Source organism: Asterias amurensis, chromosome 20 (genome assembly GCF_032118995.1).
Source record: "Asterias amurensis chromosome 20, ASM3211899v1".
NCBI classification, from domain to species: domain Eukaryota; kingdom Metazoa; phylum Echinodermata; class Asteroidea; order Forcipulatida; family Asteriidae; genus Asterias; species Asterias amurensis.
Window position 1 is genome coordinate 14,002,208 of NC_092667.1, and position 143,483 is coordinate 14,145,690.

At 38.7% G+C, this 143,483-nt stretch overlaps 13 protein-coding genes across 17 annotated transcripts in view; 6 read left to right on the forward strand and 7 right to left on the reverse strand.

Moving 5' to 3' along the window:
- LOC139952070 (uncharacterized) overlaps positions 1–1,356 on the reverse strand; it is a 4,121-nt gene extending 2,765 nt beyond the window's left edge. The window contains exons 1-2 of the mRNA XM_071951013.1: positions 605–1,356; positions 1–8 (exon numbers count right to left, since the gene is read on the reverse strand). The exon at positions 1–8 is cut by the window's left edge and continues 282 nt beyond it. Coding sequence (XP_071807114.1) covers positions 1–8; positions 605–953 — 357 coding nt within the window. The 5' untranslated portion in view covers positions 954–1,356. The remainder of the gene's footprint in view (positions 9–604) is intronic.
- Positions 1,357–6,005: 4,649 nt separating this feature from the next.
- On the forward strand, positions 6,006–14,938 carry LOC139952733 (sushi, von Willebrand factor type A, EGF and pentraxin domain-containing protein 1-like). Its single transcript, XM_071951933.1, has 13 exons — positions 6,006–6,465; positions 7,384–7,545; positions 7,994–8,176; positions 8,410–8,646; positions 9,443–9,634; positions 10,706–10,981; positions 11,475–11,612; positions 11,888–12,079; positions 12,648–12,824; positions 13,179–13,565; positions 13,841–13,897; positions 14,114–14,198; positions 14,461–14,938. Exons 1-13 carry the CDS (start codon positions 6,384–6,386, stop codon positions 14,846–14,848), a joined length of 2,556 nt encoding a protein of 851 aa, XP_071808034.1. The 5' UTR covers positions 6,006–6,383; the 3' UTR covers positions 14,849–14,938.
- A 958-nt stretch (positions 14,939–15,896) lies between these two features.
- Positions 15,897–24,511, forward strand: LOC139952527 (uncharacterized). The gene is made up of 8 exons (XM_071951686.1): positions 15,897–16,402; positions 18,125–18,346; positions 20,373–20,447; positions 20,961–21,275; positions 21,705–21,902; positions 22,227–22,280; positions 23,166–23,289; positions 24,274–24,511. Exons 1-8 carry the CDS (start codon positions 16,315–16,317, stop codon positions 24,509–24,511), a joined length of 1,314 nt encoding a protein of 437 aa, XP_071807787.1. The 5' UTR covers positions 15,897–16,314.
- A 569-nt stretch (positions 24,512–25,080) lies between these two features.
- LOC139952529 (uncharacterized) lies at positions 25,081–26,347 on the reverse strand. The gene is made up of 2 exons (XM_071951688.1): positions 26,075–26,347; positions 25,081–25,626 (listed from the first exon to the last, which is right to left on the reverse strand). Exon 2 carries the CDS (start codon positions 25,545–25,547, stop codon positions 25,089–25,091), a length of 459 nt encoding a protein of 152 aa, XP_071807789.1. The 5' UTR covers positions 25,548–25,626; positions 26,075–26,347; the 3' UTR covers positions 25,081–25,088.
- A 193-nt stretch (positions 26,348–26,540) lies between these two features.
- On the reverse strand, positions 26,541–31,388 carry LOC139952528 (ficolin-1-like). The gene is made up of 6 exons (XM_071951687.1): positions 30,897–31,388; positions 29,550–29,624; positions 29,094–29,168; positions 28,432–28,568; positions 28,048–28,309; positions 26,541–27,307 (listed from the first exon to the last, which is right to left on the reverse strand). The coding sequence occupies exons 1-6, from the start codon at positions 31,291–31,293 to the stop codon at positions 27,057–27,059; spliced, it is 1,197 nt and encodes a 398-aa protein (XP_071807788.1). The 5' UTR covers positions 31,294–31,388; the 3' UTR covers positions 26,541–27,056.
- Positions 31,389–54,827: 23,439 nt separating this feature from the next.
- On the reverse strand, positions 54,828–61,940 carry LOC139952509 (DNA-binding protein inhibitor ID-2-like). The gene is made up of 3 exons (XM_071951657.1): positions 61,239–61,940; positions 56,163–56,309; positions 54,828–55,212 (listed from the first exon to the last, which is right to left on the reverse strand). Exons 1-2 carry the CDS (start codon positions 61,674–61,676, stop codon positions 56,208–56,210), a joined length of 540 nt encoding a protein of 179 aa, XP_071807758.1. The 5' UTR covers positions 61,677–61,940; the 3' UTR covers positions 54,828–55,212; positions 56,163–56,207.
- Positions 61,941–87,308: 25,368 nt separating this feature from the next.
- Positions 87,309–91,695, reverse strand: LOC139952640 (uncharacterized). Its single transcript, XM_071951845.1, has 2 exons — positions 91,503–91,695; positions 87,309–90,704 (listed from the first exon to the last, which is right to left on the reverse strand). The coding sequence occupies exon 2, from the start codon at positions 90,612–90,614 to the stop codon at positions 88,947–88,949; it is 1,668 nt and encodes a 555-aa protein (XP_071807946.1). The 5' UTR covers positions 90,615–90,704; positions 91,503–91,695; the 3' UTR covers positions 87,309–88,946.
- Positions 91,696–93,269: 1,574 nt separating this feature from the next.
- On the forward strand, positions 93,270–97,007 carry LOC139952426 (uncharacterized). The gene is made up of 4 exons (XM_071951552.1): positions 93,270–93,430; positions 94,524–94,655; positions 95,108–95,264; positions 96,072–97,007. The coding sequence occupies exons 1-4, from the start codon at positions 93,328–93,330 to the stop codon at positions 96,142–96,144; spliced, it is 465 nt and encodes a 154-aa protein (XP_071807653.1). The 5' UTR covers positions 93,270–93,327; the 3' UTR covers positions 96,145–97,007.
- Positions 97,008–99,721: 2,714 nt separating this feature from the next.
- Positions 99,722–102,967, forward strand: LOC139952747 (uncharacterized). The gene is made up of 4 exons (XM_071951968.1): positions 99,722–99,836; positions 101,303–101,434; positions 101,670–101,826; positions 102,416–102,967. Exons 1-4 carry the CDS (start codon positions 99,722–99,724, stop codon positions 102,486–102,488), a joined length of 477 nt encoding a protein of 158 aa, XP_071808069.1. The 3' UTR covers positions 102,489–102,967.
- Positions 102,968–107,063: 4,096 nt separating this feature from the next.
- Positions 107,064–111,754, forward strand: LOC139952561 (uncharacterized). Its single transcript, XM_071951733.1, has 4 exons — positions 107,064–107,257; positions 107,680–107,811; positions 111,094–111,250; positions 111,616–111,754. Exons 1-4 carry the CDS (start codon positions 107,071–107,073, stop codon positions 111,701–111,703), a joined length of 564 nt encoding a protein of 187 aa, XP_071807834.1. The 5' UTR covers positions 107,064–107,070; the 3' UTR covers positions 111,704–111,754.
- LOC139952560 (ADP-ribosylation factor-related protein 1-like) lies at positions 111,573–118,310 on the reverse strand. Its single transcript, XM_071951732.1, has 8 exons — positions 118,218–118,310; positions 117,362–117,470; positions 116,855–116,942; positions 116,025–116,107; positions 115,257–115,338; positions 113,680–113,750; positions 113,225–113,325; positions 111,573–112,714 (listed from the first exon to the last, which is right to left on the reverse strand). The coding sequence occupies exons 2-8, from the start codon at positions 117,452–117,454 to the stop codon at positions 112,624–112,626; spliced, it is 609 nt and encodes a 202-aa protein (XP_071807833.1). The 5' UTR covers positions 117,455–117,470; positions 118,218–118,310; the 3' UTR covers positions 111,573–112,623.
- A 4,547-nt stretch (positions 118,311–122,857) lies between these two features.
- On the forward strand, positions 122,858–136,127 carry LOC139952068 (KH domain-containing, RNA-binding, signal transduction-associated protein 2-like). 3 transcript variants are annotated; one of them, XM_071951012.1, is made up of 9 exons: positions 122,859–123,079; positions 124,743–124,858; positions 125,454–125,570; positions 126,298–126,444; positions 127,032–127,412; positions 128,436–128,485; positions 129,374–129,429; positions 129,778–129,883; positions 133,235–133,371. In XM_071951012.1, the coding sequence occupies exons 1-9, from the start codon at positions 122,977–122,979 to the stop codon at positions 133,236–133,238; spliced, it is 1,080 nt and encodes a 359-aa protein (XP_071807113.1). In that variant the 5' UTR covers positions 122,859–122,976; the 3' UTR covers positions 133,239–133,371. The 3 variants fall into 3 exon arrangements, with proteins under 3 accessions (XP_071807111.1, XP_071807113.1, XP_071807112.1); XM_071951010.1 differs by lacking the exon at positions 129,778–129,883 and having other exon boundaries at positions 122,858–123,079; positions 129,374–129,390; positions 133,235–136,127; XM_071951011.1 differs by lacking the exon at positions 133,235–133,371 and having other exon boundaries at positions 129,778–130,180.
- A 284-nt stretch (positions 136,128–136,411) lies between these two features.
- Positions 136,412–143,483, reverse strand: part of LOC139952217 (ATPase family AAA domain-containing protein 2-like) — a 19,033-nt gene continuing 11,961 nt past the window's right edge. For all 3 annotated transcript variants that reach the window (XM_071951277.1, XM_071951275.1, XM_071951276.1), the window contains 4 exons: positions 142,241–143,191; positions 141,761–141,891; positions 140,675–140,803; positions 136,412–139,965 (listed from right to left, as the gene is read on the reverse strand). In XM_071951277.1, coding sequence (XP_071807378.1) covers positions 139,927–139,965; positions 140,675–140,803; positions 141,761–141,891; positions 142,241–143,191 — 1,250 coding nt within the window. In that variant the 3' untranslated portion in view covers positions 136,412–139,926. The remainder of the gene's footprint in view (positions 139,966–140,674; positions 140,804–141,760; positions 141,892–142,240; positions 143,192–143,483) is intronic.

Consider the following 143,483-nt stretch of genomic DNA (forward strand, 5'->3'; position numbering starts at 1 on the left):
TGACAAATCTGCAGAAGGAAAAAAAATATGATTAGGAATGTTTTCATTAAGATTTACGGTAACACCATGATGGCACAAAAAGTGGCTAATAGCAAAACAGTTTGGGAGCTTCATGAATATTTATGTTTTCTCCACCCCCTACCAGGACAAATTCACCCGACCGTAGCGAGCAGAATAGAATGCTTGTTGTCAAAGCAAGCCTTTTGTATCTGATCCACATGGTGTTTTTATGGTACTCTCTCTACATACGCTATCTACATCGTAGTCAACTGTGTATTGTCAGGTGGTCGGGTTAAATCTTTGGCGTCTACTTTAAAATAAAAATATTAATGATACTTAAAATCTTGTAGTTTTAAAACATGATACGAAGGAAGATTTTGTTGATCATACTCTGATAAAAAAGTCTATTAAAGTTTGTCAATTTATTGACATGTATCATAAAGTATGTATTGAATTATTGAATGGTGTAGCAGAATTTAAACTTTGCTTACATGAAGAATGTCATCACTTGTTCTCAATCAACCTGCCGAATCTTTAAGATGCAGTTTGGGAACTATTTGTTGGTTAATCAAGTGATCTCTTATTTCATAAACATATTTCTTACCTGGTGTTCGTGGTCTTTGCCCTGTGAGAACCCCTTCTTGTTCCGTCGGGTTTGACTCTTCCGAGATGATGTGACCGTAGTCCTCCTCAAGCCCGCTGTCACAAGTGTGTGCCGATGCCTTGCTGGTTGCAGACGACACCCCTCGTGTGATAACTCCATTTTGCAGGGAGTCTCTCGAAAGTGTTCTTTCCGGCTTCAGTTCCTTGACTTCAGTAGTCCCCGATTTTACACGGATTAATTTGGAGCTTGATTTGCTCTTGGTTGAGCCGGCAGACGTCGGTTTATTCCCGGCAGTCCAGGCTTGTCCTACTGATGGAACCACGGCGTTCTTAGAGCTACTACAACCCATTGTCGAACTGTTGAAACTGGTCGCTGGTGGAATAAATTCCAGTTATCGTGTTAAATGTCACTGTAGTAGATGGTATCGCAAGAATGAACAAAGTTCAAGAGGAGTGCAAGCATAAAATAAATATTCTATGCGTCCAGAAAACTCCGCGAAAAGAGTCGAACCGTTTGAGAATATACCAGTGGATCGAATCTTATAAGACACAACTAATAATCATAACAAGTTGAATCGTTTCAAAGTCGCAAACTGATGACAATTATAAGAAAATACGCCTTATAAATATGCTAGAACAATGCAGCCGTGAATCGAACAACCTTGCACTGTATTCCTATCTCACTATAATTGACTGTGTGCACGTACGACAGGTACGTGTAGTTTTATGAACAGGTACTCCATTTACACTGTTGCTAGGTCAATAATTACGCCGGGTTGTGACCGTCGTCATGGCACGTTGCCAATACTTGATGCGCCCTCAACGTTAGTAATGTTCACCTTTGCCATAGGCTCGATAACATGGAAATGGTGTTCGTACACGTACATGTACATAACATGTACATAACATGTACATTGTGCATGTACATGTCATACAGGTGTGTATTATACTATCTAGACTGATTGATACGTCGAGGAATTGGTACAGTGGCTTTAAAGATACATCCGACATAATATTTACGTAAATATGCACGTAAATATTCACGAACGAATCGCAAATTTCACATTATTTCAACGTTAATATTCTCGTTTCGGCCATGTTCTGCAATAGTACGTAAATATTATTTGCGATTTCAAGGGATCCTCCGTACTTACGTAGCATGTTGAATGTCCCCTTTATTTAGAATTAATTATTCAGCCAACGTTGTTAGCGTTGCTATTTTATTTCAATGTTGATCTTAAAGGCACTGGACACTTTTGGTAATTATTCAAAATAATTGTTAGCATAAAACCTTACTTGGTAACAAGTCATGGAAAGCTGTTGATAACTTGATAGAATGAAACATTGTGAGCATTTAAACCACAAGAATTGATTATAACATCTTAATATGTAAAATAAAATGTACGAAACTACTTTTTGCATTTTTATGAAATTTTATAGAGATTAAGTCTTTGGAACAAATTATAGGATAAATGATTATACAAAAGTGCATGCATTATTGTTTTAATTTATCAATAAAGAGGGATTTCTCTATACAAAAACAAAACTATACGAGATATACATTCCACGAAAATATTTGTTGAAAACATATATAAAAACAAATATTTTACTGAAAATTTATATTATTAGTAGTTTTGTAAGACAAGAGGAGAATTTGCATGAGTTCACCGTGAGGCCGCTGAGCAAGCGGTGAAGGGCAGATTCATCATCCAATATCGATCGTAGGAGAACAAAGCCATTCATTGTGCGCGCTCTTGAAGGCCTTGCACAATGCGTTTTGTGAAGACAATCGTATATACGTATTGGTGACTGGCATTTACTTATAATGATATTTTTTCTTTTGTTTTTTTCCTATAACCATTTAAACTTCCTGAAACTTATTTTTAACACTTAATTTGACCAACACATCTGGTTTTGACGATATTGGATTTAGGGGAATTTTGTTTTATATATACCATAGCCGTCAATGGGGTGTGGTCAGCTCGTAAAAATAAGCAAACGGGATTTTAATGTCGATCTCAAAGGCATGGACACTATTAGTAATTACTCAAAATAGTTGTGAGCATAAAACCTTACTTGGTAACGAGCAATGGAGACCTGCTGATAATATTACTAAACATTTTGAGGAACGGTTCCCTCTGAAGTAACATAGTTTTTGAGAAAGAGGTTATTTCTCACTCAAATAATAATGAAAGACGCAGGCCTGAAGCCTTATATTGAGCACCTGAAAGCTCACAGATTTGTGCAACAAGGGTGTGTATTCTTTCACTTACTCTCTTGCAAATTCGATGACCAATTCAGTCAAAATCGTGTGTCCCCTCTGTCATCGGTTTGACATTTTTTGTCAACAACGGCACTTCAACTTGCAACAGTTGTACCCTTGGGAATATATTATTCTAAACACCGGATTATGTGTATAAAATTAAAGGTATAAAATAGTGTGTTAAATATCAAAAATAGTTAATTTTGAAAGACTCGTAACTTCTCTCATAGCCCAATATTTGTGAAATGTTTAGTTTTGTTTTCTTAATTTAGATTTAGATTTATTTATTAATTAATTTATTTATTTGTTTGATATCTTTTTTTAAACTTCGTATAAAAATAAATAAATAAATCTTCTCAACTCAAGTATCAAGAAAACACTTTCATCACAGCATAGGTCTTTGTGGAAAACATTGTACGAACAAAGAAAAACGGTAGTTAGACTTGGAAGAGAGCCAAAAATAAAACCAAATGACAAATAAATAAAATAAGCAAATGACAAAGACACATTGTTTCATATTTAGTTGTTACTGTTGATTGTGTGACGTCACCGATGAATCGATTATTGAAGTCAATGTCACTCTGAATCGATCTGGTTTATATATTCTTGGAAACTATCCAATAAAATGATTCTACCAAGGTTTATACTTGACATTGTCTTCAAAAGGTTTTTGCGGAGTAATGATAGTTCTCTTCCTCGGCACTGACCTCTGATGAAGACCTTGACATTTAACACCGATAATCGATATATCTATCAAATATCGATTTGCAAGATAATTATACATGACCTTTTGACCGGTCTAAGGCTAGTATTAAAGGATTGTGAAACCTGTTGTAGATCATGACATGAATCCCCACTTAGTGTGAATGAAGATGTTTGTAATTTAATTTACCTGCAGAAATTTTAGCTTCATTATATTAATCTTCAGATTTTTGAGGGAAAGTCGTTAAAATCACAGAGCAATGTTTTCTCTTCCCCTATTGATCTCATCTTCTTTATCTTTTGATTGTACCGAAATAATTCCTGATGAATAATTGGTCATGGCTGTTTCATATTTTGAGCTCGATTCCCACATAATTATAAGCCGATGGGTCGTAATTCGGATTTGTTTTCCAAGTCCTAACATTGACCTCATTATTTTGGGATAATTGGTAAGGTTTCAACCCGACGTTTCGATTAGTATGCTCTGATCGTCTTCCTTTTATTTATTTTATTTTTTTTCTCTCTCTACAGTACGATCAGAGTATACTGATCGAAACTTTCAGTTGAAACCAACGGTTCTTTTCAGCTAGAACCACCCCAACACTATTAGAGATTATCGCAACATGGTGATACCGCAAACCTTCAACTATATCGTCTTTCCACGATGCAAAGTTTCAAATCTTCTTAATTGTATTCTTATTTTCAACACCATGCAAAGCTTCTATAAGATAACTTTCATTTTATTGTTTTACCTCATGTGGATTTGATCTCAGTGTGAACCTGTAATCGATCCTTATTTACAGGTCGATATTTTGTGTCTGACCTTAGACCTTGTAAGGAAAGGTTTCAAGTCGTCATGACGCGTCATAGCTCAGCCAAGGACGCGCAGTCATGCGAAAGAGCTGGCCGGGTTTTGACATTGTCTAATGGTGTAAACTTACATGAACACCGCCCTCTCGCGGCTCTAACGATTCGTATTATAACTAGGCAAACCAGTGTTACCATAGACTGTTCCCCTGTCTTCATCTCGTCTTTAGTCTGGCCTCCTTTTCTATAGACCATGTGAACTTTGTTAACAATAAGTGTGACCTTGTGCATCTTTGAGTATTCTGGCAGGCAAGATACCACACTGGTCATTATGTGAAAGTTGACATTTTGTGTCATAATTTTCACATAAATCCAAGAGTTATGAAAGTACAAACTGGACAAGTTTTGAGATGTGCCCCCTTTCATCATATCAACAGAAGAATTATACAGTGCAATCTCCATAAGATATAAGATTTTATGTTTTCTTCCATTATGCTGTGTACAAATCGTGCCTGCAGGAAGTCCATGCTCTGTGGCTCTTTTGAAAACATGTGATGTCACAGGTCACATCGTCTATACCAGAATTATGCTACACAAATGCAGCTGACAAACATCGCCTCGAACCAATCAAAACACGGGAAAGCTTACGCCACTGCACGTTTATCCAATAAATTAATTGTATCAAAAGAAATCATTGGGTCTGTGACAACGGTATCTGGGACCAGTCTAAAGACCTTTATCATGTTCCCTGTTTCCAATAACAGTAATGAATGCTAACATTCATTGCGCAAACATGGCACCAGACTTTTCGTCCAGCCTCAGTTTGGTTAATTAATTTAGTAAAATCAAGATGGCATCACCGCTATCACGCTATCACCATCGTGGTCATGTTCCTTGTTTTCAATAACAGTAATGAATGCTAACATTCATTGCACAAACATGGCACCAGACTATTACTTCGTCCAGCCTCAGTTTGGTTTATGTAGTAAAATCAAGATGGAAGGCTAAAGAAACACGGGACGCACATAGAATTAGGTGTGTGATGTTAAATATCACGTGTTCCCGATAATAGTTTATATCAGCGTGAATATTAAATCCGATAAACTCTTAACGTATCTATAGAGACAAGGGAATGCTATCACTGATTACAATAAAGAGATCATGCTGTTTGCATGTCAGCCTTGGAACAGCTCACAAATAAAGATAACTCTTGACTTAGTAAACTATCCACATAAGACCTGAGCCCAATTGCATAAAACATGTAAGCAGCCGTGTTGTGCTTACGGAGCGCGAGCGTCCCTTGGCAGAATTTCATAAAGCTGTTTACCGTAAGCAAGGATAAATGCTGGCTAACCCGCGGTAAGCACACGAGTGAAATAAACTATGCAAATCCATTGAACGTGCATGCGCGCCTAGAAATGTTCTGCTAACTTGAGAAATCATGGTTTATGCTTACGCACTTTTTGTGCTACAGTAAGCACCAAAAATATGCTTACCGGTAAACAGCTTATTGAAATTGGACCCTGATAAGAAAGCTCTGCGTCGAGTGAACACGCCCATCGAAGTGGTGTCATAAAAACAAAATCTCACTTTGGTTGGCATTGACATTTTTCTCGATGTGATCGTCTTTTTGTCAGAGGGAAAATTTCTGTGCTTCAGTGTCAACACCCGGCATTATAGTAACACAAGAAATTGGCCGCTTGCTTGCGAGTAAAGTGAGGAAGTCAAAATAGCCACTAACTTGCCTGGATTGTTGGTCGGAAGTGAGTGGGGACGTTGGTTGTAAAAAGAAAGCCACTTCTTTTCTTGTCCAGTGTTTGTCAGTTTGCAAGTTAAGTTGGAACATTGGATGTAGAGAAAACAACTTTTAATTTCCCGGATTGTTGATTGGAAGTGAGTGAGACATTGGTTGTACAAAGAAAGCAACTTCTTTTCATTGCTTGTCCAGTCTTCGCCAGTGAATGAGGAATTTGGTTGTTAGTTTACACCTAAAGACAAGATAATTAAAATGCCGGGAATATATTTCAACGTTTCGTTTGTGCTTTTTGGGGTGTCAACGTTTGTGTGTTTTATGGCCTCATATTCACAGGGTAAGAAAGTCTTATTATTTAAAAACAATATTGTTCATTTTGCATTCTTTCCACTTTGTGAAACAGCATTCAACGTATTCTTTTCTTTCTTTTTTTATTTTAATTATTTATTAGACCTATGTATTTTATTTGTTTGTTTGCTTGTTTGTTTGTTTATTTATTTATTTATTTATTTATTTATTTATTTATTTAGTATTTCTTTGAAAATCATATTTAGTTAGTTATTTAGTTTTTTGTTTGTTGTTCTTTTTTTTAAGCATGTTTATTAACTTGGCTTATAACCTGTTTCTACTGTTTACTCATCGGTATTTCTTTTGTTTGACGTTCAGCCAGTAAGTTCGATAAAAGTAAAGCTGGCAAAATAGTCGCAGACAGTGTTGTTTGAACTAACAAACGTGGAAAACGTGTGCTAAACAAGCAAATAGTGAACATCATGTACAGGATGAAAACACTTTGTTCTTCAGTTTGGTTGGTACAACTCAAATCCGCTGTGTTCTGTTTTTGTTGTTAATATTCTGGGGGTATTTTTTGAAATATTTTCAGATACATTTTCCCACACACGACCTAATATTTCAAAGAGAAACAATTACCACAAAAATGGTTTCAGACTCGGAACTTCATAATATTGGTATTATTATTATTTATTTGACCACAACAAACGAAACACAATTACAGGGGAGCAAATATAAAGGGATGAATATAGAAGTAAACCAGCAGACAAAGACAAAAAAAGTAAGCAATAAAAACAAGTAAGAAGGCCCCCCAGAAGAAGGACAACGTCAGTAATAAGTGTGGCAAAAATCCCAATCTGTAAACTTTCAGACTAAAATGTTTAACAGTTAAGTTTTGTTTATCCGCATTAAGTATGATACATTTAACGAGTATCAGCTAATGTCAGAATTATATTTTTTGTTACAGCTACACCATGTGACACTACCAGCTTGCCTAATGTAGACTGTTCTAATGCGACGGGTTACGTAAGCTGTATGTGTATGCCTGGATTCGAACCCACAGGTTCTACTTCTGTGGCTGTATGTTTGGAATCCGAGGATGAATGGATTGGAGATCTTAACTGCACAGGTAAATAAATGTGAAATAAATGTAAATGGTTAAGACCTACTTAAAGGCAGTGGACACTATTGGTAATTACTCAAAATAATTATTAGCATAAAACCTTACTTGGTAAGATCCCATATATTCCGCTAAGCAAATAATTTATAACAAAAACCTTCAATCAATACTATTGACAAACTGTGTTTGTAAAACTTGGTGAGCAATCTGGCCCAATTTCAGAGAGCTGCTTTGAGCAGAAAAAAACTGCTTCAAAATCTCTGCTCAGCAATAATTAACAGGATACATAGAGACACGGTGTCTTGGTTGGTAAACTTCTGGTTAGCATAATCTTGTTATGCTTAGCTTATTTTAATGCTTAAGCACCTCTATGAAATTGGACCCTGCTTTTAATTCTGTGGAGATGTTTTTCCTCGACTGATGTGATAACCTTATCTCACAACCTTTGTTTCGATAGCTAAACAGTGTCCAGAGCCCCCAGTTCCTGCAGGCTGTCACGTGAATGCCACCAAGGGGACGATGTTTGATATTGGCAGTGTAATCTTATACACTTGTGAGAGTGAATACGAGGCTGATGGTCAACCTTTGCGGACGTGTCAGGAGAATGGGACATGGTCAGAATCGGACTTTTATTGCAAAGGTTGGTTATGTTATTAACAACAAGCTTCGAAGTTTTTATTTTTTATTTTTCATTGCGACCCATCATACTAAGAAAGCGATGGGGGTGGGGTGCATTAGTGGCGTGCCTTTTTTAGAACAGAAAACAAGTGACGGCTCAACTAAAACGCAGAGGGCTTGAGGATCTGTTTAGTTAGAGTCCGGATGATTTTTGTTTAGATGATTGAAGTAAAATCTTGATTAATTATTTTGCAGCAAGCTGTCCGACTGTTGATAGTCTACGGTACCAAAATGACGTCTGTTTCGAGCTATCCACGGACTATCTAAAGTGGGATGAAGCGAAAACAGCATGTGCGGTCAACAATTCGACACTGGCAAAGATCGCCAGCAGTGACCAGCAGTCATTTTTACAAAACAAACTTCAATCTCTTGCATCTGGTGATGGATACTGGATCGGTGGAAAGGAGTCGAAGGCATGGATTTGGGGACACAGTAAGTTTGAAGCAGAAAAAAATACCAATAACAATTCAATGAAGTATAGGACACCCCCACCCCCTCTCATCCGTATCCGCACTCATCATTAAAGGTACTTAAGTCACATTATTTTGGTAATTGCTATAAACATTCTGAGAAATGACTCCTTGGTAACGATCAATATGGAGAGCTGTTGATAGTATACAAATATTGACTGTTTTTACTCGTGCTGTGGTTAAAACTACAACCCCGATGTGATCCCCGGAGCATTCTGTTTTCCCGAGGCGCAGCCGAGGGAAAATGGAACGCTCCGGTGATCACCGAGGGAGTCGGAGTTTTAACCATAGCACGAGTAAAAGCATTCAATATTTGTTTTATAACACCCCAACAGACTATTTTATCATCTTCGCACACGTAACGTTCGTACACGCGTTTCAGATACACAGATGCACAACTGATTGGGTTCGAGGTGAGTAAAAAGACATCTGGGTACTGCACGCCATGTGATAGTCGTTGGACTATCACACGGCAAACGATGCACTATCGCACGGCCGCGTTTCTAGTAAAACTAAGACAAATCATGTGACGCGCTCTAAACCAATGAAAAGGCAGAATATTTGTTAGGGGTGGTATAATGTAAAACATTGTGAGAAACAACTCCCTATGAAGTAATAGTTTTTGAGAAAGGGGTAATATCTCACAAAAATATTGGAATATGAGAGTCTTTCTTTAGTTGTATATTGCCATACATCATCATTCATTTAAAGATGTTATTCGATAATATTTTCATAATATTTTATTTATTAATTTTTAGGCAGAAATAACATCACATTTTTCCCATGGGCTCCTAACGAGCCTAGTAACGACCTTTCAAGTGAGGATTGCATTCAGCTGAGCAGTCTGTCAACCCCTGATGATTCCGAGAAACATAACTACAGATGGAATGATAATGGTTGCTCTAAAGACAACACAGATGGCTTGCAACACTCAGCTCTCTGCCAATTTGGTGGGTCATTAATCCTTCTTCTTATTATTTATTTCTCCAGAAGACGATCAGATTATACTGATCGAAACGTCGAGTTGAAACCAACGTTGCTTTATTCAGAGCCACCTCAACTCATTTAGAGGTTATCATTACACGGTGTTACCGCAAACCTTGGTGATAAATTAGTTCTCATGATTTTAAAAAGATTATACGATCCCAGCCATCGATTTCACCAAACTCTTCTTTTGTACGATTATTCTTATGACTTAGGACGAGTTGAAAGTTCCGTTTCCATAGACATTAGGATGCATTGAACCTTTCCTAAGTTAGGACGAGTTACTATTGACCCCTTGCACGCGTATCACACGCGGCGACCAATGCCACGCTCACCATGTTGGTGTGGGCAGTTAGGCTAAAATGCACACTTTCACCGCATAACGCGCAGTAAAAACGCACAGTGAAATTGCCCACCAGTATGGCGCATTCAAGATTTTTCTGCTGATGACGTCAGGTGAAATGGGTCATCAATAGTCCTAACTCGAGATTGGATTAATCCGGCTAAAGGGCTGTATATATTATAATATAATAAGTAGAGAAGATGGCCTTGGCTTTCGATCCAACCTTCTTGAGAGACACAAACAAGTACTAACAAATAAATGTCCTTATATATTTTTGGGAATTTTTTTTTTTCACTTGGGACACTGCATGATGAGGTATCAATATTTGTTTGCGGTGTGTATCTACTTGCCGGGTAGTTTATGTTCTTTTTGAGAACGTGTCTTGCTTTTTATTTTTTATACTGCGGAGTAGATTTTTGAAACAGCTTTTTTAGAACTGAGAAGTCTTCCGAACTCTAAATAAAGCAAGACAAGTTTTCAAAAGAACATAATCTACCCTGCAAGTAGGTGCACACATGGTGTTACCGCAAACCAAATTATTAATTTTTAATGAATGATTGCTTGTGTCGAGAAATATGCGCACAAATCCTTTAAAAAAACATTATATTATTAACATTAAAAAAACTATAAATGATTTGGATATTGTAATGTTTTGGATCATTTAATTTATTAAATACTTGTTTTTGTTTTCAAGAAATGCCATGTCCGATAAACAACTTAGATGCTGACCGACAAGTTAACTACACGAGTCACTGTCTTGCCTTCACAAGTGGAAACTATACCTGGTCTGATGCCAATACTTATTGCAACGACAGTGGAGGTTGGCTGGTGGAAGTAACAGATCAAGATATGCAAGACTTTTTAGTGAGTTATCTTTCAGACTCGGAACATTTCCAAAACGATCAAGAAAACTGGTGGATAGGAGCAAAAGTTTCTTCCGATTTCGGACGAGTTTGGCGATGGACTGACTGTAAGTAGACCTTGCAGTTACAACAATTTGATAATAATACAAAGTATTTATAAAGCGCTCTAACTAACAAGGGAAAGTACCACAGCGCTGTACACACAATTAACAAAAAACATAGAATAAACAAAATAAGCAAACAAATCAGTTGAACAAGTGGGTTTTGAGAGACAGGCACTGAAAACTATTGGTAATTACTCAAAATAAATGTTAGCAAAAAAACTTGCTTAGTAACGAGCAATGGAGAGCTGTTCATAGTATAGAACATTCTGAGAAACGGCTCCCGACGAACATTTCTCACTCAAATGTAAAAAGATTTCACGCATGAAGCCTTTTGTTAGGCGTGTCCAAACCACAAAAATTTGTGCAACACTGGTGTTTTTCTTTCATTATTCTAGTACAACTTCACGGACCCATCGATTCTAAATGCCCACAGATTTGTAACTGTATGGATTTTGTTGTTGTATACATAATTTTGTGAATTTTGTTCTGTGACTAGATGAGTTGATAACTACACCAAGCTGGACGACTGGTGAGCCAAACACTGCAGATGAGAAGTGTATCGAGATGTTGACACCAAACTACATGTGGAACGATGAATATTGCTATAAAAATCGCAAGTATATCTGCCAAACAGGTATGTCTTATAGATACAATGTCTAAGTAAGCACTGCTCTATAGCAAAATTAAAGTAACCATTGCTGTATGGCAATTCAAAGAAACTATCACTTCATGCGATTACAAGTATCGCTCTATGACAAAATCAAAGTAACAATCACTCTTATGCGTACCTAAATAACTATCACTTTGTTTCAAAACCAAAGTACCCATCACTCTATTGCGAATAAAAGTAACCTATGTTTTTTTTTAGAAAACATTAAAACACACCGTGTCTTGCCCCCAAAAACCTAGATTTATACTTCAACTCGTGTGGTTACCCGGAAACTCCTTTGCATGGCCAGCTATTGGAAACTGAAGATGTTGATTTCAACATAGATGGCGTAGTTGAGTTTGGGTGTGACAAAGGGTATGAACTTGAAGGATCATCTAATAGGACGTGTCTATTGAGTGGACAATGGAGCGGGGAAGAAACCATCTGCAAAAGTAAGACAATTAAACATGATTTTTTCACGATTCTAAAAAATACCGAAATTTTAATAGCGTTTTATCGTAACACCATATTGAGTAAAATTAATTCAATTTCAATGTGGAATAATCAATCTGTAAATTTTAGGGGAGTGGCTAAACTACTATTCCACATAATATTTTGTTTTATGCCAATTTGCCTCCTATTTAATTTCAATTTTTTGTTTATAAATGTAAAATTGTTGTAATTTAGCCTTTGTGCTACGAGGACAGTTTTTTAATAAACCGTTTTATCTATCTATCTATCTATCTATCTATCTATATATCTATCTATCAGTGTCGACACTAGCCAAACACATACGCAATATGAAGGTATCAGTGTCGACACTAGCCAAACACATACGCAATATGAAGGTAGCTTCCAAGAAGCTCAGTGATTAACGCAACATTTATTTTCTTGAGCAGTGGCTCATATTAATGATAACCGCAATTCTGAGGTAGCAAGTTATTCTCAATAAGTTATTCTCAATAAACTCAGTTAAATAACGCAATATTTGTTTCCATTTCTTGTTTGGGTTTGTTACAGTTGTTACATGTGACGAGGTTCCTCAACCACCTGAAAATGGTAACGTCACGGTATTGTCAAATGAGTACAGGGGCGTGGCTATCTTGTCCTGCGCGGATGGATATTTACTGCAAGGTGAAGCGGTCACGGTGTGTTACAGTAACTCCACGTGGAGTGCATTGAATTCTTCTTGTTTGTGTGAGTTCACTTTTAATGTTTACTTGCTGAAAATAGAAATAATGTTGCCAAATTTATAGAAGTGTAATCTGGAAACGAAAATAATTGTACAAATGCGGCAGCTAGTCAAATTGGTCACAGCATTTGAAATATGTTCATGTAGCTCCTTAAAAGTATCTCAAACACATGTTTAATGTTATTTCCTCTAATATAGAAACAAAAATCAACAACAATAAACGAAAATAATCACAAAGCATCTTCAAGATGTGCACCGTTTGATGAGAAGAAGATATTTCTATAATCAACTTAATCCCAGTAATTCAAGTTTTTATCTAATAAAACCTTGAGGAAATGTATTCTCAATTTTTGCCACAGCTGACGCACAGGCGGGATCAACAACACAGACGATGGAAGCAACCGGCACAACGACTGTTATGGGGAAAACAACGGTTACTTTAACGTCCGCAACAACTCAAGTAACGGTTACATCTTCAACGGCGAAACCAGCGAGTACGGTTAACCATGTAACGACGAAACCGGCGAGCACGGCTGCGTCCGCAACAACCCAACCGATTACGACGGTAACATCGTCAACGGCGAAACTAAAGACTACGGTTAACCACGTAACAACGAAACCAACGAACACGGCCAAGTCCGGCGCAACGAAGTTGCTTACACAAACGACAACGATTAAGAACGCGGTTCCGAGTAAAACAACACCACGTGACGAGGGAAGAACAACAGGCACCCTAACTACATCAGGTGAAACTTCAAAACTATAGCTCAATTTGTGGTCATTCAGTAGTCATGTTGACATGGTATATCAACCAAATTGGCTAAGAAACAAAAACATTGGATTTGTTTTTGAGTTGTAGCCTTTTGCATTGGATGTATTTCGGTTTCTAGTTCATAAAGGATGCTTCACCAAAAAAAACTTGTGTATGATACGAGTAATATCGAATGAAAATAAATGTAATGTGTCCTACTTTAAAACAAACAGTTTTTTATTATACACCGTGAGTTATTTTTCCTTTCAGATAAAAACAAGGATGACGGGTCTGTATCGGAAAGTGGATTCAATGGAACAATCATTGGTATGTGTTTCAAACTCGTGTATTCCTTAACTGCCACCATGGACACTCCAAGGGATGAAAGAAGGTTACCCCCCCCCCCCCAGAATGCACCATCTACCCAAATTTTTACGAAGCAATTATTATTGTTTACAGCCTTGCATCAGTATCTGATAATGATAGTCATTACTATTGTTAACTGTGACTAATAACATCGTGTTCTGCGTGGTTTGTTTATAGCGATTAGTTGCGTTGGTTTTTTGATTCTGCTAGTTCTACTCGTCGTCATCTGCTGCTGGTGTCGATCCTGCAGACACAACGAAAGGTACGCCCCAGCCCCACCCAAGCCCCACCACAACCCAACCAAGCCCAACCCCAGCCACACCCCCTCTCCCCTCTTTCCTTAATTAAAAAACTTGTCTTCGATACGAGAGATTGGATTATAATGACATTTCTGTTTCAAAAGTAGAATGGTTAAACTGAAAATAGATGCAGATTCATAGAAGATGATTTGTGGAGATAAAGTCCCTATAATAATAATAGTAATGAAGACTTAAAACCTCTTCTTTAATCTACCCTTTTTTCAGACACTTCGAACGTGTCCATTCTACCGGAAACAAACCATTACCAATGGTCCAAGGTGAAGTCCTTAATCAAGCATTTGAACCCTCTGCAGTCAGTAACGACTACCAAGACAACGGTTATAATGACCCTCTGGATATGGGAAGCCCGTCGTACCAGACAATATCTCCGTACAACAGACTGGCGTTTGGTCGCATGACGTCACAAGAGCGCCCTCTCGTGGATGAGATTGCGCTCGATAATAGCTATGACGTTTTGGATAGGGGTAATTTGCCTGGACAGGGGGAGCTCTTTGTGGTGCCCAGGGTCACAGAGTCCGATCAGTTCAATTACGCCCGGGTGGAGTTAAACCGAGGTGCAAGCGTTATGAGCACTTCCTCATACCAAACTTGATATTATTCTATCTTCACATTGTAATTAAGATGCAGCCTCCTTTTTTTATCCAAATTAATTATTCCAAATATGAGCATAAACACTTTCTTATTATTAATGGGCAACGGGGAGCTGCTGATAGTATACATTTTGAGAAACGACTCCCTCTGACGAACGTAGTTTTTCTAGAAATATGATATTTCTCACCGTGGTCATGGTGACCATTGTCATCGCCATCCAATGTCAAATAGGTCATTGTCATTTTCATCAACGTCACCATTGTTATCGTTATGAATGTCAAATTAACCATTGCCGTCGTCATTGTCAAATTAGCCACTGTCATTGTCATCAATGTCACCAATGTGTCGTCAAAATATCAAAGTTGCAATATAATCGTCATCAGTGTCGCCGATTATCGGCATTATGAATGCAACATTATCATCACCTAAGGAGTGTCATACCGTGTCACAATTGTCATCGTCATTAATGTCAAATTAGCCACTGTCGTTGTCATCAATGTCACTGATTCTCATCCATTAAAAAAATGTAAATATTTGTGTAGTCGTCATCACATACATAATTGGAATTCTCGTCATCATGAATGTGTATTAGCCATTATCATCAAATGCGATTGATTATTGTCATCGTCATGTCACGCACCTTTGTCACAAAGTTAAGTTTTATTTTTTGTTTTCTGTATAATATTAATATGCCACTCGGATTCACTCTGTAATTATTCGATTACAAAATAATAAATCATTGATAACAATTAAAGCATGTATTTGATTTTTTCACTTGTGTACTTTATTTTCATCCACTTTCTTATTTTATAATCATTTCTAAAGTATTGCATTGTATGGTAGCACAACATGAAAACATGTCATTTTTTATGAAATCACAAATTGACGTTTTAAATCACGCCCTCTCGTGTTGATGTTGAAATTATAACAAATCAATGGTTCAGCTGTTGAAACCCACGCGTTATATAGTAGTCGTCATCTCAAGGCTATAGGGTCCGTTATGAGTGGTTTCCTTTGCACATTATGTAGTCTCTGACGTGTTCACAAAGACCGCACTAGCAGCTAACACTCAGACTACACAGTACACTGCACTACAGGTAAACACTGAGCAAGAACATTGCGTCACAACGTCTTGATCTCAAGTCTATAAAGCTCTCGCAATTTATCTCAAACACTTTGACGTTAGAACTTCAACTCGGGAGTGTGAACTTATTGACTGTTGTGGAACCGTAACTTGTTAGTGAAGCACCCAACGCACATAGTTTATATTTATAGCAGTGTCTGCCTCACTCATAACCCAACCAATGATGTAAGCCGACGCCATGAAATCGACCTTTAAACGAAGAAAATTCTTCACCCACACTGGAACTGCGAAGTTAAAAAAAAAAACACTGTCAGAGCTGAGGCTTATACACTAATCGCAGCGGATTGAGATTGGTTTCTCGAGCGGTTCCAAGTCGCCGCAAGATGGACGGATTGTGGCTGGCATGTCTGCGACTGACTTTACTGGTGATACTCGGTCTATTCGGAACTGGGAGGACGCAACAAATAGGAGGTATGTATTATCATAGAGGAAGGACGAATAGTTTCTTTATTCATAAGTCAGAATGATAAAAAGTGGAACAGTCTTTCCCCAATTCATCCCTTCTAGTTGGTGTTTCTGCTTACCTTTTTTGCGATTAGGACCTATAGTTTAAATAGGGTGGTTGTTGTAAAATCGTTTATGTATTGATTTTACTTGCAATTTTTTGTTTTTAACTTTCACTGCAATTTTAGATTTCTGTGTAATGTATATGAATATTTACCCTTTTAATTGAGCCATGTCTGGGAGGGCACATTTTTATTGATATTTTTTCTTTTTCTTTACTTTTACCTTTCTCTGGACGGCCTCTGATTGTTATAATTATTCTATTATCCAAAGAATATTATTATTTTCTATTATTGTGTCAACACATATAGTTTTAGGAGAGACCGCGAGGATACATTTTTTCAGACCCTCTCTTTCGCAACACGTTTTTGGAGACTGCTGCAGAGACAGCCTAGTATTAAATGTGGACGGTTATTGCCTAATAGCGTTTTGACAGATAAGGCTCGTAGCATTCTTGGCTCGTTGCCTTAGACTTAATATATGGCAGTGACACATCTTCCCTTTTGGACCAAAGAGTTGTCGATGAAAAACCACAACTATCAAGACATAGACCAATTCGTTCTTTGGTATTCGCTTATAGAATACACAATTTCCACACTGATTGTCAAAGTGGTATCTGGGATTTGAGGCGTGCATCATCGCACTCTTCGTTCTTTTGCTAAGTCCCTTTTAACCATTCCTAGAACTTCCTCATCATATGGCGATCGTGCCTTTTCCGCTTGTGCTCCTAAACTTTGGAACGCTTTACCTAATAACATCAGGCGCTGTAGTTCTCTTCCATTGTTTAAAAACTTGCTTAAAACTCATTTATTTAAATCCTCTTACACTTAGCTCATTACATGTCTTGACAGTAGATTATTTATTGTATAATTTTGTATTATGCTCTACGTTTCTTTTTTGTTGTATGTATTGTTTTTTTGTTCTGCGCCTCGGAATAGGGTCTTGTACACTAGATAGATGGCGCATTATAAATGCATTATTATTATTATTATTATTATGGTGAGAGGGATAATTGGTTTGAGGTAACACCATGTGTGTGTCGACTTGCCAGGAGATTTTCTTCTTCAGAGAGTTGTCTTGCTTCATATTTGTGACTACCGCCGTAGATACTGAAAATCCTCTAAAATAGATAGGTCTGGAAATATCAAAATATTGGTTTGAGACTTAGTCATTTAACCGTCTTTCTATAAGAAAAGGTTAATTAAAATCATTTTGACAACTTTATTTGAAAGGGTGGCTTGAAACGTGGAGGCTGTATTTTACGTTTTCAAAACTTTAAGTAGGCCTGTCTCCTGTCAAATACTTCAAGAGTCCATAACAAATGGCGAGCCACCAAGCTTATTTCAAGAGACAACGTAACTAAACATGACACAGGTTAAAAGAATTACACAATATTGTGTTAGGTAAGACAAATTTACCCAATCTGGGTACGAATTTTACACACCCCGGGTAAACCCTGGGTTGGGTAAGGTTCACCCAACTAGCTGTTCAATGAACATGGTTGTTAAATTAACCTAAAAAGGGTAAGAATGTTACCCAATATATTTTAAAATGCCAAGAAACACAACTTTTCACAATAATGATGACAATCTCAGTTTGACATGAAGACATCCTTCCACCCTCCCACAGATCTCCGTCTAGTCAATGGACCTTTCCCCAATGCTGGCCGGGTAGAGATGTACCTCGGTTTCCGGGGCTGGTTCACGACTTGTGACCGCAGCTGGAGCATCGACGATGCCATCGTGGTGTGCCGGCAGCTGGGATTCCCGGGGGCTGCGCTAGCAAGAGCCCGGTCCCCATACGGGGGAGTAGTCGGGATGCCCCTGGCTAGAGAATGGAAGTGCAGAGGTGGTGAGTAGGTGTTTTTTTAAAGGTTCAAGTAAAAAAGGGAGGAGAAATTACCTTTAATTTCCACTGACAGATTAGAGTTCATAAAGGGTGTTCAAGTTTCGAGCATGAGTAAATGAAGGAAATCTATGGATAGTGTTAGTTTGATCATGGTTTGATCATCACACGATGACTGTCCCTCGATTACGTAACACGTCAGAGGGAGTGGCCATTTTGAAGTCAGGTGGACCATGGGGTGCAGCCCATTAAAGAGAAGAAAACAGAGCGTCGGACTCATTATTTAATAACTATTTAGTAGGCCCTCAAAATATTCTATGCTAGGCAGATTTGAGAGAGCAAGACAAGAAGTACAAAAGTACACAAAATTTGCCCAATTGTGACATGGGGGTTGTCGACTTTAAACTAGGGTGAAATATGCCGTGAAATAAATGGTCATTATAGGTTGCCGAGAGGTGTAGGGACATTTTTGTTGAAGATTGATGCTCGGACGTTTTGAAAATTCCACCGGTGGAGGGAAGTTTTTGTTTGGATTGAAAATATGGGCCCAGGGACTCCCCATAACAAATTGAGCAGAGGGTTAGAAGTTCAGGAGTCAATACATAAATGTATCTTCTACTGTACAAACAACTGTGAGACTTCTAGGTACCGTGCTGATGACTAATGCCCATTTTATTTCGCGGTAATTATTTGTTGCGTCGAATTGTTGTATCTTGAAAAAAACAAAAACAAAAGCGACGGCTGTTTCGCAATGAAACAATTTTAATTTTAAACAACAATTCATGATGCATCAGACTTATTTTTCCCCAACACCAAAATGTGTTAACAAACATGGAACAGCGGTGTAAGTCTAGTGCGTATATTCGTACATTGCTTTGAGTTGACATTTTGAAGGGACATTAATCACACACTTTAACGGGCCCCATGATTCAAATTCGCGCGAGACTCGAAACAGAAATTAGTCTGGCTCCGTATGCACTGGTTAATGCGTACCAAGGGGCCAGACAACGAAACAACATTATCATAATAGCGAGTCTTTGACACGACCTGTTTTACTAAAAGACCTAGATGCATTGTTTCCCCATAGAGAGTGTGCAACAGGAAACAGTGTAGATACATAACTCTCAAACAAGGCCATTTCTTACTCACTTCCTATATATGCAAGGCACTAATGTCTGATAGATATTCGGTTAAAGCCTTGTTCTTACACCCATGTGCTCAGTCCAATACTTATGACTATGACACCCTGGGTAAGTTGAAGTCCCTGTTGAGATCTGGGCTGGAGATTTGAAGATTGTGCGCAACCCTTTACACCAGACTCTTCATACTACCTTTTTTTTCAAAAGCGATACCAGACCTTAAAGGCAGTGCACACTATTGGTAATTACTCAAAATAATTATCATCATAAAACCTTAATTGGTGACGAGTAATGGAGAGAGGTTGATGGTATAAAACATTGTGAGAAACGGCTCCCTCTAAGTAACATAGTTTTCGAGAAAGAAGTAATTTTCCACGAATTTGATTTCGAGACCTCAGATTTAGAATTTGAGGTCTCAAAATCAAGCATCTGAAAGCACACAACTCCGTGTGACAAGGGTGTTTTTTCTTTCATTATTATCTCGCAACTTCAGGTTTGTTATTTTATGCATATGTTGAGATACACCAATTGTGTGAAGACTAGTCTTTGACAGTTACCAATAGTGTCCACTGTCTTTAAAACAATTCACCGTCCACAAACAACACGTAAACAACAACAACAACAACAACAAAACAGTGGCGGTGTCAGCAGCAACAACACAAACAAACAGTTAGTGGTGTATCCTTCTAACAAGATTTGTGTATTATTAATACATATTATTTGTAGTTTACCTTTGTTTTAGTTTATAATTTAATAATGTTTACAAAAATCTAACTTGTTGGAGATTTCACCCAAGAAGGAAACTAAAACTTCCAACCATAATCCTACAATTTCGATCATTTGAAGTTTCCCATGTTAAATTAATGAATACATTTGCATTATTCATGTTGCAGATGAAAAGCGCTTGGATGACTGCAGTTACACAGGGAAACCAAGGTGCACTGATGCAGTAGGGGTCATCTGTCAAGGTCAGTTTACCTTATGCATATTCACGATGAGATGCAAATTAGCATCAACTACTCTTCACTTTGAGAAATCATTCCGTCTTTAGGGTGCTCTCATTCTCGAGAAACGTTTGTCTGTTTCTGCTGTCAGTGTTGTCGTAGTCCTTGTCATTGTTGTTGTTGTCGTTGTCGTTGTCGTTGTGCATAAATATGTTGTTGTGACATTATCTGAATGGCGGCTTAAAGGTCAAGGGTCCCTTTGTAATTATATCATTGTTGTCTTCAGTTTACACAGTCATAGCCGCCGGATAATAGACAAGGAAGACAATCTATGCAAGCAAATGTGGAGGAAGTTTTGACCTTTTGACATAACATTTATTATACGTATTCTTTTGGGGTAATCTAGACTTACTTGTAACTGGGTAGCCCCAATCAATTTATTGTACTCCTTTTTGTCGCGATATTTGTAATGGTTTTTTAGTTGATGGATCTATAGTGTAGTGTTTTTGGCGCCAATTTCATTCCCTCAATATACAGGACCAGGCTACGTAGGATGCTACGCCGACTTCTCTGGGAATTTCAACTCCGTCCTTCGGGATAGCTACGTATCCACGGACATCATGACTGTATCGTCTTGCAGGAGCCATTGCGAGGGCATCAATTCCCTCCTGGCCGGCTTGAAGAACGGTCAAGAGTGCTACTGTAGCAAGGAGAGCGGAGTCCTCGCGCCTAGGACCAAGACGTCAGACGGGCAGTGCCAGATGCCTTGCGCCGGTAACATCGATGAGGTGTGCGGTGGTGGGGCGTCAATGGTCCGATCGTCTGGTCCCGATAGATTGACGGTATTTGACGGTGAGTGACGGTGTTTGACAGTGAGCAACTAGGGCGGGGCCGGTGGGGGGAAGGAGGGCTTGAGAGGAACTAAATTCATTATTTTTAATACCTTTATCTTAATCCCTTTCCCCTTCATTGTTCCCAGTTTTGATTGGGACATGAATATTGCTTTGATGCAAGGCTCCTCCCCTCAATGTACAATATAACTGTTTGGGATTTGAGGCATTGCGTAGGGAGGTATCATTAGATTTTATTTGGTTTGCGGTAACACCATGTGTATATCTTCTTTCTGGGTATGTTGTTTTGAGAACTTGTCTCGCTTTTATTCTACTACCGCGGAGTCGATTTTCGGAATTCAGGAGACTCATGTTTGGTTGTTGTGCGCACTGTTCGACAACGAAAGCTTTAATAACATTCAGTTCGTTGTGATATATTTTATGTTTGTAGTGACTCTCGGTAAATGTCAGCCGGGTGAACTGAAAAATGGGCGTGCCCTGGATAATGAATATTCATTCAATGACGTCATGCGCTTCGAGTGTAATGCAGGCTACCATATGATGAACGCATCCGCTCTCCGATGCGTCATGCTCCCAGACGGGACCGGAAGCCACGTGACCTGGAACGCCTCGTTCCCAAGTTGCCAAGGTGAGTAACTAAGTGTCTGCAAACAAATCTGGGGTTTATCATTTCCCGCCAATTTAAAGGGAGATACAATTATGGCTATCTATCAGGAAACGGTGAAATGTGTTTCCAACACTATATCAATCCATTGCTAAGGGCACTGGACACCAGTTGGTAATTGTCAAAGACACCCTTGGTGTTTCCTACCAACATATGCATAGAATAACGAATAATAATAATGTGAACAATTGCAAGAGAATAATAGTATAATGAAAGCCAAAACACTGAATAGCAAAGTTTTTAAAATGATTTTTAACCACTGTTTCATGTCTCATATTTTATCAACAGAAATAATAGACACCCAACCCAGGATGGCGCAGGGGGAATCGATTGCTGGATACGGTACACAAAACAGTAATAAGTTATTATCGGAAACAATGGAGCATTATTGTTTCACTGTGTTTATCTTATACTCTGTGCCATTCTAAGTGCCCTTCGAAATAACTCCTTCCTTTTTTTCTTTTCTTTTTTTCCTTTTATTTTATATATATATATTATTTATGCAAGTCACCTTAAGGTGTGGGCTACAATCCATTGTTTTTAGGGGCCGTTACAACCTACTCCCGAGGCTGAAACATGGGTAGAAAGCACTGTACCTCCCCAACTTTTACTAATAAGCAAAATGACTAAAACCAACACTCTGCTGATCAAACACCAGAGCTTGAATCAGGTCCTCTTAACCGCTAGGTCATGACACGCCAAAGAAGGGGGAAATAAATGGGTCTTCACTTCAGATATCTCCAACATAAGCACGGGGATTTGGGGGTGTCAAGTTTTGATTTGTCATGTTGGGATCAGTCTTGTGTGTATGTGATGGTATTTGTGTAACATTTTGGTTCATGTCCAGTCCGTTTGTTTGTCTCTTCATCTCTTTGTATCACTGTAGAGCATGGGGGTCAGGCTAACCCGTTCCTGTGTCATTCTGGTCAGTTTCTGTGTCATTTTGATCCATTTCTGTGTAAATTTTGTTTTGTTTTCTTCTTTTGTATTTTGACCCATTTCTTGGTCATTATGAACCAGAAATTGGTGCGGATCAATTGACCTGGACTCGTTTTTCTTTTCAGTGCATGCATATTCCTTTTAGCCTTGTTTGGGGCGAATATGCATTCAACAAATCTTATTTAAAAAAAGTTAATTATTTTGAGTAATTACCAGTCCAATGCAGCTCTACAGGCCCTTTATGGGTTTCCAGAATCGACTTTCAATTTTATTCCTATTTTTTTACAGATTCTAAAGATCATCAGTACATCATAGTAGCAGTCATGTTTGGAGTACTAGTTTTGTTGTTTTCAGCCATCATCTTTCTTTTCGCTAGAAAGAAGATGTCAGCAAGAAAAGATGAACGTCGAAGGTAAATACAAAACAGTAAAAAACAACATCAACAAACTCAACCTACAATACAAAAGGGCTTTTACCAATTGGAGCAACGGAATTTTACCCTTAATTTGTGGAGTAAACAATTACAAGTAGTACTCCAATTTTACCCTAAATTATTTTGTTACTTTTATTCTAACAAAAAAAACTAACTCTTTGAACTACATGCACATTTCCAACATTAATGCTATTAGAATAATATATGAATAAGTCTTAGAATAAGTTATATTTGGAAGTACATGGATCAGGTGGTTAGGTTGTTAGTTTTTAATTCAATGGGAAGTCATACCGGAACTCCAAAGCTTGTGACATCTTCTGATGGGTTCAACCTAACCGCATCTCTATATATAATTAAGTTCCAAGCTTAGGAAAGTTGCATCTTCAGTGGGAGACTTTGAGGCGCTATGAGGCAGCAGACTTACCAGGTAAATTTCCATTGTTTACGTAGTTCTGAGCGTGCGCACATTAGCGAGAACAATGGATTTTACCTGGTAGGTCTGCTGCCACCAAGCGTCCTGAAAGTCTCCCATTAAGTTATGTTGAACTTTGATTTGAAAGATATTTGCCTGCTGTACTAGAATCTACCACTGTAAAAACTCTGTATCAAGGGTCATAATACAAGCCATGGTGAGCATGACCCGCTTTCTGGGTCAGGGTCGGGTTCATGTTGAGACAAAATCAGGGTCAAGTCGTTCCAGTAATAGGAACAGATAGACACAACATCGGGATCAAGTTGACCTGGTTTCGGGAGCAGGTTGACTCATGTTGACCCAGTGTTAGGAGCAGGTTGACTCTTGTTGACCCAGTATTAGGAGCATGTTCACTCGTGTTGACCCAGTATTAGCAGGTTGACTCAGAATCAGGGTAAAGTTGACCCAGTAAAATGATGAGAATCAGGATCAAGTTGATCTGGTTTCGGGAGCAGGATGATAAAACTTGATTTTGCTTTTTGTCATTGCAGGATCACATCTATCAGGAGCGACCCCCCGCCAAACTATCAAGATTTGGTGCTAGACTACGAACCCATAGCTGACCCTAAAACCGGTTCATACCCGATCCAACCGGATCAAACTGATAACGGCCTGTACCAGACTCTTGCTCTGCCACCGGACCGACCGCCGAGCTATGCTTTACGAGTCAATGTACCGGGCCACCCAACCTACCCAGAAAAACTCTGGAGACATGCAGCAAAGAGGTGAACTAATGACCTCCAAGGATCACGGTTTGGTTTTCGATCTTGGGATGACGTCTCAGGATGATGTGACGGTTTATACATCAGTTGTGTACTAGTATTAGTTCGGACTCTGCTGAAATGTGAGAGCCCAGAAAGAAGTCTGTTTGATGAAAAGCATTGTGTAGAACCATTAGTGTTGATTGTTTCAGCGAAACAAGTTTGATACCAGCAAGTTGTGCATTTACCGCCGTTCTGTCGTCAATCGACTAAATTTTAATCCAGCTAATTTGTCTATCTTCGTATGAACTTAGTTAAAATCCCTTACTTCTAAGTGAATGAGCTAATTGAGCTTTGCAAACCTAACTTTAAGTTTGAGTGGGCCGTGCGAGGTCGTTTACCCGCTTAATGCTCTAATGGGCTAGTTTTATGACTACATGACTATATTATTTAATTATTAAAAAAAAAAAATCATCGTTTAATGGTTGTATGGTTATAGGTCACACCATTTAAACTATATATGCATTAGCTGTGTAAAGTTGTGCTCGTCTAAAGAAATAAACTTATGTTCAATGAAAGTTTACCTAGAACTCTTCTTGTAATGTTCACTTGCAAGACCACCAAGTTTTACCTCCTTCGCTATGTCCATAATTGTGAGAATAACTTGACAGGAACTTGGCGTCCTTACTGAATCCAGGCCTGGATGGAAGGCCGTTTAAATCCCCCAGTATCCCCGCTGAGTTTGTCTGTGAAGCCGCTGCGGACAGCGAGCAGGTTTCGTTGCCTGCAGGTGTGGTAGTGAATCGAGTTTTCAATTTAGGTGGGACGTTGCTACCTGAATCCCTGGAGGATTTGTACAGCGGATGCGCCATGTTGGATACGCCCTCAAGAGGTGAAGATTTACTCGTGGAACTCCAAACCTCCTCCTCGGTCTCATTCACTAACTTGTCACCACCGTCTGGTGTGGAGTCTAAGGAAGGAAGGAATATTTCGAGTCGTGTTTTCTCCAGAGTTGGGTTGGTTATTCTAACCCCGCTAGGGTTATAAGGAAGGTGATCTGACATCAGCCTCAAGAATTTGAATATTCATGAGTACTGAATATTAATTGTACGTAGTTCTCTTCTACTCTTGGCTCGTGATCAGCTGTTAAGAAATTGAATGAAACCATAGTTTTTACAAAATGGAAATTTGCAATAAATATATGTTTCCGCTTCCACACCATTGGTAACTACTCAAAATAATTATTAGCATAAAACCTTATTATAACCAGTAATAGGGAGAGGTTGATGGTATAAAACATTGTGAGAAACGGCTCCCTCTGAAGTAATGTAGTTTTCGAGAAAAAAAGTATTTTCCACGATTTTGATTTCACGACCTCAGAATAGGTCTCAAAATCAAGCATCTGAAAGAACACAATTTCGTGTGACAAGGGTGTTTTTTTCTTTCATAATTATCTCGCAACTTCGACGACAAATTGAGCTCAAATTTTCCACAGGTTTGTTATTTTATGCATATGTTGAGATACACCAAGTAAAGAAGACTGGTCTTTGACAGTTACTATTAGCGTCCAGTGTCTTTAAGCAGAACTTACCGATCATAAAGTTCGAATCATGGGACTCTTCTTGATGAGAAGGTGCTGTCCCCACACATCTCCGTTTCAACACCAGCCCGTAGGAATTCACAAAATACAATACGATTCTTATGCTACTAATGTTGCTCTCAAATCAAAGGAATTAACAGTTATCTGTGGGCTTCTTTATGCGAAAGACCTGCGGGTATCCCAGAACTGAGCCAGCTCCACTAAAGCCGAAGCGCTTTGCGAACCGTGGAGCGAACACAAACCCCCCACCTCATTGAACAGGTTGTGGGCCATCTGCGAAGATGCACCTCAACACAAAAATACGGATCAATAAACATTATTGGTCTCCCAGTGTGGGTAGAATATACTGAAAGGAAATTTTAGGCTATCGACACATTATACCATTGACAAAAGAGAAAACATTGATCGAAATACCAAGGTTCGGTTTGAGACTATTGTTATTAGTAGACAAACAACTTCCATCTCAGATCTGGTACCAAACTTCTTCAAGTTCCACGTACACGACCCTCATGTGGTACCCGATCCTTCTCACACTATAGTACGGTCACAATACGGACAATTTGTAAGGTGTTTATTGAAACGTTGACTCGTTTTTGTAAAAAATATTTGTATAACCAATATTTGTAGCGAATGCATACAATGTAGGCCTATACTTAAAAAAAAAAAAATAGATTAAAATTGAACATTAGCATCACAAATCTCAGAACATTCTTGTCTTTATTATTTATTACTTCTCATAATTGTTGTTTTGATGCATTTCTGGTAACAAAAACAAAGGAGCCTGAAGAAACTTGTTTGAACACCGATGTTAAACCCTAAGTGCTGTGAGTTCTTATTTATTTATTTATTTATTCCTTATTTACCCTGGGGAAACCTCTCAGTGAAAAACTTTTTTCAGAGGTGCCCTTTTTTCTTTTCTTTTTTTTTGTACACGGGATCTATGACTTGTTGATTCATCCTCTGATGATTGTGATTACTGCTTCATTCTGATTTTCATCTCGGCTGTTTTGAGCGAGTATAGAAAACCTTTCCAGCTCTTCCAGTTGACTCCCCGGGAAAACTCAGCCGTAAGACCGCCGAGGTACTCCCCGTTGAGGTTGGACGAGTGGCAGGCGTTGTACCACCAGGCACCGTGGAACATCTTGGCACAGTTACCGGAATATCCGTCAAGGTCTCTGTCTTTGGTTGAGAAGGGACGGTTGTTGTGAAGTCTCATCGAGTCACCTTATAGATCGAAAGCGAGAGAGAACAATTATTTCGGAAATTCTGAACAAGCCGGAGCAAGACCCAATTTTATAGAGCTGCTAAGCACAACAAATTGCTTAGCATGACATTTCTTTCTTGACAAAAACAGGATTTACCAACCAAATTTAAACGTGATTTTCAGGATAAGCAAACAACAGCTGAATAACAGTTTAACAAGCAATATGCAACATACGGAAATTTGGTCGGCAATCCTGTTTTTTACCAATGAAGAAATTTCATGCTAAGCACATTTTTGTGCTTAGGATCTCTATGAAATAGGGCCCTGATAGCATGATGCATTGTCAACAAACAAGTATTCGTAATTAGATTCCGACGGAAAAGATTGTGGGTTCGAATCCCAACCGAGTGATATGCCTGAGGATTATTTCCACGACTCAGGAAACATCGGTGTACTGGTAAACAAAAATGAGTAGGATTTGAGACTTTGCATGGTGAAAGTACAACTCAGAGAGGTTTGCGGTAACACCGTGTGAATAAGGAAAGGAACCGTTGGTTAACGGGAAAAAAACGGGGGAAAAACGAATTCACAACTTGTTCGAGCAATTTTTCTGCCAAGTTAAATTTAACAAAATTAAGTACTTTTCTGCACTTTGGTTTGTATTCTGTTTCTCTGAACAATATTTGTCGGAATATTTACCAGATTTAATTCATTACGGGAATTTGTTTTCCCTTAATCATGCTTAACCGTTGCCACTTACCAGCAGTTCCAGAATAACCCCGAACTTTCAACGTGTAGTTGTTTTCAACTCCAGCGATACTAAACGAGTCGTAGAGGGCGTACTTTCTGCTTCCCACGAAGTCCGTGAGATCTACGCGGAGTTCGTACTCGCCCTGAGCGGTCAGACGGTGCAAGTAGTCGTTTCCGAGCCAAAACTCTCCCAATAGATTCCCAAAGCCCCGGCTGTAGCTGGCGAAGTCCAAATAGAAATCTTCACTGCCGTCCTGGCGCCGCTGGAAAACCTATCAAAGAAACGTGGAGTGTTAATACCCTGGTCTTCTTCGTTTTGACCAAATTCTTACTTTATTCTCACATGATTCTTAGTGATGAGTACTCTTATTCATTTACTAGCGTGTTATCTTACCGTCCATCCACCACCGTCTGTTTCCATATCACAGTATACCCGGAAAGCCTCACCGGAGTCGAGAGGTTGAACCGTGTACACACCACTGGTAGATACACCACTCGCAAGAACTTCCGAGCAATCCTTGTCTAGGGTGTCTATTGAGAGGGAAAAGAGTGAAAAAGAAGTGATGAAATTATGTCCCAACCGCCTTCTGTGAGTGAGTCGCACAAACTTACTTTGACCGTGGAACAGTTTTTCGGTTAATCAAAACAATACAGGCTGCGTTCGTTTAGATTCCCGGGTCGACCCCGGTCTGCCCCGGTACGTTCGAATAGCTTTGACGGGGCTCACGCGGGTCAGCCCCCAGTGCCCTGCTTGTGGAGTGGGTCACTTGGGGTGACCTGAGGTGCATGCCGTCACCACGAGAGGGCGGGTGTGATCGTTCGATTAGCTCTTGTCAGGGGCTCACCCGAGTGAGCAATGCGGGGTCGACCCAGGGAAGCTAAACGAACGCACCCAATGAACACTACTTGGCTTATTACGTAATAAAGGACATGTAAACTATGTTTTGCTCAAAGCTCAAGCATGGTAAAGATGAGGGAGATTTTCATCTGTTTCACACATTTTCATGAGAAACCAAATTGAGGAGGGAATGTTAAAGATGGAAAACTTTATCTTACCGGCTTGTGGCGTTGTGACTAATTCATTTCTCTCAGTCGCATCACTTATACTAGAGATGTCCATGGGAAAGGTTTCTGCAAAGTAAATAAAATAAAATAAAAAGAGAATTGGTTGATTTCGTGTTTTGAAAGTGAAATAAGTTTGCTGATCTTATCGAAGATAAAATGTAGAGTTAAATTGTTGTTCGGAAGGGCATACCTCCTCGACCAAAGAAAAGCATACCTAATGGATATTTTCGAACGCTAGGTGGCAGCATACTTACCAGGTAAACTTCCAGTGACGTAGTTTTGAGCATGCGCACAATTCTTGAGAACAATGGCTGTTTCGGCAAGTCTGGCGCCGGCTAGCGTCCCAAAAGTCAAGCATTCATTTAACGTAATAAATAAAAAAATGTACAAAAACGTTACTAATCTAATGACCTAAGATAAAGAAAAAACAACAAGCATTTCTCTTACTGTTATTTAAAGCTGATGCTTTTTCAGTTCTCCAAGTTGCATTACTTGGGAAAAACTCTTCGACGGGCAGGGTATCTGTCAAGAAAGTGGAATAAGAAAAATGGAATTATAATTCTTAATTCAAAAGATGTGTAAGACATAGCGTCCTGCTTATTTTTTAAAGGTGAGGAGAGTATGTTTTTAAATTCGTCTGAGATTGTTAAAATATACCCATTCTTTTTACGAAAAAAGCTGCCTCTAAAAAGGGTCAAGTTGTACATGTCACAAGTTGTACATGTCACATGGTATTTAGGCTAGTAACCTAATTCTGATAGGCTTAATTTTTGTTGTGCTTTTTGAATTAATTAGGCCTTGGACTAACCCTCGTCCCTTCTGTCTTAAAACGATTTGAATCGAGTTCCGGGTCTTGTTGGGCGTGTTTCGTAATTACAACATATATACCGGATGGACCTCAAGGATCATCCTGGCATTGGAAAATACTTGCACTTCCGGAGTCGTGGTTGTTGAAAGTACGTATACCTGTATGTACAGGTAAATTTGTACTATTGTTAAAGGCATCTTTGATAAGTATTCTCATTTGATATATCCAAACCTAACAAATCTGTGAAAAATTTGATTCAATTGGTCATCGAAGTTGCAAGAGAATAATGAAAGAAAAAAACAACCTTTGTGCACATTTTGTGTGCTTTCAGATGCCTAAAAAAAGGCTTCAGGCCTGAAGTCTTTGAGTCATTGAGTGAGAAATTACTTCTTTCTCAAAAACTACGTTACTTTTGGGAGCCGTTTCTCTCACGATGTTTTATACTATCAACAGCTCTCCATTGCTCGTTATACCAACAAGGTTTTATGCTAACAATTATTTTGAGTCATTACCGATAGTGTCCAGTTCCTTTGAAGTGGTCCATGTATCTATACTAGCAATCGTGTCATTTTTTTATTTGAATATCAGAAAATCCATAGGCCTATGCGAGCAATCTTAACAACCTCGTTTAATATTCCTGGTAAAATTAACCTCCTACTAATAGCCCTTAAAAAGAAAAGAAAGTTGGAAAAAAGTAGAATAGAAAAATCATCAAATGATAGTAAAACACAATGTGAATAAGCGGCTCCCTCTGAAGTAACGTAGTTTTTGAGAAAGAAGTAATTTCTCACTAAAATATTTGAATTGAATACGAAACCTCGGCTGAGGGCTCGAATTCAAGCATCTGAAAGCACACAACTCGTGCGACAATGGTGTTTTTTTCTTTTATAATTCTCTCGCAACTTCGACGACCAATTGAGCTCAATTTTGTTCATATTATTATTAATTATTATTATTATTATATAATGAGCAACTTTATTGTTTACCTTTCAGAGCATCCAGAACAGCAGACACGGATGTTTTCAGCTCACCCAACTGTTGCCGAATGTCATGAAACTCGGAGGAAACCAAGTCTTGAGAACTCACAACCGACACCTCAAGTTGTTCAACCTGAAGTCTAGTTTCTTCTAGCTCAGTTGAAATCGATGTCTTATCAGTCGTTGCTTGCAGTTGTCGTCTCGTGTCTTCGAGCTCGGAGGAGAGTTGGCGGTAAACCGTGTCATTGCAGCCTGTGACTTGAACCGGGCAGGAACACGGTCCAGGCCCGTTGTCCTTACGGGGTCTGCTCACGCTTCGTCTAGTGCTAGACTGGTGAGAACTCACAGTCAGTGCAAAGACACACAGAATAACGCACAACATGATGGAGAAACGTGTCACACCCATTTTAACAACTACTCTCGCTTATAAATGCTCTTACACACTAGTGTATAAACTATGTCTTGGCAGCAATATATAGTGTTTAGCAGGCTGTACTTCTGCTTGAATGGCGAGGGAACAATGAAGTCACCTAACTGATATTATTGTATCAAAAAGCCATGTATTTCTTGTTGATTGGTCAATCTAATCATCAAGGTCCCGCCAATCGTACTTTCGGTATCATTGACACGACAGGAAACATCTTTTCCTTTTTGTTTAGTTCACATGACATTGTACAAGGTTTCTCCTTTATTTTCCCGTGTGACTTTTTTTTCATCTGACGAAACGGCCGGGTTTCTTTGGGTCTATGGGATGGTCTCAACCACGTCATAATTTGTATCGATTGACCCTCTTTCATTTGGTCGTCTTCCTCGCATCAATGACCCGTAGACCTTTTCGCAAACAACCATTGCGCAAGCGCTAACTGTAACCCGGTGACAGAATGAGGTGCATGGTGGTCTAGGTAGCAATCAAACTTGATCGCTAGCTAATATTATAATAACAATAATAACATGCATTTATATAGCGCTTAATACCAGGTTTCCAAGCGCTGCACCCCATTCCACGCATAACGTGTGTGTATCAAGTATTTGTAATAAAGTCTTTACCATCCATAGATAAAGAAACTCTACATGTCTATTAGGCCTATATTATCAATGTCATGGTTTGTCAACAAATTTTTCAACAATTTTTGTTTTGAAAAGTTACCATCCCACACATCACTCAGGTACTCTGAGTCCCTCAAAACAAACAGACCCAAACAATAGTTGCCTACACACGATAAGCTTCCTGTGATCGTGGTCAAGCATAACACTTGTTGACTATGAAAACACCAGTAGCATGCACGAGGCTAATCAGAATACAGAAACACAGTGATTTGTTCATCTAATTAAAACAAAAAACAGCCAGCAACAACGTCAATTTCATCATGACACAATAAACTACACGAGAGCGGTTATCAGTTTTTGGACTGATGTTAATGATCTTCATGCTTTCAAGAACCAGTCTTTGGAAGTTACATTAAATGTGCTCACGTCCTGAGAAAACTGCATTGGGTTGCATGTTTTGTGATCCTTTAATAGCACATAAAATTACAACATTGAAATCTATGATAGTCTTTACATTCAAAATCATTTTACGTGATCATAAAGTTCAAAAATTTGAACCGTGTTCAACAAAATAATCTTGTACCGTATTATTTAGCGCAAGCCTCGGTTGTGGGGTCGAAGCATAGAACCCTCATTTTCGGATAATACATTTACGCAATAAAATAAATGCAAGTTGAAGATCTCAAGACTTTATTATTCAAACCTAACTATGGGTTTACAAAAATAGGATAATAGCTTGAAGCATAAGTTATGTCCATCTTTAGTTTCGTGCTCCCCTGCAGTAGTCTTGCGCGGAGAAGCCCTCTCGCGAGAGTTGGAAGAGAGACGTTTCCCTATCACTGCAACAGACATTAACGACTTGTACACAAGTCTAGGCTGTGACTGATAAAAGATCATAGTGCCCTCTACTGGACGAGCCTTTCCACAGGAGAAATATTTATTGAAATTAATGTTCTATGCGGGGAAAACATTACACGCATAATTTGACTAAAAAAACGGGTCCAATATTATTTCTTTACACATCAATAACTGTTTTAGTCAAAAACAAATTTATCAACAGACAAATTGGATACAAAAAAAGTCAACTCGAAATAATTTGGGGGCGCTATCCAAATGGTTATTTCGAATACTTAAATAAGTTTCTCCTTAAATCGTACAAAAACAAACTTAACTTGTATTTTTAAAATGCGCTTCATGAAATAGTCACCGGTTGAATTGTGAGCCGTCATATAAATATTCACCGCGCGGTGCGCCCTCCGCATGCACAGCTGTGTGTGTAGTGATCTGCGTGTGCCCGCACTAATCTTCGCTAATTGCTCAATTTGTTTCTTCGTGAGAATAGAACGTATACATTTCCTCGGTGAACTATCCAGGTGGCTCGGCCGTGGGAACGTTCTCATCCTTAAAACGAAGTAGCGGGAATTAAAAACAAAGGTATGAAACATGAACATGTGGCTACGTAGCCATCCCTCACTATTATGAAGAAAGAAAATGTGTGCGGGGACCCATTTTATTATCTACTACACTCAATTTAAAGGAGTTCATCCCAGAGCCCTGTGCAAAAAACACGTGACAGCGACTTCTCAAGAAAAGCCTAGATCCGATTCAAGTCGCAGCTACGAAGAAGCTGTCCGAGCCAAGCAGACCTCGACACAAGGCTACACCTACAACAAGAAACAATGCATAAGACAATATGCACGACTGTAGAAATGCGTTGACATAAAGACAGTTCTGATCAGAAGAGTGTGGGTTCGGGGTGGATTTCACAAAGAGTTAGGACTAGTCTTATCTCGAGTTAGGACCAGTTACTCGTCCTAACTTAGGACTATCCATGCAATTTGTTTATCTCCTAGGACGGGGTGGATTTCACAAAGAGTTAGGACTAGTCTTATCTCGAGTTAGGACCAGTTACTCGTCCTAACTTAGGACTATCCGTGCAATTTGTTTATCTCCTAGGACTAGTCCTAAGTTAGGACTAGTCCTAACTCTTTGTGAAATCGACCCCAGGGACCGGTCTTGTGATCTGATCATGCAGAGTGTATAGGTTAGAGTCCCGATTCGTGCACTTTTGTCCTTGAGAAAGATGCTTTATCATAATTGCTTTGTCATTCGGATGCGTCATTAAGCCGTACTAGGTCCCGTGCATAGACCTTTTATCACCATCTTGGCCATGTTGCCTGTTTCCATAACAGATATGAATGCTAACATTCGTTGCGCAAACATGGCACCAGACTATTATTTCGTCAACAATTTGAGCTCAATCGGTCGTCGAAGTTGCGAGATAATAATGAAAGAAAAAAACACCTTTGTCACACGAAGTTGTGTGCTTTCAGATGCTTGCTTTCGATACCTCAAATTCTAAACTTGAGGTATCGAAATCAAATTCGCGGAACATTACTTCTTTCTCGAAAACTACGCCACTTCAGAGAGGGAGCTGTCTCCCACAATGTTTTATACTATCAACCTCTCCCCCATTATTCGTTACCAAGTAAGGTTTTATGATTATAATTATTTTGCGTCATTACCAATAGTGTCCACTGCCTTGAATTCAAAAAAATTATATTGGATCCAAACAAACTAAACATCACATTGAACGCATGTTGTGTAAGATAGTGTTTCACGGCATTAGCAGCAAAACGAAAGTGTTTCCATCTTCTACTCTCTAGTAAAATACTGTATTCTTCTAATAAAACCTCGCCTCAGACAAAACTGTCAATGTTATTCATTTTCCCCACAAACTGCCAAGCAACTAATGAAAACGAACGCGAGATTTTATTTTCATGGTTGATGTTATCATAGGGGCCGGAGCAGAAATCGGATCCTGGGGTGCCTGGCAACTGAATGATTTCATCCCGCGACGAGATAGGCCAACAAAAGGGATCGCTCCTTAAATTAATCGTACTGCTGATTGTGTAGGTTAAAGGCAAAATACACATTTACTTTTTTGGGCCGTTCGATTGTTTTAAACCTTAATGTGGATTATTTATACAATTTTAACTAACCCGTGAGCATTTTCTTTTTCAAAATGTGGTGGCGTTTTTGAGATATTGCCGAAAATCTGGTGATGTTTTCTCCAGTTGGGAAGAATTTTCTATATGGAATACACTCAAATTAGGAAACGCTTCATTTGTGAAGCATTTCTCAGATTGAAATGTAGTTGGACCACTCTTTCTGAAACCACATTTCTGTGAAGGGAAGTGTTTCTAAAAAAATATTTAACTGTATCGACAGCTGCAGTGCGTTTTACATAATGTTATGTTCATAAAAAAAAAATACAATTAAAAAGAAATTAAAAAACTATTTTGCATTGTTCGAAATAGATTTGATTTTACCGAGTAATAATATGCCTGTGACCCCCCCCCCCCACCCACAAGACTCAGATCAGAAAGTACCTAGTGTAAAAAGCTTACACACATCGGTGTAAGGGTTAAACTTAATAACATTAAACCAAACTCAACCTTTCCTCGAGATAAGAACTCGCGCATTACTTAGATTCAAACGAATCGCGTGCCGGAGCGATGACTAGATTTAAGCTTCTTCCTCGTCGAGATTGTTCCATTAAGAAAAGCTAATAAAAGCAGTGCCGCGGCCGTGCACTACGCTGCCTCGCAGCTCAGGAAGTGCCGACCTGCGCTGCATAGTACTTAGATAGATGGACTGATGACTTCTATTCATTATCTTGTCATATTTGCCCCGAGGCACAACACACCTGCATTCTCCAGAAAATTCAGCTAGCATAAAGGACTCGTAGAATCTTCATGTTTTTTTGTGGGATCAACCGCTCAATAATAGAAGGGAGAGAGAAGAAAAATCGCCGGGCGTTGATCAAAAACGGGAAACTGTTCGGAATTTGAGATGAGGCTCCTAATTACATTTCATGCCGTTGAGAAATATTAAAGGCAGTGGACACTATTGGTGATTACTCAAAATAATTATTAGCATAAAACCTTATTTGGTGATGAGTAATGGGGAGAGGTTGATAGTATAAAACATTGTGAGAAACGGATCCCTCTGTAGTGCCATAGTTTTCGAGAAAGAAGTAATTTTCCACGAATTTGATTTCAAGACCTCATGTTTAGAACTTGAGGTCTCGAAATCAACCATCTAAACGCACACAACTGCGTGTGACAAGGGTGTTTTTTCTTTCATTCTTATCTCGCAACTTTGATGACCGATTGAGCTCAAATTTTCACAGGTTTGTTATTTTAAGCATATGTTGAGATACACCAACTGTGAAGGATGGTCTTTGACAATTACCAATAGTGTCCACTGCCTTTAAATTGTCCTTCCCACTGCAACCTACATAGTCTCTGGTTTTGTGACCGTCTCACGGAGCTGACCACGGTATAGATAATGAGGCCAGCGGGGTAAACAGGGACGTATATGCGCAGAGCCAGTTACGGTAATTAGTCCCTGAAAGATTTTGTTTTCTTCTGTGCAATGCGGAGAGAAATGAGATTGGGAATATTAGGAGGGGGATGCTGACTGCATTAGGCCGGTTCCGGCCCGGGATGCACGTGTGCCTCTGACACCGCCTACTTAAAGGCAGTGGACACTATTGGTAATTTCTGAAAATAATTATTATCATAAAACCTTTCTTGATTACAAGTAATGGGGAGAGGTTGATAGTATAAAAAATTGTGAGAAACGGCTCCCTCTGAAGTGCCATAGTTTTCGAGAAAGAAGTAATTTTCCACGAATTTGATTTCGAGACCTCAAGTTTAGAACTTGAGGTCTCGAAATCAACCATCTAAACGCACACAACTTCGTGTGAGAAGGGTTATTTTTCTTTCATTATTATCTCGCAACTTCGATGACCGATTGAGCTCAAATTTTCACAGGTTTGTTATTTTATGCATATGTTGAGATACACCAACTGTGAAGGCTAGTCTTTGACAATTACTAATAGTGTCCACTGCCTTTAATACGTAGAGGCTAAACTTCATCGGGCACAAGTCCATAGCACTGCTTACAGGCACTGGACACTGTTGGTTACCATTAAAACTTACTTGGTAACGAGCAATGGAAAGCTGTTGATAGTATAAGACATTGTGACATAGTTTTTGAGAAAGAAGTGAGCAATATCGCTAAGCGCAAAATATTTGTTAGCATAAAAATTGACTTGTTAAAGATCAACAGAGAGCTGTTGGTAGTATAAAGCATTGTGAGAAACGGCTCCCTCTGAAATAACGTAGTTTTTTTAGAAAGAAGTAATTTCTCACTTAAATATTTTAATATGATTTCGTGACATTAGAATTAGAATTTGAGGTCTCGAAATCAAGCATCTGAAAGCACACAACTTGTGCGAGGGTGTTTTTTCTTCCATTTTTTCCAGTTTGTTATTTTAAGCGTTTTATGTTGAGATGCACCAAGAGAGAAGACTGGTCTTTGACAATTACCAAAGATGTCCAGTGTCTTTAAATGAAATACATTTTTCAATAATACTCTGAGAAACGTGGACGGATGTGCGTTTCGAGGCTTCCTAAAGCAATACCGAAAGGGGTGGGGGGGGGGGTTCGGTTATAAAATCGGAAATGCACCACAGGCGCACAATGTTTCTTCCTTTGCACCTGTGAGGGTGCGTGTCTGAAGTAGTATGGTGTTCGAATTCTCCCTGTGTCCATTTTGGTCTAAAATGCAGACAATTAATTGTTTTCGTTAGTTCGTTCACTTGGCCTTTTTCATTGTAGAAGACAAGCTCTGTGTTGTTCCACTTCGGTTGGAATACATTCTTTGTGTCGGTTTGACTAAAGTTGATTCTTCGCTTGCTGTTTTTTTTTTCTCCTTTTTTTGATCTTTAGACAATATAAAACGTGAATACAGGTTGGACAGGGGCTGTCAAGGTTACCCAACAATAATAATTCCGCGAGAAGAGCACGTGATGAACAAAAAAACCGGCTGCATTGTATCAAAATCACATAATTGGTCATGGTTAATAAGGTATTAATATTGTTTGTTGCAAATTGACTGTGTTATCGAACGGGGTCGAATGATTTAAATGAGTGGAGAAGTCTTAGTTTACCCGGGCCATCCTCGGCGCTTCCATCATAAATTGTTGTTCCTGCTTGTATTGTTCCCAGCGCCCTGAGTAAAGGGCTGCTGCGAATCGGTCAGAAAGAGCGTGGCGTGGATCTCAATGCGCCTTTTACCTCTCAAAAGATTTCCCGCCAAAATGAAGACCTTCAAGTTACTGAGACCACCGTCGTGACCAAACGCATCTGAAGGTCTCTCGATTATTAAGGTCCACATATCCGATCATTTCCCAAACGGGGTCCCCAGCTCTTTAAACAAAAGAGTACTAACCGATACTGAAATGGTGGAACGGAATTACAGCTCAAAGGGTTACTGTGTATAGAGACAGCTGATATTGATGTAGACTTTGGTCAATTCAGCAAAGTCACAATAGACACGGGGTTACGACGCGTGTGCGAACAACCAGTGTCAAAGCGATGGAATTTTCACACCCATTTCAACGCAGTCAGTCAGCACTGTCAGTGCATGGAGGTAGGAATAGGTCAGAGTAAAGTTTTGAGGGGTGTATTAGTGCACCCGCCCCCAAGTTATACATATAAATAATAATAATGTACATTTTGTCTGTCAGAAAGACACTCTGGCGCGTAGAGAAAAAAACTCTGCTATACCAACCATTTCTTTTTTCATTATGGGTGCATTTTCAAAAGAAATTCCCCCTCCCCCTTATTTGAAGTAAAGGTGCAACCGAACCGCTTTTTTCAATTGAAGTTGAACTGATGGGTAGGCCTAGCTACATGTAATTTAAACCTTCTCGGTAACTTAGACTTGGTGCAATCACGCACTAATTCTGGGTATGGACAAAAAACAGTGACCGCAAGAATTTTTCGAAAATATGATTGCGTCCACATCGAGTGTGATTGTTTTCCCCCTGCAAATTTGTGTCGTCTCGTATCGATTTAACATCCAACCATGGTAGAGAATAACTACCGGAAATCTGTAAGATTCACCAACGAGATAACTACTCGCTTGACGCTGCAGGCAAAACACGTGCAGATCTTCTGAATGACATTGCGCAGAATGGTCGATCCCATGGCAATAATACGCTAGGTCTCTCTGAGGCATTTAGGATAGGCCAAAGAAAATAAATACATGTTTAGCGTCCTCCCTTTTTGAAAAAAATAAAAAAGGGAGTTTTTTTTTTTTTTTTTTTTTGGGGGGGGGGGGTTCAAAAAATGGTGGCATTACACGGGCTGTTTTTTGTTTTGTTTTTTTGTTGTTTTTTTTGGGGGGGGGGTTCTTTTCTTCTTTTCAAAAAGAAAATGTTTTGCTGAGATCGTTCAAATTCATTTTTCTTTTCGTTTAAATGGTTGTTTTATTTAAAGGAGTGGCCTCTAAAAAAAGGAAGCGGGCGGGGGGTCTCTAAACATGTTTTTATTTTTATTGCGGTAATGTTATGTGTGTGAATCTGCACTGCACTTAAATGTTATTGTGTCTTGATGTATTTGCCTTTCTAGGGCAGTAAAGGGGATAATTTGAAGAAGTGTGTAGTGTAAGAGTCTTTTCTTGGACTCTGTCGTCATTAAGACGTAATGGGTTGAACCATTCGGGGTAAAATGTAATAAATAAAAAAATCTACTTTACAAGGAAATAAATCAGGTTCAAACCAAGGGTTGTTTTTTACTTTTAAATACGTCTAAAATACACATCTTTAAATTTCACAGTCTTGAACCGCTTCGGGGATTGGTAAAACTGAAATAGCGAACTCATACAGCAACGAAATAAAACATTATAAAATATACAAGTAAGTATTATTCACAGTGAAACACAAGTGTAGTGCCATGTCAATGTACATGATCCAAAGCATAAAAACACAATTTCTTCCTCCATGCTGACACCCATTCAGCTCTAATAAGCTAACCCATGGCCGTACAAAAAACATCTCCTGAACACCCATATCGTTGGTAAGGTCTCTGTTGGCATAGCAACACTTCAGTGCGCAGACTGAAGAAAGTAGAGGAGAGACAAGATTCATTGTCATCTTATACAAACAAGTCCCCGATTGAAGTCTTAAAGCTGATCTTAGCCCGGAGTTGCTGTCCCTTATTTTAAATTGGCACTCCAGAATCGGAGGGACCGGCTGCGGGTGTACACCAGGCATGTCGGCGCAAATACCCCGACCTGACAAACCGCACGCGTTTTATTTCACGGTACTCCGATTTTCGTAATGTCTTTCCTTCGGTGATGGCAGTAAACAGCCGTTTGGGGATTGCTTTTTTTCATTTCTTGTTTACATTCTTAGATTTTGTTAGAAAATTGTCTTAGAAATTGGTAGTTTCTATTTACTTTAATAATTTTGTGATTTATATCGTTGATGCACACTGGAAGGAATTTTTAATGTTTTTTTTTTTAAGTAAAAATTGAATTGAAATTCGAAGCTAATTCTGATTCATCCACATTTTGTAACGAAACGCAATGTGGAGCTTTCGACGTGATATCCCCACTTTTGTTCATTAGCAAGAAAATGGTAACCTTTTTAAAGTGAGCTCAAACAATTCTAATTTACTGTTCTATAATTTAGCCATTATAGATTCCTTAAGCTATACTGTACACAGCGTCAAATCCATTCCCTCCCGGCTTTCCATCGCCGGGAGTGCGTAACAAATATCAGCGTTTTCAAGCAATTTGATTGGTAAACAGTCGTCGTCGTGCGGTAATAATGTTCACGCTAATAAACAAAATTGAGAGCTGACTCCGCGGGACTGAGTGCATCGTGTGAGTCACTAGAATCAACTTGGTTTTTATTTTCTATCCTCTCCTATCTCCACTCTCTCCCCTCTCTTTCTCGGTCGGTTGCTTGATCGATCTGAGGAGGGGAAGTCACCACGCCTGGGGACGGTTGAAGTAATTGCTGGCGAGATGGATCGATGATGTTATGCGGCTCGTTGGCCTCCTATTTATCCCTATGGTGATGACTTTTTTTTTTGCTTTGCCATTTCCCCAAACGTAGTGGTTTTTTTTCTTTTTTTGTGATTGCATTTATTTATAACATTCATGCTTTACTTTCATGTTTTATGTTTTGCTTGCTTACCAATGGGAAGTGCAGTTTTAATGATGTTTCATTTGCTCTTTTGTCCATCTTTTTATTTGTTCGGTCATTTGTTTTCATGTAAAGTTATACAAGAAATGGTTTCTTATCGACAACGTATCTAAAGTTTTTCATATTTTATTTTAAGAGAGATCAAAAGGGTTCATTGGTAAAATTAAAAAATGTATTTTTTAGAATTATGATAAATGCAAGTGTACTGCTTTAAGTACAGTATTATGCAAACTGCGGGACTTAAATAAGAAGAAAATAGTATATGCCACACACGCGCATTTTGCGCATAACAATTTGTGCATAATAATTATTCTTCCTGCGTTGACAATATTCGCGCTGGAGTTTCGGTGATATCTCAAACACGCGATCACATTTTGAAATGAAATTTTCTCGGGTTAATTTTACTGTACATACAGCTACATTTATATATGATTAAAACAATCGAACTGTTCCAAAAACCAAAGGTATGCTTTGTCTTTAATACCGCTCTAACACTACATGCATTAGCCGAGAGCAAAATTCTGTTGGTCTGCCGCCATTTTGGCTTGATTAACCGGAACCACGTTCTCAACTAGCACTACTTTATCAACCGTCAAAAGACAAATCTTGGCGCGTCAATATTTGTTCTATCCAAACCAAGCATTCCATTAATTTTGCAGTAAAATTTAATGAGAGATGCGATCGTTGAGTGTAAACACAGAGAGCCGTGATGGAGAGAAGTCTTGTGGTGTATCAATCACTGTTCGTATCGATGCTATATATGTACAACGTATAAGGGTAGTGCGAGAATTATTCATAATCTCAGCATCGAACACGAGGATATGTAAACAGTTTTGGGAGCATATTGCTTTCTTCGGGTTGGGCGCATTGGGCTACAACAAGCGCATAGTTTGAAATGAATAGGATTGGAAAGATATGTAGGCCTAAGTAGATTGTAACTATTCACAGAAATATACCGCGAAATTGTGTGGGGTTTGTGTACAATTTCACGACAGAAAACGGTCTGCTATTTTGTAGAATCATTTTTTTAACTGTTACAAATGGCGAACCGAAAAAAAGTAAGAAAGTAAAAGGAGGCGGCCTCTAAAAAAAGGACGCGGGGGGCGCTGAACATGTTTGTTTTTAATTGGCGTTACAATTCCCCCCTCTTCCAGGGTTCATAAGCATCGTGCCCCTTTCACAATTCTTGTTCACATCTCTTGTGTCTTTTTACTCGTGCTTCAGTTCTCTTACTTACCAGCTTACGCAGCAGTTTCTTTGTTGAGACGTCCATCCTCTTCTTTTCAGAGTTCTCGTCCCATCTTCTTTTCATCTCAACCCAGCATGCTTGCAACCTATATTTCGTCTTTATAATACCTCACTCCCGCCCTTCCCCCTTTTCCCTTTACTTTCAGGCACAGATCAAATTTCCTGCCAACGAAAAGACTCACAATGCAAAGCTATTCGACGATGAGTTTTTCATTAAGTCACAACTTCATTGGATGACAAAGCACAATGCTTTCTCGTCCGCTAAAATGAGCACAATGCCGGCCTGGCAGAACAAAACAGCACACTCTAATATTGTTCGTTTGTATGAGAGATGTGTCATACTAATTTAGAAAGCAATATCTTTATAAACGGACATCCATACAAGCCGGGCGTCTCGATGTGATGACATGACCGGCATTATTGGTCTGCCAAGCTCTCAATTGGTTGTTAATGCCGTCCAGATTCATTCAGACAGGGCCCAATTTTTAGAGCTGCTTAAGCAGAAAATATTTCTTAACAATTGTCTTCTAAGCAGAAATGAGCAGGATACCAGTCGCAAATGTTACATGTGACATGGTAGTTTGGCTGGTAACCATATTTTGTTGTGCTTAGCTAGAAAGTATGAACTGTGCCCAACAGGTCGTATCTTCATAATTCCGAATCCAAATTGTCCCCGTACTACAGTTCCTAAACTCAGTTTCAATTGTTAGAAAAAGAAAAAGAAATGCAAGGAAAATGTTTGCTGCTAATTTTACAAACTCTCTTTAGTTCATATTAAAATTAAACACGGTGTAATCTTTCACAGCCTATTTTTCTTTTGTTCTTGTTGATCATCAACATTTATGCTAATTTGCCAATGTTTATATTAATTCCATGGCATGTTTAGGATAATTTTGTGGTAAATTTATCATTTGGTAGCCCCCCCCCCCTTAAAAAATAGGCCTTACCAAGCCATTGCAGATACTACACCGAGCCAATATTTACAACAGAAGAAACGATTAAAACCAACAACAAAATCACTGTTACGGAATACTTGAGTATTCAACATGCTGCTAATGAAAAGAGAGCGAGCCTCATCAACTGATGGGGTGTGTTATTTGTTTGATCGTGGGCCTTAATTGCAATATACGGGAAAGAGATTATTGTAACGTAACGGGACAACTTAAATAAACAAAGCGGGAGACAAAAGGTATTGCCCATTAAAACGTGCATGATTCGTTCCCCTAATTAAAACCGCATATAGGCCTCGGATGGCGTGGATATTAATGAGACTGGGTATTGGAATAAGCTTGGGTCAACTGAGCAATATTGCAAAGAGCTAGATATTGTTTTGCCATTTTACTACAATAGGCCTAAAATATGTTACATAATAAAATGAGCGTCTTCAATCAGTCAACGTATTTTTGTAAAGAACATTTTGCTGCTATTCTCCTAGAGCCATTGGACACTTTCGGTAAACAGTTTGTCAAAAGGCCCACACTTATATATATAAAATAACAAACCTGTGAAAATTTAGGCTCAATCGGTCATCGGAGTCCGGAGAAAATAACGGGAAAACCCACCCTTGTTTCGCCGTGTCATGACATGTGTTTAAAATAAATCCGTAATTATCGATATCGAGAATCACTAATTGTTTTAATGTTTTCTCAAAAAAGCATTTCATGGAATAATATTTCAAGAGAAGTTTGTTCACCATTACCTTCTGTAAACCCTGTAAGTTATTTGTAAATCTGTGAACTTTATAAAAAAAAATCTTATCTGAAAGTGTCCAATGGCTTTAAAGACTTCAGGGACCAAATTCAAATAGCTGCTTTAAGCAGAATAAAATACTCGGTTTAAATAATCCCAAACGAAATTAATAAGTCGCGCAAGTTATATCATGGCAATGTAACATCGTGACTTCAGTCCTGTCCAAACCGGATGATCAAATGAAAAAAATAGAGTGTGTAAATGTAATTTAGTGTGTCCCCCCCCCAAAAAAAAAAACACGAATTTCTTGTGATTTCTTTGTACGAAACTGGCAATGTAAAAAAATATAAGCTTTTTGGGGGAATAAGCTTGTTGACGTCATCATAATGTTATAGCGCCCTCTTGCTTACGGTTCAATTCATTTCCAAAAGTTGTCCGAAATGGCGGCTATCAGCTAGGGCTACGGCTATGGCTATTAGAGGTATATGGAGTCCTTTACAACACACTTAGCACACAGCCGTAGACATAGACGCCTTTTTGGGTACGGCCTCACATTGGGGCAATTTGATATACCATATATTTGGGGCTATTTGAAGTTGCGAGATAATAATGGAAGACTGAAAAACACCCTTGTCATATGAAGAGTGTGCTTTTAGATGCTTGATTTCGGGACCTCAAAATCAAATTCTGGGAGGTCTCGAAATCAAATTCAATTATTATTTTAGTGGAAAATTACTTCTTTCTCGAAAACTATACGTTACTTTACTTATATGTTGGCAGCCCCTCTTCCGTAGCTGGCACTCATGCCATGACGTCATTATTTCCCTCCATTATGATTATTATTGTGATTTTTTTCTTCTCCTTCTTTCCCACCGTCTCCAAATTATCAGCCTTCCGACAGGCTCCACTCTAGTGGTCTTAACAACAACCAAGGCAAGCAAAGAAGATTGGAGCGAAAAAATGAATGTAATTACCGAATGTCATTAACTCTCGAGCTCGAGCGCAATTTTACAGATTGCATATTCAGGGGCAACTTAATTTACCTGGGCCTCACGCTGTTTGGCAATCAGAGTACCGCATTGCACTGTTTCATTGAGAGCAAAATTAAGTGGGCTTGCAGTATATGCGCCCAAAATAGCAGCCTGCCTAAGCTATTGAAATACCAGTGGGTGAAATTAATAAACTAAAATCTATCAAGATAGCGGGAACATTTTATCAACCGATAACAGCATTAAAGGCAGACACTATTGGTAATTACTCGACATAATTGCTAGCATAAAAACTTACTAAGTAACGAGCAATATGGAGATCAGTTGATAGTATACAACAATGTGAGAAACGGCTCCCTCTGATTTGAAATAACGTACGTAGTTTTTGAGGAAGTTCTCACTCAAATATTAAAACCTTGGAATGTTTTCCAGCGGCATTGACAAAAATGGTGATTTTAAACCTTGTGTTTCGTCGATAACTGTGTGATGTGATTGCACGCCAATTGATATGCTTTCGTGTTATGTTCAGTTTTGTTTTCTTGGTAAACCATTGGCATCTCCCTTTCAAACGCAAACTCTTCAGTCTTTAGTGGGGGGGGGGGGCAAAAAAACACTGATATTGCTCAACCGCTTTGCTCAATTTTCTCCAATGCCGAATCAATTTCTGGTTTTACAGAAAACACATTTTTTGTGGGGATTGGTCCAATAAGTTCCGTTTGGTCTCGCCAAAAAAGAAATCGCGTGTGACACTCAGCTGAAATATTGTGATTTATTATTAGTTTCGTGTGTAGCCAATGTCACTTCTCGTTACATGACAGTCGCTATTCCAGTCTCCGCAAGACTTATTAAAATGTATTTCAATTTATCCTTCTGTTATAGCTTTGATGACTTCGAAAATAGTTACAATATTAAATTAGCCTAGGCCTAATTGGATAAAGGTTTATTTAGAACGTACATTTGGACGCTTCATTTTCTCTGAACTTAGTGCGTTTTAAAGTGCGTAATTTGGTTACAGGCTACTGGCTACGGCTGGATCGCGCACGTCTGCTTATTCTTCAACACTTACAGACGCGCTGATCTAGCCACAGCTAGCTGTAGCCAAAGTCGCTGTTTCTGACACAGCCAATGGCGTATTTTGTTGGGATTTGTGACGATTCTTCGGTGTGTCTTTGGCGCGCTTTCTAATACGTGGCCATTCTGATTCATTAAAGAGCCGTCGTGGAGGTCCGGCATCCTACGGCTGTTTCCTTTACGCTACATTATGATTGAAGCTTTTATGATTTTTTTTGTCTTCATAATCCCTGTAATTTGTGGATTATAAAATTACAATCTGAAACACGAAATAGCAGTTTGTTTATCTTATGATAGGGTTGAGAATAGCACATCTTTTGTCTTCTTTTTCTCAGATAGTTTGTGGTAAATGCTCGCAAATTCACCCATGTTTTCAACAAAAAATTGTACTTTTTTGGGGGGGGGGGGGTGCTTGATTAAATGTGTAAATGGGAATTTCGGCCCATATCCACGTGTCAATGGACTCGGGTTAATCCGTGTGTTCCATCTCCTATTGACGGTTCATAGCATGAACTGATGACGGATGAGATACGTTATCCACTGGATTTGTTTTTAAAGGGAGAGGCTAAAACGGATTTAGGAAAAGCTTACATAATTATGCTTCAAACCATCCTTGATCTTTGCGGAACTACGGTACTCGAATTTTCAGAGGCTGAGATTTCAACGAATGTAGAAAATTGAAACTATGATTTGATCAAAAGCCATGCATTATGCTTCTTTGTCGAAGTAACCACCTCTTTTGTTTTCGTTACTTATCGGAAAATAACAATCATAAATGTTTTTGGGGGTTATTATATCAAAAAAAATCATGTGAGAAAAAAACCTCTTCAACAGTAAACCCTGATTGTGTGCGTTAGGATGACATTTTCCTCGTTCAACATGACTCTTTCGAATCTATTTAACTGCTCATATGTGACTGAAATGTAATTAAAAATGCGAGAGGACTAAAACTTAATCTTGTATGCAAACTGATAACAATCTACGTTATTTTTTTAGGATAAATTAGGCAGACAGGAAACTATTGACACTGAAATGCAACGACTGTTTGAAACCACGTCGCTACTCTTTTATTCCGTTAATAAAGTTACCAAAGATATGTTTATTTGTATTATTTATTTTAGTATTTTTATACATGATACATCATTATAACAACTGTCCCAACAGTGCATGTATTGTGCTTGTAGACTTCGGAAAAGTTGTACCCTCAATTTTTAGAATCAGAACATATAGTCCTTCTCTTCTTTTTTCTACGTCACAAATATTACTCAACTGCTGTTCAGTTTGTCGCGGCCCTTTTTGAAGGAATACAGTTTTTTATTTTCATTTAGAAAACAGCCGTCTGTGATGATTTACAAGGGAGTCCCAAAAGACTTAACCTATGGAATCCAGGCCAATTATTTCAGTAGTATCATTAATGTAGATGTTGGGGAGCATCCTGTCAAGTCCATGTATATTTGATTGACTGAGGTGTGAGATATTTATTCCGAGGTGCCTGCCCTTGCACGTGATAGATGGCACGGCCTAATGCAGTGCGCTTCCATCTGTTTCAAGCAAGATACCCCACGACTGTTTCGTAAAAAAAAGGAAAAATAATAACAATAATAATAATATATAATAAAAAAATAAAAAAATAAAAGATACTCCACGGCTGTTTTGTGTAAACGAAAAAAATAGTCAGTTATTACTGAAGCCCTGCATTGACGGTCACTCTCAGCCCATGCTGATATGTTTTTAAATGTCCACTGTCTTCTCGTAACCACCTCGTGCAGACTGGTCATCTCATAATGCCATCATATCCTAAACTAGACTATTCCACAAGTCCCAGAGGGGTGCCAATCAACTTAGAGATAGTGATTTGGTTAGAATGGAGCAGGAGAAAACATGTACATGAAACCAAATAATTTATTATAAAACTTCCGTAATATAAAGCCAACAAATAAGCCTGGACATGTTAATAATACACTCGTTCGAGAAAAAAAAAAAACTTAAAAAATCCTCTAACCTGTGGGAAACAGGGGCGTTTCAAAGAGGCTTTCAAAGATACTCGCGATGGAACAAGAAAAAAAAACTTCAGAATGATGTGACCCATTTATGTAGCAAGAGGTTCCTGCGGCGAACAGCTCGGCAGCAGCCACGGCATGAAACACAGGGACACTGTCCATTAGACGTTGCGATAAGTGCACTTTGTTCTAATACGTGCATTAGTGACACAACTCACGGGACCTACAGTTTTAAGTCCCATCCGTAGAACGAAGCAATAATGGCAAAGTGCTTTGCTTAAGGACACATCAAGACCGTCACTTAGTGATTCCCAAGGCGCTTCAATATCCAGTGTTTTCCTCAAGATTGTTGAGCCACATTTATAAAGTATGAGACAAATTCCTTGTTCCAAAATACCATGTTAACTTAACGGTTAACAAGGTGCTGCTGTGGCACAATATGCTGCCGATCAAATCAGAAACGGCGAACCCCTTCTCTTTATAGGTGCACTAGGTTATTTAACGTGCATTTCACAACACGGGACCTCCGGCTTTACGTATTATTTGTTTATAAATTATTTGAAAACCACCTCACACAAAAATAGACTATGCATTATGGGTTGGGCGTAAAGCAGGTAACTTATCCATATATTACAACAGCACGAGAATAATGTTAGGCTTAGGGAGACGATGGGAATATAGAAGAAGCAAAGAGATGAAGAAGCATCGCGTGGGGAAGATGAGGTCTAAGTCTCCTGCACTGCTTGGGTTTTACGAGATTAATGGTTGGGTTTGAATCGAGCATGAGGCCATATGGATGCGTATTTCTCATTATAAGGGGATGGGCCCATATGGAGCATGGGGGAGATTGTCTTGATATGCAAAGAAAATAAACCATGCATCTCATGTCTAGAAGACAGGTACTCTCAGGAGAGAGGGGAACGAAGATGAAGATGGGAGACTGTGTGAGTGAGCTGACTGCAGTCAGGTTTTACCGTCGCTATGTGTAGTGAAGCTCGTAGGATGTCCAGATGGGAGAAGATGCTACGACTGTTTTATGACGGTATTTCTCGAAAGTCCAAACTGCTGCCTGTGATTCTGTTCTTGCTGGCAACACTGATCTGTGTGGTCGACGGACGATCAGTTTCTTTGTACACGATGACTTTGGGTATTTTTGTGGAATGTTATCACGTTTCTAGCTAAACGGTTCAAAGAAATATACCGCATTAATTTTGATCTTTTTTAAAACATATTAAATGTTGGTTTATTTAACTTTTTAACTTGTACTAGTAATGTAATTTTACAGGGAAAAATCCGTTACTCAAAAATTTTGCAATGAGCGGGTTGACCCTTGCTCGCAATTTGAAGAGCCCCTTCACCAGTCAGAACACAAAACAGTCGTCACTTTAATCAACCCAATAGAGAGAAGGGGAAAAAAACGAAAACTAGTGAACAGGTTTTCTGATAAGAGTCCCCCTCCTTGCTCCGGTTGTCGCCTCACTTCGCTCGCCCGTGTAAAACTCGCAATTAGTCCCGTCCGGAGAAGTACCAACAACGTGTTTTCCCAGAGTGGATAAGTCCTACCGTCTGTCGCCCAAATGCTGCCGTTATTTCGATGTGCAACACTTTCCAAGTGGATTTTTTTAAATTATGTATACATGTCACACTATCAGCGATGCGTTCATCTTTGCCAGTTCCTTTTTTAGCGAACACTATACCTGCATCTTTATTTTTACGGAATTTTGAGCGGGTACAAGCAGTGTGCTGACTTATCTGACCCTTGCATAATTAGTTGGTTGTTAGAAAAGCATTTCTCTTAATTCATCGGGTTAATTTCTCTCTTTATTTAACTCTTTCTTTTTTCATGTCTTTACATGAGATCGTTGTTTAAATTCGATGTGAAGTTATAGTTTGCTGTATTGGTCTCATTCTGTGAAAATCGTTATAAATGGATAGAGAAAATATTACAATTTAAACTAAATGAAATTAAATTGCAAAACAAAAGAGATACACCCTTCAATAAATTTGTTAAGATGTCCATTTTACAAGATACACTAAAATGACAGAAATGACATTATGAAATCAATAGTTTTGAGGGATGAATAAAGTGAGTCAAAGGAATTGTTTTTTAATGAATGCACTCGTTCGGCACACATCCACATGTTCTCGTTCTTTCTTCTATTTTCGCGAATCATCTACCTTTGGTGATAGAGTATATTCCAACTAGATAGTCAAAATAATTTGTATTTTGTTCAAAAATATTTATAATTTTTTGGCTTTAATTATTATTATTTTGTGTTTCTATTTAACTGACAGGCATCACTCTTTACACTGGTAGTATTACACCAAATATGTATGAATACACCAGGAACATTCACATTCGATTTGCTTTTGCCCAAAGGGAAATAGACTATTAAAACAAATCCAAAAAAGAAAAAAACTCATTAAATTTGAAACGGTTATCTTTCACGTCAAAGAAAAATCCTGACACGTTTTCATATTGATTGTGTGTATACCACCAATGTGCTTACGTTTTTAGCTGGGGGCCATTCATTCCTACTGCTGGGTGAATTATTATGCGGGTATACGTCTCTGTGTTTGTGGTTCTTTTCATGGCTTTGCAGATTCTATTAAAAAAAAATAGATGGTTTGGAATTTTCAATGAATCAGTCATTCAATTTTGGTTTGTATCTGCTCCAGCTGCAGGGCTATCTTCAGTTTTGTATTGTGCAAAAAACTGGTGGAAATTTCTCTCGAAGTACAGTTCTTTATACGTCAAAACAATATTGTTTCATTTGATGATCAAATCAATTATTTTTATTTAATTCGAACACGATGTTAATGAATGGTGATTTTATTGGGTAGCTTTTAGCATGAGCTCAGTCCTAGCTCTATGGTTTTTTTTAGCAATGATTGTCACGGGAAACAATTAAAATTGTCTTTAAACACAATCGGTGGGGGAAATTTTCTAAATATTTTAATGAATGTTATCATTTTACAAATAGAGTATCTGAAGATATTCGAGTCTGTTTTATTCCGAAACATTGAGTGCTTCATGATTGTAGGCCCTTTTTTATTTTTGGAAGACGTCTAAATTTGATCTCAATACAAATAGTAGTTAGTTCATTTTGTAGGTGGGAGAAAGTGACATCAGTTGTCGAGACTTAAACATCAAACGGTCCCAGACTCTCTGGGAAAACGACTTGCGGCAGATCATCAACACAAACACAATCACTTCTGTGTAAAATCTTGGCCATCTGTACAGCTTGACAGTAGAAACACATAACGGGGGGGGGGGAGAATAACATAACGATGGCGTCTCCTACATAACCCTATCACTGGTGATGCACGCTAGAAAGTCTACAGCAGGGGAACTTTGCCATCTTCTCTTCTAATAGGATTACTGTTGGACATTCTGGCGATACGCGAACCTCCATTAGAGTGAATTGAACGGAAGAACCCATGAGAAATCTTGTCCAATTTGAGCAAATGCACGACACAACCTGGCGCTAGTGGGGATGACATATTGCGCCTTGGTTTGTGCAGGCGCGAAGGGCTATGCTTTTTCTGCTCTCATCATCATAATGAGGCAGGAATAATCATTGTTGCTAAGGAATGAAATGCATCCAGCGTTTTCTCTTGTGGTTTGTAGGGAGCATATTGTAGATTCAGTCGATACGGGGTTCGGATACATTACAAGTCGGGCACTGTGTTGAAGTGGGATGTGGGGGAGGAATAATGCATCACTCTGGAAATGGTTAACCGTACACAAAAGAGACAGCCTACACATTTTCAGTAAGCGGCAACTTGCACTGCTTTCTGTCAAGATATTATCATGGTGGGCAAATTCATCTGATATTAAAAATTGACGTATTAACGTACGGCTCTTGCTTTATTAAGAAGGAAATTCCAGTATTTTTGTCCTTTCTGAATGGACAGCGAATTGAAACATTAATAATTAATTTATACAATTTGAAACAATTTTCAGCACAGTTTATTTTCTAAAACAGTGTGTAAGTCATTGCTCCAATTTCTTTCGGAGTTGATGACCAACTATAGGTCCTGTTTTCCCTATCCCTTTGAAGAGTGGAAATTATTTTTTACTGAACTCATACAAGTCACATGAGTAAATTGCTAAACGGCGCCCTCTACGACCAGACTCGTCCGGTTGCGGCATAGTAAATGGGACGGTTCGCTCTTTCTACAGTACGGGTACCTGGTACACACTAACAGATGGAAGAATTTTCTCTCTCTGAAATTGAGTTTATATTAGCGGAACGGCCCAGATGTTCACATTTTTGTTATTTTGCTGTGTTCTTTGGTGTCTCTGGTCCGATCATGGACGGTGCACAGATGCCGTGCGGTGGGATCAACTCCAAGAGAAGGGGAGCGAAGTATAGAGTGATTAAAAAACAGACGTCCTCTTTCGCGCCGCGCCCTAAAACCCAATTAGCGATTATTAGGTTTTTGTAGCCCAATTCCGCCACATACATCTATTCACAGCATCAGGCCTGGTACTTCACTGACAACAAATGCGATTGCCTCCATGCCCCCTGGTTTGCCTTTGTGCCCTAGAATTGCTTAAGTGGAAGTTAACAATTTCCTCTTAGGATGCCCTTTACCAAGGAGCAAATGCCTTGGTGCCCCTGCCCTTTCAAAAACGAAGTACTGTAAGCCCACAAGTTTCAAGATTGGCATTGAGGCAATATCTCAGTTCTGGATACAGATCTTAAAACTATGAAGTGGACGACTTCCTGGAGACAACAAAATGTTTGGGCACAATGTGATATGCGTGTACAGTCATGTACTTCATTGTTCTTTGAACGATTGCTTTACTTCTTTTCAAAAATATTTTGAGGGCCTAAATATATTTTGAGAAAGATCCGAGTTAAGTCATGAGAAATCACATAAATCTCAAACCCTTAAACACAGAATGTACACGTACATGTACCATTGTCATAAAAACGGGGGAAAATGTCAACCACAAAAAGACACGAATGCAATTGTTTGAATTTTGTTTTGTATTATTTTGTTTAATTTCTTTGTAACAACCATTTTACAAGTAGACATAACATAACAATTAAATTACGTCAACGACGAGACACCATATGACCACGTACTTTCACTTTATAAAAACCGACCCTCATCGTGATTCAACACGTCAAAAGAACAACAGCATCAACATACCCCACAAGAAAATGCAACACTTCTCGAACATAAAAATATTACATCCATAACAAATATCAGTCATTAAAACAATTAAACAGTGATCAAGGTAGTGGCAACAGAGAAAGGTTTCTTTCATAGGTTTAATATTTTAAGAGGTATGAAAAATATAGCATCTAGAAAACTGAATTGGTAGTAGCTATTAGTCGAGTACAGAGTAGATGTCAACCCTCGTGACGGGGGGGGGGGGGGGCAGGCCTTGTATCAGGCAAGGATCGTCTTCTTCGGTTGGCACCTTAAGAACACATACAAATATTGTTTAACCACAAGTTTCTTTTTATTGTTTAAGAGCAATTAAATTTTTCTTTAAATTTACATGTATCAGAATGATTGATTGATTGATTGATGATTTTGTTTTAAGTGGTCCTCCCGTTTACATTTAGTTTTGTAACACACCCACAGCGCAAGAATTCAACACTACCCAACACCCATTGTCTCTTAACCACACCCAGTTGTTACAATTGTACACACTATAGAAATTCAGTAGCAGAACTCTGACCAGAGTATCACATGGGTTTTAGGTCTCGCAAGGCCATCGTGTCATGTTGAACAGTTAAATTGAAACCATCTGATTGTCTTGGGCACAAGGACGTCCTAAGGGATCACAGCGACAATCATCTGCTTGGCTTGTCACCATCAAGGCCCTCTATTGAGTCCGTGCATTGCCCTCGTCATCACCAGAGTGACCTCCAAAGTGGTGACATAAACACAGACCATACCCTGGTTTCAGTCACACAAATGGAAGGGGAAAACTCTGGTTTTAAAATATTTCAACAATCTTTTACGAGACGATGAAGAAATCAAAACCGCATCTCTAATAATGGTTATGACCCAATTTCACATAGCTGCTTAAAAAAGCCTACATTACACAAACAGAATGGTTGCGGACGCGCAATATAAACCTTCAATTTTTAAGTAGTGCTAACAGCTTAATTAACATAATGCTAATATTGCATGTGATTTGTGTTCACAGAACTCGGGAAAGTACTGAGTATACAGTGCTATCACACACCGGTGTACATGTACATGACGTTTAAATGAATATACAGCACATGTAATGCTATTGGTTGTACTGTTTGTAAATTTAGTTCGCAAGTTACACTCTCGAGTGAGTTCAATAAGATAAGCCATTTTGGTAAGCATAACAAAAATATCGTAATAGGCCCGGCTGTAAACATGATGTTAGCGTGGCAACTCTCTCCCAATTTCAGCGAAGTCAATTACAAAAAGGGTTGGACAGAATCTAACAAAAGTGACGCCCAACTTATCAGTACAAAAGAGAGAGAGATCAACTTAAGACTAAATCTGTTTTTGTTTTTTTCCCCGAGTCGATAATGACACGCAATCATTCAGTTAAGGACGGACAATTGGTAAGCTATATTCTTTCAGTTGAAATTTAACATGTACCAAGCTCCTGACAAACACAGCATATAATAAAATTTAACATAATTTAATACTTTATGCAAGATGAGAGTGTTGGTCCAAAAACATTGGTCGTTTTTATTTTATTTTATATTTTTAAAATAAAGTGAACAACTATATGTACTGATCTTCAATGGCAATTGTGTTCAAATATATCGAACGTCTTCAAGATTTTGTTGATCAGGTCACTATAGTAATATACTATTAAAATAGAAAAAGAAATAGTACTTGTAGCGCCAAGTTTAGTAAAGTGTTAACAAGCTACGCTGAAAACACCGTAAACACATGTACTTTTATAATAATGTATGTCTAGTTCTTGAAACCGACTGATTTGATATTATAAATAATGCATGATTGCAGTAGTCGTCTTGCGCTGGTGGAGTAGCTCTACGGGTACCCAGATAGCAGCCAGAGGTGCGGGTACATAACACCTCCATCTTGCCCATGACATCAATGGAGCGTCACCAACAAGCAACCCACGGTCTGAGCGGAGGCAATGCGTCAGCTATCCTTCCATTTATGCAGAGCGACGATACTGGACCACGTATAAGATTTATGTATAAAGACAATTCAGATATTTACAGCTGCAGTGGGGAAAGAGAAAAGACAAGAAGAAAACAGATTAATCAAGAGATATAGGTTAAAGGGACAGGTGCTTTAAAATTCACCTTGATATTGGAAAACAAATAGTACGTCTGATCAAATATTACTCATTACTATTTTATTCTCATTTCTGTCTGAACTATTTGTTTGATTTTTTCTAACAGTAATATTAACTCTTTCATCGCAATTGAGCCGAGAGTTAGGACACTTTCTAGCAAGCAACGTAGTTTTAACGACATGGCTTGTCGAGATTTACCCAAGAAGTGGGCGGGGAATATAAAAACCAATGTTTATGTGTGAGTTCAGGCAATTTATTTATCTGCAATAGAGCGTGGCTCAATTTCACAGCCGACTGGATATGAAAACAGAAAATATATCAATGCATTCATAATTTATCGTCGACAGAGAATTCCAAGTATGCGCCCAAAGTGTCCCAACTTGAGGGTAATATAAATCATTCATCATGTTTTCTGAAGAAACAAAACTTAACAGCGTTTTCTTCATCCTAAAAACAATGGTGTCATGATGTACCTTAAGATACAGTTACAGTGACCTATTTTAAGGCCGAAAATGTAGACACTAAACTAGTCACACATTGCAAAGAAAACATCAGAAGACTATAGAGACATGCACATAATGATCTGGCTACCTTTTAGAACTGAATCTTTTTCAACTAGATACACAGATGTGTTTTCAATTTTTACTTGAACTTGAGGTAATACTCAACTGCGCAAATAAAAACATCTTTTACAAACCGTATCACTCGCAAGCAAAACGGGTAAATTCAGGTTCAATTTTGCTTTCATGGTAAATTGTCGAGAAGGTTTGCAGCTCTCTGTTACTTCGCTAGAATTCAACGACTTAATATGTGTAATTATTGTTGTAACACCTTTGAGGTATGTATGTATATGATATTTCGATATCAACTAACCTTTTTCCCTATATACAACAAATATGTACAATTGTAGAAATGGTGTTAGCAACTACTACACGCAGACATCGACTCGGGGGAGCTCTCTGGTGTTTCATACGGGTGAAGCTTTGTTCCTCTCGCAGCTGATGTTAAACTTAATAGTGTCTGCAAAGGGAATAAAAAATACGAATCGAAAACTTAAAAAGAGTGTCATTTAACTATGCCATCCGAAACTTGGTTTAGCAATAATTACAGCGATTGAGAGATCACCTGTTCCTGGTAGAATAAATAATGGCGCAGTTCCTAAAAAGGAATTATTTCTGAAGATCGAAACTTACAGTTCAGAAAGCTGCGAGCAGGAAGTCGTAAAAAATGCGTGGTTTGTAGGCTACTCTCTCTGCAGCTGCACGGTTATTATCCATAATGACAGCTGCCTCGACATTCAATTATAAAAAGGTTTATTTAATCTGAAGTGAAACCAAGTCACAAGGAAACAATACTAGAATATATTTCTCAAACGGGTGCACGAGGCTAAACAAAACGCGAAAACAGTGGACACATGTTTGGATCACCAGCACTATAGGCGTGTCGGTGTCTTTTTTATGGAGTAAATTTGTGATTGATTGACTACGCTTAGATTGAAGGAAGAATATGCTAGCATTTACATAAATGGTGAATAGCCCACAAATACACCACAAGTCGCATACTTATACAAAACCACACTTTGACAAAATCATTGTAACGTTCACTCTAAAAACAGCGTTTTGAATTTCAGTACATTTTTAAGCATAAAGTTTTGTAGTCCTACCCACTTGTTTCAAACAATAAACGGTATAACCTGAAACATGTTTAGATTCGTGTGTGTATTGAATGCTATAAACCATTTTGACTTGAGCAGGTGTCAAAATGATAACCATGTTTATCATTTAAACGTGTTTAAAAAGTGGGTATAACTTTTGTGTTGTACACTTGTTGCAGTGTAGACATGTACAGATGTTGTACTGTTAAGACAAGGAAGTAATAAGAATTGGTTTATGTTTTTGATTCCCGCCCGACACCAACGAAAACTTTCGTTTCCAATTTTACCCTAAGTAGCCAACTCTCTAAAACCGTGTACACTCCACTCTGACCGACACTTTAATGTACACGTGGTGTGTTTTCAGAACATGTTTTCAATAATATGACAAAACGAGTACATGACACACCCATTCGTCTCTAAACCACAAACTTAGCCTGGTTCCCACGTCTCCCTCTTCGCTCAAATCATCCACATATCAGTATAAATAAGAAAGTGGGAACAATTATTGTTGTCTGCATTGAAGCTAAGTTTTCATAACCTCTATGAAAGTGTTAGATTCAATATTATTCCGAAACACTGTGTTTGTTGATACTGCACACCAGGCTATGCATTCTCGAGATAGCCGAAACCACATGATATGACTTTCCCACGATAGTTCGACGCCAATTTAGCTATGCGATACTCCGTCTACAAAATATATTGCAATATAAAAATGCAGACCCAGTCAACGAAAATGCGCGAGCCAAGTTATGGATGCTTCTAACAAAGGTACAACCAAAATAATATTTTCAGTTTAAAATTTGACACAAAATTTTTTCACTTTTTCAAAAAGTGATTGCAGCTAGCTGGGTCAAGCTTTGGCAAGCAACTAGTGTACAGTTGCCGTGCAGTGCTGCGTATTATCAGGTGTACTGGCGTCTTTAGTTCCAATATATAATCGGTTCCTTGGACTGGAATGGGAGCTCGATTATCTCTCCAAGAAAGTTTCCAAATAATCGATAGAAATGGATTTGAAATGGGGTGAAGGACCACCAATAATGTAATTACCAGTCTGGCTTCTTCAAGCAAGCTGTTATCTTTGAAATAACTATTGGTTGTTGTGTCTTGTCGATCGATTGATAGCATTGAAGGGAATTGAAGACGATACCCCAAACACACCAATGCATCGTTTTCTTTCATTTGTCTTATCAACAATTTATTTATCTATGCGAGGGGAAATATTGACCAAGAAGGGTGTGGTAAGTGGGTATTCTCACACCTTCAAAACTCTCCCAAAATGGAAATAAAACCATGATTTCCTTATTACAACGTGTCAGAGCGATTGTAGTGTTTGCCCTGAACTATTTTAGTGACTGGCCAGCAAGACCCGATAGCATGGCATTACCTTTTTCACTGCTCCATATTTCAAATGAAAAAGAGATTCTTTTTAGACTGAACTAGGCCAGTCTGGTCACTTGAAGTGAATCGTTTAGTTGGTTCTCTTGACTGGCATTTGGTGTATTGTTTCGGTGAAGTATTTTCTTCTGAAAGTTGAGTCATTTTCCGAAAATAAAGTTATAGAGGCCTATTCGAGAAAACTGTTTCTGAAAACCGTAAAAACACAGCTGATTTGGGTTGTTACATGCTACAAATTGCGCATGTTTTGTTCCCCACCATTATTTCCCGACTCACTTAGATGGACCAAGTCTTTATTTTCCAAGTCTTGTACTTTCATGTAGGCCTATATATATATATATATGGTTGTTCACACCAAACATGAACACTGTCTGTATCTATTTTGTCAGCTCTATACCAGTCACAGCCGTCGTTTTCACAAAACTCTTCCCAACTTAAGAGTAATCTTAGGACTTAGGACGAGTCCCAATAACCCTGCACTGTTGCATGCATACCTTAAGATAAAACCTAAGTTAGGACGAGTCACTCGTCCAAACTCGAGAAAGGGCGAGTCCTAACTCTTTGTGAAATCGGTGGCTGTACAAAAACAATATCTTCAGAGCAAGTAAGGAACAAGGAAACGACCAAGCTCTCATCATACACCGCTGTAGAACAACTGTCATTGACAGTTAAAGGATGATAAAGCTGAAGAATCAGCTCAGCCATTACAGCCGTTGGGTAGCTACCCCATGGTGATGGATTCCGATACTCGAATTTTACAAATAACTCTCTGATATTCCTGCCACTATAGGTACAGTTCAACCAGATGTTTGGCCATGCTTTGCAAATCAGAAGCGAAGTACAACGATAATCAGGCAGATATGTCACGGCATGTCATTTCCACCACCAGTGCAATCGAATCTTTGCATAGTTTCGATAACAAACTTCGTGCATAATTAGCTACAAATCCCAAGAATGCTAAACCACTGATAAAACAAAGCGCGTACTCTTAAAACAATACACATTCCAATTATAGAATATGAGAAGAGATATTGCAAAACTCGTACATTCCTTGAAGGTTCAATTTTATTTTTTGATCAACACTTTCGATGTTGAAAACAAAACTAAGGTTATGTCCTTACATCAACCCTGATAGTAGTAGTTACTGGCGCCAGCACGGACAGCGGCCGAACATTTTCTACAAACAGCTCGTAATTTCTCGGTAAATAAATCAAACAAGTGGCACATGTGGACCACCATGGTACGTCCTCTTCAACGTCGCCAGGCCAGAGGCGTCGAAGGACCCGACAACCAATGGGAAGTTAGTGGTCGTTTGACCCGAGTAGGGCAGCTTGATAGTGATTGACAATCACTAGCCTGTTCCTGTCTACAAAATGCCCCCCCCCACAAAAAAAAAAAAAAAAAAAAAAAACTCAGACACTGTTGTGTTTATCATCCTCGACTACCATCCCCAAAAGCGTCTTGACAGATTCACAACTTTGGGAATAATTTATAGCGTCCCTCCGTCCATCTTAGTGCTGCTTGAGGAGGTTGATAGATTATTAGCATGACCAATTGGAGGGTCTTGAAAACATACGGCAGGTGCCATTTATAGTTTGTTCCAGCGATTCCTCGGAGACGGAGGGTTATTTTAGGGTCATATTCGGGGCAATGTACATTTCATAAAAAGGTTAGAGAGAAGTTCAAATTATTTATTTTGTTGGTCAACCATCACCCCCCCCCCCCCGGCTCGGTCATTGAACTATGAGGGGTTTCCTAAGGAAGGCAGTGACTGATGTGTTCCTCTAGATAAAGGCTGTCCCATTTCCTTCCTTGTACACATCATGGAGGAAGAGGAAAGGTTCATTCTGTCTGGTATAGATGGTTATCCTTTTACCGCAGAGCAATGGAACAAGACAAACAGAAACAGCAAAACATAGCACGCCATGCCAGACCCAATTGTGTTTTTGTCTCTCTACCAAGTTTAGATGGGCGACGCACTTGTTGACACACTTTATAAATTAAACAATTGGGACCGAGTGGAAACCCAAATTCAGGCTTTTTTCAATCCTGATTTCCATCATATAATTATGCATAAGTTGAGTAACTCTGGAGAGAGACGGTGTAAGGCAACGTAACGATCTTCAATAACATTTCATATAATTATAATAAATTACAAACATGCCAGTGTATTGTCATGGTAACGGATCAGGTTCTTCTCTGAATGGCTGGTATAATGTGTAGAATTTAACCATTTCGCCACCTCTCCCTCCCTCTCCTCCACGACCACCCGCGCAAGCAACGTGTGTAAGATCATCTATCTATCCTCAGATCTTCCTCCTTCCTCCTGAAGACTGTAATGTGTGCCGCGCATCTCGTCTCTAACCAACAACACACCCCTACCCCTAGCCAAGGAGGCTCAATCCTAATTCAATTTCACTTTTGGGTTTCCTGAAAAACAAGCGGCCATGACGACTTCTGTATCGTCATGGTAACGCAGTAGTTATCATAATGGTGTAATGACTATGGAAATTCGCCTGACCATGTCAGATGAGCTATCATCCATCACATCAACATAATATAATGCATACGCATCATCATGATGTACTGTATGTACGTATTGAACAGGATGGCAGCCATGGGTTTCCTCGGAAGTGAAAGGTAAAGGGAAGCACCGTATTTCGCAACAATTCTGGTTGAAATTATTACATGACAAAATAACATCGCCTTCTCATAATATCATGATGAATGAAGGAAGTAAATTATACTTATCAAACAGAAATTAAAATGTACTTCAAATACTAAAAAAATATCGGTTTCGCTCCTCTAGTCTAGCATAACAACATGAACAACTCATGGAGGTAGGATTCTACCTCAATGGACAATTTAACTGAGGTACTAAGGGAATTTAAATCACTCACTTTCTGCCAGTCGCAGTTTTCGAGGTCTGCCAAACCGCTCAACATATCGCCGAGGTTCTGCTGAGGTGTGAGAGTTGTAAACGGCGTCCTACTTGCTCCAGGTAAGACCTGCGTCGTCCTCATATTGATGTTGTGCGACTCCAATGCTGATTGCAAGTCCTGTATATAGTCAATCACATGCTGTAAAATCTCAACTCTTGTGATTTTCTTGTTCTTAGGTATGGTTGGGACAAGCTGTTTGAGTTTCTCGTAACAGTCATGCATGGTGTAGTTGAAGGCAGCGCTACCTTTTGATGTCCTCATCATCGTCGTTGAGGTGTGATTGGGACCGTGTCCCTTTATCCCACTATCCTCTGCTGGTCGTGTTCGATGCATTGCTAGGTGAGATTGGGAAGCAAGAGGCAAGCTGCTCTGATGACCACCAAGTGTCGTCTTCATACTTAACGTGGGTAATAATCCCTGCGCAAGTGTCAAAAATATACTGGCGAAGTAACTTCGATTTTGAAGTGAGAGATGGAAGTATTTAGGTTTTTAACACAGTGTGGTAATGGCCGTGGATTTTCTCGTCTCAACCATCCACGACTAGGCTATCCTACACATCTGATGCTTGCTACGAGTTATCTGTACACAAATTTCACATCAGCTGGCTGCATTGATCTAATGCCGAAACACGCTCTCGACCAATGAGCGTGCGCAAACTGATTAATTATGGCAAGCCGACTGTGGGAACTTTATGAGCGCACTGACAGCAGTGACACCGTATTGACCAATCAGGTTGGAGCTGTACGCCCCCTATGTCAATCAGCATTACCCTGCGGCATATGGGGCCAAAGCTGACTTTACCGATCTCCGAACATCTACACGCCCCTTTTAATGTCTACAACCACACATTTGCTTTCAAAATTCACTCGGTTTTCACTTGGAAAGAAAAAAAATAAGCCAAAAAACCTTGTTTCTCTGGGGGGTTTTCTGAGGTTGGGTTTTTTATCCTCACCCCAAAAGAGATTTAGCTGTTTAGGAGCCGGTGTTGAACATCTGGGCCCAGTGCGGTTGTGTATCTTTCGCATAAAGATCTGAATAAGAATTGACACGTGATTAATTGGTGAGTGTTAGCTACAATCAACAACAGAACGTTCAGCCAGACCGGCGCCGGCCGTGTGACGTCACCCATTCTCACTGCGTACAGGCTGGCGACAAGATGGCGGTCGCCCCAGCAACCGCCCTGTCAATCAAAGTGGAACACAAGGGTGCCGCGCTTCAGTCAATTACTTACACGCCATTGAGAGGTGATAAATAGGTTTTTAAATCGCCACCTCCGAACCGGTGTCAGTTCGCGCAGGCACACCTGCAATCTGCGTACTTCTTTTCTACGCTAATTATCAACCCTCGTCAATAAGTCAGCAAGGACATAGTTTCACACCCGGATTTTGCTGGGGAATTTTTTTTTTTTCGGAGTGTTTTCTGTCACCCAAAAAAGTGATATGTTGAATTGATTTGCTAGTAAACTATGTGAATAAATTAGGCGTGTTTAAAATGTCTATAGTCACCACTGACACCCCGCTGTTTTAACCTGTGGCAGCTTCTGTAATGCGTGTGGTGTTGGGCAGCCCTACCTTTATGGTTGTACCATGGTTGTACTGACATGGAGTGTGCTTCCTATCTGATGACATTTAAGGCAATATTATGTGTATCTGCGGTGCTTTGGAAATGAAAGTACAATTACGCGAACTTTGAGAAAAAACATCAGTCGGTATTTCTTTAAAAAGTTAACCATAACTAGACTCCAATTATTAAAGGTTTTTATTTATTTATTTAACCCAAACCAAAGTTCTGTAATTACAAATTGCTAATGTGTTTTCCCAAACTGGACTCCAACAAAACATCAATTAAAAATCGTTTAATTTGTCCAACCAAACCCTAAAACTTTGCAGTTGTGAATTACAATTACTAGTGTGTCTGTATCATTATTAATATTTAAGTAAAGACTCTTCTTGGATGTTTTTCTTAAAATCGTTAATACAAAATCTTCAAATAGAGAAGTTAGTCTTCACAGCTTAAGACGAAACCCACTTTTCACACGGTTTTGTAAAAGGCTCGTAATGGACGGAAGAATTGGTTTCCAAATACCATCGCCTCCGCTATGGTGCAATCAATACGGGCTCGGCGTCCAGGCTCTAGGTCTTGACAGCACAGCTGGCATTTGGCACGTTTGTTGTTGGGGTTTAGTGCGAACAAGAAAGTTTACGTAGCGCCACGACCCTCCAGACAAGCTGGCGCCTTGTGCTGTAAATTACACTAAGTTATCTGGGGGCTCAAGTAGCGGTGCCCACTTGAGGTATTCAAGGGTTCTGCAAATAGTGGTACCCAAAATCGTTAGCACCCCGCGTCTGTCAGCATTGTTACCCATCAACTGTAATCACATGTGGTCCATGCCGATACATTGCCAGCTGCAGAGACCGTTGGTTGTTCAGCGGGTGTTGCATTTGCAGGCCCAGACATTTTTAAGCTACCTTTTTATAGGACTAGGAGAAAACCTTTCAGCTGCAGTTTTGTTCCTTGATTGAGTTGAACCATAGAGCAAGGACCAACCATGTTGAACCATAGAGCAAGGACCAACCATGTTGAAGGGTTGAACTTTGATTAATCGCCCTTGTCGTTAAACAACTCTGTTATTTTGAATTTCGTTAAAGTCAACTCCTTCAAAGTTATTGCTCTGTCTTTTAAAAACACACGTTATCAACTTTTGGGTTCAAAAATTAATAACGATGGACGGTCATAGCGAATTAGTTTTAATTTTAAAATGCAATCTTCTAACGAAAAAGCATCACGTCGTCCGCTCAAAAACTTGCTGACCTGCTTTTAAAAGTTAATCAAAATGATTAAGGTATGGAGTAGTGCTACGACGTTCATTTGGTACCTCCAGTTCATAAGTTAAACACAGTGGATGATGTACAAAGCTGTCAAAATGTTTAGTTCCTCCAATAAGCTTCTTCGAGTCAACAATCTTGATCTGGAAAATGTCAACTGTCCTAATCTTACAATAAGGAAGAATACAAACTCTGGGGGTCTCGTAATACCTGGAAACACTATTGTTCACTTGCACACAAAAAAAGCGTTTTCTCGTTTATTGCACCTTAGGTCTTTTTGTGTATGCTTTTTCTTTGATTCGTAGTATTTGTATGTTTTTTATTGCTTATGGAATAAAATTAAATTATAATAATAAAAAATAGTATTAAAAAAAATCAAACAAATATCATGGTATTAAGCTGACCTAGATTCGAACAAACATTCCACCTGAGTAACGTGGAAGAGTAGGCTACAATGCCATGTCTATGGCGATGACATCATTTCTCTTTAATTGTGTGCACAAAATAATGACCAATTTTAATACAGCAGTTTGATGGAATTTGGGGTTTCTTTTTACACCGGGTAGCTGCATTCTAGTCGATGAATGATTTAAAGAAATCTTAAAGGTTTCATACATGCGACTCTTGTTCGTTATAACACTATACTTGGACTGGCCAAATTACCACTTCATAACAGAAACATCATTATAAGAAGACAGCAAAACAAAGAACATCCGAAATGAGATTCGGGACGTTCATTTCTTGATCAGAACTTCGGAATAAAGTTTGACTTTACATTTTGGTTATGGTGTTTTAGTCTTGCAACACGTGATTCTTATTTAAATAAGTCCATAATGTTTTCCAGTCAGGGGGAACCTTTAATAAGTTACAGAAAAACTATGATAAGATTTTTGACAAAAGTTGAAGAGAGCTTTTGGAGAGGTCCCAATGAGCCTGAGAGAGAGAAATGGCGCACCGTGGTCCGGGAGGCGGCCGGGGGAGTGAGCCGCAATGTATTGCACTCAGCGGAGCGGGTCGAACTATTTACCATGTTGACCTCGATAACCCTACAGGCGCCAGCCTGTCTGGTATCTTCCAGTGAACACCTGTGCCTAGTCAACAATGCCTCTAAGATTAGTCCTATCAGGCACCGATTAACAAAAAAAAGAGGGCCAAGGTGCTAGATGGGTGAACGCAACAAAATAATCAAAGCAAAGTGCCTCCCAGCGAATGGATGGAAAGATTGATGTGACGGCACCGGTTAATTTTTTTTCGTAAATTGAATTTTGTTTTCGCTGTACGTTTTAGTTTGTTGCGACCATGGCTTTTGCACGTGTTTTTTCTCTTGTCTGTGTTGTTTATTGTTATTTGATTGTTCATTCTGACGGCTTAGATTGTAACTGCAAAATGTTAGGGTGCTAAGAAAGAATGTCCAAAACTTTTGCATTTTATCTGTTTACGGATAATTTATAAAGGTGTTGTTTTGTTTTTGTGGTTATTTATCCAGCCCCCCCCCCCCCCCCCTTATTGTTCGTAGCCGCTTCTCACAATGTGTTATACTACCAACAGCTCTCCATTGCTCGTTACCAAGTAATTTTTTTTATTAATTATGGCAACAATTATTTTGAGTAATTACCAATAGTGTCCAGTGCCTCTAATGGTTCAACTTTGCCCTTGGTCCATCATATGGTGACAAACATGCACGGAAATGCACTTGTACATGTACATGTTCACTCACACCAACAAGCCCAAAACGGTTTGTGAACCAGAAGACATTCGTTGACAAGGTTAACAGTTATGTTAGGTTGAAAGTTTGCAGTTGGAATGCAAGGGTCGGGAAACGGTCGGACGCCGCTGGATGCGAGCCTGGGGAGGGAGGGGTGTGAGTGGAGTGGGACTAGCAGAGGGTGTGGGCTGCCACATGTTGGGAGTGTGTGGGTGCACGAGCCCACATATCTTCTCAATTTCTTGCTCTAGATGATAATAAGGCTCTCATGCCATTGCTCTATTAATATATGCTGAGACGGAATGTAATCTGTGCCATTAATTGCTGTTGGTACAAAATAAAATGGAAGCAAGGGTGGAATTATACAGGCCTGTAGGCTATATTCTTCGTTTTTGAAAAGGCGAGGGCACCAAGGCATTTTCTCCTTGAAGGGCACCCTGATGACATGAGAAAATTGTAAAATTCTCCTGGATACTTTAAGGGCACCAAGGCAAGCCCAGTGGGCACTGGAGGCAATCGCCTTCCTCCGTCTGAAGTATCAGAATCAGACCTGCTAATGCTATATCCATGTTGGAACACACCATTTGCTAAATGTTGATTCAATAATTAAAGTCAAACAAACTGGTATTTTAGTCAATCACGATTCTTTGCACTGTAGGTCACAGGACGATCTATCAATCAGTCATTTGAGATGTCCAGATTTATAATGTAGCGTTAGAGATCGTTCTTAAGAAGTAATTTTCAACTTTTCCTATGTGGTAGAAAAAGAAAAACTAAATACTGGCTCCCTCTGAAGTATAACGTAGTAGTTTCCCACTCAAATATTTTATAAATATAAGGCATCTGAAAACAAGACAATTTGTGTACAAATTTGTTTTTTCTGTCCTTTTTCTCTTGCAACTTCGATGATCAATTGAGTCAAACGTTTCACAGATTTGTTATCTTATGCATATGTTGTTGGGATACACCAAGTGAGAATACTGGTCTCTGACAGTTACCAAATGTATCCAGTGCCTTTAAGTGCTACTATGCCCTCCTTGTTTCAGGAAACTGAACATGATCAGTGAGCTGAATAGAACCATGGAGGAAGAAAATAGAACCAACATTATAGGTGAGAGGTCTTTACTATGAAACAGAAACAGGCAATACACCTAGAAAAAGGACCCAAATTACGAACTCTCTCAAAAACTGACTTTCATAAAGACGTCTCCTGTACAACTCAACTTCAGCTGAACTTCCACGTACAGCTCTTGATTGGACTGACCACACAGTAAGGATCAAAGCAAGTCAAGTATTTTCACCATAGATTTATTGGAGAGGCCAGTCAGACAGCTGCGAAACAGATTTCCAAAAGTACTTTTTACGTACTTTGAGTCAGATTTCCACTTTGAAACATAAATCGAAAAGACCACACCGGTTCTTCTCGGAAACAGAACTTTTTCCCAAAAAGAGTCGTGTATGCCTACATGGTCGATGTTAGTGGATGAAGGAACTGTATAGTTAGACCCTCCATGGTTGTGCCCGCAAGTTTCCAGCTATAGTTTTTTTTCATGAAGCCATTTTAGAAAGGCAGAACACTAAATAAATACAACTTTGTGTTCCCCTTCAATCACTTATTGTGGCACACCTGCTGCAAGAGGTTGGTGTATACTTAAGATATTTTCAATGAGAAAACAAAATTACCTGCTGCAAACTGCTACCAACCACAAGGACATTTTGATGGTATAATGCAAACAAAATAGTTTTAAAAAGGTCCTGACGTTTCGACCTAGCAGAGTCTTCCTCGAAGGCTAAAAAATTATATGTATGCATATTATGTTTTCATTGACTCGTTTTGTCAATTTAAATAGTGTCAGCCTTTTCGGTTGTTTTATGATTCAAATGAATAGACCACAACGAATAATAAAATATATAACAATTAAGAGAATGTCTTCGTGGTGGGGTACCGTGCATTCTCTTCAAACATGTCCCTCCAGGGTTCTTGTCTTTCACCATCTCACTTGTCACTGCCCTCCCTTCGCTGCGTTGTCCAATTCTACTGTTTTCTTTCACCTCTGATGGGTTTCTTTTCTCTCTGAAGGAGTCTTGTGGCGTCAACGTGCCCCCTGGTGACCAGAAACCCACAATTACACCCTTGTTGTATTATCAACTTTTGAGTCCAGCTGATTGAGAAGAGGGTGAATTCTGTGATAGAGAAATGTGGTCCTTTCTCTATGATTCTGTAAGGACCAGAGACCGTTGTTGGTTTTAAAGTCTGGTAAGTGCTCTGAACAGAAAGCCCATTATTATGGAGAGACAATACAGTTTGTTTCTTGTGTCAATGCAAACTTCCACATGTCAGATCGGAAACAACAACTGTGTAATATTCTAACAACCCTTCCTACAGTTTAATAATAAACTATACATAATAGTAAACTTGTAGGTATACAAGCATGTAATAATTCGTTTTTGTAGGAGTGTTGGCTCTGAAACGAGCCGGTTGGTCCCAACGGTTCAAACAGTACTCTGCTCGTCTTCAAGGGGGGGGGGACAATTTGATGCAACCCCCAATGTGCTGCAATCATCTGTCAGTTTGCTCAAAGTGGACTGTGCATGGACTATGGAGGTTACTTGCCGAACAAACTCACAAGTCAACTCGCAATGCCACTTCATGTTTCTCAAGACAGCCCACAAAAAGTAAGATGTAAGATACTTGTATAATTGATGTGCTTTACTAGCAGTGCCCCCAAACCCCATTTCATGTGGGAAAAAACATTGTACTGTAAAGGATCGACAATAAACGCACAGATATCACTCCGTCCGATACGAGCGAAAAACAACTCCTAGCGACACCATAGACGGCCAGGTCGAATAATTGCGGTGCCTGGTCCACTTTTGCATTTTTGTACACATTATTTTCAGAATCCACTTTCCCGGCCGGATCTGATCCACCACTTGCCGGATTCAACCCTCCTCAAAAAAATTACATTAAAATTGCAGAATCTTTAACCGGGTCTGATCCTGCCTTTTTGCATTAATACACTGTTAATCCACAGTGCACGAACTGATTCGGCTCTGTACCTCGTTTCTGGATATATAGGCGGAGGATTTGAAACTTTGCAAGACGGAAATACGATATAGCCGACAGCACCATGTAATGGTTATCTCTAATATTGAGCTGGTGGTTCTGAAAAGAACCGTAAGTTTCAACTCGACGTTTCGATCAGTACGCTCTGATCGTCTTCAATGGATATGTGATAAAACTTGCAGGCCGTTCGCTTGAGATGCAAGAACATATTATATAGGAATAAACGTTCTTCGGTCAACACATGGTCATTAGGCAAGTGATACACCTGTACACGTGGTTATTGACGACCATAATTAAAGGGGACTTTCTTATAACTTTATGGGGCATGGAGTTATAGTGACAATTTCCCACGCAACCAATGATACATGCCATTCCACACGAACTTAATCGTACTTTCACCTAAATAAAATAGTAATAACTGGCAATTACTAGGTTATGCGACTTGTACTATAAAGAGCCGAGGAATCTGTGCTTCCATGATTTCATACACAGCTCAAGTGAAGAAAGCATAACCGAAGACAACTTACCGTCTTGATCATAAAATGGTCATTGCATGCTGGGTGGTTAAATTTGTTTGATTGGGGTTTTTTTCTGGCCGTCGGATATGGTTTGGCCCCAAATATTTAGTTTAATGTCGAACAACTGTCTGTGAATAGTCCATAATACCGGAAACTTTCTTTCAAAATGAACAACCATCCGGAAAAACGCACTTCTCCATAATGAGCACTTTAGAATGTTAATTAACAAGCTTGCAAGACGAAATACTTTAAAGTTATTAGTCGATCAAATTATGAAAAGTAGCCCAGCTTTATGGTAAAATAAAGGAGAATTTTATAATGCTGTCGAAAGCCAACTTACCGTGTGTTTAAAGGTTACAACTCTTCATCGTTAAATTATCCATGAGACTTGAAGTTGAAGACCCGTGGTCATTGCACTCGAACCCCCTTCAATAACTTATGTGCCATAAGAAACGCGGCCGCAAAATCGGTGTCAATTATGCGATTTCCCTGGGCACACCACACGCAGACCATGATCACTGGTTCGGCACTGGCCTTTTTCCTGAGTTCAAAACAGGTGCAAATTTTGCCGATTTCCCCACGAATTGAGGCGAAACTCCGGAAACAAAAGATGTCCAGGTCTGCCATATTCAAAGAAAGAAAATGCCGGACTATTGCCGATGGTTAAATCCCTTGGGCCGGCCATGAGACTATCCTCCAACCCCATCGGCAATCTGCAAAAGTCCTCAGCCCAATATATCCACGGCATCTTTATCATCCTATGGAGAGGCCATCTCCCATCCACTTGTCCCGATTTTATTTTGATTTTTTGTTGTCCAAAATCCTTCAAGGAAATTGGTAATATGATATCCAGAGAAAGTGACTTCGTTGAGAAATCGGTGCAAATCCTTTAGTGCGAAGTGTTCATGTCGCGTGCCGCCACTTGAATGACAGGGTCTGGCGCGTGCCAGCTGTATTCAAATGAGTTTGGGGCGTGGCCTCATTGACAGGTGAACAATGCAGCACGGCCGGTACACAAAAGGTATCAGGCCGTGCGTAGTGCGCGCACAGGGTATAGCTAGGCTCCATAAGTGTAGCCAAGTGGTCGAACCCCTCACCAAGTGCCTGCGTGGTGTTATAATGTGTGGCTTTTTAGCCAAAGGGGTGTAGTACTCAATCGCCCCTGGATTGCAGCTTCTGACTAGGGTAACGTCTCCACCAGTTTGGACCCTTGACCGAACTAATTAGCTTTGGAAGAAAATTATCACACATAAAAGGCGCCAATGTGGCTACCAAAGTACGTGATCTTTCCACGACTGTGTGCCCCTGAAGCCAGAACGGGGCAAAGTCCTGCTAGTTGCACACCCATGAATCCCACTGGGGTGTGCCACAACACTGTTATATGATACGGTAACAGGTGCAGCATTCCTTGTAAACGAACTGCTAAGATTTTTAAGGTCACTTAGGGTCACCCAATAAATCAATTAATGATCGCATAACAAGCGTATGGGGTCGTTTTATGTGCTAGTTTGATCTGCTGTCGTAAGCATCAAGAAACTTTAGTCGGCAACATTCTTAAAACCATGAGGAACAAAACGAACATTGTTGGCATTTTGTTGTTTATTTATTGTTTTTCCATGGTATTCCAACAGGAAAAGTTCCCAACCACAATGGACATCAACTGCTAATTTCCATGATACGATTTTACATGAGTGGGCTGGGCTTTCTTTGTCAACGGTTGAACCCGTTTATACACTTTGCAAACTCCTCTGAGGTCTCGAAATCAAATTCGTGGAAAATCACTTCTTTCTCGAAAACTACGTTACTTCAGAGGGAACCGTTTCTCACAATGTTTTTTACTATCTAACAGCCCCCCATTACTCGTTACCAAGTAGGTTGGAAGCTAACAATTATTTTAAGTATTACCAATGTATCCAGCGCCTCCAAGACCCACTGTTCCTCCATGGTTGTCCATAGAATCAGAACTTTGTCGTGAGGCTTTAACTTCATTTTTGGGAATGTCAGTTTGACATGTTATCATCACACCCAAAAGTTGCGATGGGGAAAAAACAGAGATGTACACAGCTCAATGAAAACTTAAAATCTCACAGGGATATTCTTTGTGTGTATATTAAAGTCACCTGGAAGTGGTATTTTTTCAAAATAAAGCTTTTGTCACTAATATATGTGTTTTGATGAGTTGAATGTGAATAAACAGTTAACTAAGGTTTAAAAAAAATCAGTTCTTATGTTATTTAAAAATTTAAGAGTAGACCCCGACCCGAGAGGGCGCTGTTCGTGACGTCAATCGAGGCAGACTTTGCCTGTAATGCGTAGAGTAAACACAATTGCAAAGTACATGTACGGACCAAGTCGTGAGTTTGTACGTTTCAAAAAAAAAAAAAAAAAAAATGTTTTTTTCCGGCAATGCCGACCAGGTGTATTGCTGCTGAATGCAGAAAAACACTTTTTGAAATGTACCAACTCACGACTTGGACGTACATGTACTTTGCACGTGTGTTTACTATACGCATTGCAGGCAAAGTCTGCCTTGAATGACGTCACAAAAGGGGTAGGCGGAGTCAGCCCCCCAAACAACTTTATATATTTTTTAAACATATAAATCGTGACAAACAATTACTAAAAAAATTGTTTTATTGTTCGTAAGCATATACTCTTATGTTTGAAAGAAAAAAAATCTATTTCCAGGTGACTTTAAGCTTTTGAAAAGAAGGGTGTTTCAAGCTGTTATTAAAGGAACACGTTGCCTTGGATCGGACGAGTTGGTCAAAACAAAAGCGTTTGTAACCGTTTTTTATAAAATGCATATGGTGTGAAAGATGTTTTAAAAGTAGAATACAATGATCCACACAAGTTTGCCTCGAAATTGCGTGGTTTTCCTTCTACTGTGCGAACTAACATGGTCGGCCATTTATGGGGGTCAAAATTTTGACCCCCATAAATGGCCGACGTGTTAGTCGACGAGGTAAAAGGAAAACCACGCAATTTCGAGGCATGTTTGTGTGGATCATTATATTCTACTTTTACAACATCTTTCTACCCATATGCATTTTGTAAAAAACGGTTACAAACGCTTTTCAAAGACCAACTCGACCGATCCAAGGCAACGTGTTCCTTTAAAACAGTTATTATTATGTGTTGACATTATGACACGAAACCTCGTGACTATGACCACAAGAGAATCCTTCAATCATCTACCTGCCACCACAATCATAAACTACCCCCCCCCCCCCCCCCATTGAACACTCCTGGCTGAGGTGAGACCTCCACTCCATTTACCTCCCTAACGTTGCATCATGCATGAGAAAACCTCATCCGAACATCCACACATTGCCTCATGACCATAAAAGAACCCCACCCATCATACCGCACGTGGGCAACGACGGTGATTGCCTTCATGCCCCTGGTCTTTGCCCTGCCTTGGCGCCCTTGAAATGCTCCAGTAGAAATTTCTAATTTCCTCATATTATAGTGTGCCCTTAACCCCCCCCCCCCCCCTCAACCATCCACACTATTTCGAGAGAACTTATATCGAGGGAATATATGATAAAATTTCGAGGGCACAAACTACGGATCATAGAGCAAGGATGATAGGATAAACTGTGTTCCTGTACATGAACTGCAGTAGGCAGAAACAAACCATATCACAAAGCGATATATATTTACAAGGAGGCTACAAAACGGATTTTACAAACAAACGCCAGACAAATATTTCTGTTAAACTGGAATTCCCGATTCTTGGTTTACATTCAGATAATACTTTTTTTCCAGTAAATATTCTGCTGAGATAGATCCATTAAAACCGAGAGATTACTAACCTCTGACTACAACACTGAGTACGAATGCAATGTAATAAAATGCATTATGATAATAAGCTGGATTTGGCAAAGACCGAGGAGCACCAGGTGCATGCTGTAATTCCCCAAATGATCGGCCGTGTAATTTACAGTTTAATCGGTACTCCAAACAATACGCGGGGTCGCCCACTGATATTCGTGGGAGCGACAAAAAGGTATGTACTTATGAACACCTGCATATGAGAAATTAATATGATATAAAAACTGCTCCCCAAATGCTAGTCAACGTCGTAAAAGGGTCTGTATATTAATAGTCTGAACCGCTCTATGGCCTAACTTCCCGTGGGTTGTTAATTGGGTGGTTGGGCTTGACGGAGAGTTAAAGCTCTGATGGAATAAGGCCGAGTAAAAACAAAAAAACATGTTTCACGTCCGGGTTTTTCAAAAGAAGGATGAGGATGGGCTATTTAATTTTTTCTTTTTTTTCAAGATGGCCGCCATTCTTTGTTAAAATGTCAAATATCCATTGTTTGTTCTACTGCTGAAATACACAAAACATAAATGAAACAATTTAGTCGAGGCATTCAGACAAGACATTCAGATTGTTTTTGCTGAGATCATTTAAAATAACCCTATTTAAAAATTAAAATAAAATAAAAAAATGTGCATAAAAAAATGTGCATAAAAAAAAATGAAAAAGGTGGCGGTCTGTAAAAAGGAAGCGGGTGGGGACGCTAAACATGTTTCTTTTTTACTTGGCATAAGTTGATTGAAAAGTATTCAAGTATGTCATGATAATGGGACCGTCAATAGTTCAATAAAACAGCAACACAAATAGCTGTTGATGTTGTCGTCGTTTTTATTGCGATCATGAACAGGGATGATATTCTTTCAGACTTCTATCTGAATTCAGACTTTTCAAAGTCTACCTGGTAATATAAATTGTTGTACTTTCCTCCAAAGTAAATACGTAGTGATCTACTTCTCTAGCACTGGGGACACTGTTCTAAGAAGCTTCCATGGAATCTATGAATTCCAGGGGCTATCGAAAGGTTGACATGTCATCATTTAAATGTACCTCCTAATAATATCTGGATCCCAGTCTCAGACTTGTTTTTGTCAGCATTAACTCTCATCCCTATATAGATTGTGTTTTCATGTCGATGGAAACCGTATTTAGGGGGATTTTCACATCGACCAGCAAGGCCAAAGTAAGTTATACAGATAATAAAACACAAAAGCTACATTCTGTGCACGAATTCACAAAGAGCCAAGATACATCTGAAGAGTAAATCTATCTTTACTAGGCAACATGTGACGTCACAATACAAATCACTAGAGACCCCTTTACCGGAAGTGGTGATTACGATGCATTCTGGGAGAGTTTACGAGTAAGCTATATGCACGTTTTATGCGTGACGAACATCCCAAAACATCGCATCCTATCCCAGAATGCATTGTTTTTTCCTATCTGTAAGGGGTCTATTAATATTCTCAATTCATACTCATCTTAGTGCTTTGTGAAACCATGGCGGAATTCCTCCATGTTGAAATCAAGCTAGATCCAAGATGAACATATGATATTTGAAATAATCTGCTGATAATACAACATGTACAGCTAGAACGATTTTGCGTGTAGGCCTACTGCTTCTAAGTTTAGAGTTTGTGGACCAAGGGTTCTTCAAAATAATGTTGTGGTAGGATGGAGTAAATAATGGTTGATATCTTTAATATCATGCAGTGGTAAAGTTTCTGCGGAAATAATTTCTCATATTAACGTAAATAGTTGTGAGCTATTTTGAAACTGAGTTGATTCTTTACAATGTTTTAAGTCTCTGTTTAAAACTTATTTGTTTAAAGCTGCTTTTTGTAATATGCTTATTTGTATCTTGTATCTTTCTCTCATTGTACATTTAATTGTTCTCTTTAAACGCTAAGAGGCTTTTTAATTATTATTCCAAAGTTTCACTGTGGTTGTCATTTTGAGATCGTTAAAATTTCACCCAGCATCATGCTGACTGTTGGATATAAATCACCAATCCGAAATAAGTACAGTTTTATGTTAACAGTCAGTGTGGAGTTATAAATCTATCTCGCAGTAACGACAACGCAAGTATTCAACTGTTAATGCTAGAAAGATATGCCTTAATTCTTTGCAGGTGATGAAAGTTTATGAAGGAATGTCTAGTTTTCATCGTCGCGTAAAACTGGTCTCTGTAGTGTGTTTCCATCAATACGAAGCTCTGTGTCAATTATATTCTAATTAGACTTGATGATTTCTACATCCGGGGAGACTGTTGATTGCAACGTCATTTTTCTTTCATCCCACCCTCCCCCCCCCCCCCCGAAAAAAAAAAAAAAAAATCATCAAAAACCAAAGTGTATAAGAATAAACAACTTGGTATACATAACTGACAGCTGCCGTTTGGGGTGCAAAGCGGTTGTCACACATTGCCACCTCTCTACAAGTATAGTCCATCGATACATTCAATTCCAGTGACCTTGGCCTCTATTATAAGATGGTGAATGATTGATTGAGTTTTGTTTAGTGTTCCTGAACAGATGAATCAAACAATAGATACTCTAACAATCACTTGCAGTGCAGGTGTTGTTTTTCAACACCGACACTCAACGATTTTGTGGTTGTTCCCTCTAAAATGAGTGTTATGTGTTCCCCTTTTTAAACAAACAACCCCAATTTCACTTCAAAACGAACACTCTTGAACTCTTAGCAATTAGGCTAAATAACAGTGTTTGTCGACTTCTTGAAGACAAATTGGACAAAACAACTGAAGTATGATGGCATAGAGAAGAGAGTATAGAACATGGTGTTTTAGCGTAAACGAACGAGATGAAGTATTTGTTTTCGTTCTAGTTTTGTTTTAGTTTAAACGCGGTGAATGTACTTCATATCTGACTGAACTTTGCCATTTGTCGGCTGTGAACGAAAATACACCATTGAGATGGAACAGAACTCCTGCCATAAACGTAGTGTCTGACTCCTTTCCTGCAACTTAACGTATATTGATCTATATCTGTGATTGTTGTTTATAGAAAATAAAATCGCTCTTCGAGAAAGACTACGGGTCGAAGGTCATCGTCAGGACATCTACCCTCTTATTTTATTTATACCATGTCCTTTTGGTTGGTCAGCAAAACGTACTCATCGTACAAGGCAATTGACACTGGTAATTACTCAAACTAATTGTACTTGGTTACGAGTAATGCAGAGTAATGGAGAGATGTTGATAGTATAAAACAGAGAAACGGTTCAGTCTGATTAAAAGCAGTGGACACTATTGGTAATTGTCAAAGACTAGCCTTCATAGTTGGTGTATCTCAACGTATGCATAAAATAACAAACATGTGTCGTCAAAGTAGCGAGATAATAATGAAAGAAAAATAACCCTTGTCACACGAAGTTGTGTGCGTTTAGATGGTTGATTTCGAGACCTCTCAAGTTTTTAAATCTGAGGTCTTGAAATCAAATTCATGGAAAATTACTTCTTTCTCGAAAACTATGGCACTTCAGAGGGAGCCGTTTCTCACAATGTTTTATATCATCAACCTCTCCCCATTACTCGTCACCAAGAAAGGTTTTATACCAATAATTATTTTGAGTTATTACCAAAAGTGTCCACTGCCTTTAACGTAGTTTTTTGAGAAAGAGGCAATACCTAACTCAAAATAAAAGACGTCAGGCTTGAAGCCTTTTTATTAGGCATCTGGAAGCACACACATAATTTGTGCGACAAGTGTGTTTTTTCTTATTTAGTTATTCTCTTGCAACATCGATGACCAAATGAGTCCAAAATGTTCACAGGTTTGTTATTTTATGCATATGTTGAGATACCCCAAGTGAGAATACTGGTCTTTGACGATTATACCAAATATGTATAGGGCCTACACCTATCATTCCTAATGCATTCATCATCATCTACAAAGGAATGACATTTCCGCAATGCTTGACGCGAACGTCCTCGACAACAGAGGTAGAGGAAATACTCTGTTGATCACGTTCGCAGCCAGGTGTTCAAACCAACGTTTTGAAGCCAGATATTGTATTTAGGGTCCTTGACCGCCATTGGGAACCTGTCAAGTGATTGTATATAGCGTGTAATAACATCGCTATCAACACTGCTCTATTGTTTGGCTGGTTGGTTGCGACCACCATACCAGCAACTCCGTACACTAGTGCATGTAAAATGAAAATCCTCACATGCAAATATCAATTTGAATATTCAAAATAAATTCACCAAACAGGTGAATATTGCACAATATTTTTTTATTTTTTTTTAGAAACAGAATTTGCTGTTGCAAACTGTTTCAAACAAGAGGACCTATGGTATAAATAAACAAAAACTCGTTAGTGGCCTGACCCCGGCCCTAGAAGAGTCTTTATCGAAGGCTAATATTTAGCCATTTAACTATTTTCTGTTTTATCTTTGCCTTTTAAAAGACGTCTGTGTTTTCTGTCCAGAGATACCCATCAATTAAAGCAAATCGCTCATGGGAAACTTCTAATGTGCCGTAAGACCTGCGGGAAATGTATCAAATTTTGTTAAATGTTAGCACTTTAGTTGCTGTTCAAAAAAGGGTTGATTTTCAACATAATCTACGAGCCGTTTCTTACAAAATGTCCTCCCGATGAGTTTCCAGTCTTTTGGCGGTTAAACTCCTCTCTCGGCGTAGTTCAGGCATGTATACTTCTTTTTTGAAAGGGCAGGGGCACCAAGGCATTTTCTCCTTGGAGGGGCACTCCATGAGGAAATTGTAAACTTCTACCGGAGCACTTCAAGGGCGGGGAGGCAGGGGCCAATTTCATAGAGCTGCTTAAGCAAAAAAATTGCTTAAGCACGAAAATAGCTTGCTTGTTATACATATGTTACTTGCCAAAATTGCATGCAATATACATTGCTTGTGACTGGTATTTAGCTGTTGTTTACTTAGCATAACAATTGAATGGAGTCTTGGCCGGTCATCTGTATTTACTAAGCAAGTTTTTTTTGCTTAAGCAACATTTTGTGCTTAAGCAGCTCTATGAAACTGGGCCCAGGGGGCATGGAGGCCTCCGTGAGCTCAGGCCTGCAGTGGTATCATCAAGTGATATGTTTCAACTAGTGCCTCAATCCATTCCATACTTATGCTAACTGAATTCCAAATAATATTTAGTCGTATTTATTTTACATGTTTGATCGAAGATAACCCGGTTGAGTCGGGTACATCAAAGCAGACAGTGAAATACAAGTTTCTCACATTTATTATCGGTCTTTGTACATTTCTGGCCGCTGGGCTTGCTAATTCTTTTGCGCATGGGCATTTCGGACTTCTCGATTGCTATTGCATGCAGTATACACATATAATTTGGTTTGCTTTAGCAAAATGCTTCAGGTGGCGATTCAATTATAAGTTGATACATATTTAATATCTAGTGGTAAACAAATATTTTGCCCTGATCGTATTCTTAAGAATGGTATTAAATGTTTAAGCTCATTGGTAAATGTCTTTAGTGTGTGCATGGAGGTTTCCTCTATGGTATGTGGGTGTGTGACGTAAGTATGCCTCTCTGTTCTGTTTGTCTGTTTCAGGTTCAAACAAACATTTTCCTTTTTATTATGAACCCGAGGGATCATGAAGTGGCACATAAAACAGTCGTCGGCTTCCCTCAGTCTGATCAATTTGGGAACAATAGCGCAGCACACCTGCACACTTGTACGAACGTAAAATGATACGGGTATTCCACTTCTGAAAATCAACAATGCCACCAACAACCGCACACAACACACCAAGATCATAAAGTGTCAACAAACGGCTTATGGTAAACATGTCCATACAGAAATATTGGCACGGTCACGGTCGCAGCTGGGCTAGTGCCGAAACTTTAAAAAGCTATTCTCTCTCCTTTTTTTAAGTTCCTCTTTTTTTTTTTTATTACTGAACAATGAAAATTATTATGTTAGTCATCGCCGCTGATCCCCCTAGTCAACACATTTCTGCGAAAGTTTCCTAATTTCTGGACACAATGAGGTGTCGTTTTTCCCTGTGTTTTTTTTTCAATGAGTGTTTCTGAATTCAACGCAGGTGCATCTCCGGCTTTTATAAAACATTTCCAAAGGGATCAATTGAGCTTTGATGTCGGTGGGGTGAACAGTGCTATAAACTTGGTCCAACCAGAAAGGACCTTGGAGGAAGGAATGGAGCAAATCCTACCATGGTCCTCATCCTTGGACCAAATAAATTATAGGGTCCACTTTGTTCTTGGCCGCATATGTAATCCATGGTTTCAGTATTTTTAAGAAATGCAGAAAATAGTAAGTGGCGATTTATAACAGAGACTTTCTCGATGGCTAAATGACAACACATAAACTATATCCAAAGGCAGAGACTGTACACAGAGCCATTGAAATAACGGACAAAACGCACACGCAAGAGAAAAACAGAAAAACCGATTTTTTGCCTATTACTAGATGTTCGAAGGTCAAGACAAAATTTGTCTTTTTCAATTTTCTCCCCTGCAAAGATGTGAACAGGTGCATCGGGTCTGGTAATGCTGCGTCACATGCAGAGCGTAGTACTTTGATGTAATCTGTTTAGTCAGTTAACGAGAAAAACAATCAAACCTTTTGACTCCAAATCCAAAAACGAAGTTTAAAATCCTCACGATCGGGTGAGGACATAAAATCCTCACGATCGGGTGAGGACATAAAATCGTGGGTGAACTAGAAAAAACGGAGAGGCAGCCGTTTTCTACCCAATCGTCACAATACTTACTTATCAACTAGCGTATCTACATTTTTGTACAGATGTATTTTATTGCATTTTACTTGGGATGTTCACTATACAATTTTCTACAGTGCCACATTTTTCGAAGTATTGGCACATTTTATGTTGTGCGTCTGAAAAATCCGTCTTCTGTATACACTTCAAAGATTATCAGTTATGATAACGCTATTATTAGCACCGACTGCGCGTTATGACATTCCAGATTAGACAAGTCTATTTTGTTCTATGTTTGTTTGTTGTTTTTCATTTTGGTGCTATTAAGTTTTTGGCATCCAAGCGTGGAGATAACTTATTTTCTACCTTCATGGTCAAAGGTTCTTGCTCTGTAGCTCTGGCCATGACAGCTTCCAGAACACAGTACATACTACATGTACACACGTCCACACACACCCACACACACACACCCAATCACATACAAAGTTGATACCATCCTAAAATAGAAGCGGTCCCACCAAACAGAGATCTCTTCCCACGTGTTTGTAAACACTGCTATCGGTATGCACACCCGTCCAGTCAGCCCATTCAACGGACCAGACAAGCCGGCGCCGGGCCCAGGTAGGCTGAATAGGGGCGAGTATAGTACATGGCCTCACCAAGCACACGTGTGTGGAGTTAGAGCGACCACAACAATGGGTATTACAAGGGTAGTTTGATCAACAATAGGGCCCTTTGGCAAGCAGATAAACGTTGAGAGGTGGGCCGATTACACCAAAAGCGATCGCGTCTAGAGTGGACAGCTTGTTGGGCTACGAAGCTAGAGTCTACAGGCCTGTTACGGAGGCAAGGGGGGGATTGCCTCGGTGCCCCCCCCCCCCGGTCATTGCCTTGGTGCCCTTGAAATGCTCCATTAAAAATTCCTCAACAGGGGTGCCTTTTACTGAGGAAAAAAAATCACTTTTGGTGCATTTGCCCTTTCAAAAAACAAATCATACAGACCTGAGTCTACCTCTGTGGTCTATGGCCCTTCTAATTGGTTAGATCATGGAGGAATAAGAACAAATTCCTCCATGGTTATAAAGAGCGTGGAGGAAGGACATCAGACCCAGTGGCAGAGGAGACAGCAGAGGCTCAATTTTTCATAACTCCAGGTTAAAATTCCACCTGTTTTGAGGTTGAATAACACAACACAGCGAAGGTTTACTTGTATCATGGTAGCGGTTACATTGGTTTCGAACCACAAACTTTGAATATGTTACTCAGGATCCACGTAAAAAAAATACATTTATTTGTTTGTTTATTTAGTTATAAAAACCACAACGATCTGAGAAATATTTAAACAGTTGTCTTCCATAGGTGTTGTTATCGCTTTATTGATGCAAAGTAATATATTACCCTACGAGCTCAAAATTGCACTCCTCATCTGCACTGTATATGTTACCGACAGGATAATGCAAAGTTTGCACAAGTCAAAAACTTATTGTTTTTCACAATTATATATTCGAAGTTATTTTCACTTCTGTGGGTCTGAAAATTCAACATGTTGTTGCTTTTGTTGCTGCTGTTGTTGTTTTGAAGAAAAAAAACAGGTATAATTGCATCTCTCGGGAGCATTATTATTGAGTCTGAGTTTATTAACAGAGCCACACGCCCGCACAGTAATAATTGCTAAAGTTAATCTGCAAAATTAATTCGGAAATAATTATCCCATTGTCTTTCCACTGCGTTTTTGTCGGTCCTTCTGACTTATTAATTATATTGTGCATACTTATGAGATGTTTAATGCTTTAATAGGTATTCGTTGGTCCTTTTATTACGTTTTGTACTTTATGAGGGTAAGTGATACACGTGGGAGGTACACTTGTAATTATCAAACTTAACAGTACGTTTGCTGAAAAATTAACTACACTTTTATTTTTAATTACAATTTGTTTCAGTAATGGAGGTAGGTAGGGTCATCAAAAGAACTGATGTAAAAAAATATACGAGGGTAATTATCTCTTGTTTTTTTTGCTTTCTTCAGAGGACCTTATTGTTTATTTCATTAGCTGAGGTATCGAATTCAATGCATCTGAAAGCACGCAGCTTGTGTGACAATTGTGTTTCTCTTCCATTATTCTCTCGCAACTTCGACGACCGAATTTAGTCCAAATTTTCTCAGGTTTGTAACTTCTTATTTATGCATATGTTGAGATACACCAAGTGAGAAGAATGGTATTTGACAATAACCAAAGATGTCCAGTGCCTTTAACAGCCTGTATATAATTGGGCTCTGGTTCAAGCAAGGCCATGTCCTCACCACGGCCAAACACAGGCAAGTGAAGCGGTTCTTCTTCTTTCATCATCATTGAAGGTTTCATATACAATTTAGCTTTCCAATTCAACCTTCAAAATTTAATCCACAGGTGCCGAGAGTTTTGGGGGCTCAATAAACAGACTTGACTCATCTTTTTTTTTAATACCCCAATGTCGAATTCTTGGTAAAAAAAAAACTTTCCAGACGTGGACTTTCTTTTTAAAAAATCAATTATGACTTTGATCCAAACCGTGGGTTTCCTACCAGCTGCTTGCTATAAACGCAAACCATCTCAGACTCCACGGCCTGTCAGTGTCAGAGTGTCCCCCGTGGGCCCTCCTTCTCAGTCGGGCAGATGGTTTCCAACCCATTGGTATTAAAATAGTCACGTCCGGTCACTAACTACGACCTGACACCTGCCATATTATTGTCAAGTTCTAAAGCCGCCAAAGAATTCATTGTGCTAATGACAAAGAATGTCTATTGATTAAAATAATAAATACAACGTTAAGAAACATATTTCCAAGAACTTAATTTGTACAATATTTTCATCGAAAAAGTTGAGCCCAATAGAAAACCTCAATTTCATAGAGAGCTGCGGACAAGGCTAAGCACAACATAACCATGCTTACCATTGTAAGGTTACCAGCCGATAAACCATATCGCATGTACCATATCTGACTGGTATCCTGCTTATTTCTGCTATGAAAATGAAGGAGGAATTTGTTGTTAAGCAGCTTTATGAAAGCGCCATGGTCTTGGGCGTTGGCACGTGACTTTGCACATGCGTTTTCAACTTGCTCAGTCATACAATCTGTGTCGATATAACTTCGGTTTTAGTATCGTGAAAGATGAGAAGGTACGCATCCAAAAGGAATGCTTAACCTTGATGATCCTTGTAGTGTTTCCCGTGGTCTCACCTACCATTGTTCCTTATCATCCTTCTGTGATAACTAAATAACTCTACCTGTCTGCAATGAGTGTAATGAACAGGTGTTGTATGTTGAGAAAGCCTGACTGGCAATTAGGAAGATGAACAATTTAACCCAAGCGTATAGCATGACCATGAGTACGCGGGCATATTAAAGGAACACGTTGCCTTGGATCGGACGAGTTGGTCAAAACAAAAGCGTTTGTAACCGTTTTTTATATAATGCATATGGTTGGAAAGATGTTTTAAAAGTAGAATACAATGATCCACACAAGTTTGCCTCGAAATTGCATGGTTTTTCTTCTACTGTGCGAACCAACACGGTCGGCCATTTATGGGAGTCAAAATTTGACCCCCATAAATGGCCGACGTGTTAGTCGACGAGGTAAAAGGAAAACCACGCAATTTTGAGGCATGTTTGTGTGGATCATTGTATTCTACTTTTACAACATCGTTCTACCCATATGCATTTTATAAAAAAAACGGCTACAAACGCTTTTCAAAAACCAACTCGACCGATCCAAGGCAACGTGTTCCTTTAAAGTATTATGAATATTAAGTATTGGTAAGGTATTATACTGGATTGAGGGGGTGGGGGGGGGGGGGGAGAAACAGTACACAAATATGAATAAACTGTACTTTTATATGCAGCGCCAAAAACAAATGTCCCGAGGCGCTTCACTAAAGAATTTAACAATCAATTAATCAGTATTTAGTATGAAAGCTTACTGATAATGAAGTTCATAGTGTAACCTTTTGTTCTGTGAAATATTAATATTTCCCTCTGAAATTATGGTTTCATCAACTTGCTGGCCGAAGGTGTTTTTCTTTTATTGTTCTCTTGCAACTTCGACGACCAATTGGGTCCAAATTTTCAGTTAGTTGTTTTATGCATTATGTTGAGATTTACACATTGTATCTTGTGACTATTTACTCCGAGTACAAAGTGTGTATTCCTACTGCAAATTCATCGACAAATCGATTCTGTACATGGGTTAGACTATGGTTAGACCCTACGTTATCTGTTCTAAATGTGACGCAAAGATTTTTAATTAAGTTTTAATCCCATGCAGTTCCATGCAGCAAGCTTAAAACACTGGAAAGTGATATGCGTGGGAACCCCACGTGCACAAAGAGACGACTTGTACCCTACTGGCAGTCCCACGCCTTCCGAACCCAAAGTGTTGACGAATGATGACGTAACCTTTTGTTGACTCTAATGATTTTTCTTCCCCCCCCCCCCCTTCTCGCTAATGAGCAATGTGTCCGAAAGACAAGAACATCTGTTGATCGTATGGATATCTAAGCGGGTCATTAACCAGACATTGGAGTAGGTAGTAATTATACACTGGGGTGGCGTGGCCAGACGAAACATGGACGAATGTAGAATTATTCTCATGTCTCTTTTAATTTCAAAGTATTACTCAAATTCTTAAGATGGAGGAAGGGGATATCTAAGACGGCTCATAAGAACTTGACGCATCCTTCTCGGCCTCCTTCCTACAGTAGTGTAACACTTTGTTTATCTTATCGCATTTAGTTGAAGCCAAGTCGCAGTACAATGCTGCACCACACTAGAGTGTTGCAATATTTTTTAATATTAACAAAAATAAAATAAAACATGCTAAAGTGAATAAAAAATTAATTATTTGTGACAGTTTCTCCGCCTCTTTTGGCAAAACAAACCTAACTCCTGTTTGGTAGGTTAACTGTACAAATTTCTTCTTTAGCAAACAGATGAACCCTGCAGTTTTTAAAGACAGGTAGTAGACCCCAGAGCACAATGATGGATCACATTTCGACAGATTTCTTCGAAACATATAACCCTCATTCGAATCTTAGCTAGCTGTTTAGAAATAGATAAAGGGTATGCAAATGATTATGTTGACATGATCCGTTTACAATGCAGGTGACATCAATAATTGTCTGCAGTTTAGAGTTGCCATCCTCAAATATTTGCCTGATTTTCCCCCTTTATAGTACCGATTTAGAATTTCCACATTGAAAGCACTACGAAGAGTCGACACTGTAGTAATTTTCAAATGAAACAAAATTGCACGCGGTTGCACCCACACAAGACTTCTTTTGTGCAATAATCGTCAACTGGTGGCGCTATTTCAATTCTAATCACGCTGCAACTGACGCGTCCAAGATGGATTATCACCAAAATAATGTCATGCACGTTTCATGAGGTGTTGACAATAGACGTAGCCTCCGGGCGTTCACATCATCCACTCCTCACGAACTCTGGTCAACTCCAAGATCCAAGGCAGCAGCCTCTCAGCATTATTACCGCCTTGGAGACTTTTGCCTAAGGCCGAGTACGATCGTAAATTCTAGCCAAGTCCGCAATTTGTGCCAAAATGAAAGATGGATGGATGGGCTTGTATTTGGTTAGTGTACCAGTATAAACCATGTATACACTAATCGTAGACACCATGTCTAGACTCCATATGCGAGAATAAGAGTTGATATGTTTCTCTATGATGAGAGCAAAAAGTGTGCCCTGAGTGAACACTCGTATAGTATATAACCCACACGGTATGCCTATACGATAATACGATACAGGCACGGTATACAGTGTAGCCATAATTTCAGCTGCGAAGGTATGCTCAAAAAGCATTGGAAACCCTTGGTTAATTGCCAAAGACCAGTATTCTCACTTAGTCTATCCCAACATAGGTATACAATAACGAACCTGTGAAAATTTGGTCTCAATTGGTCATCGAAGTTGCAAGAGAATAATGAAATAAAAAAACACCCTTGATGCACATTATGTGCTTTTCATATCACTAAAAAGACGTCTTTTAAAATACGTATTTTAATAATTGAGTAAGAGATCACCTATTTCGCAAAAACAACGTTACGTTTAGTGGGAGCCGTGTCTCACAATGTTCCCAAAAACTATCTATTGCTTGTTGTTGCCAAGTAAGATTTTATGCTTAAAACTATTTTGAGTTATGACCAAAGTGTCCACATTTTTAGCATGCACATTATTACTTCTAAATAGAAAGAAAACAATACACCATTTTCACATTAGCAAACATAGCTTGCTGCAAATATTCAAAAACACCTATTAATATTGTTTTACATTTCTGGAAATGAAACGAAGGGTGCCTCATCAGTAAACCTAATCAGTGCAGCTTAAAGGCAGTGGACACTATTGGTAATTGTCAAAGACTAGCCTTCACAGTTGGTGTATCTCAACATATGCATAAAGTAACAAACCTGTGAAAATTTGAGCTCAATCGGTCATCGAACTTGCGAGATAATAATGAAAGAAAAAACACCCTTGTCACACCATGGTCACACGAAGTTGTGTGCGTTTCGCAGTTGATTTCGAGACCTCAAGTTCTAAATTTGAGGTCTCGAAATCAAATTGGTGGAAAAATTACTTCTGTCTCGAAAACTATGGCACTTCAGAGGGAGCTGTTTCTCACAATATTTTATACCATATACCTCTCCCCATTACTCGTCACCAAGAAAGGTTTTATGCCAATAATTATTTTGAGTAATTACCAATAGTGTCCACTGCCTCTAAGTTGTCTGCGTTTGTGTGCATGTACAACCAGTCCCAAGTGAAGCCATGGTTTCGAAAAGGCCCAGCGTACGCCCAGCGCTGTGTACGGCAACATCAATAGCGCCACCATTCTACTTCGATGTGGAGTCACGACTTCGCTCGTCCCCAGCGCCTTGCTTGAACCATAGAGCTTGAACCCTGGCCGCTGGGGCCAAGCGAAAGTTACGACACCCAAATGGTCCTGTTTCGCTCGGCCCCAGCGGCCAGGTCTATCCAGGACATGCGATTATGCGTGTATGCGATGGCCAGCGAGTGGTACTAAAGCAAAATTGCATCCAGGACCGGCTGGGATGGGCAAATCACCTTGCATAGATTCTTGTTCAGGAAGTACGTCATGCGTGCAGTGCATTGGGAGCATTGGGAGCATTTTCTTTCTAAACCAATGAGTGTGCTTGATACGTTTGCCCATCCCAGCCTCTTTGGTTAAGGCAAGGCGCTGGGTCCGAGCGAATGGTCCTGTATGACCAATGTAGTATCTTGCCTACCAGAAAGGTACTGGAATGTACAGGGTCACTCTTTTTGTGAAAACAACATGCATTATCTAAAATTAATAGCAGACTGTTTACAGTGTTAGGGAAGATGGCCCAAGCTTGCGATCCAAACCGAACCCTCGTCATCAGAGGCATAAACAAGTACAAAAACATATCCATTTATATCAAAAAAAGATAACAAGGACAATAGATAGATAGACAATCAAAGATATTTATATTTTAAATGTACTTTTAGCTGTTGTCTCAATTAGGACTCCAGCTGCGATGGCGTTTTTTAATCAATTAACAATTTCAATTCAACTCAGCTCAGCCTCTTGATCCAGATGTTCGAACTGAATGAATTCCCTACTACAATTTGCATAATACGCTTCGTGTTCTGCATTAAAGTTACAAGTTTAACTTCCGGACGATTTTACTTCACTATAAACTAAGCAATGCAACTCCTGCCCAACATATTCGTGAAACCAAGACAAATTAACAAAAATGCACAAGTTGTTAGTTATTTAACTGGCCTCACGTTTAAGCAGAAATAGAGCAAAAACAATAAAAGTAATACAAGATTCTGGTAGGGGTCATTAATCATTTCTAATAAATTCCTGGCAAATATTCTGCAAAGGATACATTTTAAATTTAATTTGATGAGATATTTTACACATGATTATACTAGCACCAAAAGTGTTTGTAAATAACGTTCGATTAAAGGGACACCATGCCTTGGATCGGGCGAGTTGGTCTATGGAAAGCATTTAAAACCGTTTGATAATTAATGCGTATGGTTATAAAGATTTATTAAAAGTAAGATATAATGATCCACACAAATATGCCTCAAATTGCACGAGTTTTCCTTATACGTCGTGAACTAAACATGGCACTCCAAATTGTGGAATCAAGTTTTTGACTCCATGGCCGATCGTGTTATTAGTTAGCAAAGTTTTCTATTAACCTTATGCATTTTATAACAAACTGTTTCAAATGCTTTTCATAGACATAAACCAACTTGCCCGATCCAAGACAAGTGTTAGTGCAAGGCTTAAGTCAAGTCTAGTTACATTGTGCACACACACGTTTACAACTCGAGAAGAAGCTTCACATTTCCGTTACCAGGAAATAAAATATTAACAATAGACTTTTGGAAACATCTTGAAATATCATTAGGTCGTTATCGGGCTGAAGCAGAGGGAATAAATTTACCTCTGCAGGCCAAAGATCATCAGGGCTAGAAACTTCTTCAATGCTTTGAGATAAACTTTAAATAATATCAAATTAAGCAGCACGTTTGTTGGTCTCTAAATGTAAAAGAGTGAAAAACACCACTCTTTACATTTCGAGCTGTCCCTCATATGGTTTTCAAAAAGAGTGGTGGTTATTTCACTCTTTTAGAGAGGTTTCACTTCAGGAGTGAGTGAAAAATCACTCAAAAAGATGCAAACTTTAATCTAAAAGAGCGGAAGACCACTCGAAAAAGAGTTGTCCTTCATATGGCTCTTCAAAGAGTGCCTTTTCACTCTTACATTCAAGTTTCAGGTTTCAGGTTTCAGGTTTATTTCCATACCATTTGTACATTATACAATACAGGGGGCAAATAATTATAGAACTTAATACCAGTATGTGGAGGTATACGCCTTTATTAATAACAATTATTTCAGTAATGGAGATGTAGGGTCATCAAAAGAACTGATGTAAAACAACTACTCAATGACACAAGTAACACGAACGGGATTCGAACCCATGACATGCTACTTTCTCTTGGAAGACAAAGGTGTTTTCGATAGGCCTTCACGCTTCTTCCTTTCGTGAATTCGAATATGTTCTCCAAGGTATCCGTTTCGTCTGAATGACTTCCCACATATTTCACACAGGAATTGTTTCTCTTCGAAGTGAGTTGCCCGATGGCTTCTCATGTTACCTTCAAGAAGGAATGGCCTATCGCAGATATCACAAGAATAAGGTTTCTCATCCGTGTGAATCCATCGATGTTTCCTCAGAGAGCTCTTATCTACGAATGCCTTCTTGCAAACTTCACATGCAAATGGTTTATGCTCGGAATGGATTCGTAAGTGATTAGTCAAGTCAGGAGACCGGGCGAAAGCCTTGCCGCAAGTCTTACACGCAAAGGGTTTCTCTGCTGCATGTACTCTCTGATGATGTCTGTTAAGGCAGCTGGACTGCAGGAACGATTTCCCGCAAATATCACATGAAAACGGTTTTTCATTCGTGTGAACCTTAGCGTGTACTCTAAGATTTCGTCCATGGACAAACGATTTATGACAAAGATCGCATGTAAATGGTTTCTCAGTGGTGTGGGTTCGCTTGTGTGCGGTAAGAGTGCACTTCCGCGCAAATGTTTTGCTGCAGATGTCGCATGAAAATGGCCTTTCCTTTGTGTGGATTAGCTGGTGGCGTTTGGATTGTCCGAGTTGTGCAAAGTGTTTTCCGCAGGTCTCACAACCAAAACGTTTCTCCTTCGTATGGACAACCTGATGAAGTCGAAGCTCACTTCTACGAGGGAAAAATTTCTCGCACAAACTACATCCAAATGGTCTTATACCTGTATGAATCTTGCGATGACTCGCTAGGTCGTTCAAGACCGAGAAGAACTTGTTACAGACGTCACACTGGTATGGCTTCTCACCTGAGTGGATCCGCATGGTGTGCTTCTTGAGGTAACTTTTATGTGTAAAGGACTTCTCACATTGATCGCATTTGAACAGGTTCTCCTTACTATGGGTTAACTGGTGAACTCTATAAGAGCTTAAGCGGGAAAAGGATTTCCCACATTCGTCACACATGAATGGTCTCTCATTGGTGTGCGTTCTCATGTGATTCTTCAGCTGATACTTCCGTGCGTATGAGTTCTTACAAACGCTACAGGAAAATGGTTTTTCATTGGTATGGATCTGGACGTGGCGTTTTAAAGCCCCGTTGTCTGGGAAAGCTTTGCCGCAGTGGCTACAAGCAAAATGGCGCTCCTTCGTGTGAACCAAACGATGCTGGCTTATGGTGCTTCTTTGGGCGAAAGTTTTACCGCACGTTTCACATGAGTAAGGCCTCTCTTTAGTATGAGTTCTTGTGTGATTTTTGAGACCGCCTTTGCGCGCGAAGGAGGCCCCACACTTGTCACAAATGTAAGGTCTTTCATTTGTATGTATTTTTCGGTGCCTTCTTCTGCTACTGTTGTGACCGAAAGTCTGCCCACATAAGTCACATGCAAACGGTTTCGCCTTAGTGTGAACCGACTTGTGATCTACTAGCTGGGCCGACTGTCCAAAGGATTTGCCACAAGTGGTGCATTTGAAGGGTTTATTCTTTCTGTGCACTGTGGTATGCACCTTCAAGTGATCTCGTCTCTTGAATGCTTTCCCACAGATATCACATTCAAACAACCTCTCATTTGTTTTTCCCATTGTTTGCCTTTCTATGAACTAAGAGACGAGTCGTCAGAACCTGGATGAGATAAAGCTTGGAGAGGTTCTTGTCGAGTTTCAGATAATTGTCTGAAAAATAACACATCACGTTTCTCTTTAGTTGGTTGTTAGGTTCAATAAAATACATCAACGAAGGCACTGGCCACTTTTGGTAATTGTGTGTTTTGTTTATTGATTGATTTATATTTGTTAATGGTTTTTATTTGTCTGTTTACTTATTCATTTATGTATTTTTATTATTTATTTTCCACAATAATCATATAATAATAACTAATTCTCATACGGTGCATTTTACATTAACAGTATCAATGCGCTTTACATTAGTGCCCTGGTCATAGGGCCAATAATTATAATTCATTTAATCTTTCTCAGCTCTATGGGGAGTATACAGCGCAGGGCTGCCATGGCGCTCTAACTGCTTTTTCAAACACGATATCAACATCTACCATTGGAGGTACCCATCCTGCTCAAGGACACACTTGTCACAACCGGGATTCGAACCCACACTCCTTCGACTTAATCGTTTATTCATTATCACTAAGTATACGCAGACCCTCTTGAAAGGCCGGCCGATCGTGTGCATGACCGTTTTACGTCCTACTGGCGTCCCATACACACGCCATTCTACCCTTGGATCTGTAACCCAGCTTGAACCTTCACACAAAACAACTCATGCTTACAGACTGTTATATGAAAATAGAATAGAGCAAAGGATATGAACGAGACACGTTGCATAAACAATATGTACACATAGGGCAAACTAACTGTAGTTTACACCAGACCAGCATGCAGATGTTAGGTTTTTAAAAATCGTCAGTATATAACTTAGACTGAAGTGAATGTAACTTGAAAATAAACAACACTTACCATGCTATACCTATCTATACACGTGAAGGAAGAAAGCTTAGGTCTGTACAGTTTGCTGCTCGACACGTTGCAATGCTCGACACGTTGCAAGATGCATCCGCTGGATGTACTGAGCTGTGCACAAATGCACACCCACCCTCCTAATAGTAATACGTGTAGACGTCGTACTGGGGTGGCAGTGCGGAAGTGCAAGGACCCGAATTTACAACAAGAAGTTAGGAATTACCAATAATGTATCCTGACCAAAGAACCCATGCAGAATAGGGAGGTCCAAATTGGGGGGGGGGGGGGGCTGCTTTACCGCTGCAGACGCCCCATAGAATCATGTGCTTTTAGACACTTCAGACTTTTACTCAGACCTTGGTTATGAGACACTGGACACTATTGGTAATTGTCAAAAACCAGTCTTCTCACTTGGTGTATCTCAACATGTGCATCAAATAACAAACCTGTGAAAATTTGAGCTCAATTGGTCGTCGAAGTTGCGAGATAACTATGAAATAAAAAAACACCCATGTCAGCGGTGCTGTGTGCTTTCGGATGCTTGATTTCGAGACCTCAGATTCTAAACCTGAGGTCTCGAAATCAAATTCGTGGAAAATTACTTCTTTCTTGAAAACTATGTCACTTCAGAGGGAGCCGTTTCTCACAATGTTTTATACTATCAACCTCTCCCCATTACTCGTTACTAAGTGAGGTTTTATGATTATAATTATTTTTTAAAATTACCAATAGTGTCATCTGCCTTTAGAGCGGTTGGACCCTTACGATAAACAATATTGTCCAAGGCCCACACTTTGTGTATCACAACTTCTATATAAAAAAAACAAGCCTGTGAAAATGTAGGCCCAAGTCGGTCATCGATATCGAGAATTGATGATTTAATGTTTTCTCAAAAGCTAGAGCATTTCATGGAATAATATTTCAAGAGAAGTCTTTCACCATTACGTTCTGTAAACCCTGTCAGTTAATTGTAAAATCTGGGACATTTCTTTTCTGTACCGAGAGTGTCCAATGGCTTTATTATGTGAAAGGGAATATTAAAGAAGATCTTTAAAGAAGTAATTCCAGCTTAGCAGCATGGTATTCGCGCTTAAAGACGCTGGAAACATTGGTAATTGTCAAAACTAGTATTCACAGTTTATGGATCTCAACATATGCATAAAATAACAAACTTGAGAAAAACTGAGCAGTATTAGGTTTTATGCTAATAATTATTTTGAGTAACTACCATTAGTGTGCACTACCTTTGGAAAATACACGGTGGAGGTCACTTGTAATTATGAAATTAAATAGTGCGCTTGCTGAAAAATTAATTACACTTTTATTTTTATTTTCAAATTGTTTCAGTAATGGAGGTAGGTATAGTAATCAAAAGAACCGATGTGAAAAAAACACGTGGGTAATTATCTCTTGGGTGTTTTCCTTCTTCAGAGGACCGTGTTATTTATTCCATCAGTTTATAATTGCTCATTTAAAGACAGTTGGTAATAGAGTCAGTATAGTGTCCCGAGTCTACTTAACATCTGTTTGCAGAGCAATCTCCCTCAAATCGAGACATTTCTATTCTGAGGAACCTCATAGAAATTACACAATTATTTTTGAGCTAACAAAAACCAAAAATCCCTTTTTTAATTGGTGTGTCTAATAATAACTTTCATAAATTTAGAAAAACTGTTCTAAAACATCACGTGGTTCACCGATTGTAAAACTGTGACTGTTATAAGGTGATTTCGCTTATAAAAGACTCATTCTTGAGCACAGCACTTGGCACAGACGGTTAAACAAAATTCATCAATCTTGCCTTATTGTCTCGCATCCAGTTATGTCTCGCATCCAGCTCGTATGTGTACTTCTGTTCCTTGGTGAATTGCTTGCACCAAGTGTGAATGCAGCTGAACATGGCAGGGAAATCCGAAGCTTTGAAGGTACATGGTTATAACTTTAATCATTCGAGATGTATTATCAAGTTCAGATTCAAAACTTGTAATTTCAAAAAATGGTTACTTGATAATCTTACAATAAAACTGGTGGGTGGTGGTCTATTCCGCTTAATAGATTTACCTTAAAGACTCTGGACACTATTGGTAATTGTCAAAGACCAGTCTTCTCACTGAGTGTATCTCAACATATGCATAAAATAACAAACCTGCGAAAAGTTGAGCTCGATTAGTCGTCGAAGTTGCGAGATAACTATGAAATAAAAAAAACACCCTTGTCATTACGAAGTTGCGTGCTTTCAGATGCTTGATTTCGAGACCTCAAATTCTAAACTTGAGGTCTCGAAATCAAATTCGTGGAAAAGTACTTCTTTGTCAAAAACTACGTCACTTCAGAGGGAGCCGTTTCTCACAATGTTTTATATTATTAACCTCTCCCCATTACTCGTTACCAAGTGAGGTTTTATGCTCATAATTATTTTGAGTATAATTACCAATAGTGTCCACTGCCTTTAATCATTCGAGATGTTTTGTCAAGTTCAGATTCAAAACTTGTAACTTCAAAAAATGGTTACTTGATAATCTTACAATAAAACTGGCGGGTGGTGGCGTATTCCGCCTAGTAGATTTATCTTAAATAGACGTTGCAAAGAAAAGAAACTTTGGTTTACTTTATCAATGTTGTTTTAAAGAAAAGTATATCACACCAAAGTTTAGTTGTATTTATTTTTAGTTTATTTTGTATCGATCGTTCGTTGGGTGAGGGTAGGGATGTTTGTATGTTGGGCTGTTTGTTTTTGTTTCTTAGGGTGTTTGTATCTTTGTTTGTGCGGCGTTTGTGTCTTTGTTTCTTTGTTTTTTGTTGATTTCCTCATTTTTGTCTTTTCCATATTCTACAGCCAATCAGTTCCAGGCAATCAGCAATTAGAAACTTAAATCGAATTTTCTCATAATTTTATAGTTACAGCAGACAGAAGAATGTCCGTTGTGTATGCTGAAGCAGTGCATCGTTGCATTACAAGTGTCTTAAAAAAATAGCTCCTAAAGAAAAGACTTGTTTTCTTTTTTGCTGTTCCTCCAGACGTAATTCTAGCACTGACGGATAAGATAGATGGCTTACTCGTTACACATAAATTGGATGAAGAGATGGACATGTGGCACCCAGACGCCTATCTTCTACTTGAAGGAATCCCTCTCGCTCACGGATTGGAAGGTAATGGACTTCTCTGAGCTTGTTTGATTTATATACGTATTATTATTTTTATTTTATTTTTTGAGATGACGAGCATTGGTTTACCGCCACAATTGGGTATCAATAATAAGAAATAGAGGGAAAAAGCAAAGCAATGAAAACATTCGATACAAATTCATTTGGTTTGCGTTAAAAACATGTGTATATCTATATTTACCAGGCAGAGTTTGATCTTAAGAGAACTGTCTTGCTAATCTACTACCGCGGAGTAGATTGTTCAGGAGACTTCTCAGTCCTGAAAAGAACTGTCCTGCCTTTTAACCACTACCTGACAGAGGTTTGAAAATCTGCTGGGACTACTACTTTAACTTATATGATCGTTATTAACTGCACTACCGCGGAGTGAGGGATCATGGTCTTAACGTTTCGACTAGCTTACCCTCAATAAAAAATAAATGTTTTCATCCCCGTAGCGATTCGTAAAGTTGAGGAAACGGCAGGTGGCGCACTTCACAGGATGACAAGAGATTACATCGACGTGGTACCAAAGGAGGAAGGGGCTGAATACGTTTACGTCGTATATAACGAAAAATGGTACAATCAGGAGGAAGCACTGATTGCTGACAAGAAGTAAGTTTACCCTTCAATAGGAGACTTTTGGGACGCTTGGTGGCAGCAGACTTTCCAGGTAAATCCCATTGATTTTGGTAATGTGCGCATGCTCAGAGCTACGTAAACAATGGAAATTTACCTGTAGGTCTGCTGCCACCTAGCGTTTCAAAGTCTCCCATTATATAGACCCTTCTATCTCATGAGTTTCGGGGTTTCATTCATTCATTCAAACTGATATTTATTAGTGGGTAGGTCTGCATGTTCTCCTGAACATCTGACGTCACACCTCGAGACTCGTTACGCCAGAGAGTGGCCTCGAACCAACGACAGTGTTGTGACGGTCACGTGGTACGGCTGTAGGGATTGCAATTTTTTCTGCACTACGAAATTGCCTCTGTCGCTTTTTTAGTGGAAAACAAGGAACATTTTTGAGGATGGCAATTTGTAAAGTAAAACAAAAAATATCGATTAAGGTATCACGATAAGTTTGGATTTATTGTGTACGTACATAATACGTTCTGTACGTACACAATAATTTTTGATTTATTGTGCACATACACGACAATATTTTGTTTTAATTATGTATAGCGGCAACACGCTACCGTATTAATTATCTCTTTGTTATCGTTACAAACAAAATTGTCTTCACCAAAACTCTGATTAGACGGATCAAACCTGTCACTCTCACATTTAGACAATATTTAGACAGAGAGTGGCAGGGGTTGATCAGTGGGAGAGGGAGGGCGCCAAAACACCTCATGCAAATCGGCTTTGAAATCTGACTAGACTCGAAACCTGATTGGTTTTGTTTTTTATGTTCTACAGGTGTGTGTTGATCTGGCGTAATACTGACCAGGGCTACAAGATTGCCGTTGTAATGGTCAACTCCAACAAGTAAGACCGTGTCCGAATTTATGGCTACGGCTGCGGCTACGACCGTTGCCAGGGGTGTTGCTAAGGGCGTCCTATACTTCAATGCATGATGACGCGGCAATCAAGCCGTAGCCGTTGCCGTAGCCGCCAATTCGGTTCCGGCCTAATTATAGCGGTTCCAGATTTTCTCTCATATTGATGATTAGTGGACTTTTTAAGGGACTTTTTAAATTTTAAGGGATGTCATTGGTATTGTTATTATAAAATTCTAAGGGTTGTAATTGGTAATATTGTTATAAGTTCTTATGGATTTTTTGGATGGAATTAGGTATGAGATCAATTATTGACTTCAGTCACCTTTAGTTGAACGTACGTCGACCCTTTTCGAAACTACGGCTTCGGCTCCAGATTCGGTTCAGGCTACTAGCTTGGCCCCGCGGTTGGTTTGCGTACGTGCTCATGGCTTTAGGCGAGAAAACGGAGCCTGAAGCTGAATCCAAAGCCGAAGCCGTGTATTCGAAAAGGGCAAAAATATTCAACCATCTAACATCAATAGTTTAAAAAAAAAACTGCTCGGCTTCTTCAATGAAGATTGGCCCTTGAAAACTCACATTGTGGTGGCTCGTTATGAAGCCTAGGTACCAGACAGTTACCTTTGGCCAACAACATCATTGATTGCTAATTGCAACATTGAACAATAATTATTCTCAGTAAAATACGTAGGTAATTGTTTAACCATTGGTTTGATTTCACGCTTCAAATTGAAGATACCAATATAGGCTCACGAGTGATGTATTGGTTTCAAAACACCAATCTGTATAATTATTATCTTGATTGTTTTTAAAGTATGACGTCAGCATATAATAAACCACTCGATGATGCCGCGAGACAGTGCTATTATTGTCAGCAGTTTGTTTGTAAGTGGTGTACCCCATTTTTTATTAATTATTACGTAATATACTGTGACAACAGCAATATAGAAAACACTTCAGACATGAAGCCTGTTATCATGCATCTGAAAACACACAAAGTATTCTCTTCAATTTTGATGACCAATGAGCCCGCTTTTCGCAAGTTTGTTATTTTGTGCATATGTTGAGATAAACCAAGTGAAAATACTGGTCTTTGACAATGGGAGACTTTTGAAAGCTCTGCCACTAGAGGGCAGCAGACCTACCAGGTAAGGGTGCACAACTCCTATAGCAAACAATGGTAAATGCTAAAAGTTCAAAAATACTCAAAAAATATTTAGAAGTGTCTCAGCCTCTTGAAAATTAAATCAGATGCATTGTCATATACAACTAAACTTTAGATTTCTTCTCAAGTTTTGGTAGGTCAGCATTTTGGAATTTTTGCTAATTATTCTAGAACTTAGAAGAAACACTCCCCAAAACTCATGCACACCCGCTTGTTATCCTTGGGGAACTCGTGTCCAGTACGTCCTGTTCCAGAACAGTTTGGTTTATGCTGGCAATGTCTTATGAAAAACAAAATACAGTTTGGCTAAATCTAAAATACAAAATCAAAAACACGCAAAACACAAGGTATTTGCTGTCATCAGTGACCGTCATCATGCTTCTCCTATTCCCAAGTTGTTGACATTACCTGGTGAAGAGCGCCCTCTCTTGGTGATTGGCAGATAGTCTAAAGTTTCCCATTACCAAACATGTCCAATGCCTTATAGTCAATTTGAAAGAGATTGAGTTCACCCCATGCAAACTATGGGTGCGTTCAATTAGCTACCCCGCAGTGCTCACAAGCTCCTGACAAGAGCTAAACGAACGATCACACTCGCCCCCTCGTGGTGACGGCATGCACCTCAGGTCACCCCCAAGTGACCCACTCCACAAGCAGGGCACTGGGGGCTTACCTGGGCGAGCCTCGTCAAAGCTATTCGAACGTCACTGCATTTATCCAATGATACCATCATATATTTTATGATGGCCAACAAAAATCATTGCTTGGTAAAATGAAATTCCCGGCCAAGACTCCACGCAATTGATACGCTAAAAGTAAACAGCAGCTAAATACGAGTTATAAGCAATCACTCCTGGAGTCGCCGCTAACACCTTTTCTCTCTCAATCTTTGCTCTTCTCAGCTTTCGTACACTTCTACCGCTCCACTTGACATTGTCTGTAGCGGCGGTGCCGGTCGACTGGTAGAGGCGCCGCTGGTAGACTGGGCCCCTGTCTTTAAGTACCAGCTATTCAGATCCAGTGATTCTATTGGGTACCATTGGATAAATGCAGTGACTGAAAGCTACCGTAGCTGGGTTTGTTTTGATTGGTTGGCCAATCAAAACACAGACATGGAAAGCTTACTTTCGGTCGTCCGCACGTGTGTGTCCACGTGTGTGGTATTATTATTGCTTGGTAGTTTGAGTAGAATTTGTGCGTATCTCTATGCAAGGTCAAAGGTCAAACTACACGCCGGTCTCTGGCGTTATTCACGAGCCTCGAAGAATGACGTCAGATGTTCAGGCTACACTGGGTGCGTTCGTTTAGCTTCCCTAGGTCGACCCCGGTGTGCCCCGGTACGTTCGAATAGCTTTGACGGGGCTCACCCGGGTCAGCCCCCAGTGCCCTGCTTGTGGAGTGGGTCACTTGGGGTGACCCGAGGTGCATGCCGTCACCACGAGAGGGCGAGTGTAATCGTTCGATTAGCTCTTGTCAGGGGCTCACCCAAGTGAGCACAGCGGGGTCGACCCAGGGAAGCTTATCGAACGCACCCACTGCTGGCGGCCCAAGCAGGCCGATCGGTAAATCTGGTCACCAGAGAGGGCGCTCTCTGGCTTAAGTTTCTGCTTCGTGTAATTTCATTACTTGCTGTGTGCAAATAAACCCCCAAAGAAACAGGCGGCAGAAAAGACAGTATTTGTACAACCTTGTGTCATTTAAAACTGTGTACAACGCAACCCACGGTCAACGCTACACTGTCAAGCAAGAGGCGTGTCATAATGATGTTATGGTGCTGTTAATTTCAAAGCTCATTTGTCACAATGTTTGCATGACGGATTTGTAAGAGGATAATAACAATAATTTCTAGCTGGCATTATGAACAACATTTTTAGCACCCCTGGGGTGGATTTCACAAAGGTAGTCCTAACTTAGGACTAGTCCTAGGCAATGCTAAGAGATAGGACCAGTCCTCAGTTAGGACCAGTAACTCATTCTCACTTAGGACTGGTCCTATGTCTTAGCATTGCCTAGGACTAGTCCTAAGTTAGGACTACCTTTGTGAAATCCACCCCAACTAACCTTGTGTCAATGCCTTCGGCTTTGGAGAGCCGCAAACAAAAGCGATAGAAATTTATGAATTTCTAAGGGATACTAATTCTTAAAAGGCCCTAAAGTAATTATACAAAAAATTTCTGATGATACTGGTACGAGTTTTGATCTACCAATCTAATATACCTTTTATAATTGGTGTGTCTAATGATAACTTTCATAAATGATGGGCGTGTCTTAGGAAAACTGCTCTAAAACATCACGTGGTTCACCGATTGTAAAAATTTCGCTTATAAAAGACTCATTTATCTTCAGCACAGCACTTGGCACACGCGGTTAAACGAAATTCATCAATCTTGTCTATTATTTGGCAGATGAACGCAGTTATGTCTCGCATCCAGCTCGTATGTGTACTTCTGTTCCTTGTTGCATTGCTTGCACCAAGTGTGATTGCAGCTGAGCATGACATGGAAGTCCGGAACTTTACTGGTAAATATTTAAAATTGACATCATTCAAAATGCAGTCTTATCACAGGTGCAGAGGTATTAAAGGCAGTGGACACTATTGGTAATTACTCAAAATAATTATTAGCCTAAAACCTTTCTTGGTGACGAGTAATGGGGAGAGGTTGATGGTACAAAACATTGTGAGAAACGGCTCCCTCTGAAGTGGCATAGTTTTCGAGAAAGAAGTAATTTTCCACGAATTTGATTTCGAGACCTCAGATTTAGAACTTGAGGTCTCGAATCAACCATCTAAACGCACACAACTTCGAGTGACAAGGGTGTTTTTTCTTTCGATGACCGTTTGTTATTTTATGTATATGATGAGATACACCAAGTGAGAAGACTGGTCTTTGACAATTACCAATTGTGTCCACTGTCTTTAATACATGGTAATTTCAAAACTTGGAATCGTACAATAAAACTAGATGTGTTGCTGTGGCCTAAGCACTTAGTAGATTTACTGTAACTAAACGTTTGAAGAAAAAAAAGAAAAAAACTTTGGTTTACTTTATCAATGTTATGTCACAGGAAAGTATACCACACTAAAGTTTTGTTTTACTTGTTTTGTTACAGCGGGTAGAAGAATGTCTCTCGGGTGTGCCGAAGCGCACCCCGTACATCATGTTTGCATATAGATTGCCTTAAAGACAATGGACACTATTGGTAATTGTCAAAGACCAGTCTTCCCACTTGGTGTATCTCAACATATTATGCATAAAATAACAAACCTGTGAAAATTTGAGCTCAATTGGTCGTCGAAGCTGCGAGATATTAATGAAATAAAAAACACCCTCGTCACACTAAGTTGTGTGCTTTCAGATGCTTGATTTCGAGACCTCGAATTCTAAACATGAGGTCTCGAAATCAAATTCGTGGAAAATTACTTCTTTCTCGAAAACTACGTTACTTCAGAGGGAGCCGTTTCTCATATTGTTTTATACTAGCTGTCAACAGCTCCCCATTACTCGTCAAGTAGGGTCTTATGCGATTAATTATTTTGAGTAATTACCAATAGTGTCCACTGCCTTTAAAGGCGCTGTACACGTTTGGTTATTACTCAAAATATACATTACCATAAAAACTTACTTGATAACGAGCAACGGACAGCTGTTGATAGTACAACACATTGTGAGAAACGACTCCATCTGAAGTATTTGAGAAAGAGGTAATTTATCATTAAAATAATAAAAGACTTCTGACTAGAAGCCTTTTATTCATATCTAGCTGAAAGCACACTAAGGGTGATTTTTCTTTCATCAATTTCTTGCAACTTCAATAACCAAATAAGCCAAAATTTTCACAGGTTTGTTATTTTTTGCATATGTTGGGACACACCAATGAGAATACTGTTCTTTTACAATTACCAATCGTGTTCAGTGCCTTTAAACCAAATTTCTGTTTGACACGGCCTTAATAAAGAAGAGACTTTTTATTTTGCTGTTCCCCAGATACAATGATAGCACTAACGGAAACTTTAAATGCTGATTTCGCTGATCGGGAATGGGATAAAGAGATGACCATGTGGCTTCCAAACGCCTATCTTTCACTTGAAGGAATCCCTCTGGTCCATGGAAAGGAAGGTAAAAAAAAGCTTCGGTTAATTAATGTATGTCTCTAGACGTATTTGTTGGTATGCTTTTGTTTTAGATGATCAGCATTGGTTTATACACCGCCACTAATGCTGAGTGTATCATCAATAAGAAAAGAAAAAGAAAAAAATTGAAACATTTAGATAAATGCATTTAAATAAAAATACAACTATTTAAAAAGGTTATGAGGAAGTATAATAATGACTATGTTTTTTCATCCTGGTAGCTATTCGTCAAGTTAATGTAACGGCAGACGGCCAGCTCAAGACCATTACATCTGAGTACATCGAGGTAACACCGAACGAGGAAGGGGCTGACTACGTGTACGTCCTGTATACCGAAAAATGGCACGATCAAAACGGAAACCTCGTTGGTGACAAGAAGTAAGTTTACCCTTTCTTTTATTAGACCCTACTATCTCATGAGTTGGGGGGGGGGTCCGGGGTGGATCTATATATAGCCTGAACATCTGACGTCACAAATACGTCAGAGAGCGATCTCGAACCAATGGCAATGGGTTTTTTTCTTTCTGCACTACGAAGTTGCCACTGTCGCTTTTTCAATGGGAAATTGTTTTGCCTAACTCAATTAACAAAAACAACAGGACAATTTTGAGGATGGCAATATTATTCTTAAATACAAAAATCTCTCTTGTAAGTTATCATGTACGTACACGATAAGTTTGAATTTATTGTGTACGTACACGATAAGAGAGAGGTTTTGTTTTATTCATTTGGCGGCAACACGCTTCCGTATTAATTTTAATATCTCTCGTAATTTTTGTAAGTATTGCACACAAAATTGTCTTCACCATACTCTAATACCACGGATCAAATTCGCCTAGCACATTAGACAGAGGTCGGCAGGGGTGGTCAGTGGATGGGAGGGGGGGGGCAAACATCTCAGGATGGCTGGATTCTAGATCTTATTGGATGAAACATATTCTGATTGGAGTGTTTTTATATCCTACAGGTGTCTGGTGGTATGGTGTAATACTGACCAGGGCTACAAGGTTGCTATTTTAATGGTCAACTCCAACGTGTAATCAGAGCCAAGTTCAACGGTTCCGGATTTTTTCTCCTAAATGATTATGTGGACTTAGGAACTTTGGTAATTGTTACAATTTTCGATGGATTTGAAGTATTAGATAAACTGACTTCAGTCACCTTTAACCATGGCTTCGGCTCCGGATTCGGCTCAGGCTAGCCTGGCCCCGCGGTTGTTTGATGCGCGTGCTTTGCGTACGTGCTCAGGGTTTCAGACCAGAGAACGGATCAGCCTGAAGCCGTATCAAAAGCCGAAGCCGTGTATTCGAAAAGGGCCAAAATATCCAACCATCTAACATCAACAGTTACTATTCAGCTTCATCAATGAAGATTGGCCCTTGAAAACTCAAATTCCAAGGTGGCTCGTTATGAAGCTTAGGTACCAGACTGGTTACCTTTGGCCAACAACATCATGTTCAAACATTGAGTGCTTATTGCAAAATTCCCAGTAAAATACGTAGGTAATTGTTTAACTATTGGTTTATTTTTATGTTTCAATAGACCTTTCTTTTGTTGATAAACAAACCGCCTTGGTTGACATGGTCGGCCGAATGTTAGTAAAACACTAAATCTTAAAAACAGATGTTTTAACCAAATTCAACATTTTCTGCAAATTTTTCAATTAAACAAAATACCTCTCATGATAAGTTGCTTTGTTTTAAACAAAATCAACAAATTTTGTTACATTGTTACCAAAAATAGCGATCTATTCTTGATGTGCACTTATGGCTTTCCATAGTTTTCCAATCTGGGTTGGCAAAAACTCGGGCTGAGGCGTTGCAAAAGAAAGGTCTATAAGAAGACACCAGTACGGATGGCTGTCATTTAGCTCACTTTTTAATGATTCTAGGCTCACGAGTGATGTATGCGGTTTCCTTGCAAGTATGTATCCATGATACACGAACCTGTATATCTTGTTTATTTTTAAAGTATGACGTCAGCCTTAACATTAAACCACTCAATGATGTCACGAGACATTGTTGTTATTATTGTCAACAGTCCGTTTGTATTATGTTTTGTACCCGATTTCGTTAATTACTACGTAATTTACTGTGACAGCAAAGTAAATGAGAAACCCAATCCATAATATGTTCTACAGCACACCTTGGTCCAAAAACAAGAAAATTACTTCTTCTTTTTTTTCTTTTTTTAGGGTTTTAAGCCTAAATTGAAGTAAATTTTTATGAAGTTTTCACGTCACAGCAACCTAAATGTCAACTAACCCCCTACAAAATATCCACTGTGGAATGGTCTTATTTCGTTTCACACCCGGTGTTACACGCTGGCCTTGCTGCAGTATAGCCTTTTGTTCAAGGCGTTCGTGGCATACACAGCAGAGCGACTAGAACGGGAGACCACGCAAGTCGAGTGGCGATCGCGTGCGTAGTCTCCAATTCCAGTCACTTGGATCGCGGCTCTCAAAAGACACGAAGGCCTCGGCAAAATGTTAGCTGGGGTGCTTACAATGTTGTTCATAATGCAAGCTAGAAAGTATTACTATCCTCTTACACATCCTTCATGCAAATATTAAAGGAACACGTTGCCTTGGATCGGACGAGTTGGTCTATAAAAAAGCATTTGTAACCGTTTGTTATAAAATGCTCATGTTTGAAAGATGTTTTAAAAGTAGAAAACCATAATCCACAATGATTTGCCTCGAAATTGCGTGGTTTTCCTTTTACTTTGCGAACTAACACGGTCGGCCATTTATGGGAGGCAAAAATTTGGCTCACACAAATGGCGGACTGTGTTATCCGACGATGTAAAAGGAAAACCGTGTAATTTTGAGGCATGTTTGTGTGGATCATTGTATTCTACTTTTTCAACATCTTTCTAACCATATTATGCATTTTATACCAAACGGTTACAAACGCTTTTCAAAGACCAACTCGACCGATCCAAGGCAACGTGTTCCTTTAAGCAAAATGAGCTTTGAAATGAACAGCACCACAGCCATCGATCTCAGACAAAGGAGATGAAGACAGCCAGAGAAAGGACAATTGCAACAAACAAACAAACCTTGGAGTTGTATACAGGTCCTGACAATCGAACCTTTGGTACCGATCAGTCAAGTAACAACAAAATCAAAGTAGCTTAAGGCATTGACACCTTTTGTAATAATTGTCAAAGACCAATATTCTAACTTGAATCCCAACATTTGTTATGCCTAAAATAACAATTTTATGAAAATTTTGACTCAATTGGTCATCGAAGTTACAAGACAATAATGAAAGAACAAACACCCTTGGTGTACAAATGGTTTCAGATGGCCTATAAAAGGATTCAGACCTGAAGCCTTACCTCTTCTTCACTTACCTCTTTCTAACAAACTCAAAAGGAGCCGTTTCTCACAGTGTTGTATACTATCAACAGCTCTCCATTGCTCGTTTACCAAGTATGTTTTGGTTTTAATTAATTATTTGAGTATTTGACTAATTGCCAATAGTGTCCCGTGCCTTTAAAAGCAGTGGACACTATTGGTAATTACTCAAAATAATTATTAGCATAAAACCTTACTTGGTAACGAGTAATGGGGAGAGATTGATGGTATAAAACATTGTGGGAAACGGCTCTCTCTGAAGTGACGCAGTTTTCGAGACAGAAGTAATTTTCCGCAAATTTGATTTCGAGACCTCAGATTTCGTGTGACAAGGTGTTTTTTTCTTTCATTTTTACCTCGCAACTTCGACGACCAATTGAGCTCAAATTTTCCCAGGTTTGTTAATTATGCATACTTTGAGATACACCAAGTGAGAAGACTAGTCTTTGACAATAGTGTTCAGGGTCTTTACGATTGAAAAAGTAAACCAAGTTTTGTTTTTCTTGTATATGAATGATTTTTAGCACCCAGGCCACAGCGTCATTATTCCAAAATTATTATCAATAGTAACTGTATTGAAAAATATCAGTTATACCTCTACAGCATTTGATAAAACTGAACGTAAGTTACAAATAAATATTTACCAGTAAAGTTTCGGACTTCCCTGTCATGCTCAGCTGCAATCACACTTGGTGCAAGCAATGCACCAAGGAACATAAGTACACATACGGGTTGGATGCGAGACAATAAACTGCGTGCGTTTATCGACAAGATGGATTGATTTTGTTTAACCGCCTGTGCTGTGTTCAAAACAATGAGACTTTTATGTATTATGGGAAACCAACTTATAATAGTTACATAAACAACCATTACAATTGGTGAACCACGTGTTATAATAGGAGTAATCCTAAGCCACGCCCATCATTTAGGAACAAAGACCCGAGAATGAACATTTTTCGAGGGAACAAAATATAAATACCAATCTCTTTTTTTTTTAAGAGAGTATAATTTAAGTTGAGGGGCTATTTATGCTCATTATCGATAATCGGTACATAAAAATGTAATGGACTAACAGCTCAAGAGAACATAAACTTTAAATCCATCAATAAGCGACCGTAATTATAGTCTTGTAAATATTTGTAATATTTTGATCCGCACACAATACTGGAACGGATTAACATTTTAACATTTTAACATTATTTTTAACTAACGAAATAACAAATTTAAAGGCAGTGGACACTATTGGTAATTGTCAAAGTCTAGCCTTCACAGTTGGTGTATCTCAACATATGCATAAAATAAGAAACCTGTGAAAATTTGAGCTCAATTGGTCGTCAAACTTGCGAGACAATAATGACAGAAAAAACACCATTGTCACACGAAGTTGTGTGCGTTTAGATGGTTGATTTCGAGACCTCAAGTTCTAAACTTGAGGTCTCGAAATCAAATTCGTGGAAAATTACTTCTTTCTCGAAAACTATGGCACTTCAGAGGGAGCCGTTTCTCACAATGTTTTATACCATCAACCTCTCCCCATTACTTGTCACCAAGAAAGATTTTATGCCAATAATTATTTTGAGTAGTTACCAATACTGTCCACTGCCTTTAAATACAGACTGCTGTCATTTAAAAAGAAAATTCCCAATTTCATATGAGCATGGGTCATGCTTAAGAACTTATTGTCTCTTTCTGAAAGGGTTTCGACTTAAGATGTTGAGTTCCCATGATGTATCTAAGATTGCGATGTTCAACTTTACGTGACACATTCATTTCTTTTACAAATAACTGTGATTAAATGTCGTATACATTATAATTGAACCTGTATTATAAAACATATTTACCAAAGAATAACATAAACATGGTAATTGTATATCTGTCTTGATATCATGAGATAGGTATCATGAGGTGTAGTGGTTCAGGTCTCCATCTGCTTGTTCTTTTCTTTTTCAATTAAAAGTTGTTCACAGTATACGAAGTGATGTAAAATGGTTCAAATATTGTGCGCAGCTTAAAAAATTAAAAAATAATTATATAGATTGCTACAATTATGATCAGCTAATTGGGGGATTTGTATTTTAAATCCAAGTCCATCATAACAAATCCTAATGAACAAATTCAAGATGGTGGGCAATAAAAAGCTCATTTAAAAAGCTCATTTTAAAGTCCAGGCTCCCATGTGACGTCACGGATCACATGACGTGATGCAAGTATATTAAGAAGAGATACCAATGTCACTGTCGTTCCTACGCTGGTCAAAACCGATGCACGTGCAGTCACATTCACAGATGAATCCAAAACAATCGTTTTCTACAACACGATCAAAAGCACGTAACAAGAACAATATGGCTCTCGTCAACCTCGTGCCCATGCTTCTGTTGCTTGGTGTGATATGTAAATCAAGTGGAGATGCAGCTGAATATCAGAGGGAACGAGCAAGTGATCTTCAAGGTGAATACGAGTACTCACTGCAGTCTTATCGTTTGTATACATTTAAGGACACGTAGAATGTTAAACTATTTCTGTGACGTCACTCTATTGATGAGAGTGTAGATTATTTTTTGCAAACTGATGCCGACATTACGTTTTAAACAATGTATTTTACATGACATTTTCTTGTCAAACTATTGGTCAGCCGTTTATTTTTGTTTGTTTGATATAGTTTAAATATTTATTTATTTTTATTTAGATTTGAATAAAGAAACATTGACCAGAGCGGGATTTGCACCAACGAGAATGCGGATTAACTTGCCGGCGATCCACCAGCTTAACTCTAAGTTAGGTGGCGGTCTTCTTGTGTGTTTATTCTAAGTTCCACCTAATAATGTGATGAACGCAATGTTACAGACATCATTATTTTGTTGGCATTTCAGAAAAGATCGTGTCCGTTTTTGACCGATTTCTTCATGCGAGTTACAAGGGTGACATGGATGCCGTATCGGCCGTAGTTCATCCGGATGGTCAACTACTAATGGACGGTTTGCCACCTATTTCTACAGAACAAGGTAGGCCCTTTCACACCAGAGCAATTTCACAAGGGTCCCCTGCTAAATTGTAGCATGGTTGTAAATTTTTACAAAATATACCTCCTCTGGTAAGACAACATTTTTGTTTATAGTGTTCAATGTCCCTTGTCTGATCTTGAGCAATTTTGCTTAAAGACACTGGACACTATTGGTACTTGTCAAAGACCAGTCTTCTCACTTGGTGTATCTCATCATGTACATAAAATAACAAACCTGTGAAAGTTTAAACTCAATCGGTCGTCGAAGTTGCGAGATAATAATGAAAGAAAAAACTACCCTTGTCACACAAAGTTGTGTGCGTTTAGATGGTTGATTTCGAGACCTCAAGTTTTAAATCTGAGGTCTCGAAATCAAATTCGTGGAAAATTACTTCTTTCTCAAAAACTATGGCACTTCAGAGGGAGCCGTTTCTCACAATGTTTTATACCATCAACCTCTCCCATTACTCGTCACCAAGAAAGGTTTTATGCTAATAATTATTTTGAGTAATTACCAATAGTGTCCACTGCCTTTAAAAAATTGCAAGTCAGAGATACGTTTTACAATTTTCTGAATGTCTAATTTATACCAACAAGTAATATTACAATTCATGTTAGCGAGTTTAATATATGGTTATGCCTATATCAGGCAAAACTTCAATAGCGGTTTTACCCAACACTGATGTTAGCAATGTATAGAAGGCCTACACAGCACTTTCAGAATGGATATTACAGTCGGTTGGGATTCGAACCCACGACCTTTGCAAATGGTGCAACCCAGCAAACGTATTGGCCCTGTTACTGGCGAAAACAGACCGAGAGATGCGTGATGTTTCGGTCCACAAGAGGGTTGGCCAAGTACAATTGACATAACTCACCCAGTACAGGCCCAATAACATTCATGCCGGCATCGATGATGGGTCAATAACGTTCATGCCGAGGCTGGCACTTCTGTATTGCGCCATTACAATATTCCATCGGCCCAATTGGCCAGATAAATAATTATTACATCATTGTAATTAAAACATATCAAAAAAGCTCGTCAAAAAAAAACCTTCACATTTTTGGGGAGTAATAATTAATAGCAAAAAGATCCCAACAAATTACGCTACTTTTTCAGTTTTAAAAATGTGTCGCAATCTTAAGCCATATCTTAACTTGACACTGCTTTGACACCCTCCCTTGAAATTTGCATATTATGACCAACATCGGTTCAGTGCCGGCCCAATGGTGCGCCGCTACAAAACCGGTATTGGCCCAGAGAAGGTTTTCTATTCCATTTTGCCAAAATGGTGTGCCGCTAAAAAAAAAAAAAAAAAAAAAAAAAAAAACAGAAGGCCTATTGGCCCAGAAAAGGAATTAGGACGGATGCAAATAATTGAAACTGACGGTACCGGCATTTTGAGAAACCGACAACTTATTAGCCTATTAGTTAATTTTTATTTCGTGCATTTTTAGAGTTTTGTTTTTAATTAAGTTATTTATTACTGATGTTTTCTTAATTTTTATTTTATTTTTTATATATCATGGACAAATACACTTTATTAGTATATATTTTTTAATTAGTTTAATTTATTTAATATCCTTTTTTTCATTTTTAGGGTAATAATCCGTTTTATTATTTTATCCTAATGCGATTGCCACACTCCCCATCACACTGGTGAACTGTACAGAGTGCTTTTTCTTGTTTTTCTTCTTCTTTCTTTTCTTTTTCTTTTTTGACTAACCAGTTGTTGGCATTGTGAACCAGAGTACACATTATTGGCTTTTAAGCGGCCCCAGTACAGTTGCCACAACTCACCCAGTGCTGGCCCAATCGTTCGTGCCGATGCTGGGCCAATAACGTTCATGCAGATGCTAGCACTTCAGTATTTGGCCATAACAGTATGTCACTATTGGCCCAGAATTGGCCAGCTACTGGCCAGATAAATTATCAATTGTTATCAAAACATACAAAAGGCTTTCTAGTCAAGAAATATCTACAAACTTTGGGGGGGGGGGGGTAATTAATAGCAAAAATATCTCGCAAATTACGTTACGGGCGGACACACACACTTGCTTTATGCAGCAGCGTCCGGGCGGACACGATTGCATATGCAAAGCCGTCCGGCGGACATTATTGCATATGCAATAATGTCTTCAGGATAGTATTGCATAGAGGACAAAAGTATTACATGCGACACCGGCCCAATGGTGCTGCGCTACAAAACCAGTATTGGCCAAGAAAAAGGCTTTCTATACCAGAGTTGCCAAAATGGTGTGCCGCTAAAAAAAAAAAAAAAACAGAAGGCCTATTGGCCCAGAAAAGGAATTAGGACGGATGCAAATAATTGAAACTGACGGTACCGGCATTTTGAGAAACCGAAAACTTAGCCTATTAATTTATTTTTATTTCATGCATTTTTAAAATTTGCTTTTAATTAATTTATTCATTGCTGCTGTTTTCTTTATGTATTTCTTGTTTTTATTTCATGGACAACTACACTTTATTATGATGTATTTTTGTATTGCAAATTGTAACTAATTAGTTTAATTTCTTTAATATCCTTTTTTTTTTTTCATTTTTAGTGTAATAATCTGTTTTCTTATTTTGTCCTAATGCGATGGCGACACTCCCCATTGCATTAGTTAAAAGAACCGTACAGAGTTGTTTCTTTCTTTTTTTTGTTTACCTGTTGTTGGCAGTGCCACCCAGAATACACACTAATTAAGCGGCCCGGTACAGTTGCCACACCTCACGGGCCCAGTAACGTTCATGCCGTTGCTGGCACTTCTGTATTGGGCCAATGTGGCATGCCACTATTTCAAAATTTGGCCCAGAATTGGCCCAGTTAATGCCAAAAATGGTGCGTCACTACATACAGGGGATGAAGAACAATACTTTTCGGTTGACCCATATATACACCAGTGTGTGTTAGCACTGTAATACACGTACTCAGTATTCTTCCGTAGCTCGGTGAAAAATATTTCTGTTTAAAAATAAGATGTGTTTCTAATTTATTATATTTGTTTTTTACCCATACACCGATGTGTGTTAGCACTGTATACTCAGTAATTTCCCCCGAGTCCTGTGAAAAAAAAAATAACACAGGCATGTTTCTCGGGTGAGATTCGAACCCACGACCCTTGCACTTAGTGTCTTACCAACTGTGACATTTTTAAAGTACTGAGTACACAGTGCTAACACACATCGGTGTATGGGTAAAACCATAATTAATATTCTTTATCCTCATCAATGCAAATTTAACATCTCTTATGTTTGTTATTTACAAATCTACGGCAGGGGAAAAAATGGTTGTTCATCTCATATTTGAGGGAGTCACTCGTGTCGAGAATACTTATAACGAGATTCGGGCCATGGACAAAGATGCAGAGTATGTGTTCATCAGTCTCCATTTTGATTTTTACAACAAATTGGATGAAAATGTTATGGATGGAAGGTAAGCTTGCCGTCTTTCTAAATCGAATTCTGGCGTGAACTCTTGAGGTCGCCCTTTACATAAATTGGTATTATCTCGTTTTTTTATGCAATAGACATTCCTATTGTTGATACTAGCCGCGCTGGTTGACCAAATGTTGGCAACACTTTTAATCGTGTTAATATATTTTGATACTCACACCGTATGGACTGTAAAGGGGGATATCAGTCCCTTTTCGACCCAGAAGTAGGTGGCAACTGCCCCTGGGGGAAAAAGTTTATTGTACCCCACACCTTGAAGAGACAGATAAAAACAAACAGAGAAAGTGCCGACTATAACTTAATACATTGGTCTAAAAGCTATTTATTTATTTGGTTTGTTTACAGTGGGTTGTTCATCTTCAGGAACACTTCAGATGGATACAAGTTTTACTTGACGATGTTCAACAAACATGGCCAGTCAACAGCTGAATAATGTACCTTGCGATCATGTGTTTATACCCTCTATTAATAGTAGGGTGTAGCACACACCCACCATATCATTCCTTCTCTAATGTAACATTTGTAATTTAAATTACTTAGGATCTGACAAAAAACACAATGTCCACAGATCTACACCAAACTTACATAGATTGAAGATAATGATAGTAGAAAGCTTTCCTGAAAATATTACTTGCTGAGGTGCTGTACTTTTTGAGAAATGAGTAAAACAATGTCATGAAAATAATTTTCGTCTCACTGATCATGATATGAAAATTATTAAAGCATGTAAAAACGTATTTTCATGACATTGTTCAAGAATTTCTCAAACACAACAGCACCTCAGCATCTAATATTTTAAGGTACGTATTCTACTATCATTATCTTCAAACGGTGTAATTTTAATGTATATCTGTGGACATTGTATTCACAGAAGTTTACCCCAAAATGTCACACCAATGCCAACTACGATCAAATTGATTTACCATATAACCATATTGACAGAACAATTTGTGTTTCTCAAATCACTAAAGATTGACCACTGGCATTTGACTCGTCTGGTGCATCTGGTCTTTAAATCCTTAACACAATTGTATTGCCATGCTTTGAAGCCGCGATACCAAACTTCTTATTTACGACCTCAGCTGACTTTATGCTCTGCAACCTCCTTCCCAGTGGTGTACGATCTCGATCATCATAACCCCGGAAGTGTATCGTCATAAATATAATTTTGTAATTGACTGGTCTGATGCCTCTGTTCTCTAAACCCATAAACATTTAAAATTGTGGTAGCATGTTATGAAGCTATGGTACAAGACTTATTGTTGACCAGCCAGTTGACTTCCTGAGTTTAGGTGTGTACTTCGAAGCTCTCACCTTTTAAAGGGTTAAGTTTGAGATCTTGACCCTTTGACCTCAGCTGATTTCTTTAGTATGTGGTGGTCTCCGATAAGAGTTTCGTTGGACGCATTCAACTAGCCAATCAATGCCTTCGTTTACTCCTTGGCTGCAAATACAAAATAATTCTAAGAATTATCTTAAAAAAGACTGTTTTACCCATCTTCTATTCATCTTGATGTTAAACCAAGCATAGTTGAAAGTAAATTAAAAGCATTTAAAAACCAGAATAAGACTCCAAGTTAAGTTTGTTTGTGATTCCCTTTCACAAAATGTGTCTGCATTAATTCAGGTTCATACTTCATGCGAATGCGATGAAAATTTTGGCGTCACAGCTCAGTTTTCACTGTGAATGTTTCGCTGGTGTTCAGCACATCTCTACTCCGCGGTAGTAGAATATAGAAAGACAGCTCTCTAAAGAACAAAATCTACCTGGCAAGTAGATACACGCATGGTGTAACTGCAATCCTCACCATGCGATGCCTTAAATCATATACACATCTAAATTTTCTGAACTGTTTGTTGAGAATTTGTGACATCAAACTTGCATCGCATTCGCAGGAAGTATGAACCAGGAATTGAGTTTTTAAGAAACCTGATTCCTTTCTACACAACTCACCCTGTGAGCGCAGACACTGGCTGTATATGACAATCTCTCTTTCCAATACTTCTTGAACTTTGATTAAATTCTGCCTTGATTTCAGACATGTTCAACACATCCTGTTCAAACAAACATAAGAATCTGATAATAGTAGTAACAAGTTTTTTTATATAGCGCATTTTACAATGATATACGAATGCACTTTAATACACTAGTGCCCAGGGCCCAATTTCATAGAGCTGCTAAGCACAAAAATTTGCTTAGCATGACATTTCTTCCTTGATAAAAACCGGATTACCAACCAAATTTCCACCTGAGTTTCAGGATAAGCAAACAACAGCTGAATACCATAAACAAGCAATATGCACAAATGGAAATTTGGTTGGTAATAAATTTAATCCATATGCCACAGGTTTAAGTCCTGATCTGGTCACTTATTCTCTGTTCAACCAAAAGTCTTATAAGACGCTCACCTGTAAGTCTTGTTTATTGGCAAGTACAAGTAAAGGCACACCATCAAGAGCTTCACTTGATAGCATCATGTCTGGAAGAAAGCAAATCAAAAGTATTAGTATAAACTATTTTGCAAACAAATCGTTAATAGCCTGAGACTTCAACCCGAGCAGAGTCTTTCTAAAAGGCTAAAATGACAACACAACAATACATGTTCATGTGTGTTGAGTTGTCATTTAGCCTTCGAGAAAGACTCTGCTAGGGTCAAAACGTCAGGCCATGACCTATTTTTTGAAACTATACCATAGGTTCTTTTAGTTCTATTTTGCAACAGCTTTAGTTTTATTTTCTCATAACTTATAAACCATTTTTGCAACAAGTACTTATTACTAATTATGAGACCTTCTTAAATGCAATGAAATTGAAATTTTAAAAAGTCTGTACTTAGAAAACAAACAATCATTGTTTTTGATTGCTTTCAGAAATCAACATCCCCAACTAGGCCTATAGCTTATGCTTAAAAGGTATAAAGAATAAACAATTAAAAGACCTGATAAAAATGTATAGGCCTACAACTTAGAAAATATCATCAATATACATGAAAAATAAAGAAATTACTTTTAAACTGAAAAGGTATCACAAAAATCTCATGTCAGTAATGTATACTCAATATTAAAAATGACGGATGAAATTTAGAAGACAAAACAATCAACACATTTTGCAGCTAAATGATGGCAATCTTGGTAGATTTCATACTCAAGTCATATTAGTATTGTACATTCAATATGCAAAATTACGGAAGAAATTCACTTTAAATATCATCAAGTCTGTGGAGCAAACACAGTCATGTCGTAATCAAACTAAAAGACAATACAATCAATAAATATTGCAGCTAAGAATGGCAATATTGGTAGATTTCAATAACGATGTTATGTTAGTATTGTACATTCAATATGCAAAAAATACAGAAGAAATTCAGTTTAAATATCATCATGCTTGTGAAGCAAACACAGTCATGTTATAATAAAAATGAGAAGACAATACAATCATCAAATATGGCAATATGGGTAGATTTCATTTTCAAGTCAACAAAGTAGCAGTTATACAACTGCATAAAAATTAAAATGTATACAAATGTATAACAGAAAACACAGCAGAATTATCAATTTTCAAGTAAAAAACAATAGATCCAAGCAAAGAAGGCTACAGAAAAAAATGGCACTGAAATATTTCATAAATAGCAGACATTCAAATGGAAATATCACAGTTATTCTAAAATGTCAATCAGTCACATTGTAGCATAGAAATACATAGACAATATTTGAAATACACAGAATATGGTAATCACAAAAGCAAAGATTTAAACTTCAGGGGAATAATTTCCTGTAAAAGATAAAAGAAAAAAAAAAGAAAAGGGTTAGCTCTTCTATGAGGAAAATGTTAACTTGTATTGAAACGTTGAAACAGGCACCACAGCAAAAGCACACAACACCATGGCAATTACTCTGGGGACCATGGGTTACTTCAAGGTCTGCAAGAGTAACATAGTGAGGCTCTGTAGTGTTTAGTGTTTACGATAAGTGTTTAATATACTTACCAAATGCTAGCCTTGACTCTGTTAATCTCTCCTTATCCGATGAATCCACAACATAGATCAGTCCATGAGATTCTGCGTAATACTGCAGACAATTAGAGAAAAGGGGAATATCAAGGATGAGAATAGGGTTTTTCATTCTGTAAACTTCTTGAAGAAATATAAACTTGTACGGATAGAGTACACAGATACAAAAATGTTGATGAAGTAAGGATTTGGTGAGGCTTGTGGTACTACCATTTGTAAATCTCTTTAGAGTAGTGTTGGAAAAGTACCAGTGGTTGACAACTAAATGTTTCAATCAGAATGCTCTGATCTGTTATTCCTCAGAACAATCGGAGTATACTGATTGAAACGTTGAGTTGTCAACCACTGGTTCTTTTCAGAACCAATACAACTCAAAAGAGATTTACAAACCTTACCAGATTATACTCCCAACAAGCAAGGTTTCAGGCCTTACAAAGTAATTTGCTGGTTTATTTGTATAATCGATTAAACAATACACCACCTGCATTTGGACTGCCTTCTCGTCACCAGACAGACTCGGTTGTTTAGAGGAATATAAGAATAAAGATTTTATAGCGCCCAAAATGCAAGATGGAGAACTGGAAGCCTCACCCTCTATTATGTGGGAATGTAAATGCACAGCGCCATTCCAGCAAGCAAATGTTTTGTTATCATCTATAGTGATGGTCATTGTGTGCACTAATCTAGTGTTGCATCAAAAGAGCTGCTTACTAGAATGGCTTCCAGTGAATGGATCCTTCTTACCTTATCCCATAATGCTTGTAGCTCTTCCTGTCCTCCAAGATCCCAAAACATCAAACGTATCCGACCAGTGTCGATCTTCCCAACTATTAAGAACAAAAAAAAAAATGGTTTTACTCTACGTGTCTTAAGTCTAGCTTATTCTTAAAGGCGTTTCAATGCCATTGGGGCATTGATAAAAATCCAACAGTTTGTCTGCATGTGTCATGAACTCAAAGTGTTCCAAATTGACAATGGTAAAATCAACCAACTCAGCATTCTCCAGAAGACGATCAGAGCATACTGATCGAAACGTCGAGTTAATTCAACGGTTCTTTTCAAAACCACCCCCAACTCATTTAAAGATTGTTATTACATGGTGTTACCGCAAACTCTTCTGTATCTTATTTCCACCATGCAAAGTTTCAAATCCTACTCAACCAACTCTTATTTGAACAACACAGCTCAGTTGGTAGAGTACAGGTACATTAACAAAATAATGAACAGCAAAGTAACTGTAATTGAGCTGCGAGTAATGGAAGGGGTCAACACAGGTTGGCTCATCGGTTTCTTTCCCTGCTTTTCACCTCTGTGGACCCAGATTCATATCGCACCTCAGACCAGAGCATTGCATGAGTTGTCAGCTCCTACCTAATTGTTTGGGTTTTCCCAATGGGGATATCCTCCCACATCTAAAACTGATAATTTCTTCTTGTTTTGAAGCATTGCATGGTGAGGTAATGGTATATCAAATATATATTCTTCTTGTTTCCTCTTCATCCCATTATTAGTGCTAATTGTGCCGTTAAATGTGTGAACAAATAAATGAATAAACGACTGTTAGGCCTACTTACTATTGAGGCCAACTGTAGTTGTGACTTTATCCAGTGGCAAGCCTTTGTAGTTTTTGTTGAATTGCATCTGTGTTGTTTCAAGGAAAGTCTGCAAGGTGAAATTTCAAAACACTATTCGTAAGTCATACATCAAACAATTAAATGGAACAATGATCAGTCATATTTTGTACGGAAATTAATTTTACTGGCACACAGTTGCTAAAGCCACGTTGGCATTAGATTAATATCTAACCGTAACCATACATAAAATTCCAATAAGTAAATTTTACCGATGTCCGCACTTATTTGACATAGGACTAATAAGGTAAACAAACTGAGAAACTGGTGATATAAACTGACTGACTAATTAGAAGCACACGAGGGCGCTATGCCAGTGACCTTGAACAGGATGTGACAAAATGCATGACCTAGCTTGTAAACAATTTGAATGAATTAAAGACTTTCATTGGATTCTTATTACTTACAAAATTTTGCCGTTCACAACTTTGCACAAATCCTTGAACTTACCGATTTTCCAGCATTGTCAAGTCCAAGGATCAGCACAAAATATTCATCTCTTCTAAACATGTACTGCCACAATCCATACAGTAAGCTGAACATGGTGAACAATTGCGATCTGAAATACAATTATACATCAAAATAGGTTGTTAGTGATTAAACTATTAGAGAGACTCTACTAGGGTCGAAACGTTAGGCCATTAACTATTTTTGTGCGATTGTATTATTATTATTAATAAATAACCAGTATACTAGTGTTAGTAATACTATAGGCCTAATTATTAATATTATTTATAATGTAAATGAGGCATAAGGTTTATCGCAATTCAGAAACGCGATGCATTGTGGGAAGGAATATGGGGCGCACGCAAAACCTATACCTTTGTGTGGGCTCAACAGCGCCCTCTCTTGATATTTTGCTAATCGCAATAAACCTTATCATTATGAGATATCCCTTTTTAAGTTTTTGAAAAATGAGTGAAAAGGTAGAGTAGAGTAGAGGTCGATTGGTGGCGAGGTGTGGAAAATTGAAAATTATCCCAGCAGGCTCTCCCTGCCACCCTTTTTTGGGGGTAGAATATTACATCCGTGGCTCTCCTCACCACACCCCCTACCCTGTTCGTTGTCCCTGTTCAGTTGCACTAGAAATTCTAGTAGAATGACATGCTGGTTTTTCCTCCATTTGTTTAGTCCATGCATGGGATGAACCACCATGACCACCAGTGAGTGCAATTCGCACGTTTTTGTTTTGTTAGAACAGGGCTACTAGAAGTTCAATTTAAGGCCACATTCGGGCTCAACTCTCAACCTACTTAGAAACAAGCCAATCTCATACAATTTATTCAATTCAAGATTTTTTAATTACCTTTAAAGTTGAAGCAAATAATCTCCAAATTGTGAAGATACACGGCCACAACACAACAAACGACGAACAGCTTGAAGTTTAGCGCGCCCTCTTGTGAGTTAACTCGAGTGTCGGAAAGCTCACTCTATGGAACGCCAAACAGGCAAATAATCAGATCAACACATCGATCGGTGTTTTGCATTGATCAATAGAAAAAAGAGCTATTGAATAAACACAGATTGGTGGAAAAGACCGATCGGTTGAAACTGCGACTATTTTTGCCAGGAGTCACGGACCTTTGTCGCGAGAGTAGTAAAATCACGTGAGAGCATACCACACATCACGTAAGGGCATACCTCGACAAACGTTTAAATCTAGGAAAGAAACTGATAATCCAACATGATCCATGTGATTATAAGTACGATTTGTTTAATTAGTGGGGATTTTCCACATCGCAACAGCAAGCTCAAAATATTAAAAACCGACTTCATATTTGTATTATTATTATTATTTTCTAATTACAGATTAGCCTTAACGCTAATGAGCAAAAGAGAGATTCGTTATTTCGCCATAGCTCAAGTTTCTGGACATTGCCACATACGCCCCTGCATTGCCTAGAATAATTCAGATGAGATGTTTCCTATAAAAAGGGATTGACAACTAAGACTAAGATCAAAACCAAACCTGTGCTGGTGAATGTTTAATCTGTACGTTGCAGAGTAAAACAGATTATTTTAAGTATACCAAAATACTCGTTTTTCAAGTCAAGTAACAAAAACAAGATGTTTTTCGGCAACTTCGTGCGGCTGCTTCTGTTGCTAGGTGTGATAGGCCTATGTGAATCCAGTGTGGTTGCAACTGAGAATACGAAGAAACAAGCAAGTGATGATCTTCGAAGTGAGTATGAGTTTTAACTAAAGAATATTCAATTTAATTAAGTACAAAGCCTTTCATCGTTTGTATAACTTTTTTGGACATTCCGAAATTTTGGACTCAATATTGGTCATCAAAGCAGGAAGAGAAAATGAAAGAAAAAACACCCTTGTTGCACAAATTTGTGTGTTTTCATGCATGCCTGAAGTTTTTTGAGTGAGAAATACCTCTTTCTCAAAAACTACGTTACTTCGGAGGGAGCCGTTTCTCATGATGTTTTATACCATCAACAACTCTCCAAGAGCTTACAATTATTATTTTGAGTGATTACCAATAGTGTCCAGTGCCTGAATTGAGTGAAGTTTCTAACACCAAAGTAGCCAGCATGGGAAGGCGGCTTGCCAACCTTCCTCCATACTCTAGGCCTCATATCGGTGTGCATATCACGGGGTGGGGGGGGGGGGTTTGGAACATACCAGAACACCGAGCAGGACCCGAAACGATACACAAAATAAACATGACAATTTTTTGGCTCCTCAGAAACCATTCTGTCTGTTGTGGACCAGCAAGTTCAGTACTGTGAAAACGACGACACGGACGCCCTTATGACGCTAGTGGACCCAGAGATCACAATAGTGATGGATGGATACCCACTTTTAAGTGGATTTGAAGGTAAAGCTTACTTTAATTCATATGAAGAAGCCAATTAGCAGGCATTTTATGCTTCGTTTTTGAAAGGACAAGGGTACCAATGCATTTTCTCTTTGGTAAAGGGTACCCTATGAGGAAATTTCTAAGGACACCAAGGACACCAGCGCCTTCATCGCTTTCATTGCCACCGAAAAGTATCAGGGCTGATAGTGTTAATTAAAAGATTCATTGGATATTATTATGCATTTTGATTTGTCGAAGACTGTCACGTGGTTGATGTGATAAAAGACTTCGTTTGAGGGAATTCTGGCACCAGAGCTTCTGTCCCAGATAGATGGGTCGAACGAGGTCGAGTTCAAACAGGGTGATGATATCCGAGATGAATTAGTGCGTTCGCCGTGGGGAGGACAGAATCTCCTGCCACAATTGCTCTGTGATGAAAATGACCCAAAACAAGCAAACTGTTAAGTTTTCTACGACCATTTATTGGGCGGGGAACTATCAAATCAACTGTTTTCTTTGTGTGTATTGTCCGTTTTATTTTGGCAATTTTTTTTATTATAGCATTCATCACAAAACAAGTGGTTTTCCAAAAAAATGCTATTTTGGTGATCACGTCCACATAATAAACTTTCAGTCAATGTGTCCTAACATTTTTTTTTACGAAGGAGCAAAAGTTATGTTTGAAGCCCTACCTGAGACGGCTTCTCACATCGAAAATACATACAAAGATGTGGTGCCCTTAGACGAAGACGCAAATTATGTATACGTCACACTTCACTTTGATTTCTTCAACGAGTCGGGCGTAAACTACAAGGATGGCAGGTAAGTCACTCAAAACAGTATTGTTTTTAGCAATTTTTTGAGTTAGCACTTCCACCGGTTACACGCTTAACTAGTCTTCACCTCAGCTTTACTATGAACCTCTCTCGCCATTACTCGTTGCCAAGTAAGATTTTATGCTTCAAATTATTTTGAGTGGTTACCAATAGTATCCACTGTCTTTAATATTTGAAATGAATATCTAACACAATGGCCGTATCACATTTTAATGCTTGTCACACTCTTCATTGTTCTTCTCTCATCCACACTCATCCTAAAAAGCAATTAATAGTCCATTTTGTTTCAGCTGTGGTTTTAAATTTAATTATCTTTGGATCTTGTAAACGAAATTTTAAATAACAGGGACAACAAAATATTGTAAACAAACTTCCTAAACAATTTTTTTTCACTTCTGGTTTGTTCACAGCGGGTTATTCCTCCTCAAGAAGACTTCGGATGGATACAAGTTTTACATCATGGCTATCAGCGCACATGATCAACCAAGTTCTTAATCTATGGCATAACTCGACCCAAGATCAATTGAAGTCACTGCATGGAGAATAATTATAACAATCAAGTAGCATTCAGCGTTTTATTCATTGTATAATTTGTATCGGTATAGAGTACAGAATTGCGACCCACCATGATATTATAATAGATGTTTAAAAAAATGCATCGGGCATAAAGGATAATATTAATTTAGTTTTTTTTAATAATTGTTTTACCCATAACCGTACCGATGTTTTTTAGCACTGTATACTCAGTACTTTCACGACTTCTGAAAACAAATTACAAGGCATAATAAAACTTGCAATGGGTGGTATTCGAACCCACGACTTTTGAAAATAGACCACGAGTCTAATTGGAATGGGGCAACTGTCTTTCAGGCCTCAAACTATAGTTTTTAAAAAGTTCATAATGAGAATTGAGTAATGGTTTATGAGAAGGCCATAGGGCCATATAGCTCTATGGAGAATGCGTATCAGGTACATTACAATCACAGGGTTCATCGATTGTTTATAATTATTAACATTTTATAAAGTTTGACTTTGATGAGAGGAAGGCCAAACAGTGAGCAACGAAATAAATCTTGTCTAGTCGTGGCAATATCGTGGCAACATCCACTCGTTTATTCATTGGTTCGTTGCTCTTTGCTCCAAGTGTGACTGCAGTTACTGCTGACCATCACGTGATTTATAGGGAAGATTATATCATTTTTAACGGGAAGATACAGGGCCTGTTGATCACTCTTTAAAAAAATGAATGACAAAACAACATGGTTAGAGCAGCTTTGTGGCTACTTTGGTGTTAGAAACTTCACTCAATTCAGATTAAATTAGACGCAATTTATACTGCCTCTTTGACAGAAATGTGGAACGGCATTTCCAGCTCCTTTCTCGGCGACTCGCTTTATTCGTTGAAGCTATCATCACATCAGCACAACTTCCATTGCAACGGAATCTCTGGGGAGAGCCAGGCTATAGCTAGCTCTAGCTCAATAAAAAGCACTTTACCATCAAATTTTGATTGACGATTGTTTCCAAAAATAGTTTTGCCACAGGGTAAAAAGCTAATTCTACCTCCATGGTAATACAAACCAATCGTTTGGGAAGGCACTAAATACTAAACTCCACAGCGGTTCGGCCCATCGGAGAATACCCGAGCGAGAATGACCTTATGACGCCATTTTGCATTATGCTTGCATCTTTTAGACATGAATTAAATATAAACAACCAGGTCCTAGTGGTGTGTACACTCTTATGTAACAACTCCCCAAACCTGAAGCAGTGCTTGCATCTTTTAAATATGAAACTATAAACAACCAGGTCCCAGTGGTTAGTCCACTCGTATGTAACAACTCCCCAAACCTGCTGCTACAAATGTACTTAAATATAGAGGTCTGAAGCAGTACTGATCTTTTATACATGAAAATATTAACAACCAGGTCCTAGTGGTTAGTCCACTCTTATGTAACAACTCCCCAAACCTGATTCTGCAAAAATGTACTAGAACAAAGAGGTCTGAAGCAGTGCTTGAATCTTTTAAACATGAAAAAAATATAAACAACCAGGTCCTAGTGGTTAGTCCACTCTTATGTAACATCTCCCCAAACCTGCTGCGTGGGGGATCGTCGCGAACCGTGCCGGAATGTTCCGAGAGCACACGAAAAGTTCCGAACCGCTGTATGTAGAGGTTAGTTTTTAGTACCTTCCAACAGTTTGGATGAGTGGTCAGGAAGTAAACAGTTTTTACCTACAGAGGGCGCTAGAATGACTGAAAGGGTGGTACTCGGCAATTTTAACAAAATACTACGTTTTATAACAACCAAATTCTGTACACCAGTGAAAGCACCCTAAGCGTGATACACGGGGTAGAAAGAAAAAAAAATCACTTTTATTATTGTGGAAACTGTCAAAACAGACCAGCCAAGACAATGGAGAATGTTGAAGACAGAACAGCTCGCCTCCAAAGTTTAAAGCAAGAAAAAGAGGGTCTCGATCCTGCTTTGACACACTCAAAGAAAGTCATAAACGATGGTGAGTGAAAATGATGCCCAGTTTACGGACAGCTTCGATTACCTCTCTGTCTACTGGGGTATCGATGGTCCTGTTTGACTTTTTGTTTTTACTACCACATAATTATGATTGGGAGGAGGGAACTAATGTAGCATTTTGTGACATTAAATTAGGTTTGTTGCTCTCATTAGTTAGTTAGTTAGGTAAATGAAGAAGCTCTAATTCTACCTCCCGACCCAACTTTTCAACAATTCCATATCATTATTATATCATTCAAAAACCGGTCCTACTAAAAGCCGACAACGCCGACAACAAGTCCAGAGCGCCGACAACACGCCGCCAACAAGTTTTTAATACCTCAAAAATGGCCAATAAAACATATATATATTAGAACTATATGTGTTCTGTAACATAAACGTAAATTTAATGGAAAAACTTCACGAAAAGTGTGTATTTTTTAACCAAATAAAAACTTTACTTGCACGGAAAGCGGTCGGATGCCATCTTGGCTTAAAAACCGTGTTTGGACCAGACCATTATGATACGGGTAGATTTAGAACTTGCCAACAACAGAGGGCGGGCTTCATGTGAAGACCTTCACTGCAGTTTGCACAGTGCATGACGCCCGCCCTCTACTGCTAAATCTGACTTACCCGCATCATAATGGACTGGTCCAAACACGATTTTAAGCCAAGATGGCGTCCAACCGTTTTCCGTGAAAGTTAAGTTTTTTTCCTGGTTAAAAACTCACACTTTTCGTGAAGTTTTTCCACTAAATGTATGTTTATATTACAGAACACACATAGTTCTAATATATCTATGGTTTATTTGCAATTTTTGAGGTATTTAAAACTTGTTGGCGGCGTGTTGTCGGCGCTCTGGACTTGTTGTCGGCGTTGTTGGCTTGTTGTCGGCTTTTAGTAGGACCCTTCAAAAACAAATCAATTAGATTTATCATTTATTTAGAATCAGAGTGACTCCACATAGAGTGGTAGAGTGACGGACATCACTGACAGACACTGACCATGGAGGTTATTTCTACCTCCATGCATAGTTGCGATAAAGTAACCCTCCTGCGCGTCTACGCCGTCGGCCAGAGCAGCCGGTTACTTTATCGCAACTACCTCCATGCACTGACTTGATCACAGTCCTACTAAGAACAAGCCGAAAACAAGTCCAGAGTGCCGATAACACGACGATTGCAAGTGTAAAAGTTTCCGTATCGGTATGGCGCCACCACTTTTTCATTCGATATGAAATAATATAGTATCTAATTTACCTCAATGAGATATCCCTTTTTGTAAAAATGAGTGAAAAGGTGGTGGCGCCATACGGAAAGTTATCCTACAATATCATTAGAACTATGTGTGCCTTGCAATTCAGGGACTTATGAGGTTCAGTATTCTTTTCAAAATCCCAATTTAATAATATGTGGATGTTGCTAAAATGTTATTTCAGTTATTATTATTTCTCTCCAATTCAAGCTCGATTGATGCAAGAGGCTTTGACAGACAGGTGACCATGTCCAACTATGCTCAACTGGCAGATTAAAAAAGGAACCCATATTTATTTGAATAATAAGACAATTATAATATAATCCAATGTATTTTTTACAAATTTCTTGCCAAGATATTTTAACAAACTTTCTTGTGACCTTTCACCACCTTTCTTTTGTGTTCCACAGAAATAAAAAGACTTGAAGCTGGCATAATACAACAACCCAAATATATTGATATAATAACAGACAAGCCTCTCAAATTGGAAGTCAGGGTCCTTATCCCTACTGAAGAACATCCAAAGGTTTGTAAAACCATCTACAAATCAAGTCATGGCTGAGCAGTTAAGTCATCAGGGTGTGGGTTCGATTCCCGACGTCCATGACACTTGTGTCCTTAGACAAGATGCTTTACTTTAATTGTCATCAGGCTCTTTAAAGTAATGCAGATCAATCCAGATTTAAAGGGATTATGGGAACGTATCAATCTCTTTAAATTAATGGCAATAACAGCCTTCGGTTAGCGTTTGAGAGAATAAAGCATTTTGAGAAAACATTTCACCTCGGAATATGGCTAGATATAAAAAGAGAATTTTTTTATGGCCCATAATTTGAATCTGAGAAGCATGACGGTGTTACGCTTCTCATATTGTGTATTCTTATTAATTATTCTTCCTGCATGGACATAATTATTCGCTCTGGATTTTTCGGCGATTTTTCGGTGATATCTCTATAACCTGATCAATGAAATTTTCAGATGTTAGTATAATTGTATACATCTACATATATAATTACAACAATCAAAGGATTCAAAACAAAGGAATACTCTGCCTTTAATTCATTCAAACTGAACACTTATGAAAGGGTAGACAAGATGTAAATTGTTTGTTTTGATTCCAGTTTAACTTTGTCGGCAAACTTCTGGGCCCGAGAGGAAATTCCCTGAAGCGAATGCAAGAAATGACCGGAACGAGAATGTCTATACTTGGAAAGGGGTCATTAAGAGACAAGAAAAAGGTCAGTACTTGTAAACACGTATTACATAAATTCCCGTCCTTAGGGTTGCCCCTGGGGAATAACAGCCGGTCTTTGCACTCTGATTACCTTACCTCCGGTCTGCCCCAGCAAATGGCCTTGCCCCAGCAAATGGCCATGCCCCAGCAAATGGCCTTGCCCCAGCAAATGGCCATGCCCCAGCAAATGGCCATGCCCCAGCAAATGGCCTTGCCCCAATTACTTGTTCTTTTTCAGGACCAACACTACTTAAAAAAAGATTTTCACATGGTGTAGCCACAAACCTCGTCTAATAAAACTTCCACCCAGTTTCAAATCCTACTTATTTAAAGGGTCTATGTAACTTTTGTAGGACAAAAAACACAATGTCCACAGATTTACACTAAACTTACACAGTTTGAAGATAATGATGCTAGAAAGCTTCCCTGAAAAATATTACGTGCTGAGTTGCTGTAGTTTTTGGGAAATGAGTAAAACAATGTCATGAAAATAGATTTCGTCTCATGAGACGAAAATTATTTTAATCATTTACAAACATATTTCCATGAATTTTTTTTTACTCATTTCTCAAAAACTACAGCACCTCAGTAAGTAATATTTGAAGGGAAGCTTTCCACTATCATTATCTTGAAACTCTGTAAGTTTAATGTAAATCTATGGACATTTTGAAAAAGTACCCAAATCCATTAATATGAATTACTCACTATCCTCTTCTCCCGTTAATGAACAGGAAGATGAATTGAGGGAAGAGGGATCAGAGAAACATGCCCATCTTAACGAAGACCTCCATGTGTTAATAGAGGTCTACGCACCGGCAGCTGATGCCTACAACAGACTGGCGTATGGCATCGCTGAAGTGCGCAAATATCTCATCCCGGTGAGTCTTCATTCATCTATTTATCTGTAGCAACGAGAGGGAGACATCTTTATATGTGTATATAAAGAGATTGTCAGTTTTGCCTTAACGCACTTTACAATAGAATCCAATCGCAACTGTATCTGGCATCATCAACTAGCCATTTCCGAGTGACTTTGAATAATGTCTGGAACAATGACTTGCTTAGTCAGAATGTACCGCTTACAGAATTCCGTAGACTTAAGAGACAGTTGATATGTCAAATGGTTCGGGTCAAGACTTTGCATAGCATCCTCCAGATGAGCAATCCCTAGTAACATTGTGCCACACACATCCATTCAGAATTGTGTATGGGTGCCACAACTACACAAAAGGTTGCCCCTTATCGTGTTACATAGCAACTGTTTCTATTGTCTAAGGTAACTTGTGATCAAGCACGCCTTTGTACCAGACAATATTCAAATCTAACACACAAATGGCTTTTTGATCATATGTGAGCCCTGACAGTGCTGAGTCCATCAAAAGCACACCTTGCTTTGATTTAATGGATTTGAAACAATTTGATGGTCACTCTAATCTCTTGGTGTTTTCCCTTCTGTTTACCATAGGACCCCAATGATGAAATCAGACAGAGTCAACTCCGAGAGCTCGCCATCATCAGTGGTTCCTACAATGAACCTCCAGCAGGCACAGGACGCGGTGTCAGTAATGCTGGATCCAGAGGTGCAATGTCCCACCCTGGACCCATGGGAAGGGGAGCTCCCCCTAATATGCATGGGAGGTTCCCCTCACCCCCACAGGGTCCACAAGGTCCCCCTGGGAGGCCTTTCCCTGGTCCTCCTGGTGGGGCGCCTAGCCCTTCAATTAGGGGAGGAGGAGTCGCAGGAAGTAGAGGGGGTTATCAAGGGGGCTTTGGAAGGCAGCAGCAGTCACCGGGGCAGTTTAATTCAGGTAGAATGCCCCCACCACCGCAAGGAGTGCAAGGCGAAGTGAGTTATCTTTCATTTCAGTCATTAATTGTATTTATTAATTTATTGGTCACATTGGTTAAGAAAAACTTGAAAGGGTCCGACCCTCCAGTGTGCACAACAAAAAAGATTTTAGTATATACATACAATAAGAATACTGAAGTAAAAAACACATTTAGAATACTTGTCTGTGGCTTTTCGTTGCCCTGGTTTAGGCCTTGGTGCCCCTTCAAAATGTTTCCATGAATTTTAAAGATTTCTAATGGAAGTGCCCCTTTGCAAAATGAAAATGGCCTTGCCCTTTTGAAGATGAAATCCGAGACCTGTATTAAGCTCTTGAATTACAAGATGACATCTTATTGAAGCTTAACCTTGGTATGAGTGTGACTGTACATCGCAACGTCATATCAGTGCAAAAAATGTTGTCCAAAAAATGTTGTGCAAAAATCTCCTAAAATGGCACCTAGGTGAAAGGCAAGGTTGAAATGGTCAAAACGTTGTATCTTGCTTAAAATATCAAAGACGTACACACACTACAAGTAGGTGTTGAGATTGAGAATTACGAAAATTTTGTGACGATTATTTTTGTATGAGGTACGATGTTTGTGCAAAAAAAAAGATAAAATTTTTTCACACTGATGCAACGATAGTTACATTTTTGTTTGTTAAAGCCAGTGGACACTATTGGTAATTGTCAAAGACCAGTCTCCTCACTTGGTGTGTCTCAACATATACATAAAATAACAAACCTGTGAAAATTTGAGCTTGATTGGTCGTCGGAGTTGCAAGATAATTGTGAAAGAAAAAACATCCTTATCCCACGAAGTTGTGTGCTTTCAGATGCTTGATTTTGAGAGCTCAAATTCTAAACTTGAGGTCTCAAAATCAAATTGGTGAAAAATTACTTCTTTCTCACAACGTTTTATATTACCAACCTCTCCCCATTACTTGTTACCAAGTAAGGTTTTATGCTAATAATTATTTTGAGTAATTACCAATAGTGTCCACTGCCTTTAACTTAGATTAATTTCTTCACCCATTTAGTATAATGAAGGTTACAGTGCAAGGGGAGAAGGATTCAACACTTCAGGAGGGTAAGTGAAAATGTATCGCCATTAAAGGGGCACATTTCCTTTCAATCTTTCAAAATGTTGCTGTTTGGAGTTACTCCTTATCCCTTTTAAGAGTTGTTCATGCACACAACAAAAACAATAGTGTGTTGTAATTAGTGAGTAGTGATTAATAAAAAAAACATAGATCTGACTCTGGAATACAATAAGCGGAATATATGCTCCGCCAGTTTGAAAACAAAACAGCGGACTGTATGCTGTCATGAAATTACACAAATGATTCTACTTTAAAATATTATTATTTTATTAAGAACAAATGGCAGTATTAAATGCAAGAGGAAAAAGGATTTATAGAACAAGCTCATTTCAGACGTCACCTTAGTATAGGCAATAAATTCAGTAATGGACTAAGAAACGACATCCTCTTTATTAAATTTGTTGGGTGTCATGGCCGAGCAGTCAAGGGCAGTGGACTTAAGTTCTGTAATTTACCGAATGTGGGTTTGAATCCTGACCTGGGCCTGGTCAGTCACAACACTTGTGTCCTTGAGCAAGGCATTTAATCATAATTGCTTCTCTCCACCGAGTTGTACAAATGGGTACCGGTGAGAGCTAGGGAGTAACCTGTGATGGACTGGCATCCTGTCCAGGAGGAATACAAATATTCTCAGTCGTTTAAAGCCAATGAAACGGCTATAAACACCGACCTAATGAACCATATTGGCTCAGGACAGACTTTACTTTACCTTAAAGTTACAAAATGTAATTAAGACCTGAAACCTTCAAACAGTGCTTTTGTGTTTTGAATAACATGGCAGACAGAAATTTATGATATTTCTGCCCAGCTGTGCAATCACCTGAATCAGGTTTTATATTTAATCTTTCATTTAATTTGTCATTTCTCTCTCTCAGTCCTTCGGGATACCAAGGTATGACAACTGATAACAACTTTGGACAATCGGGCTATGGTGAGTCTCCCTAGTCATTGTTTTCAATATCATTTAAATGGAAGGTATGTGTTTGGTGATCACGCTTAAAATTAACGGCAATTTAAAACCTTTTGCAGCAGCGTTTGAAAGTATAAAGCATTTTGAGAAACATTTCACTTTGATGTAATGTTTTAAAAAGATAACGGGTTTTATGCCCAAAAACTGAATCTGAGACAATCTTGAAATTGCGACGAAATTTTTAAATGAAAATGTCAGATGCATGCGATGGCCAGATAGCACTCACAAAAATGACCAGCGCTATTATTAACCAATGCTGCCAATAGTTCTTAGCATGTTTCTTCTCTCTTTTCTTTTGATTACTACCAGGTGGGGGTGTTAACAACGGGCAGAGTTGGGGTGACGCAGGGGCCCGCCTGAAGGCCCCAACCTCATTTCCCCCTCAGAAAGGCATTCAACGCACCCATCCCTACCGGTATTGATTTGATATTATTACAAACCGATTGAGTAGACAGCCATAAAATGGGGGATAAAATCATCCTATAAACCTGAAATTTCACCAGTTTTATTTGTTTCCATTTTTTTATTTTTTTCATTCTCAACTTAAACATCAAGCCTTGACCACTCATAATAATTTTCAAAATTTCATATAAATCCAAAATCTTTCATTCAGAGTGTACTTGACAAATTTTGTTTAAAGATACTGCCAGTTGATATAATACACACCAGGGGTCGATTTCACAAAGAGTTAGGACTAGTCCTAACTTAGGACTAGTCCTAGGAGATATTAAAAACGTATGGCTGGTCCTAAGTTAGGACGATTAACTTGTCCTAACTCGAGATGAGACGAATCCTAACTCTTTGTGAAATCGACCCCAGGTTTAATACAATAAACATCTTAACACTCATATGCAACATGCTCTTCATTCCAAGCATTAAAGGGGCATGACATGATCAAAGAACTTGGTGAAGTCTGTCGTTAAACTTGGAGAAATATACCATGAAAAACGTGGATATCAACTTTCTCTGGTGTGGTGTAGTTAAGTATGAATGCCAATAAACTTTACAATACCTCTTCTCCACTTTAAACAGAAATTAGTTTTAATCAAGTAGGGAAATAATTTAGCCAACCCTGAACAAAGGTAGTGACTAATAAAGAGACCGCCAACATGTGGCTAGATAGCTCAAATAGTAGAGCGATGTTGCGATGGTGCATTTGTTGATGAATCGGGCTAGCAAGAGCTAATATACCCACTATTATTTCTGTTAAACCATCTTCATTTTAAGCTTAATCTGATAGGAGTTAATTGTTTTATCTTAGTGTTAACAATCAGAATTAAGTAAAGACTTTATGTTTGTGTTTCAGAGTCTAACTCAATAAATTTTCTCTTTCAATGTTTTTTGTCTTTGTTTAATGGTCAAAGACTAAACTAACGTTTCTTAGCAAGGTTATGATAACATGTAAATCATCTAAAGCTAAACCATTATAGATTTTAACTAAACAGTAAAGCAAAAATAAGCATTTTGTATGACATGTTAGTTTATTCTTAGTTGTAGTTTTAGTAGTTTTGTTTTTGTGTTAAATACACCTAGGTCAGTACCAGTACTTGATATTACAAGTTTCAGTTCAGTTTAACAAAATAATGATCATGTTAATTTTACCTTCATTTGAGAGAAATAAATAATGTTTATGTAAACTAAAATTGTAGTCATTTATTGGTCTTTAAATCCCATAAACGTAGTATCAATATTCAAATAAAGTAATATTATGTAACCCATTGGCATAACATTTTGCAACATAAAACAAAACTTGAAATGTATCTTTAATGTTGGAAAACAACTATAAAATATAAACATTGACTATTATCAGTCATTTAACTTTATTGGTCAAATAAGTGTCTTCATCAAGTGACCAGTATTTTGTTGAACTGTAAAATAAACATGTGTAAACAGAGCTGAGAGCATCTCCGAACTTATAGACTAAAATCTTAAGGGGCACATGGGGTTCCACCATTTTTTAAGGGTGGTGAGGGGTAGGGGGTACTTCTCGCCATATACAACTGAAGTTTCCGTTTGGTTTATCTTAATTAAGTCATTTTTCAATGCTCTTGATATGCCTTTTACTGGCTATTTTGATAAGATTTAGTCTAACTTGAGCTTAACACACATACATTGTTTGCATGTTAATAGAAAAGTAGCATTAAAGTTATCTCATTAAATCATATAAAATGTAATGTTTTACTCTGGTAGTTTTAAACTCATAAGTCAATCCGCTAAAAAAACTTTGATTTAAACCTGCAAGAGATACATTCATGTAAACGTCAAATTGCCTAATAATCTAAAAATTTAAATAAAAAATGTAATCACAAACTAATAAATAAATGTTAATCATTCATGTTTATTCTGGGTCTTTTTTGTAATCATTTTACTTTATTGTTAACTTTGGGTAGGGTTCTAAATTGGGCAACTTGCTTTTAAATTTAATGAAACTGACTAGTGATCTTAGCTGAAATTTGTTTAAATCAATGAGGAAGTTGGTTTGAGTAAAAAATACAATAATTTTAAATACCATTCTCCGGTGCTTTTCAGAAAGATTCTCAAAAAGTCTTGTCATGTCATCACTTGTGTTTATGTTTGAGCTCCGTTTTGTTCAGCCACTGTGTTATAGCATGGAAGTATAACAAAGCAACCTCACTCACATGGCACCATGTATTGTCTTTTTGAAAGCATAAGTGTTTCTCGTTTTTCAGAATCTTGAGGTTGGCGCCTAACTCTTTGATCGATAATTATAAAAAAATTCAGAAGTAAACAAATTTCATAATAACATTGAAACGATAAACAAACGCAATATAAACAAGTTTATAAAGCATTCTTGTTAAAATGTTTAGTCATCAAATTAATGTTAGTATTCTCACTTGGTGTATCTCAACATGTCCATACAATAACAAATCTGTGAACATTTGGACTCAATTAGTCATTGAAGTTGCAAGAGAAGTCTGAAGTCTTTTATTATTTGAGTGAGAAATTACTTCATTCTCAAAAACTACTTTACCTCAGAGGTGCCGTTTCTCACAATGTTTTGTATATCAACAGCTCTCCATTGCTCGTTTCCAAGTAAGTTCATATGCTAAAAACTGTAATAACCAATAGTGTCCGATGCCTTGGAATCATTGTAAACTCCCCAGGGTAGTTGGTGTCCTCCCCAGGGTAGTGGGTCACCTCCCCAGGGTAGTGGGTCACCTCCCCAGGGTAGTGGGTCACCTCAAACAGCCTTTGCGCTAACTTTGAAAGAGACAACCTTGAGAAATTCTTGAGGAAATAGTTGTTTGGTTTGATCAATTTGATTATGTTATGAAAAAAACAAAAAACAAGATTAAACAAAAAAGGGCTATAAGAAAAAAAACATCCTTATATCCTGAGGAAATGGATGATCATTGTTTTATAACTTTCGGCATTGCCGGAAAATGCAATAATTTTTTTTCTCCAAAACTCACGACTTTGACCGTACATGTACTTTGCATGTTTGGTTACTCTACGCATTGCAGGCAAAGTCTGCCTCGATTGACGTCACAAAAGGGGTAGGCGGAACCGGCCCTTCAAACAACTTTGTCTATTTTTTTTTAACATACAAATCGTGACAATAAAAATAAAAAATTAAACTCATTCTTTTGTAGTCTTCAAGAAAGACTCTGCTAGGGTCGAAACGTCAGGCCATTAACTATATTTTTGCTTTTATACCATAGGTCCTTTTGGTTGGTAAGCAGTTTGCAACAAATAATTCTATTTTCTCAATTTTTTTTTTTTTAAATTACCTATACTTCAACAGATGAAACCGCGAATACCTCTGACCCAAGTGACAGTACACTTGAGACGCGTTGGATTCTGCTTTATGCATCTACCAAGCAAGGGTTGTTGTCTTACATTACGCCGAAAGATCTACCCACCAAGGAACGTGACGTTTGGGAGAAATTCTTCAGGAGTCGGCTTCCTTAAGGACCTCATGAGAAGGAGGTGTAACGTCTTATAAGACATGATACAGGTGAAACCATACAAAGCCTCATTTTTTCATTTTTTTTAACATGGATTTTATGAAATATTCACCTTTTTTTTAACCCACCTTGCAGCCACTGCCAGTATTTGGTCTGGTCCAAATCATTTTGTATTTTTTAATCACTGGTGACTAGATCATCCAAACAAAGTGGCAGCGACTGATTTGTACACGGAACTCGGGGAAGTACACATTTGCGCAAGGGTAAAAACAAACTATCTTCTTTATCCTCCATGTATGTCTGCTAACAAAGGGGATTGGAACTGCTTCTATAACCACTGGTCTAGCTCGATGGTTTAATTGGTAAGACATCTGCTCTGACAATGCAAGACCTTGGGTTCGAATCCCACCCGAGTGATTTGCATGTTGGTTTTTTTACCACAGAACTGGGAAAATTTCACATCTGTGTAAGGATTAAACAACAAGTTATAAAATGGCAGCTGATTTTATTTTTGAAACTCTCAACAGTGACAGTCGGTGGTTTTATAAAGGCTCGGGTATACTTGAAGAGGTGCCTTTTTCAAAATGTGTTTTTCATTTCAAATTTGTTGTTGGTGGGGATACAAAACTGTTGGGTGATTGGGTTGGTGCAGTGGTATCTTTCCTCGCCGTCCACCCCCTAGGACCATGGTTCGAATCCTGTCGGGGACACTATCTGGATTGGGTGTTCAGTCCCTGCCTGATTGCATGGGGGTTTCTCTGGAATAATTCCCTGGGGTTGTCATGCACGTTGAGAACTGAACCCTCCTCCCTTATTTTTCTCCCCTACCCAAGGAGTTCTTGGCTAGTGATTAAGTTCACTTAATTAAGAGTCCTTGGCTTTACAACAAGGTGTCCTAACCCTTTCAAAAACGAAGCATACATGTGAAACAGTCGCATCTAAATTTAACATTGTAAACAATACATTGCTCTAATCCTTGATTGATAAACTATAATCGATAGAAGTAAACTATAACTAAATAATTATAGACTTTATTAACCTAATCAACCTCTTGCTTTTCTCATGATAGTTTGTTTTTAAAACTATTTTAGCTTTTGCCTTTATATTAAAGACTTTGCCTAAATCAATTATGGGAATGATGTAATCCAAAATAATCATAAATTTCTGATTAATTGTTGCATGTATTACTCACATAATATCACAAAATTAACAACTCATTAGCAGTCTAATTAAACGTCAGTTTATGGCATAATCAAGTTAACTCATAGTGAAATTATTATAATAATTAATACTCAGATTAAGTATGAAGCTGTTACTTGAATAATACTCAGTTTGACAAAAATAAAGGATTGTTCATATAATTTTTCTATTTAAAAGTAAGGTATCTCATTGGCTGTCTGAGCAGAAGTTCTAGACCAATCAATTTGCTCATTTCATTCATTATTCCAATGTTGTGTGATACACTAATACACATGATTGGTGTATGGGTAAAACCAAACAATATTCTTTTTGCATGATGCAAATGTAGCATCATAGTTTGTAGCGTTACCTTTAAACGTTTACATGATTCGTGCGCATACTGCCTGGCAAAACCTTTGTGTTTTGGCAGCCAGCTAGAAAGTGATGCAATCTTACCATGACTATGTGTCTTTTTGCCCGGTGAAACATGGCGTACACAGTGTTCTGTCAATAGGCTGGTTTGAATGTAAACATAGGTCACATCGTCTATAGTGCTAAAATATAAGATTCAAACTGCTTCTAGCTACAGGGCAGTCATGGTGGTCTAGTGGTAAGACATCTGCCGTCGATTTCACAAAACTCTTCCTAACTTAGGATAACTTAAGATTAATCCTAAGTTAGGACGAGTTACTCGTCCTAACTCGAGATAAGACGAGTCCTAACTCTTTGTAAAATCAACTTCTGGCCTAGATGACAAAGGTGTTGGGTTTGAATCCCACCCGAGTAATATGCTGATAGATTGCTTTCTTTCACAGGACTTGGGGAAAATGCCGGGTACTCAACGGTGTGCGGGTAAAACCAAAAAACACAATGTTAGAAAAAAAAGTGTGTGTTTGAAGTTTAGTTGTGGCACCCTATCCTCAAGAACAAATGTGTACTCCTAGGCATTCAGCATATTCAAACCAAGCTTAAATCCACTGAACTGCCCCTCTCTTGCATGGATAATTTTCCTAAACAAATGATATACCTTATTATTAATTATCGTATAAAATAATATGTTATCAAATAAATTAATTGATTAACCATTTCTAGCTAAAGGACATTAGTTGGGAGGACTAATTTACTGAAAGACATAGACACTATTGGTGATTGTCAAAGACCAGTCTTTTCACTTGGTGTATCTCAAAAAATGCATAAAATAACGAACAGTTGCATATGCAAAAGTGCCCGGAGCGGACAGTAATGCATGGAGGACACAATCGTGTCTGACACCCGGAGCGGACAGTAATGCATGGAGGACACAATTGTGTCTGACACCCGGAGCGGACAGTAATGCATGGAGGACACAATCGTGTCTGACACCCGGAGCGGACAGTAATGCATGAAGTACACAATCGTGTCTGACACCGGCACATTATATGTAGGTCGCAAAATTCTATGGTGAGCACAAACAGTAAATATTATTCATGTAGTATTAAGTTATAAAAGTATGTTTTGTTTCAGTTTGTTTGTATTTATTAACATATTGTGTAGATCTTATTATGTTTTGAAAATGATAAAAATATATTTTGTATTCTTATAAAGAATCTTGAGATCCTTCCGTGTGTAGTTTTTGTGAGTGGTTTTTGTGAGTGATCATCAAGTCGAGGGGAGAGGGGTGGGTTACATACAATTAACTGATTTGAGCTGCATGCCAACCCAAATCAACTGTCATCAGGGGCACGTCGCCAACTTATCCTATGGCTGAATTAGGGTTACCCCCCCCCCCCCCATGCACCATCTGCCAGTAGTCAACCATGAAAAGCATTAACCAAACCAACAAAAGTAAAGCTCCACTACAGTTATTAGACCGAGAAAGATCATGTTTTGTTTTAATGTATTCCACTAAGTTCCAAATTATTAAGCAAAAAGTTCAATACAAAATTGCAAAATATAATACCAAAACTATTACGATTCATTCAATTAACACTCTTTGAATGTAAAGAAACATTTCCACCATACATGTAGATCTCGCAGTCAATTAACATTCCTTATCTGCTGTAATGTTCAAACTTCACTGTTTTATAATTAACAAAACCATGGAATTGTACTTAATGCTTGACCTAAACTGTTGCAACATATACAAACAGAATCATTCATCATATTTGTAAAAGATGTTTGGTTAAAAATATTGCTTGAAAAAAAAAGTTTGCAGGATAAGAAACTGCACAATTAATCAGTATTTCTTTCCATGCAGCTAAGTTGGGTTTTTTTTTCTTTCTCTTGAACGCTTTGCAAATTATTTTGACAGGAATTAGTTTAAATCCATTCATGCAAATGAGAAAAGTACAAATTTTAGTAGAATTTGATTGAGTTACTGAGCCATTAATGTTAATTTAGATTTAAATAATGTTTCGTACAATAACTTACTTCATCGCAAGTTACATGTGTGTACCACTTACATTAGAATTTCTCAGACAAAGAGATAGCTGCTATGTCAAAAGGTTTGGGCAAGCTTTTGAATAGTTATGGAAGAGATGACGAACACCCAAACACAATTCTGAATGGATGTGTGCGGCACAATGGTAACAGGGTTTGCTCATCTGGAGGTTGCTATACAAAAACTTGTCCCAAACCATTTAAAAAAGGAACTGCTTCTATAGTCTGAGGAATTCAAATGTAAGCAGTACATTGAGACTAAGTTATTGTACCAGATTTGATTCAAATTAAACTCACAAATGGCATAAAGAAATACATGAAGAATAGTGCATCTGTAAATTACTAATATTGAAATCATAATTGAAGAAATTATATGCACACGTTAAAGCCCCAGATGTGGCTCCTAGTGTTTGAACAGTTCTTATGCTGATCTTAGGGCATCCCTTGAGATCGCACAAAATCAGTCAATGACTGACCTTTTAGGATGATACGCTTGAGCTATGACCGTTGGGAACATATTGTTCGCCGTTTAAGTACATTGTACTCCCAAAGTTTAAGTTGATAAATAACACATGAACTTGGGTTTAAATTAAATGAAATCAGGGGGAAAAAGAAGATATGTGTACAATTAAGCACCAGTTAGATTTAAACATCATTGCAACTTGAAAAACTTTGCACAAAAATCTTAATATCCGTTCTCCAATAAATTGGAAATTCATAACAGGAAAAAATTGCAATTTAAAATAAAAATAATTCTAGGCCCTCTACAGCCGCTGTTGTCGGGTGCCTAGCATACCAAATTACAATGATTGCAAATTTTCATTACATTACATGGGACCAGACTGTTTTCACACCAGCCTCCATTTGGTTTTATTCATTTGTAAGAGAAACCAACATGGCGACACGAAATAAAGCTTCCAATCACCTAGGGGCTGGTTCAATCAGCAACCATTTTGTCAACCACTCATCAATGTTTCATAGACCTTATCGCAAATACTTTGTACGCGCGCGTCATGCTTGGTCTCAGGTGCATGGTGGTCTAGCTAGTGCTCAAGTTTGATCGCCAACTAGACCAGCATGCACCTCATTCAACAGCTAGCGCTTGCGCAATGGGTATTTGCGAAAATGGCAGACTAAATAACCAGCTAGAGTCCTATGATCGAACTTCTCCAAGTAAAGTGTTCATGAGGACATCATAAAGCACTTTTTATAAAAACCCTTTTCAGAGATAAGACGTTATCTTGCTTCAAACTTGTTTATCACAATGCATGAAGTGCCGCATCAAAATCTTCATAAATAATAACCATCTCGCCTTGGGTTCAATCTCGTAAGAATTGAAAAGATCTACACTTTGGAAGAATCTTAAAAGTATGTAAGGATTAAATTTACAATCTTTACCCACTTGTCAAGTAATAAAATGTTAACATTGTATTGATGCTACTAATTATATATTTAATTAATTTTGTATTATTAATCTTAAAGCACTCAAGGAATCCTCCTAGAAGATTTGAAGGCATATGCCTCAAGAAACCTACACCCGTGGAACACAAACTGATTAGGAGTGGGAAAACCAATCAAGCCCAAACACCCCCACACCACGCAAATTACCAAGATCAAGATTCAAACACACTTTACTTTCCCCCTTCTTAAGTTACCTTAAATTAATATATATTACCTCAGGATAAATCATGTAAACCTTTCTATTAGGACAGTGTTCAAAACATTTCACACACATAAAGTGGAGTGTATTCAGCGTTTTCCGGTAGTGGAAAAACAAAACTAACAATTCCAAAAACAACCTCTCAATAGTTTTAAGGTTAATAAATCACTTTATTTACATATACCTACAACATTATATTTTGTTTGCATTATGGTAAAAATTCTCCTACAAAGTCTATATTAACTTGGGATTCTCCCCCCCCCCCATATTAAGTTAAATTAAGGTAAAGTTGTAAATTTTCACCCCAAAATTGACAACAGAATACATGCATATGCATTGGGCATTTTCAAATAATATCAGAGAGTCTGTAAGGCAGTTTTCCAGGGCTAGTTTCCAACATCTGTGGACCATACTCAAGACTCAAAAGACCACATCAGAAACATTAATGAAATATTGACGCTAAAATAATAGACCATTTCATAACTCCCTTTTCCTAGCCCCATTCTCTACCTCTTGATTTGTTCACTCCTAACAACAAAGTTTTGACAAGCTGGTAAACTTAACCCATCTACAATTTTCTTTAAACATAAAAAAAAACCAGTACAAAAACAGTCCCCCTGAGACTTTTAATCTTCTTGCCGGCAGATTTCGTAAAAATGAGGTAGGGTTGTTTGATGCCCTCGTTGCCCTTCCATCCACAACAAGCAATTTAATTACCACAAGGTTAATGCTTTAAACATGTATTGAGAACTAGAAGAGGGCGCTCTACACACAAATGGCAGCATTTAGTATGGGTGCGTTCGTTTAGCTTCCCTGGGTCTATCCCGCGGTGCTCACTCGGGTGAGCCTCTGACAAGAGCTAAACGAATGATCACCCGCCCTCTCATGGTGACGGCATGCACCTCGGGTCATCCCCAAGTGACCCACTCCACAAGCAGGGCACTGGGGGCTGACCCAGATGAGCCCCTGGAATGACGTCAAAGCTATTCGAACGTACCGGGGCAGACCGGGGTCGACCCAAGGAAGCTAAACGAACGCACCCTATATTACATTGTTGGCTTGGAATCACGCGGAGGCTGTTGCTCTTGGTCTAAGTATGTGATGTGATGTCACAATATAAATCACTATGGCAATGTTGACAACCCACCTTTAAGATGAATCCTAGCACTTTGTGAAATCTAACCGAGAAATATCAAGGGTTGGTACAAACTATGGACATCAATTAAAATAGAGTTTTTACAATCATCCTTGTCTTCTTCTTTAAAACCTCCTTCAGATCCGAACAAACTGCAACACTTCACTCTCCATATCCTACAATGAAAGAAAGAAATAGTGAAATTAAAGAAGAAAGTATATTTCTCTGAATTTCTACTGAAACAGAACGGGAACAGAAATATGACATTTTAAGAAAAGCAAGTAGGCGGCAGATAAAAGCTGTTATGCCATAATAACAGGTTCTCATGATACACAGATAAATTTGGATACAGTACACAGGTATGGAAAGAACCAATTAAAGGCAGTGGACACTATTGGTGTTTACTCAAAATAGTTATTAGCATAAAACCTTACTTGGTAACGAGTAATGGGGAGAGGTTGGTGGTATAAAACATTGTGAGAAACGGCTCCCTCTGAAGTGACGTAGTTTTCGAGAAAGAAGTAATTTTCCACGAATTTGATTTTGAGGTCTCGAAATCAAGCATCTGAAAGCACACAACAGCGTGTGACAAGAGTTTTTTTCTGTCATTATTTTCTCACAATTTTGACGACCAATTGAGCTCAAATTCTTACAGGTTCGTTATTTTATGCATATATGTTGATATACACCAAGTGAGAAGACTAGTCTTTGACAATTACCAACAGTGTCCAGTGTCTTTAAATATGAAAGGGTCGATTAAACCAACGGTTCTTTTCAGAACCACCCCAACTCATTTAGAGATAGTCATTACATGGTGTTACCACAAACTCTTCTATAACTTATTTCCACCATGCAAAGTTTCAAATCCTACTTGATTAAACTCACCGTTATAAGTTGTGTCTTATCATACTCCATCCTGTGAGAATAAACACACTGACTGAGCACACAGTAAAGTCTTTCAAGAGTCTCGACATTACAACCACTTGTCCGCTGTACAACGCTTGATAATAAGGCCTGCAACGACAAAAGAGTTGCATAATTAAATAACTTCATAAAACACTCTGGGCATAAGCCTTTTTGAGGTGTGGCAGACGTGATAGGAGTGTACCGTTTGGTTTGGGTGTATACACACAAATTTCCCAAACCTTATCAGGCCTGATACTTCACGGAGGCAACGAAGGCTATTGCCTCCGTTGCCCCTGGTCATTGCCTTGGTGCCCTTGAAATGATCCAGTACAAATTTACAATTTCCTCATAGGGTGCCCTTTACCAAGGAGAAAATGCCTTGGTGCCCTTTCAAAAACGAAGCATACAGGCCTGCCTCATAGTGTTGTAGCATTGTGTCTGCCATGTCTCAAATAGGCTTAAAGAGTTGTACAATAAACAAACTTGTAAACATTTAGGTCTGGTTATCTAGTGTTTGTAAACATTGTTTGTAAATATTGCTGTAACATAATAAAAATAGTAATGACAATAATAATATTAATTTTGGTTTTTACCCATACACCGATGTGTGTTAGTACTGTACACTCAGTACTTCCCGAGTCCTGTGAAAAAATATCACAGGCATGTTACTCGGGTGGGATTCGAACCCACGACCCTTGCAAATCCCACCCGAGTAACATGCCTGTGATATTTTTCACAGGACTCAGGAAGTACTGAGTATACAGTACTAACACACATCGGTGTATGGGTAAAAACCAAAATTAATATTCTTTATCCCCGATGCAAATTTAACATCTATTATAATAATAATAATACAAAATAATAATACTACACTTATATAGCACCTTGATCATAATATTGACATACTCTAGAGCACCGAACAAAAGGCACAAGTCAAAAACTAAGCAGGTATGTATGGACAAATTAAAAAATAAGAATTGATTTTCCTGTTTGATATTCATAATGGGCCAACAGTACACTAAGAGAGTGTATAACTGTGAGGTATACACAAATCATGTTAATTACCTCTAATTTTTTATGATCCACAATAAGGTCATAGGTCACATCCTGCAGAACCTCCGCAGCTTTTTGTGTTGTTATGTCGGCCCACATTCTACGAGTCATTCTTCGCTGGACTGAGGACCCTGGAATCATGGCTAGAAATTTCACATAATATTGAAAAAGGAGTGAAAACGTACAGAGCAAACATAATTTTAAAAAACATCTTCATGAGGGAAGCAGATGAATAATGATACAAAGTTTTTAAAATGATTTATAATAATAATATCAATATCGAAGTCTTAAGCGCATGTAGCTACTAAACAAGGTACTCAAGGCGCTGAGTATATACGCACTTTCAGAAAGATAGGTTATTGCAGTGATGAATTCTGAAACCCAATTATGTAGAACCTTATAAGTGTCAACTGTGTTCTTTTACTCTTGAGAATTGTCTTGTAACTTATTCTACTGCTTCTAATTAGATTGCAAGTTTTCAAACCATCTTACCTGCTTCATTTTCCGACGAGCCTCCTTTTTCATTTACACTCGCCTTTCCATCCTCAGTAGTTGCTTCCTGCGACTGTTTAACTACACTTTCTTTTGATTCCGTTTGGAAGACTACCGTATTGTTTTGTTCTGATGATGCATCGTTTCTTGAATTCTCACAACTTTTCTGACCCTCATTACTAACATCAACAGTGTCCATATCTTCAGCTACGTCGCTGGCAGTTCTGTCAATTCCATTGATTGCAGGTATTGCGACAGGTATTGAGGTAGGCTTTGGAGAAGTAGGGTTAGGATCGGAATGTGAACTGGTAGTAGATTGTAACCGCGTAGTACGCATGGGTCTAGTATACCGGAATGTCTCCCCACTCTTAATGCTTTCATTATCGCTACACAAGTTTTCCGACGTCGACCGCGATGGCCGACTTTCTTTGGGTTGATCAGCTGTTGAGTCTGTATCAATTCCGTTTTCAAGAGGTCCGTTTTCTTGTGGCTGTAGTTTGGGAAGATGATCACTATCACTGACACTTTCTTGGGCTTGGCCGTTGTTGTCTCCACCACTTTCCTTTTCTCTCATAATTCCTCCCTCCTCTGCTTCTTCTTCATTCACAGTCTTCTGGACATCATTTTCTTCAGCTGCTTCCACGGTCTTGGGTGAATTCTCAGAGTCTGGTATTTTTTTCTTGGGATATTTCTTCTTGTACGGGATAAGACCTCTGTTCCATCTGCCCCTCAATCGTGAAGTTCTTCTCTTCTTAATCGGTTGGGAGTGAGAGAAAGGATCCATGTATTTGCTCCCTGAGAAATGCAGTTTTGGAGGACTGCTGTTCTTTACTTTGGGTTGGATTACTGCGTTTCCAATCGGCGCAAGCATTGGTGGCTGTTGGTCTTTTAGCAACAGGCTAGGAGGTAGAACTCGGTAGAAAGCTGGTGCTGTCTTTGCTGGACTTTGACCTTGAAGGAAAGATGGTAAGTACATTAAAGAACATACTGTACATGGATTGATAAGAAGAATAACAAGCAGGAGTTATACAGCGCCTTACATCAAAGGACTAATCAAATCACGCGAATTATTCGCAACGAAAAAAGAGTTGTGACGCCAATATTCCTTCGCATTCCCAGAAAGCATGAACCGGTCGTTAGGTTGTTTTGCAATAGGAGGGCCAAAAGGAAGACTTTTTAATTTTTAAAAATCAAATTTTTCCAAGGGATTGGGGTCAGGTGTACTTATAACTGACTATACCTC

Coding starts and splice junctions, on each gene's coding strand:
- LOC139952733 (XM_071951933.1), top strand. CDS start 6,384: ATGCCGGGAATATATTTCAACGTTTCGTTTGTGCTTTTTGGGGTGTCA. Junction 7,546..7,993: donor TGGAGATCTTAACTGCACAG/GTAAATAAATGT, acceptor TTGTTTCGATAG/CTAAACAGTGTCCAGAGCCC. Junction 13,566..13,840: donor AGGCACCCTAACTACATCAG/GTGAAACTTCAA, acceptor TTTTCCTTTCAG/ATAAAAACAAGGATGACGGG.
- LOC139952527 (XM_071951686.1), top strand. CDS start 16,315: ATGGACGGATTGTGGCTGGCATGTCTGCGACTGACTTTACTGGTGATA. Junction 16,403..18,124: donor GAGGACGCAACAAATAGGAG/GTATGTATTATC, acceptor ACCCTCCCACAG/ATCTCCGTCTAGTCAATGGA. Junction 21,903..22,226: donor CTCGTTCCCAAGTTGCCAAG/GTGAGTAACTAA, acceptor TTTTATCAACAG/AAATAATAGACACCCAACCC.
- LOC139952529 (XM_071951688.1), bottom strand. CDS start 25,547: ATGTCAGATCACCTTCCTTATAACCCTAGCGGGGTTAGAATAACCAAC.
- LOC139952528 (XM_071951687.1), bottom strand. CDS start 31,293: ATGGGTGTGACACGTTTCTCCATCATGTTGTGCGTTATTCTGTGTGTC. Junction 28,569..29,093: donor AGTCACAACGCCACAAGCCG/GTAAGATAAAGT, acceptor CCCTCTCAATAG/ACACCCTAGACAAGGATTGC. Junction 27,308..28,047: donor GGGTTATTCTGGAACTGCTG/GTAAGTGGCAAC, acceptor TCGATCTATAAG/GTGACTCGATGAGACTTCAC.
- LOC139952509 (XM_071951657.1), bottom strand. CDS start 61,676: ATGAAGACGACACTTGGTGGTCATCAGAGCAGCTTGCCTCTTGCTTCC. Junction 56,310..61,238: donor AAAACTGCGACTGGCAGAAA/GTGAGTGATTTA, acceptor TTCCCTTTGCAG/ACACTATTAAGTTTAACATC.
- LOC139952640 (XM_071951845.1), bottom strand. CDS start 90,614: ATGGGAAAAACAAATGAGAGGTTGTTTGAATGTGATATCTGTGGGAAA.
- LOC139952426 (XM_071951552.1), top strand. CDS start 93,328: ATGTCTCGCATCCAGCTCGTATGTGTACTTCTGTTCCTTGGTGAATTG. Junction 93,431..94,523: donor GGAAATCCGAAGCTTTGAAG/GTACATGGTTAT, acceptor CTGTTCCTCCAG/ACGTAATTCTAGCACTGACG. Junction 95,265..96,071: donor GCACTGATTGCTGACAAGAA/GTAAGTTTACCC, acceptor TATGTTCTACAG/GTGTGTGTTGATCTGGCGTA.
- LOC139952747 (XM_071951968.1), top strand. CDS start 99,722: ATGAACGCAGTTATGTCTCGCATCCAGCTCGTATGTGTACTTCTGTTC. Junction 99,837..101,302: donor GGAAGTCCGGAACTTTACTG/GTAAATATTTAA, acceptor GCTGTTCCCCAG/ATACAATGATAGCACTAACG. Junction 101,827..102,415: donor AACCTCGTTGGTGACAAGAA/GTAAGTTTACCC, acceptor TATATCCTACAG/GTGTCTGGTGGTATGGTGTA.
- LOC139952561 (XM_071951733.1), top strand. CDS start 107,071: ATGCACGTGCAGTCACATTCACAGATGAATCCAAAACAATCGTTTTCT. Junction 107,812..111,093: donor ACCTATTTCTACAGAACAAG/GTAGGCCCTTTC, acceptor AATCTACGGCAG/GGGAAAAAATGGTTGTTCAT. Junction 111,251..111,615: donor GAAAATGTTATGGATGGAAG/GTAAGCTTGCCG, acceptor GTTTGTTTACAG/TGGGTTGTTCATCTTCAGGA.
- LOC139952560 (XM_071951732.1), bottom strand. CDS start 117,454: ATGTTCAGCTTACTGTATGGATTGTGGCAGTACATGTTTAGAAGAGAT. Junction 116,108..116,854: donor AACTACAGTTGGCCTCAATA/GTAAGTAGGCCT, acceptor TGTTCTTAATAG/TTGGGAAGATCGACACTGGT. Junction 112,715..113,224: donor CCAGTGTCTGCGCTCACAGG/GTGAGTTGTGTA, acceptor TTGTATTTGCAG/CCAAGGAGTAAACGAAGGCA.
- LOC139952068 (XM_071951010.1), top strand. CDS start 122,977: ATGGAGAATGTTGAAGACAGAACAGCTCGCCTCCAAAGTTTAAAGCAA. Junction 123,080..124,742: donor AAAGAAAGTCATAAACGATG/GTGAGTGAAAAT, acceptor TGTGTTCCACAG/AAATAAAAAGACTTGAAGCT. Junction 127,413..128,435: donor CGCAAGGAGTGCAAGGCGAA/GTGAGTTATCTT, acceptor TCACCCATTTAG/TATAATGAAGGTTACAGTGC.